At 37.4% G+C, this 144,179-nt stretch overlaps 1 protein-coding gene and 1 pseudogene across 1 annotated transcript; both read right to left on the bottom strand.

Moving 5' to 3' along the window:
* Nucleotides 1–34,426: 34,426 nt before the first annotated feature.
* On the bottom strand, nucleotides 34,427–98,311 carry MSFC1 (Mitochondrial substrate carrier family protein). The gene is made up of 2 exons (XM_089793505.1): nucleotides 97,384–98,311; nucleotides 34,427–35,650 (listed from the first exon to the last, which is right to left on the bottom strand). The coding sequence occupies exons 1-2, from the start codon at nucleotides 97,834–97,836 to the stop codon at nucleotides 35,108–35,110; spliced, it is 996 nt and encodes a 331-aa protein (XP_089649631.1). The 5' UTR covers nucleotides 97,837–98,311; the 3' UTR covers nucleotides 34,427–35,107.
* LOC149550504 (monodehydroascorbate reductase 2, peroxisomal pseudogene) lies at nucleotides 51,891–56,128 on the bottom strand (annotated as a pseudogene).
* Nucleotides 98,312–144,179: the final 45,868 nt, after the last annotated feature.

Here is a 144,179-nt window from a genome sequence, read left to right as displayed (position 1 = left end):
GATCTTATTGGTCTTATTGCACCATTTTCTTCAGAAGGGCACAAGTGGATAATCACCGCCACTGATTATTTCACTAAGTGGGTTGAAGCAATTCCCCTTGTTACTGCCACGAGAGTTCAAGTGTCCAAGTTTATATTGTATCATATTATATGTCGCTTTGGCATCCCTGCTACCATTTTCACAGACCATGGAGGTAATTTTGAAAACCTAAATATGGAGGAATTGTGTACCTCCCTCCGCATACATCACCACTTTTCTAGCCCATATTTTCCACAAGGTAATGGTCAGAATGAGGCAACTAATAAAACCCTCCTTAAAATCCTCAAGAAAGTTGTCAATGACTCCGACCATGATTGGCATTTGCAAATTAATCCTGCCCTATGGGCATACCGCACTTCATTCCATATAGACACTAGTACAACTCCATACTCCTTGGTCTATGGTGCTGAAGCAGTCTTTCTTATTGAGGTTGAACTCCCATCACTCTGCATTTCTCTTTGAGGACAGATATCTGATGAGGAAAGATATCTGATGAGGAATATAGAGTGGCTCGACTTACTCAACTTGATCTGCTTGATGAAAGAAGGCAATAGGCCTATGACCATTTCATGGTCTATCAAAGTCACCTCAAGCACAATTTCAATAGGAAAGTCCATCCGCGCAGTTTTCAGGAAGGTGACATGGTCCTTAAAGAGAATATGAAGGTGTAGGCCGATAGAGAAAAGAAGGGCAAGTTCGAGCCCACCTGGCTTGGTCCTTATGTGGTCACAACATCCTTCAGCTCAGGAGCCTACCAATTATCTACCCTTGAAGGTGAAGTCCTAAATGATCCTACCAACATTATTTACCTCAAGAAATTCTATGCCTAAGGATAAAATTTGCAAATCGAGGAAAGGAAAAAAGGCATAAAATCAAGCGTCCAATGGTGAAAAATTGGCAATTCAAGCGCCTTGGATAGGTTCCTGGTGAAAACCCAATAAATAGGCACCAGGTGTACTATAGCTCTTCCATTATCTATTATCGACACACACCCCTTCTACCGCCCCTCCATATCCTACCACTCACCCTCTTTTCCAAAGGTATTCCCTATCATTATTTGTCATACTTCGCAAACATCATCCTTTAGCACTTTACACTATGTAAAACCCCATCTCATTTATAGCATCCCATGTACCCTACCATTATACTCTCCTAGATCTACCCTATCACATGTCTTTTATCCTTACCATATGTAGCATATACTACCCATGTAACATGTGTCTCATATCCCCTGCATTAGCCCTTGTCTCCCATATACCGTACCTATATGAATATAGCAGTATCCGAACCCCTGTACATAAATCGCGCTTTACATAAACCCACCTCAACAAAACCATGTCTCCTGACAACGCTATCTCCTCATCCTAAGCTTTCCCCCATCACGCATTTACTACTATATTTTTTTATCCAATCTTGAGTTCCCATGTCTTTAACTAGTTTCACTTGTACATACTATCCAGGTCTTGTTCGCAACCCATTAGTAGCTCATCAGTTGATCTCTTTGGAAAACGTTTCCTCTTTCACTTTGCAGAATCCTTGTGTTTCTCCTTTTGGTTGATTGTTTCCACATACCTTTTGTTGTTTCCTCCTCAAGATCTCCATGATCATTTCATATCATGGTGTGTTTTGACTAGAGCACCTAAGGAGGTTGGTTTCGATCACAGTCTTTCATTGATTGAGAGTCAGTTGCTATTATCCTTGCATATTTCAAACATGTTTTCGTCTTTCGATAAAACATGATGCACTTGGGTAATCTCATTTGTTTGTGGATCATCCAGCATTGTTCCAACACTGATCTCTCTGAGACTCACGTGTGATGCTAGGGAAATCCTTGCATGCCTATTTGAGTCAGTCCTATGGAATTTTGAGGAAAAGGCCTTGACGTTCTTAGTAACCTTGGCAGATCCCTAACAAATCCTATATCAAATTAAGTGTTTACACTACATAGTGGTACTTCCTCACGAAGTACCCCACGCTCAAATTTTCCCCTACATCTCATTTTTTTTAGAAACCCTGGTATCCTCCTCCTTGTCATCACCCCTCTCCCTTGAACTATCACTTTTTACATCCTCAGAATCATTTAAAGCCTCACGCATGCAATCTTATCTCATGATGTGATCCCTATCATAAATTACTATCCTAGCTCTCAAAATCTCTACTATCCTCTTGGCTGTGAGTTTTTTGGTTACTCTTTTTCCAACATTATTCTCCTTAGATTCAGTATCTCCTATGATCACTTTCCATATCATAGAACACTATCATAAGTCCAAACATTGGTTATCTTATTCCACCATCATTGTTTGTCTTGCATCTCTTAAATCTCGTATGTTATCTTATCATCACTTGTATCCTTTACCATATCACGACATATCATTATGCTCGATCTTTTTATGCTATTCTCGCAGGATTATCATAAATCATAGATGTACCTTTTAGTTTGTGTTCTTTAGCGTATCATAAATTCACTGTTAGGTTTCATTTTAGCATAGTCATTCATCATTAGATTATGGTTCATTTTAGCATAGTCGTTCATCAATAGATTATGCTTCATTTTTTTTAGCATTATCATCCTTTCTCATCAAGTTAGGTTTCATTTTAACATTAACGGGTTGTCCTTCATTTTGTGTCTTTTAATTTTATTTTATCAATTTATTTGTTTTAAGCTTTGATCCATTTTTAGTTTGTGTTAACATATCCTCAGTGTCATTAACATTATTTCTCATTTTTTGTATCATAAATCTGTTGTTTATCCTTTAGTTGGTGATTCATTTTACATTTATAGTTTGTCTTTATCATCATACAGCATCATATCAAATACTTTCCAAAGCAATCAATTTTTTGGGATCACATCACAGAGCAACATCACATCATCAGCATCACATCAAAAACCTATCATACTATAGGAAATCTCATCATCATCACATCTACAACATCATAAAGAAAATCATGTCATCAAGGATCACATCACATCTGTGATATCATAGATTAAAAACACATCATATCTACACTATCATAGCTAAAATCACATCACAGTCACTATCCTATACACAATTGTCATCAAAAATCACATCCTGCATCACAAACTATCAGCATAATCATAAGCCACATAGCATATATCATCCTGCATCACCAATCGTCAGCAATATCTGCAAAACATCACTATCTATCCAGCATGTATCAAAACACTATACGTAACATCACTAGTCCATAACACATATAACATCAGAATCATCATATCTATATATCAATGAAAGAATAATAGTCCATCAGTGTCCAAATGTCCATATCATACAAACGGGTCTGAGCCCGCACAAAAATCTCCATGTATCCCAAAAAATGGTCTCTCTGCACAAAATACTCATCATAGGACAAAAAACCCAGCCTATCACTGGTCACTGCTCTGCCTCCCTCCCTGCCCCTGGCATTGCTGGTGGTGGAGGTGGTGGTCTCATCAATCCCCCTCCTGTCCCAGAGCTCTCTGCCTCATCCCTCCCCATCCTTGTGTCTCGCCTCTGGCTATGTCCTATCTTGTGACTATGCCCTGTGTGTTGAGACTCACCTATCCTCTGTGAGCCCCCAGTGCTCCATCCACTATCCCCTCCACCCTACATCCCTGTATGTGTCCTTGTTGTACCTGACTAAGTCGATCACCTGTAATGCTCAATCTGGGATGCTAGCACCGCTGCATGATACCTACCTCGATAAAATCAAGCCCTCTCCCTCAGATCCTCCACCTCGGCCCGCAATCTCCTTAGCTCATCCAAGCCCCCTCCCACTGCTACCTATGCTCTCAGCATCGCCACCTCTGCCACTAGTACATCTAACCTCCCCTGTGTTGCATGCCTCTCTAGGCTCAACACCTCCATCCTACCCTCCATTTTCCCTAGCTCCGTCTGCAGCCTGCCCACCTCAAGCCTTGCCCTATCCGCTTGCCCCTACGCTACATCCCGCTCCTGTCTTAACTGATCATGCTCTATTTGGAGCTGATCTTGCTCCTATTGTGTATCCCTAAGTAGCTAGCTAACAGCCTCGTGAGCCTACTGTAAGGAGGCATAACGCCCCACCAATCTTTCATCTCCTCCCTGGGCAGATGATCCCCCTACATCTCCTCCTGCTGGCCTCTACAACCCCTGCTCCTCTGCCCCCTGTTCTCCTCCTCTCTCTGGCACCTCCTGCCGCTCCCTTGCTCTCCTCTCTGATTGGGCTCCCCTCTCCTCAACCCTCCTCCTCTGCCGAGCTGGCTCCTCCTCCTAGGCAACCGCTGCTGCCTGTTTCTGTAATCCTCTGGCCACATACTGCCCCTGTTGGCCTGCCCAGGCTAACTCACCTACCACTGTCGCTGCCCTCGTCCCCTGTGCTCTCCCTACCAGCCTCGGCTGAACCCATGTGTCTCGATACTCTTGAGTAGAGCCCGCATCTGCTAACCCCCTAAACCACACCCACTATTGTGGCTCCAACTCTAGCCATGCTCTCAAAAGCTCATCACATCATAGGGATGGCTCGTACACCGACACTGGCTCACTTGTAACCTGCTAATACCAATGTGGCTCTCCTAGCACCACCTGCTACCACCCAAAATATCAGAGTGCCCTGTCTGGCCTATATTGCTCTGCTACATACTCCCACCGTCCAAACACAAAACACGACGATATGGTGTACGGTAGCTACTCTCCCTCCTCAGCCCATGGTCCTAGGCTCATATATGGCCTCCACACCACTACTGCTATCTCATCAATGGCCACCCTCTAGTAATCTACTAAATCAGTATGATGGTATGTTAGGGGCTTGGCCCAACTGTATGTCACTGGCTCCTCCGCTTATCTGTCTCTCCGCCCCAACGGCCTCAGCACGGCAATGTGCTCCCAAGCCCACACTTGTAACAATGTCGAAAACCCAATGCTCCTCCCCTGTCGACCACAACCCTGGTACACTATCTGGTGGAGGTCTCGGTATAGCTCAGCCAACATCAAAGAACCCCACGCCATTGGGTGCCTCGCATCCACTATCTACATCACCATTGGAATCAGTGCTAGTGTCACTCCTGTACCACCTGCATTTGGGACAATGTACCCTAAAACTAGCCCTAACACATAAAAATAGATCCTCCTCTCTGCTGCCACTCGATCTAAATGCTCATCCAGCACAAACTATCCCCACCGGATCCTTTACTCAACTCTTGGCCCCATTAGTCTTTGAACAACCGCATCCATTGTCATCTCTCTTGTCGCCATGAATGGCATCCCCCGTACTGGCAATCTGTATATCCGATACACATCCTCTAATGTCACCGTCATCTCCCTCGTCGGTAGATGGAATGTTGTCGTCTCACTATGCCATCTCTCGCACAGCGCTGTGACCATCGCCATATAAGTCTGGGTATGGGGAAACCTCGCCAGGTACCCCAGTCCGATTGCCTCAATCCTCACCTAGTCTGTCAGCGTCAGCATCCCTCCCGCATGTAGCACTACCGCTCGCCGCTCCCGTGATACTAATGCATCCAACGACCACTGCACAACCACAAAATTGATCAAATATCAGTCTTTCTATATCATGTTTTCATCCTCCATCCCTCCCTTTACCCATCCCAATCTTTTTTTCACCCTTTTGTTTCCCCGGCCGTGTTCCCACAAACCTGCATTCCTGCGACTCTCCCAAACTCGCGTTCCCGCTGGCTTATCTTCCACGGGTTTGCTTCTTTCCCTTGCCTCATTTTTTTGTTTAAGCCAACGACCCCACAGTCACGTTCCCGCAGCCACAAACTCGCCTTTTCGCCAAACTATCTTTGTGCGAGATCACATCTTTTTGACCCTTCTCCCCTCCCCTATGAGTTGCGTTCCCACGAATGCTTCCCCGCCAAACTCCAATCTGGCATTCTCATCGAACTATATTCTGGCAAAAATGCACCTTTGCTACTATCTTCTATTCTCATACCTGGCTGGCGAGAATGCGGCTCCTTAACTCACGTTCCTTTTTGCGAGAATACGATCCTGCTTGTATTCCCATGCTCCAGCAGAAACTCCTACCTCAGGATTGCGATCCCGCTCAAAATGTTTGCTACCCCTCTTAGACATCTATAGCTAAGCTACTATCACGAGATCGTGATCCCACTGATCATGTTCGTGTTTTTGCCAGACCCGTGCCTACGGGATCGCGTTTTTGCATTTGCAAGAATGCAATAAAATTTACACAAAGCAAAAGAAAGACAAGGTTTTCGGCCCTACCAATCGATCTAGTGTCCCCCATACTCGTACCCGTCGCATAATGTCTGCTCGATGCTCTAGTCACCCACTGCCTGCCATCGTAATCTCCAATATAGAGCTCCTAACAACAATATCTCCTCGTCCATCTGAGTGCAAATAAACTTTCTTGGCCCCTTATAGCCACCCCTAGTGCCTTGACTAACCCTCTTGATCCCCCCCCCCCCCCACCCTTCACAAACATTCCCATTTCCTTGTTCCTCTTTTGTTTGTTTTTCTTTTTTTCTTATGGGTTACCCAGTATCGCTTCCACACTGCTTCCTCTGGGATTCATGTGCGATGCTGGCGCAATCTTTGCATGTTTATTTTTCATCTTTTTGTCAGTCCTCTAGACATTTGGTGAAAAGGCCTTGATGTTCTTGGTAACCTTGGCAATTAACCAACAATCCTATAGCAAGTGCTCAACTACATGGTGGTACTTCTCTTTGAAGTATCCCCCTACTCAAAAAAGCTTCAATGGCTTCCCTCCATCTCCATAAACCCCTCATCCATCTCCCTATCCTGGATTCCTTTTTATTGTGCTCCACTCCTTCATCCCCCCCCCCCACTCCTGGAACTTCTTCAGCTTGCTTCCTTTTTCTACATCTACTTCTCCTTTATCATTCTCCCATAGTGAGAGTTTGAGCTAATTTAGCCCTTTCTCTTTGCCACTCTGAGTCTCCTTGCTTCTCCCGAATTCTTGTACTTTTCAAGAAGATGTCGAACCTCGTCTTCCCTCTCTCTGCTGCCTTCTTGAGGGGGCATCTCTAAGTCTAGTCTCTGCTCTTCTTATCCAAGACTGGGGAAACCTTGTTGCTAAAATATCTTCCTCGTGTTGTCTCTGTTTGAACTTCTTTGAAATAGTGTTGTCTCAACACTATGTCAAAGAGGGGCAAAATGTAGACACCTAAATTTGATTACACCACTTTAATAATCTTATTTAGCTATCTTTAAAGGCATCATTAATTAAATTCCTATTTAATTAAACCTTTCACATCCCCTAGCTGATTAATTTAATTAATCATCTATAGTCCTAATTGATAAATCAAATAACCTATTATTTGTCAATTAATCATATTCTCCTATCTAATTCCAAAAACCTCATTTTATTAAATAAATATGTTTGATAAATAAAGCCCTCAAATCTAATAGCCCCTAACCTATCCTAAATCCTCCATTTAGCCTAATCCACCCCATCCACCCATACTAACCTAGCTTAGCCACTAACTCACCCACCTTCATGAATGTCATCCACTTGCACATCTCTAACATCCTTAATCTAATCCTAAACCAAGCCTAATCCCCCCCTAACCTTGTCACATTCCCTAAGTGAGCTTCAGACTGCCCTAAACCAAGCAAAGTCAACAATCTCAACTCCCTCCAAAATATCCCAACCATAAGTCTTCAATGCTCTTACAAAGCCATAAATGGCTCTTACATCCTCACTCATGACTCTTACATCCTCAACCACCCTCATCAAGCCTTTGACCAACCCTTATCCTATCCTCTCACACTCATCCTCCTTGTGACAAGTGTCACCTCCCTATTGGTGCTAAACAAGCACAATCCATGTGCTCCCCTTTAGATGCATCCTAGCCCTCCCTCACCATCTTTCCATCCTTTCATCTTAGCCCTCCATCCCTCAAGCCTCTTGCCTATAAATTGAACCCTCTTCCTTCACTAAAATCATCCACCTTCCATGCAAAGTTATAATGCTATTTTGAGAGCTCATAAACTACCAAAATACTATTATAATGGAAAAATCTCTTCATGACTCCATTGTTGAAACCTTGTTTCACTCACTCCACCATTTGAAGTTTGAAGCATAACTTTTGAGCATACATTCCTAAAATCAAGGACAAATCCATTCCATCATTGTGTTATGTCATTAGGATCCTACCATTCTTGGTTTGCTTCCTTTTGTGGTGATAACCCTTGGTCCTATCTTAAGTGTTAGCTTGCTTAGTATTGTTGATGCTTCCATTTAATAGTTAGTATTCAATTTGCACTACTAATCTAGGTGATACAGTGGCAACCTTGAGGAGGGAACAAAAAGATTGCTTGGAAAAGATACTTCAAGACCCAAAGGGAAGATTCCAAATCAAAAGAAAGTGAAAATCCAAAAGAGAACCGTTTGCCAATGAGATGGGTAGGACGAGGTACTAACGGACCAAGATCAGACATAAGGAAAGTTATATCCTACAAGGATCTATCGGAGAGCACCTAAGTTGATGGATCTAGATGAGTGATGCGTCTGGCAAGCTGAATTAAGAAGGATAACACTTTGGTGACAGGAGATCTAGCTAAAGGATGCATTGGAATAGCTAACCAAGGGTTGTACGATGTGTGCAAGATGATGATCAAGGATGAACTAATAGGAAAGCTAGATAGATACAATGGGACTAAGCTAAAGAGGATGTACAAGCTAAAAAACCAAGATATGTTACAAATGTACAAGGTTGTTCATGTTTGGGTTTTGTGAGATGGAAATGTTTTAGAGTGTGTTGGATGGATAGTTGGATAATTTGATGGTTTTGTGAAAAACTTAAGGAAAATGGGATTCTTTTTGTGCATGTGATAGGATACAAACTAGGATACAAGATTATTTACAAGTTGGAATATGGTACAAGTTTTGGACAAGATTTGGATATATAAGCTATGATACAAGGGATGACACAAGATTTACAAGGTATGATACAAGCTTTGGTACAAGATTTACAAGCTGAGGTACAAGATTTACAAGCTGTACACGAGGTATTTACAAGCTTCATTAGATGTTGGATATTTGGTAGGAACACCAAAGGAACAAGCAGATGTTTTATGGGATGGTGAATGGATGGATGAGGGATAGGATAGTGATAGATAATGGATTAGTCTTAGTACACAAGGCACCTGAATTACCAAGTTTTCACCAAGGTACCTATCCAAGGCGCTTGAATTGCCAGGTTTTCACCATTGGACGCTTATTTCTCTTTACTATTTTTTTTTTTGTATTTTTCAAAAGCTGGGTATACCAAGGATCTTCAAGCATAGAACTTCTTGAGATGAATGATGTTAGTAGGATCATTCAAGAGTTCTCCTTCTAGTGTAGATAGTTGATAGGCTTTGGAGCCGAAAGAAGCAGTTACAACATAAGGGCCAAGCCATGTAGGTTCAAACGTACCTTTCTTTTCTCGATCTGCTTAGACTTTCATGTTTTCTTTGAGGACCATGTCGCCCAGCTGAAAGTGTCGGGGAAGCACCTTCTTATTAAAGTTCCTTTTGAGACAAGATTGATAGAGTGTGAGGTGATCATAGGCGTGTTGTCGCTTCTCGTCTAGGAGATCTAGCTGGGTGAGCCAAGCTACTTTGTATTCTTCATCTAATATTTTCCCTCGCAAAGATATGCGCAAGGAGGGAAGTTCAACCTCTATGGGTAGTACCGCTTCAGCACCATAGACTAGGGAGTATGGAGTTGTTCCTATGGATGTACGAAAGGAGGTTTGATAGGCCCATAGGGCTGGATTTATTTGTTGGTGCCAATCGTGGCCGTAATCATTGACAACTTTCTTTAGGATTTTGAGGAGGGTTTTGTTAGTTGACTCTACCTGGCCATTACCTTGTGGAAAATATGGGCTAGAAAAGCGGTGATGGATGTGGAAGGAAGCGCATAGTTCTTCCATGTTGAGATTTCCAAAGTTACCTCTGTGGTCGATAAAGATGGTGGATGGGATGCCGAAGCAGCAAACAATGTGGTACAAGATGAACTTGGAGACCTAAACTCTTGTAGCTGAGACTAGAGGGACTGCTTCCACCCATTTAGTGAAATAGTCTGTAGCTATTATTATCTATTTATGTCCATCAGATGAGAGAGGTGTGATAGTTCCAACTAGATCAAGGCCACAACATGCAAAGGGCCAAGGTGGTGCAATAGGCTATAGATCTTGTGTTGGAGCGTGCACAAGATTGGCGTGTTGTTGATATGGGAGACATTTTCTGAAAAAGTCATAGGAGTCTTCTTCGATGGTAGGCCAATAGTAGTCTGCTCTAAGGATTTTTTGTGCTAGGACAATACCACTCGTGTGAGCATCGCAAACTCTAGAGTGTACTTCTTTTAATGCCATTGCGGCCTTTTTTTGGTCTAAACACCTAGAGAGAGTATCGTGATAACCCCGACGATATAGGGTATTGGCTATGATGACATAGCAAATGATTTTTGGATGAGGTTTTGGCATTGGGTTCATGTGAGCTGAGCGGATATGATACCATCTTTAAGGTAAGTGTGGATTTCATGGTACCAAGGCGATTGGGGACCAACCAAGATGCAAACATGATTTGAATCCTCATTTGCATAGGCGAGTGTGAGGAGTTGCTTGACTAAAAACTCATATTGTGTAGCCAATTAGGGAATTTCCAAGAGGGAGCTGATAGTAGCCATAGTGTCCGCTGCCTTGTTCTGCATTCGAGGCACTTGTGTAAACTGAAGCTTTGTAAAATGTTGAGTCAGTTGATCAACAAGCTCTTTGTAGGGTAATAGCTTTTCATCTTTGGTTTGATATTCATTTAGGACTTGCTTGATGATGAGCTGAGAATCACCAAAGATTTGCAACTTAGTAATATTCCATTCTGCGACAATCTTTAATCCTGCTATGAGAGCCTCATATTCAGCTATATTGTTGGTGCTAGGGAATTGTAGCTTAAAAGCTTTTGGAATAAAATCTCCCTGAGGTGTGACCAAAAATATTCCTGCCCCTAACCCATGAGATGTGTATGAGCCATCGAAATAAATTTTCCATGGGGGTTGTTCTTCAATTAGACAAATATGCTCATCTGGAAATTTTGTGATCAAAGGACATGCATCTACTAGGGGTGCATCAGCTAGGTGATCTACTATAGCTTGTCCTTTGATTGCCTTTCTATCAACATACTGAATGTCAAACTCACTTAGTAGCATGACCCATTTCGCTAAGCGACCTGTGAGTGTTGTTCTTGAGAGCATATACTTGAGAGGGTCGATCTTGGAGACTAGTTGGATGGTATGACTCAGCATGTAGTGGCGAAGCTTTTGGGTTGAGAAGACAATTGCCAAACAAGCTTTTCCATTGGAGTGTAATTAAGTTCATAACCAACTAGGGTTCTACTGATATAGTAGATGGCTCTTTCTCTGCCGTAGTCATCGTGTTGTGCTAGAAGTGCCCCTAGAGCAATAGGCATTGCTAATATGTACAAGATGAAGGGATGACCAGGAACTGGTGGAACCAAGATAGGGGAATTGGTGAGATACTACTTGAGCTGATCGAAGTTGCGTTGACATAAAGAATCCCACTTGAAGTTCTCATCTTTTTTTAGTAAATGTGCAAATGGCGTACACTTATCTACAAGCTGGGAGATGAAGCGTCGGACGGATTGAAGCTTTCCTTGAAGAGTACGAAGTTGTCGTAGTGTCTGGGGAGGAGGCATGTCTAAGATAGCCTTGACCTTCTTGGGGTTGATCTCTATACCTCATTTAGAAATTATAAAGCCTAGAAGCTTGCTAGATGTGACCCCAAAGACACATTTCTTGGGATTCAGCATGAGATGATATTTGGTTAACCTATCAAAGACTTTCCCTAGGTCAGCAAAATGATCCATGAAGGTGTGAGATTTAACCAAGATATCATCCACATAATCCTCCAAAATGCTATGGATAAGATCATGGAAAATTGTTGTCATAGCTCTTTGATAGGTAGCCCCAGCATTCTTTAGGCCAAAACGCATCATGTTGTAGCAAAAGGTTCCCCAAGGGGTAGTGAATGTTGTCTTATGTTGATCCTCTTCTGCAATCTTGATTTGATTCTACCCAGAAAATCCATCCATGAGGGACAGAATTTCATGTCCAGTTGTAAGGTCTAAAATCATATCTATGTTGGGTAAGAGAAAATCATCTTTTGGACAAGCTTTGTTAAGATCTCTGAAATCAGTGCAGATTCTGATGTCACCAAAAGGCTTAGTGGCGGGGACCATGTTGGAGATCCACTCTGAGTAGTCGATAGGTCGGATAACCTTAGCAGCTAACATTCTTTCTAATTCAGCTTTGACTAGTAATGCCACCTTAGGGTGCACTTTTCTAATCTTTTGTCTGACGGGCCTAATCTTTGGATTGACTGCAAGATGATGAACTACAAGCTTTGGATCAAGTCTTGGCATGTCTTGATATGACCATGCAAATCGTTCGATGTTCTCTCTTAAGACCTCAAAGAGGAGGTCAGCTTGGTCTTGCGATAGGGATGCAGCAATGTGAACAAGTTTGGGGATCTCTAAAGAACCGATGTTGACTTCTCTAGTATCCTCAATTAGAATAGAAGACACCTCTGGTCGATTATCTTGAGGAGGTAATGCTAAATCCTCATGTTCTACTTGTAACTCTAGATTTTCTTGCTGAGGGGTTCCCTTCGCTGCCTTAGCTAGTCTCATATTTGCCTTAGTTCCAGTTTTGGGTGTATCGGAACTAGGTTGGGGATTTTCTCCAAAATACCCCTTGGGATCTAGCTTATAGATATAGGCAGAATCTAGCTTTGTTTTCTTGTGAGGAGTTTCGGCTCCCATGAATCTCAGAAGTGCTTCCTCTAATGTGAACTCATCAATGTGTATGACGCTTGGTTGGTCCCAATCTATAAGTTCAGGGTGAGCGAGTGGTAGGTCAATGAAATGGATGGATAGTTCTTGGAGAATAGAGTCTCCCAAGGAGATTTGGTCTGGGATATCGTCATAGGCTCTCTTTTCAACTTCCTCCAAAATTTCTTTGATTTCTACAAGGTCATGGTGGATGTTCAAAAAAGCATGACAATTCGTATCGGTGCCCCCAGTTGTGGGTATGCCAAAGCCTAGACCTAACTTCTTTTCCCGTTTTTGTGCTTTGATGGGACATTGCATGCCTCTTTCCTCTGGTCCTAGACCACCACCTTGATAGTTTCATTTTTTAGTGATGAGCTTATGTGCTTGGGGATACTTCTGGCTGAAGTGATCAAGGCATGCTTGATTTCTTGGAGGTGCATCCTTATGTAACCAATTGTTGATATCTGGAGTGAGCTCCTCATGAAGAGGGATTCTCAGGGATACAAAGGTTGTTGGGCCAAGCTATGTGTATCAAGGAGGTGGAGTCTCCTTGGCTCTATGATATGTGGGTCGTCCATGGGTGTGTGGATCAAGTGGCAATGCACCAACTACAAATGCACCAAACAGGCTATACTCTCCATAACCTTTGTTGTTGATCTTTAGGGTAGATAGGGTGGAGGCGAGGATGGTTTCTGGGTCATTACAGGTGTTGGATGAACTGGCGATGGATTGGCCAATTTCGATGCTAGGGCAATGGTTTGTATATGAGGCTTCAACTGCATTGCAATAAGCAAAGGGTTTTGGATCGGCATGGATGGTCACTTCAGTGCCCTGATGCATAAATTTGAGGCATTGATGATATGTGCATGGAATGGCCTTCATGGCATGGATCCATGGGCGTCCAAGGAGGATGTTAAATGGTAGGTTTAGATCAACAACATGGCAAATTGTTTCTTGGATGACTAGCCCAACCTTGATGGGTAGAAAAACTGTTCCCTCTATGGTTCTCTCCAAATTATCATAAGCTTTAATGGTGATAACCTCATTGATGATATCTGCCTCAGTATACCCAGCTTGTTTTATGAATTTTAGGGTGCAAATATTCAAGGCTGATTCATTATCTATCATTACTCTTTTTACGGCGAAATTGGATACCATAATGGCTATGCAAAGTGGAAGGGTGTGATCTGGCTCGACCACGGGTATGTCAGTGGGCTTGAATGATAAGGCACATGAGGATGAAAGGTGTCCAACAAGATTACAAAAATTAGTCGTATTAATATCCGAAGGGACACAAGATTCTATGAGAGCACTATCAAGGATGTCTATATACACAGGACTAGTGCGGAGAAGGTCCAAAATGGAGATTTGGGCTGGCATGTTCCCAAGGTGTTCCAAGATATTGTACTAGATTTTTGATGGAGCTGATGATGTTTCTGGGGTTGATAGTGATGATGGGACTGATGGGGCTACGATGTTCAATTGTGCTCTTCGAGTGGTGACTGCACACTCATTGTTTGGGCCTTGGATATTGATAACATTGACAAAAGGCTCTTTCTCAGATATACAACCTATGAGGCTACCATAGTCTATGTAGAATGAAGTGTGGTCATTGTTCTTCTCATGTTGTTGGTTTGACTGGCAGTTGTTGGTGTTGTTGTTATTGGTTTGGATGGGTGCTTTTCCAGGATTTTGGTTGTTGTGAGGAGGAAAAGCATTTTGATAGATCTACAAGCCTACATTGGGAGAGGTTTGTGCTCCAACTGTGATTTCTTTCCAATCAATGAAGTCCTGCACATAATCTTTCAGCTTCATGCATCTGAGGGTGGTGTGCCCTTTCACCCTATGAAACTTGCAATACTCATTGTCTCTATACCATGCATCTTTGGATTAGCCTGGGTCGATTTGCTAGGTAGGAGGAAATTTGATGAGGTTTTCCTTGACTAATTTCTCAAAAATGACATCCAATGGCTCACCAAGGGGTGTATAGTTTCGAGGTGCAGGTTGGAACTTGGGCTTTAGTCCTTCAGCTACATTGATGGCATTAGTTTGATTGTTAGACCCTTGAAAGTTGGGCTTTGGATTGTGGCTTTGAAAGCTTTGTTGATTCTGTTATTGGTTGTTGATAGTTTGTTGATTGTTTGGTTGATAAGGTGGGTTGGACTGATTTTGGGAAGGACCAACAATATTCACATGTCTTGTGTCAATGACCCCATATGTTGCAACATGCTTGTTTTTGTTCCAATACCTAGACTTATCATTTGAATGTGTTTGATTTTGGTTGGCTTCCTTGTAAATCTTGACCACACCATCTTTAATGATTCCTTGCTCAAGGATCATTCCTTTTTGTTTGATATCTTTGTAGGTCTGCAAACAGTTCATGGTCATGTGGTGAGCTAAGCTGGGATGGGCATTATCAATAAACATTTTCACCAAATGGCACTCTGGCAGGGTGCAAGATATGTGGGTGGTAAGGGTTTGCCATCTTTGCAAATATTCACCAAGACTTTCTCCACCTTTTTGCTTGGTGTGGACAAGATCAACCACTGATAATTATGTCTCAACAAGATGGGCATATTGGGCTACAAATGCCTCAAACAATTCAGCAAATTTTTTGATTGTGCCATATGGGATTCTATAAAACCATTCAAGAGCTGGTCCGGCCAAACTTTTGGGGAAGAGGTGCAAAATGAAGACGTCATTGTATGCTACTTCTTGGCAGTGCATGTAAAATTTTTTGATAAGTGTGGCAGGGTCTCCTTTTCCTCTAAATTTGTCAAACTTGGGTATCTCAAAGTGTTTGGGAAATGGTGTCATGGTAATGGCTCTGTCAAATGGGTAAGGACACACATTATCAAACTTGAAGGTTTTTGGGTCATTTCCATCTTGGATGTTCTTCAAAGCTATCTTCATGGCTTCCCATTCTAATTTAATGGGTGATGGTTGTGGTGCCTCCACTGTAGGACCACTCTGAGGGATATATGCGCTAAATGGTGCAATTGAATATGGATGGCTTTGAGGTATGGGCTGGTAGGAATTGTACATGGCTTGGGCAACTAAATGGTGGATGATGGGTTGCTGAGGTGGAGGTGGCACATATTGTTGCATGTGTTACGAGCCTTGCTGTTGATATTGGATTTGAGGTTGGGATTGAGGAACATAAGCTAGCTATGGGATAAATGGATTGCTTTGTGGAGGTAAGGTATAAGATGGTTGTGAAGCTTGGGGAAAGGATCGAGGAGCTTGTGGAACTTGACTTTGGATTTGAGGAGTTTGACCAATATATGTGGGTTGTGCCCCCATTTGGGAAGGTATTTGCATGGCAAAAGAGACTAAGTAATTGGTGGTTGGTGGTGGTGGATTTCCTCCTAGAAGTGGCATAGCAAAATAGTTAGTAATAGGAGGTAATGGATTAGTTGGTGGTGGAGGTGGTGGGAATTGAAAGCTTGGAAATGGAACTGATGGGATTTGATAGCTTGGTGGTTGGATTTCAAAGCTTGGTAGAGTGGTGGCAGGAGCTTGGGTCACTTGAGAGCTTGGCAGAACATTGGTAGTAGCTTGTGGGGTTTGATAGCAAGGTACCTCAACAGTTTAAGGGAAGGGATCCAAGACGAAATCACTATGTTGGCCCCTAATAGCATGCACAAGTGTTTCGAAATGGCATTAAGAGAAGAGGATAAAGCTAGGAGGAGGAATGAGTCTTATCAGAGGGGAAAAGGTAATAACAATAGAGGATTTAGGGGAAGAGTCAACTTTGGAAGGGGGCAAGGTCCTAGTAAGCCTAATGAAGGAAAATCAGCTAAAATTAGTGGTGGTAATTATTATAGGGGGTCCTTCCAAAGGGGAGGATATAGAGGAAGAGGACCTCCAAGAGGTAGATTTAAGTCATAAGGAAGGTTTAACTCAGTATTTATAGGCAGGTGCTATAACTACAACCAAGTAGGGCATACAATGGGAAGATGTCTTGAAAATACTAGTTCTTCTTCAATTGGGGAAAGGAGAACTCAATTGGTTCAAGAGGATGACACACAAAGTGTTACTTCTCCCATTTCCAAGGTAGTGCCAATAGTGGATGGAGAGAACCTAATGCTATGGAGAACTTTTTTGAAGGTGCCAAGTGTTGCAGAGCCTCCACAATGGAAGAATCTATTCAAGACAACTTGTAGGTCCTATGGGAGAATCTGCAAGGTAATAGTGGACTCAGGATCCACTGAGAATATTGTGTCTATTGATATGGTGGCTAAACTAAAGCTAAGGAGGATACCTCCTGCTACTCCCTATAAGGTTTCATGGTTGAACAAAGGGCAGCAGATAATGGTGGATGAACAAAATGTGCTCGAATTTTAGATTGGTGAATATAAGGACGAGATCCTTTGTGACATCATGTCAATGGATGCATGCCACCTACTCCTAGGACATACATGGCAGTATGATGTCAAATCTATCCATGATGAGGGGCACAATACCTATGTGATCACAAAATAGGGCAAGAAATTCCAAATGGATCCATTGCAAGAACCTAGTGAGGAGAACCACATAGGAAGTAGTGTAATGTTGTTGAGTGGGAAAGAGTTTCTCAAGGCTATTGAGAAAGAGAAAGGTGTTTGTTTTGCAATAGTAGTGAAGCCAAAGGAGGAGACCAAGGAGAAAGCTAATATGCCACCAAAGGTACAAGCATTGTTAGAAAGGTACCATGACATAGTAGATAATGGGTTTCCAAGTGCATTGCCACCAATGAGGGATGTGAGCCATCAAACTGACCTTATACCTAAAGAAAATTTTCCAAATAAAGCAGCGTACAAGATGATACCAAGTCAAAATGTAGAGATAGCATGGCAGATTCAAGATCTATTGGATAAAGGATTGATAAGGAAGAGTTTAAGCCCATATGTTGTACCTACAATACTTGTACCTAAAAAGGATGGGAAATGGAGGATGTGTACAGACTCTAGGGCCATAAAAAAAATCACAATAAGATATAGGTTCCCATTTCCTTGGATAAAATATTTGATGGATAATTTAGGAGGTTCTTGTTACTTTTCCAAGCTATATTTTAAATCAGGTTATCACCAAATAAGAGTAAGGCCTAGTGATGAGTGAAATACAACATTAAAAAAAATGAAGGGCTCTTTGAATGGCTTGTTATGCCATTTGGCTTAACAAATGCACCTAACACATTCATGAGGCTCATGAATGAAGTACTAGCAAATTTCATTGGTCAGTTTGTAATTGTTTACCTTGATGACATTTTGATATTTACCAAGTTCAAGGAGGAGCACTTGAAGCATTTGAAGATGGTCTTGAGGAGGCTACATCAAGAGAATTTGATGATCAATCAAGAAAAATGTAAGTCTATGAAAACTGAATTAGTTTACTTTAGTTTTGTGGTTGCTAATGGGTGTATAAAGATGGACCCTAATAAAGTTAAGTCAATCTTGGAATGGCCTACACCTAGGTCCATAGGTGATGTTAGGAGTTTCCATGGTTTTGCCTCCTATTATAGGAAATATGTAAGGAACTCCAGTCATGTATGTGCCCCAATCCTCAACACCATTAAAGGTGGGGTCAAATTTCATCTTAAATGGATAGTAGTAGCAAACAAAGGATTTGGGATGTTGAAAAAGAGAATTGCAGAGGTGCCAACCCTTAGATTTCCTAACTTTAACCAATTGTTTGTGCAAGAGTGTGATGCCAGCAAGTTGGCCATTGGAGTTGTATCAAGCCAACAAGGACACCCTATGGTATTCTTCTCAGAGAAGTTGAATGAGGCTAAAAAAAAATACTCCACATATGAATTGGAGTTATATGCTATGGTGCAAGCTCATAAAAAATGGAGATGTTATCTCTTACCTGGATAATTTGTGGTCTACACTAATTATCATGCTCTAGTTCTCTTGAATGGGTAGAACAAGCTAAATCAAATCCACCTAAAGTGGGTAGAATCATTGCAAGCCTACACAATTGTTATCAAGCATAAGAAAGGAGTTAGTAACAAGGTAAATGATGCTCTGAGTAGAAGGGTCTTAGCCATACAAGAAATCCAACTATAGAGCATAGGGATGGATGATTTGAAGGACCTCTACAAAGAGGACAAGGATTTTAGAAAACCCTATGAGGCATGTGTGCAATTTTGACATGGATTTGAGGTATATTTTAGTGAATTTGTATTGCAAGAAGTTTTATTATTTAAAGGACATCTCATGTGTATACATCAATGCTCAATGAGGGAGAATATTGTGAAGGAGAAACGTTAAGGTAGTTTAGGAGGACACTTTAGAGTGGATAAAACTCTAGAACAAGTCAATAGGCATTACCATTGGCCTGAGATGTAGTATAATATCAAAATTTTGTGGAATAGTGTCAATATGTCAAAGAGCTAAGGGACAGAGTAGCAATAATGGGTTGTATCAACCACTTACCATACCCAAAAGGCCTTGGGAGTGCCTTAGTATGGATTTTGTGTTGGGTTTTCCAAAGACGGTAAGGGAAAATGACAATGTTTTTGTGGTAGTGGACTGTTTCAGAAAGATGGAACATTTTATTCCTTGTAAACAAACCAATGATACATCTCAAATTGTAGGCCTATTCTTTAGGGACATTGTGAGGATTCATGAATTGCCTCTGAATATTGTAAGTGATAGGGATAGTAAGTTTATAGGTCACTTTTGGAGGACCTTGTGGAAGAAACTTGGTACAAATTTGTCCTTCTCTTCAACCTACCATCCTCAATCAGATGGTCAAATAGAGGTGGTGAATAGGTCACTTGGAAATTTGCTAAGATGTTTAACCAAGCAACATGGCCAGTCATGGGATCACATCATAGGGCAAGTTGAATTTTCCTATAATGACTCCATCAATAGGAGCACTGGAAAAATCTCTTTTGAAATAGTGTATGTTGCTCATCCTAGAGGGATCTTCGAGCTCATAGATCTAAGCTTATCAGAAAAAAGAAGTGCACAAGGGGAGTCATTTAAAGAGCAGATGAAGTAACTTCATGATCAAGTCACAAAACTTTCCAAAGATAGGTGGAGAAATACAAGGCCAAAGCTGATCAAACAAGAAGAGATTTGTAGTTCAAGGTAGGCGATCTAGTCCTTGCTTACCTTAGAAAGGAGAGGCTACCCAAGGGTCAACCAACTAAGCTACTCATGAAGAAGATAGGCCCATTGAAGATTTTGCACATGTATGGAAAGAATTTCTATGAGGTGGAGCTACCTCCTGATATAGGAATCTCACTAATCTTCAATGTTTTTGATATGTATCCTTACAAGGGGCCACCTTTAGACTCAGGTCAATCCACCCTTTGAGCTTTGGGGGATGTTGATTGGGTGAAAGACTTACCTACTTCTACACCTATAAAGTTGGACACTATTTTGGACTTTAAAGTGCTTAGGAAGACTAGAAAGGGTAACTAAAAAGAGTAACTCATCAAATGGCAAGGACTACCTAAGTCTGAGGCTACTTGGATGACTAAGACAGACATTTTGAAACATGGGTTCGCCATTGTAGACCTTCTAACTTAAGGGACTTGAATTTTTGTCTCAGGGGAGTTTGGTGCAAGGCACCTCCCTTTTTTATGCCTTTAAGTGTTCATGGGGTTTTTTGAGATGTTTTTAGGTGTGTTGAATAAATCACAATGGGTTGAGATCTATAGTGGATCAACCATATGTTGTAAGAGCCTCTAGTGCTCGCTAGGTGAAAAGTTTCTAAAAGTTGCCATTTTGGCTTAGAATAGAGGAATAGTTTTATTTTGGGGTAGGATGAGTTTGAGGGGTGATATAGGAATCTATGGATGTTTTCTAGAGTCAAGGTGCTCACACTCAACCATCGAATTGTCAAATTGGGCTAAAATGCTCATTGTGCAAAAGTTGCTAAGCAATTTTGAAAAGTTGCTCAACCAACTTTGCAAGTATAAAGCAAATTTTTGGTTGGATTGGTTATATCCACCCATGCTTGAGATATAAGCATGGATTTGATACTTGGAGAAGGTTAATGTAAATTTTGATTGCATTTCATTTTTTATGCACTTTTGTACAGACGGTTGTGACTGTATTTTCCTAGAACTATATTTTTTCTTTGATACTGTAAGGACTATATGAATTGGTGTTGTAGATTAGGATTCATGGAAATGTAGACGACTTTACTAAGTTTCATTTAAGTTAAATGGTTTTCTTTCTAGTTCCAAGTGTGTAGAGTTAGGAATTTTGGAAGCTTGTTGTTTGTACAGAGCAATCACAGTGATGTTTGTAAAGAAATGGCTCTAACCTAAGAACCCATAAGTGGAACTGACTGAAACCATGGGAGAAGTAGGGCTAGAAATTGTAAATAATATTTTTCTTTTTCTTTTTATTTTTTCAAAGGTTTTCCATGGCCAAACTAGAAACCCTACAATTGACTGTTAAAAGCGAGTCGGGACTAGGACAACAGTGCTTTGGCATGTGTGCCAATAGCCTTGTGGAAAAGGTTAAAAGGTATTTTTGGAAGCCCTAGATGCTCCCCTAATGGGATATGGAGGTGGAAGGAGTAGAACTCAAGGTTGAAGGGAATTTTTACAAGTTTTTGTGTGCATTGGTCCAAAGGCCTAATTAATAGGCTTAAAACTTGGGCCTAGTTGAAATAGGGGTTACAAGTGCAATCAAAAAGCAAGATTTTGGAATCTGATAGTTTTCACAAGTACCTTAGAGATTCTCAAGGTCTTGTATGGGGTCATGTGGAGAAATTGGGACTTTTACCATCAAACAATGAAAATAGGCCTAATAAGCTTGGGAGCAATTAGGTCTCCTAGTGGATTTGAAACCTAGTAGGTTGGTGAAGGGTCCAAAAGTGTGGGTGAAAATTCAGAGGGACTTTAAATGTTTGAATAGACTAGCAATATTCTAAGAAATCATGTGGAGAGATCCTAGGTAGAGGATTGGGAACTCTAGGAAGGAAGTCTGAGGAATTTAAGGACTAGTTGGACTAGTTCCACCTTGTAAGCTTGGAGTCTTGCAAACATCAGCTATACCTTGGAGGAGAAGTTGATCCCAAGGATCTTGGAGGTCCTTTAAGAGGAAAACCTAAACCATTGGATGGTTAGTGCAATCAAAGGATCATTTGGAGTGAAGAAATCCTAGGATACCTAAGTCCTCTACATCACTCTTGAAGAGTTAAGTGGGTGAGTTGGTTGAGGGCATAATTGAAAAGTGGTAGGTTCTAGGTTCAAACCTCATAAGTACTATTACTGTAATTTTTATTTCCTTCTATTTATTTTATTTGTTTCATCTTCTATTAATTGATTTATAAGACTTTTATAGAACTAAATATACAAAAGCTTAAAATCACACGTGCATACAACAATCATATACTTATTTGGGTATATATGTGAGCACCCATATAAACTCAAATAAATACATTACTTAAAAAATCATCATGAAAGTAAAATCACAAATGAAGATATCATTAAACCAATCAAAGATAAAATCCCAAGTCCCCTAATATAGGTAGTTGACTCCCTAATAGGTCATGTAAGCTTGAGGTGCCTACATGGACCATGGTTTCATCTCTAAATCAACAGATAATATAGAGTCTTTTAGTACCTACACACACCTACATCACTAACCAAATAAACACACGTACATAGAAATACAACCATGATCATATAAAAACACATCAAATAGTGATACACGCACCTGATGGGTTAGTATCTCCATATTGCATATAATGAAAGCATGTGCATTGTATCACAGAAAATATAACTCAGTAACTCATCATGTGAAATATTATCTAGCCTCCTACCACAATCATTAAACTTATGAAGCAAATCTAGTGTCTCAAGATAAATCTCAAATCATGTTGCTAAGGTGGTATTACACAATGATAGTTAGTGTTTGAAGATCTACATTTTTCCCCTTACTATCACTATGTTTGTCTTTAATCCTTTGGTTGAAATGATAAATCCCAAATAGACCAAATTTATTTTATTTTAAACTACATCTTCTAATGTTTATTAGTAACTTCTCTTCCATCAATACATGTCTAGTATGCCACAAATGTTCATCTTTTGTCCTAAGAAAATAAGAATATTATCAAAGTATTAAAAAAAACTTGCTCAAGACCTTATTCACCAACAACTTAAAAGTACTTGATGCATTGTTTAATAAAGATAGCATGACTAACCACTTAAACAATCCTTCATTTGTCTTGATTGTAGTCTTCCATTCTTTTATGTCTTTGGTTTTGATCTAGTATTATCTACTCTTTAGGGCTATCTTTGCGAAGTATTTTATGTCACTCAAACAATCCATAAATTTTGGAAATATGGGAAACTCGCTAGGTTTATTTGTCAAATGTAGGATGACTGAAAAATCAAAGAATTTTGACAAATTATCTGCATCCATGAAGTACAAATTTCCAATTTTGACAAATTATCTATATCCATGAAGTACAAATTTCCGTAATGAATTATCTACATCCATGAAGTACAAATCATCCTCTTTTGTCCTGGAAAAAGTAAGAACATTATCAAAGTATCAAAGTATTATTAAAAAACTTATCCATCAACTACTTGAAAGTACTTGGTGCATTGGTCAATTAAGATAGCATGACTAACCACTTAAACAATCCTTCATTTGTCTTGATTGCAGTCTTCCATTCATCTGTGTCTTTGGTTTTGATCTAGTAGTATCCACTCTCTAGGGCTATCTTTGTGAAGTATTTTCTATCACTCAAACAATCCATAAATTTTGGAAAAATGGGACTCACTAGGTTTATTTGTCAAATATAGGATGATTGACAAATCAAAGAATTTTGACAAACTATCTACATCTACGAAGTACAAATTTCCAATTTTGAAAAATTATCTACATCCATTAAGTTAAAATTTCCCTAAGGCCCTTACAATTGCCTACACAAACAAGAGCTCTAGTGAGCTAGAGTCCCTACATTATACAAGAGTAATGAGTTTTTGGAGTATATATTAGAGGTTAAAAAATCTTGTTTTTGATTAAGTAAAACAAGTTTTAACGGGTTCCTGAAATCCCATAGTAAACAAAATAATACCGAGTTAAAGTTCAAAACATTAAGTAGAACAATACTAAACAATAGGCCAGGGAAGGCTGCAAACCAGACCTAAGAAAAAATAGCCTCTAAAGGAGCAAAAAAACCTAGTTAAACTACAAAAACTAGGGAAAAAAATAGTAAAGTCAGGAGAACAAATCAGGGCACCGCATCTTTGACCAGCTCAATTGTCTTGAGCTCAAGCTTCTCCATGGTCTCTATTGCTTCAATCATCAGTTGATTATCTTCTGGGATATCCTCCCTATCTCTCTTCCTCTTGTTCAATCTTGCTTTATAGATAGGGTTGTCATCTAGGGGGTTGGCATCCACTTTAGGAGTCATGTTTTCCTCCTTGACCATGTCAACTTTCCCGTTTGTACCAACCTCCATCATCTCTTGCATTTTTCTAATATTATCATTTAATCCTTTGATAATATTAAGGCTTTGGTTAGCCAAACTATGAAGAGTGCACTCCATCCTATCTAATCTCTTACCCATCTCAATGACCCTAGTTTCGAGAATGCTAATTATGTCAAACCCATCATCTCCTTCCTTCCCTTCCAACCCTATAATCCTGTTCATTAGCTCTTCAGTTTCATGGAAAATCCACTTGATTGATCGGAAGTTATCCACCATCTTGTTGTGGGAATTGTTGAGGAGATTCATCCCCACTTCCCTAGCATTGTCCCTGAGAACCACCATTGTCGGATCAATCAATTCTTCCAAATGGATTTTTCCATCATCGCCCTCTAAGAGCTTAGGTTGTATGGTCTCTCTAACACTTCCTATCTTTGCACTTTGAGACTTGAAGTTCCTCCATACCATTTTCTTTCCCTTGGAGCCAAAAGATATAGCAGTTTTCTCCTTGCCATAATCCTCATTCCTAACCTTGTGGGAAATGGGAGTTGTCTCCTGACCCTTTCCAAAATCTTCATCAGCCTCACTTTCAATTCCCCTTCTCCTCTTTATCGATCTTTCCACCTTCTTGCGAGCTTGAACCTTGCTAGTACCCTCATCTTTCTCAACAGTCTCCTCATCGATATCCATTCCCCCATCCTCTTCATTATAATCCTCTATTGAATTAACCTTAGAATTGAAACTTTTACCCGTCGAGCCTTTCCCAGTCTTTTGCTTCTTGCACTTGCCCAAATCCTTATTTATCTTGGCCACCTCTTCCAAGTGGAGCCCCACACTATCCTCGGTATCAAAAAGGGGATACAAGCTTTTTGTGTCATCTGAGGACTCCACTTTGTGGGCAATAGATTTGCCACGAGTTTGAGCCTTGAAGTGCTCATAGATTAGTAACAATAGTCCCTCGTGGAAAGTTGGGTTAGCATACGACTTCTTCTTGTAACCCATTATAATCTTATTAACTGAGGAGAAGAGGTGGTAGGGTATGGAGATTTTTGTGCCATACCTGAAGTGGTTAAGGATGAAAAAATGATGGGTACAAATTCTACCATACCTTGTATCCAACATAATGTAAGAAATAATCGCCCTCAAAACGAACCTCTAGAGTTTTTTAATTGAATCTAATTCATAGTACACTCTTGTCTTCACCATTTCTTTCATCTCCTTGGAAATTTGGGTTATCATACGACTTCTTCTTGTAACCCATTATATTCTTATTAATTGAGGAGAAGATGTGGTAGGGTATGGAGATTTTTGTGCCATACTTGAAGTGGTTAAGGATGAAAAAGTGATGGGTACAAATTCTACCATACCTTGTATCCAGCATAATGTAAGAAATAATCGCCCTCAGGATGAACCTCTAGAGTTTTTTAATTGAATCTAGTTCATAGTACACTCATGTCTTCACCAGTTCTTTCATCTCCTTGGCATCTTTAGCAAAATCTTTCACTGTATTAAGGAAAATTTTCTTGTACCTAAAGAATTTGATTCTCTTGACAATGGAACTAGTGACCTTCGCTACAATGCCTTCATTTACCTAGAAATTAACCCCGTCAATCTTAACTTTCCCATCTTTCCAAGAAATAACCATAAGATCAGTCAACTTAGGGTTCCAGCCATGCAATTTCTCAATAAATTTGGAAATACCACCATCCCTCAATTTCTCCCATACATTTGACTACCTATTCCATTTTGTTGCCTTGTCCTCCGACTCTCTACAATGTCTTTCGCCTACCATCTTGTTGCTTAGAGAATAAATTTTCTACAACCTCTGATAATGAAGAATGATTTGCATATAACACTCACCAAAACAAATGTTGCCTTTGTTCTCGGGAATGTAATAGAAATTAAGCTTATCAATCACCCATAAAGTGTGCCAAAAAGCCTCCCAATTAAGATAAATCTTGTTCAGTCTATGCTTAGCTCTCAATAAAATTAATGTGATTCTGACACCATTACCTTTCATTATTACTCTTAATATTTCTCATCCTCCCCTAGATTCTCTCAATCTCTATCATGCTTTTTGCTATCATTGGAATCCCGTCAACATCAATTGACCTGTATGATGTTTCCCTTTTGACCGCCTCATTGGCCATCCAGTCAATACCCAAGTTGGACTCTCTATATTCATGTGAGAAGTGGACCCCCAAGTTGGACTCTCTATATTCATGTGATACGTGGACCCTGTCGAAAGTGAGTTGGATTTGTTTGGATGCTTCCACCAAGTTCTTGATTGACTAGGACGGAGGATGCTCACCTTTTAGGCATTTTATGATGTTGTTCAAGTCTCCCTCAAGCCAAAGGCATTTAACACCAATATCCTTTGCCAGCATACTAGTTTGAAGGGCAACATACGCCTCAGTGAAGTAGTTGGTTTGGTGCCCTAAAGGGAAGGTAATCACTACTATGTCATAACCATAGCAATTACAAATCACTCCACCACTGCTAGCTTTCCCTAGGTTTCCTTTGGCTGCCCCATCAAAATTTACATTGTGCCAACCCACAGGGGGCAATGTCCATTGGCATTCCTCTCTTCTGTTCTGTGTGGCATAACTACACTTGGTATCTCCTGCAAATGGGTTAGAATCTTTGCAAAAAATGTAGTTCTCCAAAAGGGCATAAGAATTTTACCCAGCACAATCTTGGTGAGAGGCTAGCTTCCCTGAAAATTTGATTACTATGTTCTTTCCATATTCCCCAACCAAAGTGAGGCAAAGCCCATTTGTTGATGGCTTGAAGGCCAAAGCCCTTCCACGAGTCATCTGATTGCCTCAAAAATTCAGTAATCATAGTAGGGGCACACCAGTCCAACCCAAATACCTAGCTGAAAAAAGACCACAACTCTCTAGTGAAAGAGCAATGAATAAACAAGTGATCCATAATCTTGGCCTAATTTGTGCAATGGACACATCTATTAGGAATGTAAAGAGCCCTTTGATGAGATTGTCAATAGTAAGCACCCTATTTTGAAGGAAAAGCCAAAAGAAAGTATTGATTTTAGGAATAAGGCCAGGGTACTTGGCCTTTGCCCATATTGGTTTGGAATCTTGTGTCAACTGAACTTGGTACCTTGAGGCCACTGAGTAAATTCTAGAAGAAGTGTTCTCCCACACTAACTAGACCTGATTCTCATTCAAAATCATAGTGTGAAGGATAATCATCAAAGGTTTGAGCTCCATCCTTAGAGATTCAAGAAAGGTCTCTCCAATCTTTGCCTAATCTGTAGTCACTAACTTTGCTGCCAAACCTCTGACTGCAAGTATTAGCCCATTTGTCAAAAGTAGGAAGATTAAGGAGAGGCCCATGGATAAGCCATTTGTTCTAGCAGAAAATTATCTGTGTACCCTTGTCCACTCTCCATTTTGCCTTTCTTTTGGTTGTTTCTCTAACTTTGAGCATACCATTCCAGATGTAAGATCCCTTAGGATTGGTGTCTTCATTGAAAAATTGTCTAATTGAAGGTCTCCCAAGATATTTATCTTCCATGATATCATGCACGCCAATCCTCCTTTCTAGAAAAGATTCTCCAAATTTGTTTGGCTTGAAGAGCTTTATTGAAAGGTCTCAGTCTTTTGATTCCCAAGCCCCCTAATTGTTTGGGGAGGCACACATTTTCCCAAAAAATGAGAGGAAATCTCTTGTGTTCCTCTGAACTAGACCAGAGCAAACTCCTCTGGATCTTCTCCAATAAGTCAACATATTTGCAGGGTATCCCAAATAGACTCATCGCATTAGTTGGAAGATTTTGAATGGGTAGATTTAACCAACTGAATTTTTCCAGCTTGGTTAAGGGTTATACCCTTCTAGCACAGCCAATTTCTTATTAAACCTATCAATAAGACTAGCCCAAAAAGAATTAGGGGGTTTGAGGCCCATAGGGAGACCCAGATAGGTTGGGGGAAGGCTACCTATGCCACATCCCAAAATATCAGCTATCTTCCTTTTTCTCATAGCCAAAGTATAGATAAAGAATACAGAGATTTTATTCCAATTGATAAGTTGTCTCGAACCCCTGGTCTATGAGCTCAATATCTTTTTGACCACCCTAATTTCCCCAACTAAGGCTTCCCCTGCCCTCCCACAATATAGTGTCATCCACAATTTTTTGGTGAGAGAGCACCAAGCAGCCTGAAGAAGGTCTAATACCTTTCAAAGCCCCAGATATCCTATTGGCAGAAATCATCCTTCCCAAGCACTCAACCATAATGATGAAGAGAATGGGCAAAAGGGGGTCACCTTGTCTTAACCCCCTTGAGGGTTTGAAGAATGTAGAAGAAGATTCATTGACCAAAACAGTCAAAGAGGAAGTCGAGATCAGTTGGTTGATAAGCTTGCAAACCTTTGAATCAAACCTAAAGGCTTTGAGGACCTTAAAGAGAAAAGACCAATCCACCTTATTGTAAGCCTTGGATAGGTCAAGCTTTAAGAGAAAGCCTACTCTCTTGCCTTCTTCCAAGGAGTGGATGACTTCATGGATAGTCATAATAGAATCTAGGATTTGTCTCCCCGGAACAAAATCAAACTGCTAAGGAGCAATAATCAAAGGGAGGATCTTGATTATCCTATAAGCTAGGACTCTAGAAATGATCTTATAGAAAGAATTGCAAAGGTTGATGAGTCAGAAATGATCCATAGAGTCTACCCTTCGCATTTTAGGGATAAGCACTAAAAAGGTAGCATTCACCTCCTTGAGAAAACGTTTAGCTCCAAAAATCTCTTGAACCACTTTGATAACATCTTGATGGACCACTTCCAAAACAAGTGAAAGAAGAAAGTAGGGAAACCATCTGGGCTCGGTGACTTGTCTACAAGGAGAGAGAAAACAACCTGCTCAATTTCCAAAGGGGAAGGAATAGCCTCTATCATGGAGTTATGATCAGGCTAGATCAAAACTAGAATGTTGGCTAAAATATCATGCTGGTCCCCGTCCTCAAGATTAAGGTCTTTGGTCAGAAGATTCAAGAAGAAAGAGATGGCCTCTGCCACAATATCTTTTTCATCCTCCAAAACAACATACCCCTTCTTGATGCTACTAATTCTATTATGAGCTTTGTGCTTCAAAGTGGAGATATGGAAGAATCTAGTGTTTTGGTCCCCCTCTCTAAGCCAAACAACTCTTTATCTCTATCTCCAAAAAGCCTCCTCTTGCCCAATAATATTGTGAAGATTAGTATGAATGATTTTTTCCTCCTCCGGCCTCTCCTCATTATAACCCTCCTTCTAAATAGCACCTTGAATAATACTCAAGTCCTCTGAAATCTTGGTTTTGGAATGGAATATGTTGCCAAAATCTAACTTATTCCACTTCTTGATATTGAGTTTGACATTTTTCAGCTTCTTGGCCACCCTGAACATGGCAGAGCCCTCTATGTGAATGTTCCACCACTCTAAAATATGAAGTGAGATATCTAGGTGGGAAGTCCACATTCTTTCAAATCTGAAGGTGAAGTTTTGTTTAATAGCAATCGGATCCAAAGTGAGAAAAATAGGAGATTGATCTGAACCAATCCAAGCCAAAAGAGATAAATTACAATAGTAGGAATTCATCCAATCTAAAGATATGAGAGCCATGTCCAGTCGCACTTGGATGCACTCCCTTCCCATTCTTCTATTAGACCAAGTGAAGAAGCCTCCCTAAAGCTCTACATCCATCAACACCAGATCATTGATGAAGTTAGAAAGGTCCTACCTACTCTCCAGATCCAGAGCCAGGCCCCCCTTTCTCATCATCCCTTAAGGGGGTGTCAAAGTCCCCCATAATGATACAATTGCCCACCTAGAATCTAGATAAAATATTTCTAATCTTAACCCAATAGTTCCTCCTATCATTCTTAGAATTAGGAGCGTAGACATTCAATAGATACTAGTACTCATTGTTTTTAATATTAACAACTTGAATGAGTAGATATTACCTTCACCATATAGGACTTGAGACTTTGAAATGTTGGAGTTGCAGAGGGTAAGCAGACCCCCTAAAGCCCCATCAAAGTTCATAGAAAACCTCTCCATTCTGCTACTAAAAGAGATTCGCTCCACATTCTCCTTTTTCATTGTGGTTTCTTGAATGAGCATAAAATTAGGTCTATGACTCCTAATCATATTTCTAGGAACCACTTGTTTGTGGGCTCCATTTAGCCCATGTATATTTTAGTATATGACTATCATCTCTTCTTGGTGAGCCAGGCCTCATGGATGGTCTTTTGACTTCCATCCACTAAATTCCTTCTAGTTTCATCTTGCTTGTTCTAGCTGAGACTGTTCCTTCCAAGGGTTCTAGGTTTTGCTCCCACATCAACTTTCATTCTACTCCTAGTGACAATTAGGGAAACCAAGGAAGGGTCTCTACTCTTCTTTTTATTTCTCACCGTTGTCCATTCCCCCTGTCATTCATCTGCACAACTCGCAAATAGAGCCTCCATTCTAGTTAATTAGCCTGGCGAAGAAGCTCTAACTAGATCCAACACTCTTGAGACCTTCCCTACAGAAGCTGCCCCCAAGCCGAGGCTAATACTTGATTCCCTACGAGAGGGACCACACTGTTGATTAGTACCCTCACCTCCAACAAGAGCCTAGGAATCTGGACCTGAGATATATCAAGAATCCCTTGCTCACTAGATAAAATATCCCCCATACAAGTAACCTCCATCTCATTCAGAGGGATAGCAGGATCCTCAAAATCTCTTACTAGAGGAACTTCCTTGGTGCTAACCTCATCAATAGCCCACTCCTCAGCTACCAAAGGTTGCAATGTTTCAACTTCCTTAATGGAGCTTACTCCAGAATCTGCCCTATGGACCACAATAGTGGCCGAAGGAAGGTCACCCACCTAGTCTTCCTATTGTTTCTTGGGCCCTCCTTCCTAATTCACCATTTCCTTTTGTCGCCATACCTTCTCTCCCTCACTAGAGTGGTTAATTTTATCTTTGAAAGTACCCTTGGCCTTATTCCTTTTCTATGCCTATTTCTTGGCTTTCTCTTCCATAAATCTAGGGCATAACTTAGCCACATGACCTGCTTTTTTACAATGAAAGCACACAATAGAGACACTTTTGAAATCCAATATTTGAATGTGCGTACCCAGTTTGGAGTGAAGATACACAACCTCTGGCATATCTCTACCCTCCTTGACCCCCATGCAGATCCTTGCATAAGTTAACCAGCTTCTTGACACTGTAATGGGATCAATGGATAGCAGCTCCCCAAAAGATTTTGCTATGCTGTCAAAACCATCCTCATACCAAAGCTCCATTCGAAGTTCAAGAAGATGAACCCAAACAAGAGCTTGAACAAAGAAAGAATCATTAAGATCTAGTTGGGATGTCCATTTCTACAAAGCAAGGGTAGATCGACCAAAAGACCAAGACCCTATGCAAAGGACCCTTGCGAGATCTTCCATGCAAGAGAACTCGAAGGAAAGCAATCCCTTGGCCATGGCCGTAATCTCAACATGACCTTTCAAGTCCCATTTGTTTCTAGCATAGGCTCGCAAAATATCTATATTCGGCCCTGGACTAGTGAACTTCCCAACCAGAGAAGAGGCCATTAGAAATATTATAGTCTACAAGTTCATCATGAATCTGTATAGCATATTGTCATTTCTCCTTATTTGAAACATCCTTTATCCCTGGGAAGGAAGACTTACCTATGGGTTTGATACCAAAAAGAGAGGACCACCGACCAGTGAGAACTGCATCAAGGACTTTTTGAGCAGTGCAAGCCCGGCATACTCTATCCTGATCTCAAAGCATCCTTCTCGAGCTCTAACCTTAAATCACATGGGCCCTTATTCCCATAGGCAGGATTATCCCCATGTTCCTCCTCCCCTTGGTAGGCCCTTGAACCCATCCCTGCTCCATGTTGTACAGAACCGCCTGAAGCAAAATTCAAATTTCCAATCTCACCAATTCCTACTTCAACTCCGACTCCCTCTCCACGCACCATTACTCCCAATGTCTGGTTAAAAAATATTGTTAATTATGATACTAAATTTAAATTATTTTGCTTATAAATTTTGTTAACATTTTTTTACTCAACGCCTATCAAATGAATAATGATCAGAATTTATATTTTTTAAATAGTACTTTTTTTTAAGTAGTAAGAAAATTTAAATAACTAATTTTTATTATTTGTCTTAAAAGTTGTAAATTTTTTAAATATTTGATCAACATAAATTAAATGGCTTAATGTAGAGGAATATAAAGAGAGCCATGTGCGAGATAGTATTTATAGATTTCATTGTTTCCCCTTTTGTAATTTGGTATGGGTAATAAAAGTTCTAGACCCCTCAATTAATAAATGAACTCTGACAGAATGAACCTTCAAAAACACAGAATTTGGAGGAGTTCTCCGTAAACTTCAGCTAGAAAACATAAATAACTAATATTATTGCAGCATCCAGATTCTCAAACCTGAAATTAGTGAACAACAGTTCTCTAAGGAAAATTCAAATTAATCTTTGATCTTTCCAATATAGAAATTCCATTTAAAAGAAGGGGCAATAAATATCTAGTTCTTTCTACTTGAAAAAATAGTCACGCTATCAAAAAAAAAACGTAGTTCAAGTAAATGTCTCTTTAAAGGATTTCCGTTGAGAAAATTATTAGTAAATGGCGCGGGCCCTGTAACTGGAACCCGCGTTGCGGACATCAATCCAGGCCTCCATATTTCTCCCACTTTTCCAGTCCACTTTGGGGTCTGCTGAATCAGCGAAAATGATCGTATTGATGTTGATTTTGACATGATTTCCATTGGAGCGAAAAAAATGCCTCCGCTAAAAATTAGCAGTGACAGGGTTATGATGCAAAAGAAATGTGATAATTGTGTTACCCATTTTCAAAGGGAGTATTGTGCTTGAAATTTTTCCCGTTTTGTGTGAATTTTACATTTTGTGGAGAAAAGTTTCGAGTGTATGGGAGCGGCTATCCAACCTTATCATATGCATACGGCATCCATTTATCCCTTACCACTGTATTAGCTCAGGACCCAGGTTAACAGAAGAGTACAATCAGTATGCAATGACGTGCCCGTTTCAAAAAAATATTTGACAATAATTGTTTAATTTGAAAAAAAAATTGAATTCTTTTAACAATTACACTTGCTATGGACAAATAAACAGTACAAAGGGGAAGAAGATACAAATAAAACGAATAGTATAGTACTTGTAATATTACGGGCGGCGTTTTGGACTTGCACATTTCGTCAATCAGTATGAATGAAAATGGTAGATTTGTCAGTTGCAGTTGGTGAGACAGAGAGAATGCTTCTCACTGCCAAAGGAACTTGTCCAAGTTAAAAGGCAAAGCGGTTTCAAGCTACAAACACACTGCTCAGATTTATGTGTTGCGAGGGCTTGCACAAACATCACATGGCAAAACTTCAAAGCTACCAGAAAACAACCTGGAAGTTGTGGGTCATGTTCTGCCTAAAGCTTCGAGAACTTTGCATCAATAAGAGAAAATACTGGAAGTTTCTACAGGAATTTTTGATATTTTTTTAATTTAAAATTTTATAAAAAAACCCCAACTAAATTGAAATTAGCCAATGAAAAAATTGGTGGTATGACCACATTGCTGAATAAGATAACGGGTAAACCAAACGTTAGGCTGTACCAAACCTACATTTACTAGTTTACTGACATGATCTTGACAGTACATCAATAGGGAATAATCAGTAACCTAAATCATCAGTTCAACACTATCTAAAATAGAAATTAATTCACAGCAAGTCAAATTGTGATAATTTCCACAGCAAGTCAAATTGTGATATTGCTATCAGGATTTAACTGTATGATAAATGATGTTTCCATTTTCTCTTTCTTGCATAAGTTGACTGGGGAAGATAATAGTAACCATTATACTAGAGCCTCACAACATATTGCAAATTTACAAGATATAAAAATTTATAAGAAATATATTGTAATCATTACTCTAAGAGTCTCTCATGGCCACTTTAGAATAGGATTATTGATGGAAAAAAAATTAAAACATTAGGTGTAACTTGTAAGCCTTGAGAAGACTTCTTTCTATTTTACTGCATTCAGAGTTCTCATTTAAGCCAATTAACCAGGTTTTTAAGTTCAAAATCATTCCCACAGAAATTCCATCAAAAGCCTCCGGAGAGGAATAAAAATGAGCTGGAGGTTAAATCATGTTTCATCTTCTTTCTTTAAGTAATAACAGCTAAAAGACTTGATCATTTATTGAATAACAATGGTAGATTGCTCAAGGGATCCTGATTGAATTCATATTCCCTAAAAAAGCTCCAATTAATACATGATCAAAAAGACACAGCATCTTTTGTCAAATCCAAGTCCAATATAAAACTTCCGACTGACTGATTGGATGTTTTGGATTCTCACTGTACTTTTTGGCTTGAAAACTTCTAAAATAAGTTTGCTTAGGGCACCGATCAAAACTCCTTGCGCACATAAAGACTTAAAGCAGTAAATGAAGAATTTGCTGAGTAGAAGAGCCACTATATGTCAAACTTGTTTCATACCGAGTAGATGTTAATCTTTCCAAATCTCAAGAAATTGCCAATTGTAAAAGAATACATCAACACTTCTTCAACAAAAAAGTGGCTACCTGACAATTCAATCTGCAACCAATGATACTGTGGGGTCTATAACAAATGAATAAAATTGAAAGAAAGTGAGTTTGGATAAGGCTCTATTTTTATATTTAAAGCCGTGACTCAATATGAAAGCCAACCCCAAAATTGTTTCATTAGCATGTCTCAAAACAAAGAAGTTGTACAAATCTAGGGGACAAAGGAAATCAAATTAACTTCAGATTGAATCCAATCACCCAAAAGGCCTAAACATGAGCACCACGCAAGTATCTTCTTTCATAGAAACCAGTGACTTGATCTGCCACTGCCCACATTATGGCCTGACCTGGAGGTATTCTCATAAGCCTTGGAAGTAATCCCTTCCACAGGGCTAACAATCCTTCTTCTGCAAAAATTGTTCTCAATGCATGAACCATGCCCTTATACTTAAGTTCACCCGTCTCAACAGATCTACTTTGGGCCATTAATCTTGTTTTCACGACATCAAAAGGGCCTGTGCAAATAGGACCTGCAGTCCCTGCAAGAAACCCTGATATCATGGATTGCCATGGTTGAAGAGTCCGGCTGTCACCTTCCTGCTTTTTCCACAAAACAACATCAAATGCATTCTTGGCAGTAAACATTGCTGCTTGATTGATTCCATTTCTCATAACAGTAGGTGCTGCACCAGCCCAGAGGCCAAACAAACCTTCCTCACGCACAATGCTGGCTGCGCAGTGAACTGGGCCTTTATACTTCAACATCTCTGGAGCTAGACCCCTCTGCTGTTGTAACCTAATCTTTACCACCTGCAGCGTTTTGGGTAAAAACATAGAAAAACTGTGAATGAATTGAGGAGAACAGAAGTGAAGCCAAGATGGTGACACGATTAAAGATGCTAAAGATGTTAAGCATTCAGTCATAATCAAGATGTTAAGCATATTTAGTTTGATGCTTTAAGGGGAGCTAAAATAGGACTAAAAGCCATTAAATCGTATGAAAACCCTATGGAACCAATATCAAACTTTAATATCCCAAAAGTACAAAATGAAGAACCCAACACAAGCTTTAATTTCTAAATGGCTATAGAACAATTTTATTGTTGAAAGAATTTCAAGTTACAGTCATACAATCATTCAATTATCTATAATTTTTCTTTCATTTTGGGGCAAAAATAAAAAGAAGTGCTACATTACAGATATTATGTTCTACGTCTTCACAAAAGAAAAATAACGAGAGGATATTAGTATAGTTGTATCTAATTGCGAAAGATGGCAAATTTTATGAAACCCGACAAATAAATTGCAGGAAATGAGAAGGATATAAAAACAATGGCAGAAAGGAGTTACAGAACCCCATCAAAATGATCTCAATCAATATCTATGAGTCAAAAGTCCACAAAGGCTATTATGTGAGACTTGTGAAAGAACGAAAAGGTTAGGCACATGAACGAGATTCCCAGAACCTCAGAGTTAGAGATGGAAAACTCATATATCTCAGAGTATTCAAGGATCTCAGATCAATCAATGCTCTACAGTGATACGTAAATTATTTTATTGAATCCATAACTTACCAATGAAGAAGCAGAGGGGAATTAACCTAATTAATTTAATCCATTTCTTATTATTCAGGTATGGATAAGCACCTTTGAATTAACCTAATCTCTTTCTTCTTATTAAATTAATTTTGAAGACCAAAAGCCCATTCTACTATTTCGTGCAGGATAATGAGAATTTGCAAGATGAATTTAATTAATATTTAATTTTGGCAACCAAGTTAATTATTATTTTTCAAAGTTGGCAAATTGGGCCATTTAAATAAAGAATTTATTTATTAATTGTTGTATTTACTCAGAATGAGGCATGAGATGTTCCCTACAGATTCTACAATGAGGTATCTAAGAAGTTACCACATGGCATTCATGACAAAGTGTAAACTATTTTGGAGAAGGAATATTTTAATACATAGCAATTATGGGGGGAAATTTATTTGTTGAGGGCAATCTTCATAAATATGTTAGACAGCTTTTATGACAGTTGTGAGTGTTACTAGCTATAAACAGCCAGGAATCAAGTGAAGGTTATGACAACTCATTGAGTGGACCTTAAGTGGAGAAGGAATACTTAACATCTTATTATCTTAATTGCCTGGAGATATGGGGTGTTAGAATTCAGGCCCTCTCGTTTCAATGGGCTGCTTCTTGTAGGTGATCATAACACTTTAGTTAAGGGAAATTTAATAAATTAAATGTCACAAAATGGTGTGACAATTGGTATCCTTAACCAACTCAGGACACTATTTAAAGGGGAATCAGGACAATTTTGGGTGTCAATGTTGGAATTGGGATGCTATGAATAAAGAGATCCTTCTACCCATTCACGTGTTATATGCTTTCGTGCAATCTATGTTTATTTCTGATATCATTTATAGTGTAGAATGCAGCATTGTTGAATGGTTAATATTGGATGCACTGTATACTCTGGTTCGAATTAGGCAACTAACATTTTGGCGTCATTGCCTAAATTTGAACCTGGATGTCTAAGGAAGAAGGAATAGATGGGATGGCGGCATAATGGGTCACACCTACGACCAGCAAGTGCTCATAACCGATAGTGACATCGAGGACAAGAATAAAATGACCTGAGAGGATCAACTGACACAGAACTTGGTGCAAGTGTAGGACATAGCAGTTGACGAGTACATGCAGAGGGAGGTGAAGTGAACAGTTGTCCCTCTTGACATGGTACAAGACAAACTCACATAAGTGCTCCTTTGTACGATCTTCTTGGTAGCCTTCCAAGACTATTGGCTCAGACACTACTTGAGTTCCAAGAACAGTGTGAGGAAAGGGAGAGGGAAATCCAGAAGCAGCAAATACTACGATGGCACGAGGAGAGTAATCGAAGGGAAGAACTCAAACATCGTACTTCTAGCCCTTTCAATAAATTAATGCCCCTTGTGCCAAATAAGGACATATGACAACGCACAAAGGAAGAGGAGAAAACGGAGAAGGAAGTAGAAACCATTGTAAGGAGGTCTACGGGTACGAGAACAATGTAAGAGGCAACAACGGCTACAACTCGTGGGGAGATCTCTCAATCTATCTACCTGGAGTGACACTTGTGTGATTACTGAGGAATCATCCATGTCACACTAGTGGGAAGATACTACAAGAGACTCCTTGACATCTCGTGGGCACAAGAAGGGTTGGAGGCAAACAATTAAGAGAGTAACTCCATTCGCACAGAACCTTCTCAACACTCTGAGGAAGTCAATTGTGAAGAAAGGGACCTTGTAGGTGAGGTCACAAACATATTTGAAAGTACCATACATGGCATCAAAAATCTTGCCATATCGAAACAAATGGGAATAGGGCGGACAGAACCAGAACCCAAAACTATGGATAGGAGTATCAGTACGACCAAGGTGTGTACAATAGAGGTGAAAGGGAAGGGGGCACATACCTGCTTGAAGGTGCAAAAGAAACACAAGGACGCAGCAGAGGAACTAACCCACCAGAGTCTAACGACGCACAAGGTACCAGTCATAGGAAACGAATGGTGAACACCCCAAAGAAGCAAAAGCTTCCAAAATTTTGCAGAGACAGATTGAATGATCTGGCCTACCACTACAAGACATGTGCAACCATATGGGAGGCGAGTGGTCGGAAGGACAAAGATTACTAGTTGAAAGCCTTTCCAATCACCTTACAAGGTATAGCAATTGATTGGTATATGGACCTTCCAATAGCTGATAGAACTTGGAAGGGCTAGAAGTAAGCCTTTGAAGCTGATTTCAAGTTACTTTGTGATGACGACAAGGTGGTAGCTGAAATATATAATACCTGCCAAGCAAAAAAATGAGATAGTTTGGGCCTACCAACAGGTTGAAGAAGAGATGGTTTACAGAAGGATTCACCCCCTTCATTTGGGAAAAAAATAAAGGTAGTACCTCCATAACCCTATGAGAAGGCATGCAATAGATCCATGGACATTGAAAGTGAGAATAAGAAATCTAGAGGAAAGAAGAAGGTGAGCGATCATGACAATATGGATGATGATTGTGAGAGAGAGAGTCCAAGACAATACAAGCCCTTTTGAGGGACATGATGAGGATGATGAAAGAGATGAGAACAAACAAAGAGACGAAGGAGAGCAATTAAGTATGGTGTATGAAGTGCAAAAATGAAGGTTACACCACAACCAATTTTCCCAAGAAATCCTTTTGTAACATCTATCAAGTTTTGGGACACTCCATTAAGGAGTACTCGTACAATCTGAAGGTGAGGAGCACTCAAGTGCTCTTCATACAAGGGGAACAGGCAACCCCTTCGACCACACCACCAAGACCCACAAATTCCAAAACCTTGCCAAGCAATTACTGCAACAAGCAAAGAGGCAACAACACCCCAAGAAGTTGCATTCAATGCAACACAAAGGGACGGCCCATGATACAATGTCGCAGGTGTAGCAATGGGGTCACTTTGCACAAGACTGCCAAAGCAAGCAAGGTGGGTGAAGTCTTCTATGCAAATGGTGTGGTTCTGGTGACCATTAGGGTGTTGACTTCCCTAAGGGGAAGGCATTAAACACAATAAAAGTAACATGGTCCGAAGAGGCCATCCTTGCAATCACAAGACTCCAAGCCAAGAATGCCACATACCTTGATCCACGTACAAATAAGGAAAGATTGAAGGAAGACACAATGGAGACAAAATTGGCAATGGCGGAAGAATGGAGGCGAACACGTGGCACGACCGGTACCCATGTATGGTCAGCATCAAAAGCTAACATCATATAGAAGATGCTACAGGCAACGGTCCCAATATAAGTGGTAGACGTGTTGGAGATACAACCACAACTGAAGGTGGCAATCACCAACATTGGTGATACAAATGGTGGTCAAGAGGTTGGCAACCAAGGACAAATGAGGCAAAAAAAGAAACCTATAGAAAAGCTACTTCAACAAGTGCTACCATAGACCCTATGTTGTTGGCAGTAGGTGTCAGATGAACCCCAGCAATGGCAGAAACATACTCTCACCAATAGCATTGTGGATGGAGGGCCTAGAGTAAATGTGCTTCCAAAAGGGAAATGGAAGGCCCTTGGAAAACAAACACTTTGGCCACCAACCTTCCACTTGGTGGGTGTTGAACAACATAATATAAAACCAATTGGGATGCTCATGGATTTGAAAGTAACTATTAGGACCCAACAATTCTTCCTTGACTTTGTGGTCATTTCCTTGGAGAAGAAGGGATACAACACCCTCCTTGACAAAGGTCGCTCATCGCAATGAAGGCCAACCACAATTGGAAGAACACCCTCTCCATTAAGGGCGAAGGGAAGAAATTTGTCATTGACCTTTGAAACCAAACAATGAGCCAGGAGTTGGCATCAAATTCTGAATCTAAAGGGGAGAATGACAAGGAAGGCAGGGATGGAACCCGATAATGGAGCATTGATGCTAGAGAATTGCTCACTCAATGAGTTATCCACTAGCAAATTGAGGACTATGAAGTGTTTCACCCCAATTGCAATGTGCTAGAGATCTTGGAGGTTGAAGTCAAAGAAAATGACATTTTCCCTCTAGAGTATGGACAATGCAAGTAAGGTGAGGTGAGGGTGGATGAAACCTCAACCCATCAGTTCCAAAGAGAGAAGGCAATCAAGTATGAAGAATCAAATATAGAAAATGTAAACCTTGGGAAGTAGATGACCCCACGTTGATCCTTGTAGGAGACAATTGGGACCCTATACTAAAGATGACAACAATCAGGATATTCTTGGAGTATAAGGACGTATTCGTATGGATGTACAAGAACCTGATGGGTGTACTATCGAAATTAAGCATTTATTGAATCCCCCCTATGCCAACAGCACGCCCCGTGGAGAAGAGACCATACTACATGAACAAGAACTATGCAGCTATGGTTCACATGGAAATCGAGAAGATGCTCAAACCAAGGATCATTTTTTAAGTTCAAACAAGTGATTAGGTGTTGTCCATTGTCATTTATCTGAAGAAGGAAGCTAACCACATCCGAATTTGTGTTGATTTCAAAGGTCTTAATGTTGTCACGATTAAGGATTCGTTTACTATCCCTTTTACCAACAACATATTGGAAGTGGCAAAACATGAAATGTACTCGTTCATGGACAAGTTTTCCGGCTACAGCAAGATTAGCATCACAAAAGAGAATAAACTGAAAACATTTGTTATGGAAGATAGGGTGTACACATACAATAGGATGCCTTTCGACATGTGCAACACTCCTACCACCTTCCAAAGGATCACACTTCATATTTTCAACAAGATGTTTGTGGGGAATTTCAAGGCATTCTTGGGTGACTGGTCCATTTATAGTGGAAAGGAAACCCACCTGACCACCCTACGTGAGTGTATGGAATGGTGTCAAAGGGCACAACTGCCACTTAACCCAAAAAAGTGTTGATTCATGGTACCGCAAGCAAGCTACTTGGGCATATAGTCTACGAGGGGTTGAAGACCGATCCTAACAATGTGATAGTTATCATCGGGATGGAAGGCCCCGAGGATGTGACTAGAGTGAAGTCCTTTCTTGGACATGTTGGTTACTATTGATGGTTTATCAAGGGGATCGCTGAAATTTCATTACCATTAAAAAGACTCAAGGAAAAGTGAACCGTTCACGTGGGGTACAAAACAAGAAACAACATTTAAAGAATTGAAGTCAAGATTGGTGAGCGCACCAATTATGGCTTATCCAAATTGGACAAATAATTCCACATTCATGTGAATGCCTCCAATTGTGCCATTGGGGCTACCCTGGCCCAAGCCAACATAGGAGGTGCAAACCACCCAATATACTTTGCAAGAAGACTATTGTCAAAGGTGGAGTAGAATTACAATACAATAGAAAGGGAGGCTTTGGGCATGGTATATGCTGTCCAAAAATGCCAGCACTATCTTCTTGCCACACCCTTCATGTTCTAAATAGACTACCAAGACTATATGTACTTAGTAAACAAACCCATGATATAAAGAAGGGTAGGTCATTGGTTATTGCAGCTCTAGGAATTCATGTTCACAATCATTGAACGCCCGAGTTAAATTGTCAATCAATTGTTGAAGATCTTAAAATCTAGAGAGCCTACTGACAAGGTGAACGAGAACTTCCCACATGTCCACCTATTCCAAATAGCACCAACCTTCCTAGTACGAATACATTGGCCAATACCTTTCTACTTCCAGGCTCCTCGGTGAGATACCTCCGAGTGAGCAGAGGAAGTTGGCACACATAAGCAAACTTTTCCAACTTGTCAATGGGTTATTATACAAAGATGGAACCCAACCATGTACTTCATCGATGCATCATGAAGGAAGAAATACCAAGCTTGCTAAGAAAATCTCATGACGGGTTGGCAGGAGGGAACATGGAGCATGATGTCACCGCATGGAAGATATTACTCACAGGACTATGGTGGCTTCCACTACACACTGATGCATGTGTGTGGGTGCTTGGGTGTAACCGATGCATCATGAAGGAAGAAATACCAAGCTTGCTAAGAAAATCTCATGAAGGATTGGCAGGAGGGAACATGGAGCATGATGTCACCGCATGGAAGATATTATTCGCAGGACTATGGTGGCTTCCACTACACACTGATGCATGGGAGTGGGTGCTTGGGTGTAATACTTGCCAAAGGTCAGGAAAGTCATTAAAATAAGATTTTATGGCATTATTTCCTTCACAACCTCGGGAGTTGTTCGAAAGCTCTAGCTTAAACTTTGTGTGACCGGATTATATCAATCAGTGACTGTGCACATGAATGTTAATTATGACAAAAGTTTAATTGAAGGTTTTGCAAAACATAATAAAAATGATTAAATGAACATAGCAATATCAAAGTGATGAAATTATAAATGAGACACAAGGAAGAACAAACAAAACACAGAATTGATTATGGAGTTCACTGGTACGGCTACATCTCCAAGTCCTCTAAGCAGAGTGATCGATACTTTGTTCAATTCCCAAAATAATTACAATAGCTTGACATCAATCTATTTGCATTCGGTTGCACTAAACTTCAAGCTCTCCTAAGCAAGATTACAATCTTCAAAAGCTTGGAAGAACAGTCTGACAATTTTCTCTCCTGATCCAACTAACCCTTCACAAGCCCATAATCCCCTTCTATACATGAAATTTACCAAATATGGTTCATAAACATATTATTTACAAAATCTTCCCAATTTCCCATTTTCGCATGATATGTTTAAAAATAAACCTAAGCCATACAAAAACAAACTCAAAATATATTCCCCCATATAAAAATCCGAAGCTCATAATAAATGAGCTCGTAATACAATTCGTTGGGGCTTAAGTTTGTTTTAATATTTGTTCTTTGTTAAATATGGGTTGTTGAATGTTTAAATCTAAATTTATCCTTATTACTTCTACAATTCCGCCTACAATTGTGGTCAATTTTGAGAATAGGGAGAGGGAGATTAAGTTCAAATATTATTAGTGCCACTTATGTTGCCAAAAGTGCATGTGGTGCAGTGGTAAAAGTAAAATGATTGATGCTAGGTGATTGTGGGTTCGAACCCCTTAACTTTCTATTTGACTTTTATGCTGCCAAAGTCAACTATCACTTGGTCAAACCTTATCAACTCACCTTTTCCTTGAACTTTAATCGTCCATAAATTGAGCAAGCGTACTCTAATCGGCCCTTTCAAGTTGCGTGGGTTTGTTTTGCAAAGCATTTTGTTATGATTTTGGTCTTGGAAGCATTGGGAACATTTGAATTTTTAGTGGAAAATTCCAACTAGATCAACCATCCCCACTTGGGAACTTTTAGACCTCTGAAAGCTTGATTACTCAGAAAGCAAGGGTAAAATTCCTTCACTTTACTAATCTCCTTCCATCTTGCCTTTCTTGGATTCATTCCCTTCAACCCCACTCTAAGGTACCTTGCAGCTCCTCTTCAACAGGTCCCGAAATTTCTGTCGAGAATGACATCCTCTTGCAACTCTAACATATACTCAAATGAAAGGATATCAACTGATGAGATCTGAACATCAACCTCTTCATCTACAATCATTTGTTGACTCATACAACTTCAAATTTTCTACATGAGTAGATATGCATGTATGAAGGAAGGTTAAGGAAAAAGCCATTGGTATTGATCTTTTCCACGATCTCAAAAGGACCATATTTTACAGGCTTAAGCTTTTTACCTTCACCTTGCATCCTTTCCTTGTTGATATGTAACCAAACTCGGTCACCAACCTGAAAATGATGATTTGTATGCAATGCTTATCATGTCAAGCCTTGTACTTGGCTTGGCTCTTCTCCAGTTGAGATTCTACTGCTTGATGAATAGCTTGAATTTTTTAAATGAACCTCAAAGCCTTCTCTGCATCATGACGCTTGTCTTCACATCACCTTTTCCAAAGGAAAAATCCATTAGAGTTTGTGGCAGTGTTACATCCCAATTTTTGACCTAATTTAAAATATAGCCATTGAGGTTCACATGAAGTCAGTTGATAGTTTAATCTTGCAAAATGGTAAGATGGTTAGTCGTTATAATTTTAAGTGCGGATAACCAGTTGGTCGTTTATCACAAATTCATGGATTTGAGAAGATGGTTAACCGTTATAATTATTTATGATTAAATAATTTATTATGATAATATAATTTAATTATGAAGAATTTCCTTGCAGGAAACACGTCAAAGGGGTGGAAGCACTGTTAGAAAAGAATTAGGCAAGAAGCATCACCATCACTGGGCAAATGGGTTGAGGACCTAGCAACTTGAAACAAGAGACATCTGTGGGACCCACATGAGCTATTTAAATAAATAATTCGAGAAACATAAAATAATTGAGTTAAAATATATAATGTACCTCTAAGGATTTAATATGATATTTCACCTTATTATAGATATATTTATATACGTGCATATAAATTTAAAAATGATTTGGCACCATCATATTTTAATAATTTAATAAAGTGATGTTTACATATACATATATAAATATAAGATTATAATAATATTCAAAAATATAACAACATTTGAATTATAATATTTGAATTATAATCTTCCAACTCTATTCTTTCCATTTTAATATTCTTGCTTTTAACCAATTAACACTTGGCATGAAAATCAATTTAATATTTGGCAAACTCGAACTGTCTTATAACCTCTCCAACTTTATCTTCCAACCATTTAAATTTTCTTTTCCCTCTTCCTTCTTTTAATCGAATTAAAACATGTAGAAATCAAATGGTTTATAATCTTGAAAACCGATGGGAGCCAAGAAGTCACGGCTCGTTCCTTAATATGGGAGCCGTGAGAGGAGTTGAGGAGGGTATATATTTTCATTCCCGTTTCTTTTTAAATCGATATCTTTCCTTGTTAATGGCGGCTCCATTTCAAATCAATACTGTGCTTCAAGTCTGTCATACATTGTTATCATTGTTGAAGCCATGAGAAGGTGGCAGGGATCCTTTTCAAAAGCACCGACTACCTTCTCAATCAGCTTCCTTTATCAAATCAAATTCCTCCATTAAATCCGCCCTTATTCCTTTTGCTCTTAGTTTTCCGATTTCATTCACTAGTCAAATCTTTACAACTTCATTCAAAATCTCTGCAAATCTTTTGACAGTATCTTCCTTGTTGCAAGTCGGCTATATAATGTTCTTGCTGGAGATGTTGGTTTCAAATGTACAATGTGATTACACCTGATATGCAGCCAGGAATCGAGAGTGATATTTTGGTAGGAGCTGAGACTTGATCCTTGCAAGTAAGGTGCAGCAAAGTAGCCAAGGGTTCAGCATGACAATATCATCAATTTGTCCAAGTTTTGTGAAATACCCGAAAACAATATTTCCAATTTGATTTTCCTTGTATAAAGGTATAATAACATTGAATTTCAAAACAGCAAGTTTAGCATTTGTCACAATGATACCTTGTTTGATATCTTCGATTGAACTTCTTTAAAATTAGCTTCGTTCATGGCAAATGATAGCCAAGTAACCATGGTATGGAACCATAAATGTATTGTGCCAATGGATATTAGAATCAACAATCAATTCTGAAATCTTTAAAGAACATAATCATGTAATCACAGATTGTGATAAGCTAAAATATATGTTATTTATGAATTTGTTAGGGATCAACAGACAGAGCTGATTGCTCTAAGATTCAAACACCTAAGATTCACCGGCCGTATAGCCATGGAAAAGGGTGAAGAGGTGAGATGGAGTCTATAATGACTTAGAAAATGAAAGTCAGATATGATAAATTTAGTCTAGAATAATATCATTTAATAGCTCACGCAAGGTCATGTTATTGTAATCTCTTGCTACCAAGACGAGTGGTGTAGATACCAGGATTGCTCGGTAGATGACAGATGTTCCAAGTCCAATTCCGAGTAGGGAGGGCCTTTCTCGTTAAAGATTGTGTGGGGAATAAGTTAAGGTCCGAGGTTGGGTGGTAAAGCTCCTGACAATCTTTCACCTCTCCCCAAGTTGTCGAACGAACAACAGACAAAGATAAGCTATACATTCAATTGTTGTTGGAAAACAAGTATTATTATTTTTATGATGTATATGTAAGAAGGTAAGATTGATTGAGTTACATTATTATTGCAGTTATTTTTACACCTAGATGCGAGAGATAGATTTATTGATTGTTTTCATTATAAGAATATTAAATATGAGCATATTTTCTAATCTTAAGTTATTGCCATAGTTAAGCAATCGGAAGGAAAGAAATGATACAGTGGTATCTGAAGCCCTAATTGAATTTCGTGGTATCCGAAGCCTTAATTGATACAGTGGGTATCTAATGCCCTAAATGATACAGTGGTAACTGAAGCCCTAAGTGATACAATGGTATCTGAAGCCCTAGATGATCCAATGGTAATCGATGCCCAAATTGATACGGTGGTATGTGATGCCCTAATTTTATTTAGTGGTATTTAAGGATAATCGTGATTTGACTTTGATATAGCGGCATTGGATGGAAGTCATTATATGATAATGTTATAATGGTATTTGTGGACTAATTTGGGTGATTGCAGAAGCATCCTTTCAATGATTTATCGATTCAAATTCCATGGTATGTGGATTTTAGTTTCTATAGTAAATTCCTTGATGGTGTTTTATGTTCTTAGTTAAGAAATTGCGTTTAACTATTTTTAATGATAAATCTCTTTCACATGAACATAAATGTTATAATTGTCTTTCTATGACATTGAAGTAAAACTATATTCCTTTAAGTATGTTAGTTGTTAATTAAGACTCGGGAAAATGGGTTGTTACAAGCAGATATCCAAAACATGTCTCAAATGGAGACCTCTTCGTAGGAGAATGTGTTGCATGGTTGTATGCATGTTGCACATAGTGTAAACTGTCATCCCACTGCTTGAGATGTTTGCTGCAGTAGCCTCGAAGCAAGTGTACAAATGTCTTATTTACCACATATGTCTATCAATCCATATGAGGAAGGAAAGTAGTACTTTTCTTTAGCATTGTACCCATGAGATCTCACAGTGTGGACCAAAATTATCCTAGGAATCAAGAATCTCGATCTGATACAATGGAAGTAGGGAACCCAAAATGGACCCATACATATTGGGAGTACATATGAGCTGTGCGTTCAATTGTGACCTGTTTTAACAAGGCATTAGAACACACATTTTGCTGAGCCTATCAACTACTACAAACAAATAGTCATGTCCCTTTTTAGACATGGGAAGTCCTCCAACAAATTCCATTGAAACACTTTGCCAAGGTCGATATGGAACAAGAAGGGGTGTGTACAACCCCAACTTCCTGTTACTAGGTTTACTGGTTGCACACAATATACATCCTTTGATATACTTAGTTACAGTTTCCTGCATGTGAGGCCAATAACAATATTTATGCAACCGAGCCATTGTTTTATTGATGTCAAAATGTCCAGCAATCAATGATGTGTGAGCTTCTCTAACTGCTTGCGTTTGTTCACCTTTATGAATGCATTACTTTCCTAAATGATACAATAGTTTATCTTTTACATGGTAGTTATTTTCTTCTACTTGTTTGCCTACAATTAGAGCCGCATAAATATCCTTAAAGTTTTAATCCATGGTATATCGTTATTGAAAGCTTTCATGTACCATAGAACACCTTAAAGAATAACCAAAGCATTCATACCAAGAGGTCTTGAAAGCATATCTGCTACCTTATTATGGACACCTTTCTTCTACTTAATAACTAATGAAACTGTTGAAGGAATCACATCCACCTTAAGTGCCTACTTTGTTGCAAAATTGACTGAGTGCAAATATTGCAGTGGCTGGTGATCAGTGTGGATGATAGTTTCTTTGTCCATTACAAATTGTTTCCATTTTCTAACACTCTGAACTAGTGCATAGAGTTCCTTATCATAAGTAGGATAGTTAATATCTAAAGATGAGAAAGTTTCAGACTGAAAACAGATTAGCTTACCTCTTTGCATTAGAACTGCTCCCATGGCAAACCCACTTGCATCGGTTTCGATCTTAAATGGTTTCTGCAAATCTAGCATAGCCAAAACAAGTGCAATGCTTAACTTTTCCTTAAAGCGTTGAAAGCCTTCTGATGAAGTCCTCTTCACTGAAAAGTTTTCTTTGTACTTGTCAATGCATGCAATGGCAATGCTATATAGGAGAAGTTAGAAACAAACTTTCTCCAATATTGAATGTCTAAGAAATTTCTGACTTCAACTACTATACTTGGCTTAGGCCATTTTACAATTACTTTGACCTTCGCAGGGTTGACTTTCAATTTTCCATTCCCTACAACAGAGCCTAAGTACACGTCTTTGTGAACTCGCATTTTGACTTCTTTACAAAGGAACTATTTTTGTTCTCAAAACATCAAAAACTTTCTTTACATGACTTGCACGATCAATCTGGGACTTACTAGATACAAGGATATCATCTAGGTAGACTATTACGAATTCATCAACGAAAGGATGATATACATCTTTCATTACATGCATGAAAGTGGTTGACGCATTGCACAGTCCAAAAGGCATTACCAACCATTCGTATAATCCCTGCATAGCCTTTAATGTAATTTTCCAAATGTCATTTTCTGCAATCCTAATATGGATGATAACCACTTCACAAATCCAGCTTAGTAAAATAAACTGCATGCTTTAGCTGATCAAGTAAATCATCAATACGCGGAAGAGGATACCTATTATTTACCGTGAGTTTTTTGAAGGCACGGTAGTCAATATACATCCTCCAAGTCCCATCCCTTTTCAGCACTAGAACAATTGGCAAGCCACATGGAGATGTGCTTGGTCGTATTATACCTTTCTCAACCAACCCCTGCACTTGTTTCTTAATCTCCACATTCTGAACAAACAAACAATACATCCTGATATTGGGTAGAGAAACATCTTGTTGCATCTCATAATGGAATCTCTCTCTTGGGCGACAACCTCTTCAGTTCCTAAAAAATGATCATCTTATGTAGATATAATTTTGACCAACTCAGACTTATGTTTTGGTTTGCACCCCTTAAATGCTTCGGATTTATCATCATCCTTAACTTTTACAAGCACAAGTACAAAGTTTTTGCTCGCATTAACTAATCTTTTCATTTGTCCAGCATTGACTAAAGCAACATTAGTTTTGACCTTATGTGATCTAACTATATGCTCTGTACCATCTTTGAACAAATGGTACTAATTCTCTGCCCAATCGGACTTCCTACACAAACCCACAAATATCTAGAGACACAACATCTACTACTTCATCAATGAAATTGGCAGTGATGGCAAAACCAGTTTGCACATTTTTTATCACTTGCAATTGTGCATCATTGCATACCCATCCAAGTGGATAGGGCTTCAGATGAGTGGTAGTTAGATTCAATTTCTTAACCACCTCTTCAGAACTCAGATTGACTTGTGAGCTAGTATCAAATATACTGTCAATCTTAGTCTACTTGGTTACCATGCGGATATGAAAAAGTTCATTCCTTTGTTTATCAGCATGTTAGTAAACAAATTGTTCTTCTTCTGATTCTCCTTTTAATTTGCCCAATTTGTAATGAAGAACAACTTTACATAACAGTTGGGAAACTGTTTCTGAGAATAACTAGTTTCCCTCTGAATTAAGGTACAGCTCCCTATGTGAAAAATATTCAATGAATTTTGATTCAATTCTAATTCCTACTGCAGGTATGTTCTTAACCAGAGAACAGCAGAGGAAACCGAGTTCCACCCAGGCAAGTGAAATCTCAGGCAGGATCTAAATGCAAAAATGCTATGCTGTGACCTTCATAATCTTATGAATTTCCCAACGAAGCAATTATGAAAGATGCAGATTATGAAATGCAATTGAAGAATGATTATGCAAGTTACGAAATGCAAATGAAGTAGCTGATGCAATTCCACAACCAGTTATAAAACTCTGATTATCCTACTGATTGGTTAAATTGAAAACAATGAAACAAAACTCTGTTTATTTATCATTCCCAATTCAACATAATGAAATAACACCAGATACAGTTGGACAGAAAATAAATGGCACTAGACTTGATTGTCTCTGCAACCAACTTCACACCTCAAATTTTCCGATCCCTATATGCAATGAAATGAAAAACCTAAACTAACATGCCCTCTCCTCTACTCCAGCTCTCTGACTGTATGCAGAAAAAAAAGAACCCTTTCCTTTTGTTTTTCTCCAGTATTTATAGAGTTTTACAATGCATAGAGTTCGTAGGAACTCTTGATCTTTCAGTTCCCATGAATATCAAAAGGCACAGAATCGAATGGTTTTAAAACCTAAAGAAGAGGAAAGGAATTAACTCTGCCCTTTTGCCTTCCTTCATAATCATTGCTTGCAATATGACTCTTGATATACTTGTTCCAACTTAAGCAACTTAACTTTGACCGAATAGCCATCTCAACAACAGGACAGTGCACACCTGCAGGCTCATTTACAACTTTAGCAAACTCAAACACTTTGATATGCCTAGAAACACTAGCAGTGGCAAATAATTCATCATCTCTATCAAACTCTATGCTTGATACAATATTTGCATTGTGGAATGGATCCCTATGTCGAAGTTCTGCAATGACCCTCAAATGACTGTATCCAGTAAAAGTTGAGAGAGCAGACTGGAATTCCTCGAGGCCCGCATGATAGCCTTCTTTGCTAATATTATTCTCATCTCTTTCTTTTCGAAAACCACCATCAAATGGCTTTCTCAAGGAGTGAGTACCATGTCGTCTTTCAGCCTACGCTCATACCAAATAATTGCCTCTTCAAACTTGTCTTTCCACTTCTTTTCATATTCTTCTTGAAAGATGTCCTTGAACCTGCCATCATATTTTTTTAAGGATGTTATTTTTCGTAGTGAAATAGAGAGGCCATTTATTGGAATATGCCGTCACCATTGAAGAATGAGCAAAGGCTCGAATAGACTTCTCAACATTGAACATAGTCATTGCCACAACCCCTCCATCTTTAAAATCATATACATCAAGTTCAAATGGTTTCTCTCCTGACTTTGGAACGAAAACCATCTTGAGTTTTCTTGGTTCTTTAATAACAGTATCTGTAGCACTATACTGATCCCCAAAAGCATCTCGAAGATATCTGTGTGTGTCGATGTAGCGAAAGCTCTTCTTAACTTTCTGCTTCCAATTATTGCTATACTGTATTCAATTGCCTTTAGCAGAGGCACTGTCGCATGCTGACCCGGGTTGCAGTGCCTCCCTGCAAATGGTTCAGAGCTTTAAAGCGCCATGGGCTCAATTTTTCTGCCATTCCTTATAGAATGATCAACTTCCTTTTCCAAAGCTTGCACACAATTTTCCTGATCCAAACGGATCTTATTAAGTTTTTGCATTGCTGAGTCCTCTTGAGCTTTATGCTGTTGCTCTGATTGTTGACTCTTGATTTTATTAAAAAAAAAATCATCCATTGATTCATCAAATGTTCCAAACTTTACAAAGTATCGTGTTTCAACTTGATGTAGCAATAATGGAGAAAATTCATCATAAACCTGTGTGTTCAAGCTCCAAACTGCAAATCCACAACACGATCAGTAGCCAAGCGTATTCCATTCTTCAAAATCACTGCAACAACTTTACCCTCTGAATCCCTTTCAAAAGATGACATTACAGTTCCCTTTATGAACTGAACACCTTTACTCCTATAGTACTCCTAATAGAAAGCTGCTAACTCTGGTGTAAATAACCGAGCCATTAAGTGTTCCTCGGGAAACACCATCGTTACATGTATTTTATTGGTAACTAATGCTGCAGCACACTCCATGCCTATGTATCCACCACCAATTAAAACAGCATTGGCCCCAGTGCATGAGGCCATAACATTCACAAGTTTGGTTGCATCATCTAAATCTCACAAATAGCATATACTTTTAGCATCTGATCCATTCACTCCAAATTCTTCAAGCTTCAAAACCAGGGCCCCAGTTGCAACAATTAAAATTTTGAATGTAATGGTTTTGCTAGATGCAGTTAACAATGTCTTTCCCTTTACATCCGCTGATTTTACATGAGTTCCGAGAACTAACTCGATTCCATGTTCTTTATACCACTTTGGTGTCAATCACTCCTCATTTGAACCAAGGCATGTATGGAAATGTGGTAACCGAGCAGCATTCTCTCAAGAAGAAATATTGCAAGATGGCATGCAATATCTTACCATGCTACTTCTCCCAAGAATATTGGCATCATCTGTCATCATTTGTTATATGCCAACTATAGAGGAAGTAAAACTTGCAGCAGATAGAGCATTTTGGAAGCAACCTAAAGACAAAGTAAAACTTGTAGCACCTAGAGCTTGAGATGGTGCTTGAGTTCTCTGGAGGTTAACTTTATTCCTGATTGCCACTTCTTGCTCACCATCAGTTAACAGAATACCTTATGGGCTTAATGTACTTTCATCTTGTGCTATCTCTGTGGAAAAGCTCTCACTTCCCTTTTCTGAATCATCTTCATGCTCATCTGCACTTAGTTTCATAGATATACCATCATCTGAGTCTTGTTTCTCTGTGAGATTGTCAATAATGAAGTCATGACTTTCAAACCACATAACCCTTGCATACTCGAGCTGCTAGCATCATTCTCTATAATGGTTTTTCTTCACAAGAGATATCACATTCATTCTTTAAGCATCGAGGCTTAGGCACTTTGGACTAGGAGCCATGCCATTGAACCTTGAACTTTGGATCTGAACTCTGACATTTGAACTTCTGAATCCGAGGCATAAAACTTTTACATCTGCATCTCAAGATTATGATCTTCATCTTTTACAACATCATGTTTAAAGAAAGTTCAGGCAACTTATGGGAAAACCGACCAGGACAACCAAATATTTGAAGTTTTGAAATAGGGGTACTAATAGTACGCTACACAGCATTAGGAGGATAATTTTCCTTACTTGTACTTGCATTAGAAACAAATGCATCTAATGAGAGAGTTTTACCTTTTACTGTACCTTGGGTTCCGGTAGCAACTATTTTTGTTTCATCTCTGGAATCAGATCCAAGATCTTATTGGATTATCGCAGCAGTCTTCTTTGGACCTTTGTTACCTCTATACCACTTTGGCCTCAACTTCAGATGTAACTTTCAACACTTCACATCTTTGTGCCCTTCTTTCTTACAATGAGAGCATGTGGGCTTAGCATCCCCTTTCTTTACTGTTGTTGTCTTCTTCCCTTTCCCTTTAGGTTTACCCTCAAGCTTAAATGGTTTCTTTGAAAAATCATCATTGAAAGTGTTCTTACCTCTTAACTCTAAGTCGGTGGCTTGGACCAATGCTTCATCTAGGTTGTTGGGATTCAAAACTAGGATAAAATGTCTTAGGTAAGATTGCAAACTACCTATGTACTTAAGCAAGTTATCCTAAGTACAAAAATGGAACATTCAAAGCAATAGCCCTTTTTCTAAACTCATTAGTATACTCTAGGACAGATTGGCCCTTACCTTGCCTAAATATTTTCCAATTCATTATCAATTGTTGCAAATGAACTAAAGGGTAAAAAAACATTTGAGAGCAACAACAAATTCCATCTAGGTCATATTAGCATTACCATAGTGAGCAAGCTCCTCCCGAGTCCTACTCTCCCACTACGTGAGATATGTATCTCCCAACCAGAGAGTGATTAACTGAATCCTAGAGGAGTCTTCAAGTAGGCCTTGTATCCTACAATAGACCTCTACTTGTTCAACCCATTCATCTAGCTTTTCAACATTCAACTCCCCACAGTTACTTAGATAACTCAAATTGTACATCCAAATTTATAACAAGCCTATGGGTGCTCTCAAAAGTATTAACAGACGAAAACGAAGAAAGGGTAGAACGAGGAGTTTTGGGTGGTGAATCACCACCTCTTGGTGTTTTGCTTTTATCCTCCAATTTTGATGTGATTCCTTTCTCCTCATCCTATCATTCTTGTCTTTCTTGGAAAGAACTTCACCCATCGACTTCATATCAAGAAATGTCTTCTAAAAGGCTTTCCCATCAAATTCAATTTGGCCTTCTTCAACTGCCATCTCTAAACATGGAAAATTCCTTCTTTTTGCAATCTTTGGGCTATATTCCGCAAGTGTGCCTTCGCCTCACTTACTTATGGCTCTTGTTAACATTCATCCCCGCACAAACTAGTCACAAAAAGCCTTAATACCACTTGATCGGGTTATATTAGGATCAGTGATTGTTGCACATGAAGGTTGATTATCACAAAAGCTTAACTGAAGGTCTTAAAAAAATTATAAAAATGATTAAATGAACATAGCGATATCAAAGTGATGAAATTAAAAGAGAGGAAGAACAAACAAAACACAAAACTGATTACGGAGTTCATTGATAAGGCTAGATCTCTAGGTCCTCCAAGCAGAGTGATCGGTCCTTTATTCGATTCCCAAAACAATTACAATAGCTTGGCATCAATCCATAAGCATCTGGTTGCACTAAGCTTCAAGCTCTTTCCTAAACATAATTACAATCTTCAGAAGCTTGGAAGAACACTCAGACAATTTTCTCTCCAATTCCAACTAACTCTTCACAATGCCATACCCCCCTTTTATACATGAAATTTACCAAATATGGTGCATAGCCATATTATTTACAAAATATTCCCAATCTCCCATTTTTTCATGATATGTTTAAAAATAAACCAAATCCATACAAATAAACTCAAAATATATCCCCCCATAGAAAAATCCTAAGCTTGTAATACAATTACCTAGGCTTAAGCTTGTTTCAATATGTGATCTTTGTTAAATATGGGTTGCTGAATGTTTAAATCTAGAGTTACCCTTGTCATTTCCACAATTTTTGCCTACTATTATGGTCAGAGCTTGAGAATAGGGAGGAGGTCAGTGGTTCCAACCACAGACCCTTTTTAATTGCGCACTTTGCTTGAGATATGTACTAAAACAATAAACAACGCCAAATTATCTTCAAAGTACTTAAGTGGCACATTGGCAATATAGGAAGCTTTAAAGCATATGGTCGAGGGAGTTCACAAGTTCACCCCACTCCTCCCCCCCCACCACCACCACCACCATCCCTTTGTTTTTTGGGCACAAGTGGAGCGAAATTAAGTTCAACTATTATTAGCGCCACTTATGTTACCAAAAGCGCATGTGGTGCAGTGATAAAGGTAAAAAGGTTAGTGCTAGGCGATTGTGGATTCAAATCCCCCGACTTTCTTTTTGACTTTTACGTTGCCAAAGTCAACTATCACTTGGTCAAACCTTATCAACTCACGTTTTCCACGAATAGACTCCAATTGGCCTCGTTCAAGTTGCATTAGGTTTGTTTTAGAAAGCACTTTGATCTAACATTGGTTTTGGAAGCATTGGGAACATGAATTTTTAATGGAAAAATCCACCTAGATCATTGTGGACCACTTACGATGAGTGTCGCACAACAATGTAGGTACATCATAGTACCACCAAGTACTTGACAAAGTGGGCAGAGGCAAGGACACTCCCTAATAACAATGCAATTAGCATGGTCCATTTCCTTTATAAGCAAATAGTCACCTGATTTGGCATACCCATATCCATCACTTGTGATCAAGGTGTACATTTTGTCAACCAGGCGATTAGGAACACAACAATTGAATTCTGAAAATTCCACAACCTCTTGAGCCCGTAATTCCTCAAGCAAATGGGCAGGCCAAATCCACAAATAAAGTATTGGTCCCAGTATTGTATAAAATGTGTGGAGTAGGAGACTGGGAAGAGAGGCTTCCAGTTGTACTCTGGGCATATTGGGCTACTTATAAGGCGATGACAAGATACACACCATTCCAACTAATGTATGATCGGGAGGAAGTTGTACCTATGGAGTACATGATGCCAAGTCTAAGGGTGACAGTAGAAAATTGATAGGGAGATACAAAAAGTCTCAATGAAAGATTATTCAATATGATGAAGTTGGATAAGAGACTAATGACAACATAGTGGGCAATGAAGTTGGAAGTTCTGGCATGGTAAACATCTCCAACGAATGAATTTCCGACTGGGCTAGTTGTTTCTGAAATATAAAGGTTGTTACAAAATCAAGCCTAGCAAGTTCAAAGTTTGTTGTCTCAAACCATATAAAGTGAGAGAAGTGGGGAATAATGGGGTTGTTAAACTTGCAACTCTGGAAGACAGATCTATCAAGGAGCCAATGAATGGATCCAAATTGAAACCATACAAGGAGAGAAAGGTATAGACTGCAGAGATCAGCATGTTGGGGTACACAACTAAGGGTGACTGGACTATTGGTTCAGAAAAGGAGATCGAAGAAGCTCTAGTAATATATTAAGAGCCATATAAGATGGACTTAGATTGGGCCAAGTCTATGATTACTCTCGAAGAGCAACTAACAAGGAAGCGTGTGGAAGGTGTTGTCGGGGATTAAGATGTAACACAGAATAGAGACTTTATTCATATATGCAATATGCACTCCAAGTACAATGATTACAATGATAATGCTTATGATGATTCAATAGTCCCTTCGGATGGTATACATATACTTTCTTGAAGCTTATGATGTGACTCTACCCTTGTTATATCCTTCATGAGAGTGGAATGTCTAGCAGCCTTTATAGTTTGTTTTGAGTGGGATGTCCAGCAGCCTTTACAATTTGTTTTAAGGAGCGCGGATGGCCGAGTGCAGAGACTATCAAGATGTGCGAGGATTAGGCCTCTACGAGAGAGATGGGTATGCAAAACCGCATAGAGGCTTTGACTCAGGAGATAGTCTGAATACACAAGGAGGCTTATTATGCCCTTTGGAGGAGCCAAGCAGACCAGGTAGCAGCAGAGAGGGCTCAGGAGGAGTCAGCTACCAGGGTAGCAGCGATGAAGACGGAACTAGTTGCACAGAAGGCAGCTTAAGAGTCGGAGAGAGCAGCCTAAGAATCCGAGAGTGTTGTCCTGCATTTTGTCACCACAAAACGTTGGTAACAGCACGAAACTTTTCCGAGCTAGTTTTGTGTTTCTCTAACCTTGAATTTGATATTCAATTGCTTAATGTTGATCGATTGATCCATTTCAATTTGAATATCAAATTGTTTTTCTGAAGGCCTTTGTCAAGTTATTTTTGTTTTGCTTGCTATCGAGCCTTTGCTTGATTTTTGAAGCCTTCATAGTCCGTTCTTTGCTTTTGAGTTTGTGTTTGCTTGTTTTTGGTCCTTTGGATTTGCTCATGTCATGCCTTTCATTTTCCCCTTCGATTCAGTCTAACCTAGAGGTTGATCGAAGTTGTCAGTCAAGAGATATGGTCATTTTAGTGCCTCTAAAGTGGACATTTTAAGTGCAACAGTACGAATTTAAAAAATGATGTTATATTTTCATTTTGACATTCATTTTTTCAAAAATATAACATTTACTCACTTTTTGTTATGTTTTGAAGTTACTTTTCATTTAAATTTATAACTTAAAGTGACTATAGTGCACTTTATGTTATAATTTTAAGTTGAATTACTTTTTAATTTTTCACTTAAAGTGACTATAGAACTATATAGTTACTTTTCAAAAAAATTATTTTTAAATCAAATACTTATATAAATGTCACTTTAACTTAATGTTTATGAATTATATTGATTAATATGATGCATAAATGTTATTTTTGACCCATATTGATGACATTTTTATAAAAATAAGTTAAATGCATAACTTAAAAACCTTAAAGTGGACTTTTTATGTGCATATGCATGTAAAAACTATGAAAAGTGGAAACTTTTCATGTTATTGCATATAAAAACTCACTTTGAGGACATTTTTCATGCCATTACATCAAAAGCTTGTAAAAGTGGACCTTTTTTATACAATGACATGAAAAGTTGAGTTTTTGTGCTTGTGCATCAAAAAGGTGAGACATGTTTATAAAATATGTGACTCCAAAAGGTCCAATTTTGGAGTCTTCCACATTTTAAAATATGCAATGAACTTCAAAAGGTGAGATTATGTCTAAAGACATTTTTTAAAACATGCAATGGACTCTAAAAGGTCCAATTTTGCCTTCCAACATGTTTTAAAATATGTAATGAAAATAAAAATGTACTATTTTGTGAAGAAAACATGTTCTTGCTCCAAAAACCTCCGATTTTGATCATAACTAGATATTTTCTCCATGGATTTGGATGAAATCACTTGCATTCAAAATTTTGGAGTAGTGATCATTTTGCCTTCATAAAAAATCAGTTTATTGAGCCCAAAAACATGTTCAAAACTCCCAATCTAGGGCACGAGTTTGCATAAAACTCCATAAAGCTTCAAAGTTTGATCACATTTTTTGCTTGCAACCAAGTCATTTTTACCTTATATGCTGATTACATCATATTGTGATCATCATTTTGGTGTTAAAACATCAAATCGTTATGCTTGGTGAATCACGTTTTTACTTGGAAGAACATGTTTTTGAAAAAACATCTCAAGAACATGAAATCTTCAAAACGTTGCAAGGAGACAATCTAGGGCACATTTTGGCATCTTGCACAATAATCTCCTTGTTTGTTGCCCTTCATCATTCGAATTTTGAAGATTTGAAAAGTTCTCAACATTTTTGAAGAAGATTTCAAACAAAAAAGAGCATCTTTTCCTTCATTTTTGTCACTTATTCTTCATGTAAGTGGACTTCTTTCTTGCATTTTAATTCATGCTTACCTTTGCTGATTTTATGCATGAAATTGTTGAATGGATGTCATTTGTAAAAATCTTTGCCTTAGAATGTGCATTTTTCCTTTAAATATGAATTTATCCTTCATTTTGATGTTTTTGGTTCTTCCAAGTTCCAAATCCGAATTTCATCTTTGGAGTGCATTGCATCTTGGCATGTTTTGAATTGTTTTCAAAGGTATGTTTTTTCTTTTGTTTTGGTTTTGTGTGCTTGTTTTTCAATTTTTCTCCATTTGGAGAAATTGCAAATTTTTTCCCAAAAACTTGTTTTTACTTCATTACATACGAAAGCATTATCATTTTTCACATTCCATTTCCATGTCATTACATCTCACATCTCATCCGACAAATGCGATTACATGTTTTACATCTCATTCGCCATCCACACATGCATGTAATCCCATTTTCCGTTTTCATTTTCATCCATCTCACTTTTCGCTTTCATTCGCACGGCACGATTACACGAAATGTCTTACATGTAATTACATCTAAAAGGTCCGATTTTGAACAAAAGTCATATTTTGAAAAGACAAAAGGATGTCATTTTTGCTTTCCGTGTACTTTAACTTATTCCTTCCTCCAAAAGTGACTATATAACTCATTATCTCACCTCCATGTTTCATTTTCATCTTCACATATGCATTTGCACTTACATTAAGTACATGTTTCCACCTCATAACATATTTTACATGTTACCCTCCACCCGCATATACATGTAAAGTGTACCTTTCATTCGTATTAACATCTCATTTCACTTTCCACTTTCCGTTACATATTGCATTTACATATACACATGTTACATTCAATAAAGCCCTGAAAACTTTTAAGTCACTTTTGAAATCAGCAACTTTCACTTTGCACGCATTCCCATGCGTTTCACCTTCGCACATTTTCATTCCATTCCATTTCATTTCATTTTCCATATTTGCATTTCTGTATCATTTCATTCCATTTCACTTTTCATTTCATTGCACATGCATATGCTTTCTCTTCGAAAGTTACTCCCTTTCGAATCTTCACTGCTGCTCCAGAATTCACTTGCATGGAAATTCCTTATGATGATGTATTTGTGTTTTGGGATTTTTGTGTTGCAGTACAAGCACAAGAAATGTCCTCGCCATCTAAATCCAAAGGCAAGATGAAATATCAATATGACAAAGAATTGGCTCATACAGCTCCTTCAGTAGCATCTGTCTTGGACAACGTGTTGGACACGAAGATTGGTCATGTAGACGTGGTTGATTTTCTACAAAGGATTGAAGCTCTAGCTACACATGAGATGAAACGTATTAAAAGAAGCAACATCCATTTGGTTTCTACATTTCCCATGGCGGCCAGAGAACCTGATTTTGTTTATGGATGCGCTCGGTGGTTCACTCCTAAGACAAGGAATATCAAAGACACTGACGGCAAGGTTATCATTAGCTTTGATCCTGAAGTTATTGAACAAATCTTCAAAGTTTCTCGTAAATCAGAATGTGCTGATTTGACTAAAGGATCATCATTGGCCTGTTAGAATGAGCAAAAGGACAGTTATTAAAAGTACGTCAACCTTTACTAGTTAGACAAGAAGAGAAACAATTTTTCCAGATGGCCAAAGACTCTTCATCGGTCAAGTTTTAAACAAGAATACAAGGATCTCATCATTCTTCTCAGCAGAATCTGTGGTCTTAAGGATTCTTCCGATTTTGAGCCATGGATGTACAAATTTATGTTTCAAATTATAGAAAACAAAGAACACATCTTTTGGGGAGAGCTTATCAGTACTGCACTCTGTCAGCAGATATGCAATGTAGTAACATTAGTACCTTTTTACATGAATTCTTATCTAGTTTACATTGCTATTGCCATGGGCTCTTTTTCAAGTCTTTCCACCAAAGGTGATCGTCTTCAAGTACCTGTTTGGAAATACTATGACCAAATCACTTTGGCTAACAGTAAATACTATTACAGAAGAGTCCAGGATGCCTTCTTTGGACATTACAGGTATCTGTTCGACAAACAATTGTGTATCAAAAGAGTGTTTGATGCAGCATGGGAAAAGGTAAACCAGTACGGCTGCATTTTTCTTCAATTTCCACTTTCACATATTTGAGAGTTGGATATTTCAAAGGAGAGCCGTATACCTTACCTAGGTATGCTACAGAGCGAATCATTCTAATGGAGTTAGCAAGACAACTCATGGACGTGCAGAGTGATCAGCATGTGTCACATAGGCCCGGATTTGGCATCACTTCAGCTAGGCCTTTATCTATTGGCAATTATTCAATTGTTTATGTGCCTGAAGCGAAGAATATGGAAGCAGAGTTGCAATTGATTACATTGAAAAGGTTCAAGGCTAGATTTGATTTTGATTATCGAGAGATGAACTCTCAGATAAAGAGGGCCTATACTCATGTTCATCGCATTTAAGATATTTGGATTGACATGAGAACAGAACTTGATATTATTAAGATGGATTATTGCAAGTTAACCTTGCAACAAATAATCGATCTTAATATGTTAGAAATCCCTTCAGATTTCCAAGTTGAAGATGATGGCGACATCCTTGATCCAGCATTCCATCAAGCTGGTTTTGATAAAATGTGTCCTTTTCCCTATTCAATGGCAACAAAAGGAAGGTACATCTATTATGGACAGGTTTCAATCCATCTTAGCAAACACTAACAAGTGGTTGAAAAGTAAAGGCCTTAAAAGAGTAAATCCTAAGATGGCTCTAGATTGTGGAAGTTTTGGTCTTCCTGGCAGGAAATTCCAACTAGAAATTATAGGGAAAGATGGTGCTTCATCTTCGAATATCAAGAGTACTCTCAAATTCAAATTAAAGGGCAAAAAAGGAACTAAATCATCTCAAGTTCCTGAACCAATTCAAGAATAAGTGACAGAATCAGAAGAATTGGAAACAGAACCTGAGAAAGAAGATTCAGATGAAGAAGGAAAAATTAGCATCACATCTCCTCCAAAGCCTGCACGAGCCCGCACATCTTCTCCACATGAAAATCCCTTTTTGCATGAGGTTGATGATGATGTAGATTCATTTTCTACTGTTTTCACTCACTACATTCCAGTCTCGGAAGTTAATACCATGGCTCTTCCGATTTCATCTGTTGCTCCTCGTGTTCCTGCACATGATCAATATGAACACTTAGCAAATGTGTTTGAAGATTTTTCGACTCTTACTAGTGGTCAAGTTTCCCAACTTGATACATCTTTGACAGGGTTTGAACTTTTCATGACAGAATCTTCACAACATATTCCTATGCCTACAGCAGTACAAACTGAATACTGTTCAGTCACTACAGATATACAATCTGGATCAATGCCAATGGTCTCCATTGTGCCTGCTTCTACAGATGAAAGTTTCAGCCTGCCTGCAAGGTTGAGTAGAATAACTACAAAGAGAAGGAAAGTAATTATTCCTCTTGATGATCTCCCTGTGAAGAAGACTAAATCCAAATTTTTGAAAGACAAGATTGTTTCTAGAATTTTGGTTGATTCTAACAAAACCAAATATGTTGAGGTTGCTAAGCCCTTAGTAAATAAACCTGTTGAAGAACTTACCAGTTCTGATTATAAGTTTACTAAGGTTGAAGTTGGAAAGCAATCTCATTTGAGTTGTTTACAAGATGCTCAAGATGCATTCACAAATGTATCAAAAAGCAGTCATGAGCTTTGGGAAAAGAAGAATTAGTTGAAATAAGAAATAGCTCATTTGAATGAGGTCATCCAAATGCAATCTTCTCAAAATGTTATTGTTACATCACAAACATCTAAAGAGAGAAGGTTGATTGAAGTTGCTAAGTCTTGGATACAGGAAATCATTGTTGAAGGAATTCGAGCTATCACAAAAACACTTGCAGTTCTAAGGCGTGTCAAAGAGATGAACAAAATGGAACTAAGCTTAATTTCTTCTTTGACTCGAGAAGCAGAAAACCTGAAGGAAATCCTTGAGGATTGGGATGAAATGATAAAATTTGATCTGAATGCTATGGTCTCATGTGACGTTCTTCCGTCATGTGAAATGTTCTTCAGATTTCAAGGACTCATTGGTTACAAGGAAGAGATCTTAAGAAAGTTGATCACAAAATTGCAAATGGCTCTTAAAGATTGTCAAGTAGTTGAAACAAGCCTTACTTGTGATTTGGAGCAATTGGGATGCCGTGTTATTGATAATCTTGGTAATCTTTTGGCAACAGAGAGAGTGAATTCAAAATATACAATCGGGATCAATGCTGATGTAGATTTCAAAGATTTTGGTTTGCACACAATGAACAAGTTTGTTTTGTACAAAACACTTGTTAGATAATACAACAGCAAATTCCAAAGTTGTTCAATCAGCATATGAAAATGCAGTGAGAATTGAAACCATATCAAAGACTATGGAGATTGTTGATCTTCCCACAGTGCATAACATCATTGTGAAATTCAAGGCATTAAGAAGCAATCTTTAAGATTGTTGTATAGTTTCTATTTCATAGTTGTTTAGAATGCATTGCATGAAAAAGTGTAATTGCATGTAATGCGAATTGCATGTATACAAAAGATGTAATGCCAGTTACATGTGCAGTTGCATGTAACCCTTTAATTTTTGTAGTTAGACTTGGTCAAAGTTGGTTGAGTTGCTCCCACTTTTTCCTCCCCCTTTTTCTCAACTTCTTTGCCTATATAAAGGAATGCCCCCTCATTGTAAAATCATCATTATCTTTCTGCAAGAAAACTTTGGAGAAATTGTGCTAGCATAACTTTATTTGTGCAAAACACTATTTTGAGAGAGTGAATACAAAGGAGCATTTGAGACTTAACTTTGATTAAGTGAAATTGTAATTTGAGTGAATTGTAAGCTTTGTCTATGATTCATCCAAGTTGTCTTTGATTCATCATCTTGTGTTATTGGTAATTGTTCTTGTGAATTGATAGAAAAGAAACAATTGAAACCCAAGCTTTGACCAGGAACAATTGTGAAAATCCATAGCTATAAGCTTTGTCTGTAGCTTGTATGTTCGTCTTAATTCGCAAAATAATTAGATTGTTCTTACTTTAGGAGTCTTTGTGCCCTAATTGTAAAAGCTTTTACCATATAGAAATACAACTAGACCTAGAGCCAAACTGGTACATTTTGGCTAGCCTTTGAGTTAGTTAAAAATTATCGGTATCACTGTTTCCAACTCCCGATTGAAATGTAATTAGAGATTCACCTTGCTCATTATTCACTTTATGAATAAGTGGATCCTTTCTTGAAAGTTAAAAAGAAAGGATAATAGTAACACCCTATTTATAAATCTCTCAATTTTTTTCTTACCTTGAGTTGATCCAAAGAACAGTGAGAAGGGAGAGTCTTCCCTTTAAGGTAGGAGAGACTCTGTCTCACACACTATGGCTGGTCATCCTATTTTGCAACTGGATTTTTACCCAAAACTGTCGGTTGCAAAATATCCACCCAACAGAGAGGATATCATTTTTGGCCCAGCAAAGTCAACTACAGCAGATGACAGCAGAGGAGTAGGTGGCAATAGAAAAGGAGAGGGAGCTTGGAGAGATTGCTGAAATGATGCAAACAACCTTGGAGCTTCAGATGGAGGCTGAAGCAGATTTGAAAGTACGGATAGGACAAGTGCATCAACTACGAGCAAAAATGGATGAGCTTAGAGCATAGATGTCTACTACATCAGCGATGCATCCCTCTTCTTATTGTAAAAATCTTGATGTAATTAGTTGTTTTGGTTATAGTTGAGTTTTGTTGTAAGGGTTGTCTCTATTTTGTCATCCGGAGACAACTTTACTTTTTGGGGGGGATGATGTCTATAAAAAGTATTATAGCCGACAGGTACAGTTGTATTCAAAAAGGCGCGTGACGATTGAATGACCCCTTTGGGAAAGTATATGTACACCGTCTGAAGGGACTATTGAATTATCATAAGCATTACCATTGTAATTGTTGCACTTGGAGTGCCTATTGCGCATATGAATAAAGTCTTTATTAATCCTCGGCAACAGAAGGTATCGCAATGACTAGGATACACAACCATCTCACAAGTGCACTGTTTGGGCACCTTGTGAAGGAAGAAGAGAGGTTCAATACCGAAAAATGCACTAGAAGTGCCAAAGGAGGATGCCTCACTCAACAAAGAGACCATATGGAGAGAGTTGGATGCACGAGAGAAGGTATAGAGGGGAGGCGTACAAGAGATGGCAGTCAGGGATGACATGGCCGCTCAAGGAGAGATGGTAGCCCATGGTGAGGAGATGGCAATCGAGGATGACATAACAGCTCACGAGGATGCGATGGCAGGGCATAGTGACCAAACGATGATACCACTTGGCACCATTTAGATGGCAGCATAGCCACATGATGCGAGGAGGGAAGGAGTAGTACTTGACAAAGGAAGGATATCTCAACATATTGTGCCATAAAAATCACCACTCTTTCCAAATTGGGGGGTGGAGCAAGTAGCATTTACACCATCCCAGTTGTCAATCACAGTACTCTTAGTTCCTACGGTACAATTGCCACAGGCCAAGGTAGTACTCAGGTCTATTGAGGGAGCCCACTGTAAATTGCCTTGACAATTTTTGAAGTTTTATCCCTGTTTTTCAGCCTTAGGAATTTTGTCAAACACTTCCCTTGTAGCCTCAGTTTGCTGACGTTTGTTGTTTTGCTATGATTTTTGAATGCCAATGATATTGATGAATACAAATGATTGCAAAATAACTAATTGGAAATCAAAGTGATATGCAACTTCTTTTTATTATTTTCCAAATGCAAGTACATGAAATTCTGACGTAAAATGCACACCTACAGCCAAGAGGTATTTTCACAAACACTTGGTATGCATCCTATGACTATGCAATGAGGCGTTTTTACAAACATTTGCATACAAACTAAACAGCTGAATTAAGTTGATTTCCCTTCAATACTTCAATGTTCACAATGACTGAATACTTTGGTAACAAAAAGACATATTACTTGTCAAATGTATCCATCTACAATTGCCAAATGTAAATACCAAAAGAACCTGGAATAAGTAGCTGAGATGACATGCTTTTTGGCTTTGCTTTTTTTCGGATTTGCTTTTTCGGACTGCTTTTTCAGATCTGCTTTTTCAGACTACTTTTTGGCTTTGCTTTTTCGCTTTGCTTTTTCGGACTGCTTTTGAGAAACTGCTTTTTCGGATTACTTTTTCAGCTTTGCTTTTTTGGATCCGCTGTGAAAACTGAAACCTTTCTCCTTGCCAACTGATGTCAAAAATTAGATGCATGGGCTGAACAAAAATCACTGAATATTATCTCCCAATTAATCACAAATGAATTGGCCAAATACCAATTCCTCCACTCCCAACTATGGTTGATATCTCACAACCGAAATTGGCACCTTAGAGTCTTCAAACCCTCAGGCAAGTATGCAAGCACTAAGGCTCTCAACACAATAGATGATTATGCAACTCAAGATGTGTAAAATGACCCCCCAAAGGCTCCTTATAAAGATTTCACAAGCAACTCCAAGAAGCTTCTAGAGGAATCCAGCACTTTATTCTTTTAAGTGACTTTTTGATATTTTATTATGTTAGTCACTTTAATATTAAATCAATTAAATATAAAGTTACTTTTTAATATTTTATTGTTTAGTAACCTTATAAGTAATTAATTTAATATATCTTTTCCCCCTTATTTCTTCTTTTTTAGCCTCCGAGGAAAATAAAGGCTAAAATAAAATAAGTAGTTGGTGCCTGTCAAAAAGGGGTCATTACAGTCCTCCCTTCCCGAAATTGCTTGTCCTCAAGCAATTGCAAACTCGGGTGCTATAAAATCTGCTCATTCTCCCATGTGGCGTCCTCTGCAGGCAAATCCTTCCATCTCACCAAGTACTTCTTAATCACTCTGTTCTTCAATTTCCTCTCTCTGACATCAATGATCTCTTCAGGCACCAAGACCAAATGTCCCTCCTCATCAAGTGGTGGAAGATCCATGGAAGAGATAACCTGCTGACCTAATAATGCCTTCTTGAAGCATGAAACATGAAATACATTATGAATCTTGCTGCTCACAGGCAGCTCTAACTCATATGCTACCTCCCCAATCCTCCCGATAACCTTATATGGACCGTAGAACCTTGGTCTTAGTTTCTTTGCTCCACTCTTTTTAAGAGAGGACTGTCTATAGGGCTGCAATCGTAGATATACCATATCACCAATCTCAAAGCTGCGCTCAACCTTGTGTTTATCTACATAAGTCTTTTGCTGATTTTGTGCCATTACCAAATTATCCTTGAGTGTCTTCAATATATCTTGACTTTCTTGAATCCAATCTTTTTCTTTAGGTGCCCTACTCTCACCAAAAGCCATCTCCACGAATGAAAGTGCATCATACCCGTACAAGGCTCTGAAAGGACTCATTCCAATGGACATATGGTGTGTGGTATTGTAACAATACTCTCCTAAATGCAACCACCTGATCCAAGCCCGCTATTGTCCTGCCACATAATTATGCAAATACCCCTCAACCCACTTATTAACAATTTATGTTTGCCCATCAGTTTGAGGGTAATAACTAGTACTGGGTGTCAACTCAGTACTTGTCAGTCTAAATAGCTCCTGCCAAAAAGCACTCATAAACCTGCTATCCCTGTCGTTGACTATGTTCTTAGGTAGCCCATGCAATCTAAAGATCTCCCTGAAAAATAGCTCAACCACCTGTGAAGCCCTGTACTCTGTCGGAATAGCAAAGAAATTTGCGTATTTTGTGAGCCGGTCTACCACAACAAAGATGTTGTCTCTCCCCTGTACCTTGGGTAGGCCTGTGATGAAATCCATCAAAATGCTCTCCCACTTCCGCTCAGAAATGGGCAAAGGCTGAAGTAACCCAGCTGGATGTGTATGCTCGGACTTATTCTGCTCGCAAGTCACGCACTCCTTCACATGCTTCAACACATCATCCTTGAGGCCTTTCCATGAAAACCTCTCTCTAATCTGTCTATAAGTTTTGAAGTAGCCTTGATGGCTTGCTAGGGGTGTATCATGGCAAGATTGTAGTATTTTCTCCTTCAATTTTGATTCTGGTACCAGGTAGATCCTATCCTTATAGTAAATCACATCATCAACTATCCTGTACCTGTCATCCCGAATCAATCCATCCATCAACTCACATGCAAATGTATTCTTGGAGTACTCCACCAGTAAGATGGATTTCCAATCTACCGAAATCTCAGAGAGTGAGCAAGCTCAAGGCCTCCTGGAGAGGGCATCTGCAACAATGTTTTGCTTCCCCTTAACATACTCTATGTCGAAATCATATGCCTGTATCCTACTAACCCACTTCTGTTGTCTCTCGTTCAAATCTTTCTGCTCTAAGAAGTATCTGAGACTGTTATGATCTGTCCTCACCACAAATTTTCCCCCAACTAGATACTGTCTGAACTTCGCCAAGGCATGCATAATGGCAAGCATCTCCTTATATCATAGATGGAGTATAGTCTCTCAGCTCCCCTTAACTTATGGCTCTCAAAGGCGATAGGGTGTTGATTCTGCACCAATACCTTCCCCTGAAGCATCACACTCTAGAATGAAAGGCTGCGTGAAATCAGGAAGTGCCAACACTTGACAACTACTCATCACCTCCTTGAGCTTATCAAAAGCTTGTTGCGCCTCTGCTATCCAACAAAATGCACCCTTCTTGGTCAAATCTGTCAAAGGTGCCCCCAACTGTGAGAACCCCTTAACAAAATGCCTGTAGTAATTGCACAGTCCAAAGAAGCCCCGTGGCTCTGTAAGTGACCGTGGTGTGGGCCAATCTAGAATAGCCTGTATTTTCTCTTGGTGCACTTGGACACCCTCTACACTGATCACGTGTCCCAAATAAAGAATCTCTCTAAGGCCAAACTCACATTGTGAAGCTTTAGCGTACAAGGAGTGCTCCTCCATGATGGTAAAGATCTCATCAAGCTGCTGCAATTGTTCTTCCCAAGTTTTACTGTATATGAGCAAATCATCAAAGAATACCAAGAGGAACTTACGCAGCTGTTTGTTGAAGATATGATTCATACAAGACTGGAATGTGGCAAGTGCGTTAGTTAATCCAAATGGCATCACCAAGAACTCATAGTGCCCATAGTGGCATCGGAAAGCAATCTTGTGCACATCTTGTTCCCTCACTCTAATTTGATGGTAACCTGATTGAAGATCAATCTTTGAAAAATATACTGCCCAATGTAACTCATCCAATAACTCATCGATCCTGGGTATCGGGTACCTATTCTTGATTGTTTTCTTATTGAAGACTCGGTAATCTATACACATTCTCATAGTCTCATCTTTCTTCTTCACCAGGACCACTGAACAAGCGAAAGGGCTGGAGCTAGGACGAATGTGTCCCATATCAAGCAATTCCTTGATTGCTTTCTTGATCTCATCCTTAAATTTCTTAGGATGGCGATAAGGGGTGGTAATCACTGGCTTGGCCCCTTCTTCCAACTCAATAGTATGCTCAAAGCCTTTGTCCGGTGGCCTCCCTAGGGGTATCTCACCAAAAACCTTGTCATGTTTGCCCAATAGCTCCTTGATGTCAATGTGGACTGGCTGTCCTGAATCTGTAGATTCCTTAGGAGTGATCACACACTCTGCTGCCCAAACTATGTCATCATGCCTGAAAATACTCTCCATACATCTAGCTGAAACAATCGTAGGTGCTTTAGATGCCATACCTCTAAGGACCACTCTATGCCCATCAGCATCCCTGAACTTGACTTCCATGGTTTGGAAGTTCTGTGAGTACTTCCCTAATGACTGCAACCATTGAACCCCAAGTATGGCATGGATATCACCCAAGTCAACCACATAGAAATCATCTATAACTGTGTGGTTGCCCATCACAAAAGACAACTGTGGAATCCACCGAGTACAAGCTATCTTACGCCCATTAGCCACCATCACACTGAATCCCTCAAAATCATCTAGAGGAATTTGTCGCTTGTTCACCAATGATGCATCAATGAAGTTATGAGTAGCTCCACTATCAATTAATACTACTATCTGATGACCTTGTAGGACCCCACGAACTTTGAAAGAGTTGAACTTGGGAGCACTGGAGATAGAAGCAATGATCTCATCATGATTTTCCCCATCTGAACCGTTACTGTCTTCCCTTTGAGGTTCCTCTTCCTCAGAACTACTCTCATCATCTGATATCACCTCAATTAAGTGAGCCTTGCGTTTCCCTAGGCAACGGTGTCCACTAGACCATTTCTCCTTACAATGATAGCAAATCCCCTTAAGCCGACACTCCTGTCTATAGGCTTCATCAGAGTTCTCCTTATTACTTTTTTTCTAGAATGGCTTCTTCCCCTTATCCTTATGGAATGTGAAAGGCTTGCTAGGAGCTCTAATGCTAGATGTCGAATATTCCATGTCTCTAGTCTTCATGATAGCATCCTGGAGAGACTCTGGTTTGAAGGCCTTAACCCAACCACAAAGAGGCTCTGTCAATCCCTCAATGAAAAGCATAACCAACCGCTGTTTTGAAATATCTATCACCATAGCTGCCAACCGTTGGAACTCTGTGATGTAAGCATCCACTGAATTAGTCTGCCTGAGTTATGCTAAAGTGGAGTTCAGGATCCATCCGATCAAACCTGTCAATGAGCTTCTGGGTGAATTCCGAATATGAAGTGATGTTGGCATGCCCCAAGGTGACAAGTCCATGGTACCACCATTCATATGCTTCACCTTCCAAATCGAGTGTGGCGTACTGGATAGCCTTTGTTTCCATCATAAGATTGAGCTGCAAATATGTGTCGAGCTTCTGAACCCAAGCTCTAGCTATACCTTTTTTACTTCCATCAAATGATGGTAAGGTTAGTTTTCCCACCTTACGCTGCAAATCTTGATTTTGCACTCCCCGTTGATTGTTTCTTGACCTATTTCTCAATTTAAGACCACAAAAGTCTACTAGTGACATGGCAGCCTTTAAATCATCACCTAGAGAGTTGTACTCCCTCAAATAATCACCATATCCCTCTTCTCTTACTTGCTGGTCGTGATTTGCAGCACCCTGTTCTGTCAAAAATGTAGGCATAAGAGGCCTAAGAGTAGCTCTACTTGCTGTTCTAGCACTACTTTGAGCTGTGTCATTGCTTTCTTGACCCCATTGTGTCCATTCTGCCCATTAGTCCTGTTATGGTTCCTATCATTTCCATTGTTTCTGTTATGTACCAGTTGTCCAAGGATAAGTGACAGTTATTCTCTTCCTCTTGCCATTTCATCTCTCAACTCCTGTTGCCCTCTTGCAAGAGCATTAAGCATTTGTTGGATACTGCTTTCTTCCATGAGTTCTAAAGGACTTAAGCCCTTTCTTGCCCTGTTATAGAATTTATCCAAAGGATTTATGAATGGAACATTTGGAAACTCTTCACTCATAACCCGTACAGGATGGTAGGAACTTTAGCTCTGATACCACTGTAAAGTGCCTTGACAATTTTTGAAGTTTTATCCCTGTTTTTCTACCTTGGGAATTTTGTCAAACACCTGTTTTTCTGCCTTGGGAATTTTGTCAAACACTTCCCTTGCAGCCTCAGTTTGCTGATGTTTGTTGTTTTGTTATGATTTTTGAATGCCAATGATATTGATGAATACAAATGATTGCAAAATAACTAATTGGAAATCAAAGTGATATGCAACTTCTTTTTATTATTTTCCAAATGCAAGTACATGAAATTTTGATGTAAAATGCACACATACAGCCAAGAGGTATTTTCACAAACACTTGGTATGCATCCTATGACTATGCAATGAGACATTTTTACAAACATTTGGCATACAAACTGAACAGCTGAATTAAGTTGATTTCCCTTCAATACTTCACTGTTCACAATGACTGAATACTTTGGTAACAAAAAGACATATATTACTTGTCAAATGTATCCATCTACAATTGCCAAATGTAAATACCAAAAGAACCTGGAATAAGTAGCTGAAATGACATGCTTTTTTGCTTTGCTTTTTTTCAGATTTGCTTTTTCGGACTGCTTTTTCGGATCTGTTTTTTCGGGCTGCTTTTTCGGCTCTGCTTTTTCGGACTGCTTTTGAGGATCTGCTTTTTCGGACTTCTTTTTTGGCTCTTCTTTTTCGCTTTGCTTTTTCGGATCCATTGTGAAAACTAAAACCTTTCTCCTTGCCAACTGATGTCAAAAATTAGATGCACGGGTTGAACAAAAATCACTGAATATTATCTCCCAATTAATCACAAATGAATTGGTTGAATACCAATTCCTCCACTCCCAACTAGGGTTGATATCTCACAACCGAAACTGGCACCTTAGAGTCTTCAAACCCTCAGGCAAGTATGCAAGCACTAAGGCTCTCAACACAATAGATGAATATGCAACTCAAGATGTGTAAAATGCCCCCCCAAAGGCTCCTTATAAAGATTTCACAAGCAACTCCAAGAAGCTTCTAGAGGAATCCAGCACTTTATTCTTTTAAGTGACTTTTTGATATTTTATTATGTTAGTCACTTTAATATTAAATCAATTAAATATAAAGTTACTTTTTAATATTTCATTGTTTAGTAACCTTATAAGTAATTAATTTAATGTATCTTTTCCCGATTATTTCTTCCTTTTTAGCCTCTGGGGAAAATAAAGGCTAAAATAAAATAAGTAGCTAGTGCCTGTCAAAAAGGGGACATTACACCCACGCCATCTAGGTTACTACCTCGCAACGAGTTGAGACAGCACAACAGGTTGCACTTATTATCACACAAGGACTGGCACCACCCACTCGGATAGTCACCCCATCCACAATAGATACTACTTTAATAGCACCATCAACGCCTATTTCATTACTAGATATGGTAGGAGGGGAGCACGAAGGAGGTGGAATGGATGAAGAAGAGGACAACCTGCTAGCAAAATTTCAGATGGAAGTACAAGATATACCTCTACGCTCACCGACCCTGATGACAGAGCAACACAAGGAAGAAGCCAACCAGAGACACTTAGGGATTGTCGGAATGGATTGAGGGAGTCAGCATATGGGCGAACAAGAGGTAGGAGCCACAGAAGGTGGCAATGTGGAGAGTCGCATCCTTCATTTTGGTAATTCAGCTTAGCGCTTCCTCATGGAGTTGGAGGCTATGGCACTAGCTGCACAAGATATAGCAGATCAAGCAAAGGAGTTGGATATGGGATATTTACCTTGGCAACTAGGGCATTGTGGTGGTTCATGATGAAGGGATGCCATACAGAATTCATTGAGCACCTCTCAAAGCAAGGATGGATGGACATAGAGATAGAGGAAAAAGTCTGACAATGGAGCACCCCAAAGGTTGTAACAAGACATGGGGGCATGCGGTCATGAAGGACACCCTTGTCAAGATGGAGCAAACTTTTACAGACACATTCTTGCAACTACAGCAAGTTACTTGGCACGCTCATAAAGTAGAAGGTGAATAAGTTGCCCTATGGGGGAGAGTGCAAGAGCTTGACACCGAATTGGCACAGGACAACTATGGGTGTCAATGTTGGAACAGGGATGCTATGAATAAAGATAACATTTTACCTATTCACGTGTTATATACTTTGTATAATCTCTGTTTATTTTTGTTATCATATATACTGTAGAATGTAGCACTGTTGAATGGTTAATATTGGATGCACTGTATAATCTGGTTCAGATTACGCATCTAACACTTCTTGAGTTTTCCATCTCATGCCAAATCATCACACTTCTTCATAACTCGAGCACTTATCTTTGACTAGAAAGTTTGCGAACAAAATCCCTTAAGTGCCCTATGGGTATTCTTAGACAAAGGTCGAGATTGTACTTCAAAGCTCACTTTGGATTTTAACATGAATTTTAGTAATTTGTATTTGCAGGAAACATGTATTTAAGAAGATTCAATATATTGTGGGAACAAAAAACTCTGAAATTATTTTAGTATTTTACTTTTGTGACAACACAAGTTTAGAATTTTTGTATTTAGAAGGTATTGCTTATGATTGGTTATACCATGGTTTGATTACACAGAGACAGCTTGGTGCAAACATTTGATGATTTCAATCAAAAGATTCTAAAGTATTTTGAATGGAAAGATGAGTATGATTTCGGTGAGCTTGCATGAATCAAACAATTAAACTTAGATTATCTTATGTTTCTAAATTTCAATGTAATGTAGTCATGGTGCTTGATATTTCTGAAAAGAGAATTGTTTTTAATTTGTTTCAGGTCTGTTTGAACCTCTTAAAAGTATTGCTAAGGCTTTTGCACCCCTTCACTACAAGACACAACCAAAAGAGCTTTTGACTTTCATCTCAATCAAAGGCACCCAACTTTACTCAGCATAAAGGGAAATTTTAGAAAGGTCGAACATATTCACATCCACAAAAAAACCCACACCTCAACCACCTGCAATAAAGGTAGATGACTACAGCAAAAATGAGCTCGAGAGAAAGAAATAATGTGCAGCAAGGAGCCATGGGAACCTGGTCATAGATACTTCGGCAAAGGTCAAGTACATTATGCCGATGTGGTATCTGATGAAGATACAGATTCAAAAGAACTTGAGGCAAAACCATGCATACAAGATCATGAACCAAAAAAGTTGGGATTCACACATACTTGTAACTCTTTTAGCACCCCAATACCATCCATTTAGAGTTCAAGGAGTTAAGTAGTGGACCACAATGTTTATTAATAGTGGGACTACCCATGTTGGAACTACCCTGATACTGACCTACAAAGAGTTCTTGCTGGAAAAGTTTGTCAACAGAATACTTTGTGATGAAATGTGATGAGTTAATAATGTTGTGTAAAGTTAGCATGGTGACTTACATATACCATTTATATTGTAGGTTTTGGGGTATATCATACATGTTGTATTACGTGTGGTGATACTCTGGTACCAACAGCAAAGATTTTGGAAGAACTCACGACAGCATAAGAATTAAGTGTTTACAAGAGCACGATCAATGGTGCAAGAGCAACAACGGCAAAACTAGAGATCATACAACATATTTGAGGGTGAGATAACATACTAGAAGATGGTTCTTAGTATCACAGGCAATTAGGACCAATCATATGTTAACCTACTGCAAGAGAAGAGCTAGTAGGGGCTTTTAAACTAGGAATATGTGTGCATACCAACAATGTAAAGAATGTGACTATTGATTCATATTGTGTGGTCATACAGAATGTATAAGGAGACTGTTCGTGTGTAGACATCAACCTTGGTGACTTATGCAGTAAGTTGGCATCATGTATGGTTGGGTTGTAGTTGCTTATCTCTTAGTGTTCCACAAGTTGGTTGTATATTTAGATGGTTTTCCATCTTCTATGAATGAGCCAAGGTTACCTTTTTCCACTTCATTGGACAATGAAGGCATTTGCTTGTGGTATTGATGTGTGAACCTCAAAGAAGTTATGTTGTAGATTAAGTCTCTATAAAATGTACCAAAGACCTTATTACATAGAAAACATTTTAATTTTGAAAGACATAACTATGAATGTCTTTCAGTTATGTGTTCTACAATTAGATCCCTAATATCGTAGCTACTAATATGACCCCAAAACCATACATATATAATGTTCTTAAGTATATATTATATATTACTAAATATATTATGTTGAGCACTTGTGACAGGCTTAATAAAATATGATAGATATGAAAATCTATCATCACTAGAAAAATGACATGGCTCACACAATGTCCTTGATCCTAATAATTTGAATGGGGGTGCCATAGCAAGAGACAATTTGTACATAAATGAAGCTCGTCATAGTAGTCACTATGTTGTCTACAAGTGCACTAGCCTTTGCTCATTTCATCAAGTACTCTAGCTACAACAATATATTTGCATCTATCCAATTGGCTGACCTTGATTGGACCAATGAAATCTAATTCCTACCTCTCAAAATATCATATGGTTGTGATGGGAATAAGGGCATGCAGTCTTAGAAAAACTTTTCGAGTTCTAGCATTCGGTCCCATATGTCCTCCAACAAGGCCTTTGTGGGCTTCCTTTAGTACTCCTACTATCTCTTCCTACATGACACATCCCTTAGGACATGGTCAAAACCCATTTTATATAATAATCCATTAACAATAGAAGGGTTTACTATTTAGAGTTAGGTTCCTTCTCTCTCCTAGTGACATCTTCTTCAAAAGGTGTAGGTGGACAAATATTCAAAATTCTCATACCATAGAGGAAAGTATTACAATTTGAAACAAATGGGAATCCGAGAGGTCTTCATTCATTTCCTCAAGTGGTTCACCCAACTTAATTCTCAACAATTGATCACCAAGAACATGCCTTTTCCCTGGCCGAACAACGATGGTAGCTATGAATTCTTGCAATAGTAATAGTCACCCACTTGTTTGACCTTGGGTGATGGGGTTGTTTACCAATTACATTAGGATCTAGTGATCGATAGAGAAGGTGAATGGTATTGCCAACAAGTAGAGTCTAAACTTTTGTACTGAATACGCCACCTTGAGTGCCTATCACTCTATTTTACTATAGCTCTTTTTTGCCTTCCACAACAACCAACTAGGGAAGGAGACTTATTGATTCAATCCTTAGGGTCCCACTTGCACCAGCCTTGCTCCTATTGCATAGTTCTATGCATCAACACATGCATGGACCTTCTTACTCTAGTCAAGATATGCAAGGATTCGCGAGCTTATTAATTGTACCTTCAGTGTGTTAAATGTCTTTTCCTAGTCCTCAACCCATGTGAACAATTGACCCTTGTTAGTACGTCCAACATGCAAGAAATCTGAGCAAGCTTTTTCTGATCTCTTGTAATAGCCAATGTAGCCAGAAAATAATTTTGCTTAGATGACGTTTTAAGGGGCTTCCATTTGTACAATCACTTATTTTTGGGGGGTGGAATTTCAATCCAAATTTACAAACTATGTAGCCCAATAGTTCACCCCATAGTACCATGAATAGGCACTTCCATGGATTCAGGGCAAAACTTGTTGCTCTGCACCATCCATTTGTTCCCTGGTGCTTTTAAATGAGGCTCTTGGTCAATATAGATTGACCAGCTATCAAAGAATGCTTTGAATCTTCCAACTAACATTTTGTCAAAGATGTGAAGGATAATTCTTTGAAAATTTGATCGGGCAACGCACAGATCAAAGAGCATCCAATTGCATGCATACACTTCTTCACCCTTCACTGTCTTTTGATTTGACTTTGTTTCTTGCCTTACGACTATCTCCCATGTTTATAATCACTGTCTTTTTAAAACCTATCAATGCCATCAGCAGATCACTCTCTTGAGCCTGTTTTAGCACTGTCACCAAAATTATGCTTTACAAAGTCTAATGAGTAATGTCTTTATCATTTCAAGACTATCCTATATGACACACATCACAGTGCTCTCAAAAGCACCTATAAATCATTTACTTCGTAGTCTTATGACTATCGTGCATTGTTCAAATGAGATTCATTTTGAACTGCCATTTTCTATATTCATTTGAGTCACCAACATAATTGTCACAATCACATAATTTCCCACTAACTTACCTAGTACATGAAAACCATCATTTATGTATTTCCATGTACCTTGCATTTACAGCCAACTCTTATTTGCTGCCCTATGTCATGGCTCCATAAAATCTCTTTGAAGATAACTATCATTACAAACAACTTTTCTATTCATCCTTGCAATAACTACACCTCGGCTCTTTCTACTGTCACCTTTGTCCTCAAGTCAAACGTTTTGGAGCATTTGACCTCTACTGGCATCTCCTCTGCCACTCTGTCTATTGTCAACTCCCTTCTTGCTCTTGTCTTACTTGCCAACTTTTCGAAATGTCTCTTTAAATTCCATGATTGTTGTTTTTCATGAAGCTGTCATAGGGTCTTCAAATAGTTTTCCAATACATAACAGTCCCCTCCATGACTGTCAGGTAACATAGGATCTTGTATTTGTTTATTAAGACTTGTTCTTGTTAGTTGATTATGTTTCAATGCTTACACAGCACAAGGCAGGAGTATCCCCAAAGGAGATGTCCTAGCCCCCAGCAATACAACCACACAGCGGAAACACAAAAGCAAAAAAACAATAATGAAAGATCTGATACCAACTCACAATAAAAAAAAAATTCATAAATATAACTGATTACATGCAATATGCCCGACTGTAAGGCCTTCCAGGTTAGGGCCAAATACAAACAGCAATTACAAAATCAATTCTGCAAGATCCAACAAGATCCGACTTACAAACCAATCTCAGCTAGTCCAAAATCTAGATACACAACTGGATAAGAACACCAAGAAGTATCCACACTTGTACCCTCAAGTCCACCAAGAGATCCTCTAGTTCCTAAGCCGCAGCTCTAGCTCTTCAAATTTGCATTTATCCTTCATTCCATCCCAACTCAATGACTAAAAGACTCCACAAAACCCCTAATTACACTACTCTAAGCCACAAGTCGGCCCTAACTGCTAAAAACTAAAATTAAATACTTGAAGAGCCACAAGTCGGCTTGCAACAGCAATTAAATGTCTACAAATCGATATCCGATCTCATAGCTTCGATTGAATTAGAACTCGTGCTTTAAACCAAAGGTAAAACTTTAGGTCCCCTACAACCCCTTAAAGGCGCAAAGGCTGAATCATCAAGGATATCTGCGCATCCATCCTAAAAGTCAAGCACAAAAAACTGTCGCGCAAACTACCAAAAATCGATACTCATAAGGAATTAGAACTTGCGCCTTTAACCAGAGATAGTACTTTAGGCCCTCTTCAATCCCTAAAAAGCGCATCCTCTCATTCATTGTGAAAAATTAGTTACACGTCCTACAATAGGCACCCAGAAACCAGAAAACACAGTTCCAACAGCAAGGTAAAAACAGCTCAAACTTCAACTCAATCCATCCAATCTCTATGCAATCATGAGGAAGGGTTCCCCAATGTGTCTCCAACACATCCCTAACCATGAAAAGCATAGCTCCACCAAAATTCAAGCTCGATATCCTCAACTCTTAACTAAAATCCCTCCAAACATGCAGGATTGCATGTAAGCCTAGGATGCTCCTGCATCAAATGACTTCCATTCTTGTTCACATGATGGGAAGGTATCATTCCTCATGGCAATATCCTTTGCTTCTACTTTCAACAGCTCTTTGCCTCTTGTTTCACTGTGATGATCTTACTCAATGTCACCATGCTTGCATTGTGTCTCTTCAAAACAAATTTGACTATCATAACAGCACTATGTCCTCAAGGACTATCAATTTAATCCACCTCATCATTTAGGCTCTTGATAATAGATCTTATTTCAATACCTTGTATCTCTTTGCACTTTACAATACCCCTACCAACCGAAAAAACGCTGCCGCACCTCGACTGCATCGGTCAAGCACCCAGGTGGGATGCAAGACGTGTGTGTGTCTTTGGTGCTTGGGTGCAGGGGTGTGCGCGGGGTGCTCACGGGGTGCGGCCAACTGAATGGCCCAAAAAGTTATAAAAAAATACTTTATTGCATTTCTTTTTTATTTATTTTTATTCACGCTAACCCTAATTAGGTATGGGTCCCATGTGGTTTATTTGAAGGTTTAATAAGACCAATAGACCTCAATTTCATTTCATTGTTTTGGAGCAGCAAGGAGCACAGTGAGCAAAAGAGTTTGGAGGAGTTTGTGTGAGCTTAGTGGGTGATTTTGCAAAGGATTGCAAGATCAAGAGGAGCAAGAAGATTTGATTTGGCAAGTGTCTCATCAAATTCAAGTTAAGTTTTTTTTTATTTTACAACATTTTTTGGTTTTAGAAATCAATTTAGTACTTAGTATTTAGTTTTACTTTCAGCTTTAAATTTTTGAATGTTTCATTCTTGAATCTATATTAATTTTTTGTTCTTAAGATATGCTGAAACGTATTTACTATTTAGTATTTTACTATTTAGCTTTATTTTTTATATATATAATATTTTTAAATAGTAAATGCTAAAATTAAATAGTAAAGTTTTAACTTTTAAGTAGGCTGAAACTAGTTTGTTATAAATTATAACTTATTAATTACTTGGGTTGAAATGTATCATGATTCATAATCATATTTATAATTTTATTTTCATTTTCTAAAATGCAGTTTTATAAATGGCCTCTAGATCCGGCCAAAGTGCAGAAGACATAGAGATTAATGAGGGAAGTGCATCTAATTATGAGCCTGCGCCCGAGGGAAGTGATCATGGGGCTAATGTAGATGGTCAATCTGAGGAAGAGCTTCCTTATGTTGCACCAGGGGTGCCTTCTATTTGTAAAGTTTCTAAATAAAATTGTCTCTGATCAAACTTGTAATCTATCCTTTATTGCTGAATATGAATTTCTTAGAACTCCGAAGTATAGAGTAGTTATCAACCTTTATTCTGATCTGAAAGTAGTTTTATCTCTGCAATAAATCGATTTGATACTGTTACTTGAGGGAGCAGACTTAATGTATGTGTGTCCTCAAAACTACAACAATAACCCCCCTAAATATCATGAATAAAGGGCACGTCCCTTCCTAAGGCGAGACATGTCCCTTCCTAAGGTGGCACATATAACCTCTCCCAGATATCAGCGATCACAAGAATGGTTAACACATAATCAGCCACTAACATAATTGTTAAGTTAGAACAAAATATTAATCACTCTTTAGAAGTCGCCGCCTATCACAACAGGTTTATAGGAATATATTAAATGCTATTCATATGATATTTAGATGGAGAAGATCAAGTGCGGTCTGCACATTCAGACCTATAGATTATCTAGTTACAAACTTAACACTATTGATTGCCCTTCAGAGATTTTGGCAAAGTATGTTAGGGGTCCTTATGATCCAAAGTCCCCTCTAAAATAGTTTGCTATGAAAATTACACACCCTACACCTTCAGGTGGTGGCACATGTAAATGGAAGTGTAATATATGTGGCACAGAATGGTTTGGCAGCATTACAAGAGTTAATGCACACCTTCTTTTTTGGACTGGTTATGGCATGAACCCATGCATATTCTTGTCAAATCCTAAGAATGTGAAATACAGAATTGAAGTGAACAAACTATGGGACATTTATGATGATATTGAAGTCTCGATGCCTAGATCTCTGGCTGTTGGGCAACAGGTACAGAGTATACAGCAGTTACAGGGGCAGCGAGATACATCTACTTGTTTCTTGCATCAAAGAGCAGGGACTATGTCACCTACACCATCATTTTCGTCACCTAGACACAGTTCAGCAGGGGATAGCAGTAGGGGGAGACGGAAAGCAACTACAAGTCGTAGTCATAGTAACCCCATTGCTCATTTATTTAACATGCACACAAGGGACCAGTTAGATGATGATGTTGGTGATTTCTTCTTTTCCGATGGCATCCCTACACATGTGGCTCGATCTCCCTATTTTGTGAGGATGATGTCCATGGTAGTGAACGAGGAAGAGCCATCATATGTGCCACCAGGTGACCACAAGTTGAGGACCACAGTGTTCGATAGAGCCTATGACAAGGTCGAAATCCTAACGAGGTAGAAGAAGGCATGTTGGATGGATTCAGGCAGCAACATTATCATGGATGGGTGGACGGACATTAGTCATCGTCCACTCATCAACATTATGGTTACATGCACCGAGGGCCCATACTTTTTGAAGGCAGTTGATTGTTTAGGGCATCGTAAAGATGTTGATTTTCAGTTTCATGTGCTTAGGGAAGCCATTGAGGAGGTTGGGCCACAAAATGTGGTCCAAGTTGTGACAGATGCAACACATGTGTGCAAAGCTGCAGGGAGGCTTGTTGAAGCAGCTCATAGGCATATTTGGTGGACTCCATATTGTGTGCATGCCATGAACAATGAACTCAAAGACATGGGAAAAATTCACTGGATTAGACAAGTGGTTAATGATGGGAGAGAGGAGCAAATGTTTATCTGCAATCACCATACATCACATGCACTTTTCAGGAGCTTCGCAAAGAAGCAATTCCTGAAACCAGTTGAGACCAGGTACGCATCATATTATATTCTCTTGGGGAGAATGATTGAGTTGCAAAAGTCATTGCAACTCATGGTTATGACAAAAGAATGGAATCGATGGCCTAAGTCCAGAACAGAGCAGGGGAAGAGGGTAAAGGAGACAGTGAAGAGTGATCCGTTTTGGAGTAACGCAAAATACAGTCTTCATCATTACTCCAGTGTTTCAGGTGATTAGATATGGAGATGCAGATTCACCTAGCCTTGGAGAGGTTTATAAGTGCATTGATTCCATGCTTGGGCAAATGCGTATTGTTGTACGTGAGAGAGACCCCACTCTAGCATTCTATACGGAGCACATTGGGTCTATCATTCACCGCAGGTGGGAGAAGCTTAACACTCCTTTGCACATGGCTGCCTATGCATTGAACCCGAAGAGGTACATACCTAGGCCTAGTAGAGTCACACCACTTCAGGATGATGAGGTGACTAATGGGTTATTTCGATGCATTGCTAGGATGTATGATATTGAGACTACTAGTGAGATTCACATCAAGTGGTCTGAATTTGCTAGTCTTTCAAGTAATCCTAAAATCTTGATTCAATGCTCTAAACTCTTTATAATTATAAGTTCTTTTAATTGTTACTTATAACTTTATTTAAGTTATTTTAAATTTATGTTGTAAACTTGTAACTTGTAATATACTCTGATATTGCAAAGGTGGATCTCAAAACTATGTCACAAAAGAATCTCATTTTGTGGCGGAAATGTCATGGGTCACAGAAGTCAAAGATCACCTCACTAGTCATCCGACTACTTTCTCAGGTTTGTAATTGTTAATGTTATAATTCTGTTGGATAATTTATATTATATATATGAGATATATAATATATGACAAATATTATATATGGAATAATTCACTTATATTAGAGTGATATATATATATATATATATATATATATAATGTATTAAGGGTATATTAATTGTGTTATAACTATAACTAATGTAAGTTAATATATTAAAGAGACATCTCTCTTCAAGAGGCATGCCTCTTTATATCACATATATATTCATTCGAATAGTAACTTGAAAAACACATAAAATATCCACAAGTGCTATTACAAGTTACAGATCCTATTTCACTAACATGGTATCAGAGCATGTTTGATCTTAAGGATTTTTTCTTTTGATATATATATGGTGAATAGAAGAATACTGTGATGGTGATTCTATATTGAATACAGTCTCACAACATACTTTAAAGATAACAAAAATGTTAAATATTGATACGTGATCGAGTTGCGTTGAGAATGGAAATGATGATCTTCATCATGTTGGGAAGTCATGGAAGAAAAACATTTCTACAATGGTCACAGGGTGGAAATAAACAAACCAATGAGAGTCTTCCTTCTTTTATCTTTCTTTCTTACGGAGAAGGGGAAGGGGGCGAGTCTGATCTTGTACAAAGTCATAACATCTGCAATTTGAACAATTTGTAGAAAATGGTGTCGGAATTCTTCAACTGCATCTGTGAAAACAAGGAAAAAAATAATTAAAGATCCCGTCATAAAAAAACGCTGGTCAAGGAATACATAGATAACAGTTTGGAGACATCAAAATTCTACCGCAAGCTGAGCGAGTCTCTAGGAATGGAGAAGGTCAGGCAGCGGGTATTAGAGAACGAGTTACACAATGAGATGATGCAGAGAGAGGTCAAGGAAAAGTGTGCGGAATTTACAACAGGTGAGGATGTATTCAAGAACTTTAACCCGCGAGTGAAGCCCCTCGTCGAAACTCACGAAAAGACACGGGTGATACTTGATGCGAAATCAAGGGATTGGATAGAAAGCGCAGGCCCAACTTCATAGAAAATCTCTTTGCTCTGCTTGTGTCGCTGACAGCAAATACGTATGATAAGTTTTCAAGTTACTTGGCTGCAGGAGCTGCAGAACTTGTTCTTATAATTGGTTTTGTTTTTGCTTAACATTCTTTCTTCTCAAGAAGAACGGACAAGAACCGAGTGATGCTTCCTCTTACTGCTACACAAGAACTATATTATCTTCTAATGACTTACACTCAACATTTGCTGATCATGAATGGGCACATGGTAAACTGTTATCAGCTGATACCTTGAAACAAAAGCAAAATGAGGAAAATGCAGGTAACTTGATAACAGCTGATGCCCAGGAACAAAAGCAAAATGAGGAAAACTGATGGGTACACAGGATACAGGTACAGACTAGTCTTGCCTCTCGCTTGAGGAAATAAATAGTTTGAGAACTGAAGCTGGAACTGATATAAGGCTTGCTCCTGTGACTAGTAGCACAATAGATGTTGATCCAAAGGAACCTGAATTTGAGCCGGTAGATTTGGTACCCATTAACAATGGCAAAGATGTTTCATCTTGCTCACTGTCTGATTCCCCAGTTGTTGCCAAATATGACTGTATAGATAACTTATCAGCCATGCCCCGGTCTGAACAAACTTTAGTAGCTACATCACAGTCCACAAACAATGCACCTTCTCCTGTTAAATCTTATTCTGAAATAAAATATGTGTCCAAAACATCTGATAGTGATGATGCAACTAGTTCGCTATATTCAAAAACTGGTGCCACGATTCAAATTGAGGATATGGACTCCTCAGTTGTTTCACTTGTTACAGGGCCGGAATCAAATTCAGAAGATTAGGTTAGTTCTATGGAAAGAAATCCAGATGTTTCTAGTGATTTTGATTACACCTTTCCTAGTGATAGTGCAAAAAAAAAAAAAACAACCAGATCCCACAACTTCTACAATATATAGTATTGATCAAAACACTTCCGCTACTCCTCATATTCCAGAAACAATGGAGACAAAACAGTTTATTAATAATGAAACTCTATTAGCATATAAAACAGTACCAATTATTGTTGTCACAGACTTTAGCAAATCTATTTTAGTTCAAGAAACTAGTGCAAGTGGGCTTAATGAAAAAGATGAAGCTGTTGGTTTGGCTGACATAGAAAGTATTGATTCAAATTCAACAAGAACCTCTATGTTTGAACCCCTATCTTCAGAATCTGAATGTTCCTTTCCATCTCCTGGCATACCTACTCCATCTCGTTCAGCCCTGCATGTTGCTTCCGATAAAGTGGTGGTTCCTCCAACTATTGACCATTTACAAGGACAAGCTTTTGCAGCTCTTCAAGCTCTAAAGGGATGATTCCTTGTAAAGAAGAAAAAGAAAAACATAAAGGAGCCTATCATATTTAATGTGAAAATAAAAATAATATTGTTCGATGGCATAAGAGTGAGAATTTTACATTGTGGGGGAAATATAATAAACAATGTTTCATTCCCACTTGAACCATCCTTAGTGAGGAGCTGATTCAAAAGAGGATCTAAGAAGATATTTTCATATATGGACCTTCATGTACCAAGGATGCGTAGATATGTATTCATTATCCTCTAGTATTACACTTATCTACTCATTGTAGTCTCTCTCTTATTTGTACTTCTATATGTGCTATTGAGAGTCATTAGCCTTAATCTTTTACTTTGTCTTTGAGGATGCCCTTGCAGGAAAGAAGATTGGAACATTAGGCATACTACCAAATATTGTGCAGACTCAATCTTATGATATTAGCTTCAAAGAAGCTGTGATTTAGGATTCATTAATTATCTGACGATCGGGTTGAAAAATTTGAGTCTCTTGAAGCGAATATCCTTGATGATTGACATTATGAGAGGGAGTCTGATAGTTCACTAGAGGCAACCTTGGAGAAAGAGAGGGAGCAGAAAATAAAATGCTTCAATCAAACTTTTGATGATCTTGGTTCAGAAGGAGTAGACCTTGTTGATGGATTCTCCACTAGTCAGAAACTATAACAGCTATAGGACTATGATTCATGGGATAAAGTCTCATGTTTGTAGGCTGGAAGACCTTATGCTATCAGGATACCTATTGAACTAGGGAAGCATTACATGACTTGCTACCAAGAGGTTAGAAGGATGATAACAGATTCAGAGGAAGTTTGACACTTCATCGGAAAGAACCTTTTGCTAAGAGGTCAGAAAAGGTGATATCAAACTAAGAGGGAGAAACCTTATTCTCTGACATGTTTTATGGTGAATGTTGTGACAACACCACATGACAGTATTCATGGAGACTTCATGGGAACTTTTGATGTCATACATGTATGAGCCTGTCCCCTATGTACATCATGAAGAAGTGACGACTTCTAAATGATTATCACTTGTATTAGGAGAAGTTGTTGTAAAGTGACATCCTTACAATAACTTGTAGCATGATTCATTTTTTGTGAAAGTGTTTCATGTAAGGGCTTTATCTTGTAAATCAACAACTAGGCGGTTGATGTCATTAATTTGATTATCTACAAGTTGTTTGTATAGATATATTTTTGGTACTTGGTGTTTATCATGCCTTGATATTTTGACAGGCCATTACCACATTGAGTACTTGGTAGATATCATTTAGTTGATGTTCTGATAGGCAATTACTCGGAGTATTTGGTGAATATCATTTGATTGATATTTTGATAGGCCAATGCTCATGTTACCAAATATGATATCAAATAGTAATTGGTGAATATCATATGTTGATATTTTGATAGGCCAATACTAACATTATATCATATTCTAGAAATCTTCTAATCAAAGATTTCCTATATGTATTATTTTTGAAATATTACCTATGGTGTAATATCTATGTGTTTTATCCTTCTTCGTTAAGAGGGAGTGTTAATGTTATAATTCTGTCTGATAATTTATATTATATATATGAGATATATAATATATGACAAATATTATATATGGAATAATTCACTTATATTAGATATATATATATATATATATATAATGTATTAAGGGTATATTAATTGTGTTATAACTATAACTAATGTAAGTTAATATATTAAAGAGTCATGTCTCTTCAAGAGGCATGCCTCTTTATATCACATATATATTCATTCGAATAGTAACTTGAAAAACACATAAAATATCCACAAGTGCTATTACAAGTTACAGATCCTATGTCACTAACAGTAATTCCACCCCTTTATAATCTTTAACTTTAAGAGTTTTACTTTACTGATTTTAATTTATGATTCATTGATTCAATGAATTATCATTTATCATTTGTTACAAATTGTATGAACGTTTGTTGTAAGTTGTAACTTTCAACTTTGTTATCTTAGGTCTCTAGCTCCTCAACTGCAGAGAGAAACTGGTCCACCTATGGCTTCATTCACTCAGTTAAGAGGAATAGACTTACCTCTAAGAGAGTAGAGAAGTTTGTTGTTGTACATGGTTTCTTGCGGCTCAAAGATTGCAAGACACGCAAGTACAAGGAGAGCCCTGCAGCACGATGGGATGTGGAGCTAGAGGATCCAACTCAAATTGATGAGGATGATGACGTAGCAAAAGTCAATGTAGGGCTAGTTGGTGTTCCTTTAGAGGATCAAGATCTTACCCACAAGGAGTCTAGTAGTTCCAGTGATGAGGACTTTGGTATAGGGATGATTGCAAAGCACTTGGGATGATTCCATTCTCATTATTGACATTTTGTCATTTTGTTGATTGTACTCACTTTGATACAGCTATGATACATTATTTCATTTCACTGTTTCATGCTACTAGGCTCATTGTCATTATGAGCATCTTTATGATATATGATATTCATACTTGAACAATGAATTTTGCATCTTGCCTCTTGAACTAAGTTAATTTGTTAAATGGTCATTGGTAATGTTTATGAAGTTTCAAGTTTCAAGTTTGAACTTTTGATTTGTGAATTGCATTTCAATTTTCTCTATTCAACTATATTTGGTATGTTATATAATATATTGAAGTATCATTTCATGATTAGCATTTTCAGTCACATATATATACTATGCAACCCCCTCCCCCCTCCTCCCCCCTCCCCCCGCACCCCCACCGTCCCCAAATTGGGGCCCTTTTTTTTCCCACACCCAAAACTCGTCCTGACATCCCCCCGCACCGCCGCACCCCCGCACCGGTGTAACACTGCTTAAAACTTAAAATGTTAACTATCCTCTTTCACTGATTTCTATTCTTATCACTTGGCATTCAAACTTTACATTGTTTTAGATGACTTGTCATTAATCATTTCTTAGTTTCAACCAGCTCTCTGTTGTAGGCTACTTTTTTTAATTTAGTGATCTTGCTGTCCTATGAACTATCTCTATATGACCTCTGAACTTTGTTCACTATCAACCTTTACCTGCAACCCTTGGGACACTATCATTTTCACTGTCCCTTTAAATTTATGTCACTGTCTTCTTAAGATTATCATCTCTAACATTTATTGTATCCTTGAAGACCTGTCATAAGATTCAAATATCCTTCCTCTTCTGCAACCTTTCTATCTTTTCAAATTGACAGTCCCTTCAGAATATAACCTCTGTGACTGTGTTCCCAGTATGGAAAGATCTTTGAGAAAGCTTCAAATTGTCAAACTTTTACAGACATAAGTACCCCTCTCGTACTCATGGCTTATGATGTCTTTCATGATACATGGCCTGCATCCTCACTGTCTCTTAAAACATGCCATGATTGCCTTAACTCTGCATATGACCTCTGTGACTCTCCTATCTTAATATCCCGTTAGTGTAAGTTTGTATCTGCTTAAGAAGCTAGGAGTGAAAATACATGTTAAAATGATGCCTTTCTCTTCATCCCATGGCTTACTGACATGTCCTGTCCTTAGCAAGCTTATCATGCATTCCTTACAGGGTGTGATGCAAAGCTTGTATATTCCTCTTTCTTCGCTGCAAAGAACAGTGTGACCTTTCAAACTTGACAGAACAAGGTCTTGACATTTCATAAGTTCTTCATACCCCAGGCAAAACTAAAGGACTGTGACAAGAACAAGAACTGTTTTCAAAGATAAATAATATGCCCCATTCACTGCCTATGACATTAAAGGGCTTTTGTGGTTAACAAATTACATACTAAATTCCCTGCCTGCAACCTTATAGGCTTTCATGGTTAAAACACAAGTCCTTCAAACTGACTCAAGGGAATCAACTTAATTTTCACATTGCAGACTGCATGAAATCACAAATGCGCTCTTTATTGACAAATGCAGGGAAGACTGTAATTTTAAATGCACTCTATATTGACAACTATGGTCTTTCTTCATGACAACAAAAGGTTTTCATAGATATCAGAGATAACAGACCTCATAAATGATGAACGCAAAACACATAGAATCCTCTCTCGGGAGACCTAAGGTCAAGTGGAGGTAACTTGTCATCAACTGACGCAATGCAAGGCAGGAGAATCCCCAACGGAGATGTCCTAGCCCTCTGCTATAAAACCATGCAGCGGAAACATAATAACAAGAAGCAACAATGCAAATCTGATACCAAATCATAATAATATATTCATAAAATATAACTGATTACATGCAATGTGCCGGGCTGTAAGGCCTTCCCGGTTACAGCCAGAAACAAAGCAAGTAATAGTTCTGCAAGATCCCTCAAGATCCAATCCCAAAACCCTGGCTACTAGCCCTTCTCAAAATTCACTCTTCCAAGCTCCTCTACTTCTCCTTGCTGAATGATCATCTTAAAGACTTCCCCACAACCCTTACTTATACCAATCTAAGCCACAGGTCGGCCCAGAACACAAATTAAATACAAATACATAAATTAAATGCCAAAGTCGGCCTCCTACAATAATTAAATTCCCAAAATCGATGTCTTGGTAAAATTGCGATATCTCCTAGCTTCGGATGAATTAGAACTCGTGCTTTGAACCGTAGATAGAAATCTAGGCTCTCTTCAATTCCTGAAATTTTCATCCTCTAACTCATTATAGAAAATTAGTTACACGACTTGCAACAGGCACCAAATTTCCAGACCATGCCGAGCAGCAAAAGACCATGCCGAGTAACCAAGACCATGCCGAGCTCCCAGACCATGCCGAGCAACCAAGGACCATGCCGAGCTCCCAGACCATTAACCAAAATCCCTCTCAAACATGCAAGATTGCAAGCGAACCCAAGATGCTCCTGCATCATCAACTCCTAGAAATTCCAATTCTTCATTCACCACATCATGTTTCTCTCCATGTTTTGAAACATGCCATGCAGGGCAACAAAGCAATAAACCATAGTTCCATGCCAAGTTTTGGGGAAGACTCCTTCAATGTCCAGTCAAACCCTAAAACTCAAAAATTCACTTTTTTCAAAGAACATCAACTGCCCTCTTTTTGGCATAAAGGCTTATTTGATGACTCGTACTCCTTTTCAAAGGTAAAACATGATACCCACTGCCTCGTGATATGACCAAAGACATGTTTTAGTCTTAGGAATACTCACAGACATGATATAAATGGAACACTTCATTTAACACTAGCATTTGGAAAACATTTCCAACCATTTTGATATCCTAGAAGGCTAGAACAAAACCAAGACTTCTAGAAAAACAAGGGTAAAAACTGAAACACTATTTGAGCCAAAGAGAGAAAATTGGCCAACACTTTTAGCAACCTCAAAGGAAGTTTTGCCTGCTAAAACTCAAAGACCAGTTGTCTTGCATATCCATTGAGCATAGAAGTCCAAAAGACCTGAAACAAAACTCAGATCCGAACTTGACAAACAGCTACTGCACCTCATAAAAGCTAACTCAACCAAAGAAGAGACGGCAGACTACTGAACAAAAAAATCCCCAAACAGCAACTAACTAACTGTGCCCCAGCTATTGGAGGAAAAGGACAGTTAAAACAAATTTGATCTTCGTAAGATTTCTTTATTTTGGGCTGCAGTTATTCTACTTCTATGAATGAAGTCTCTCAATTGTTAAATAAATAATTTGATTTGAAAATCATACTCAAATACTTGCCAGTGATCACGATTATCTAGGATACCAGCCCAGAATTATCAATTTGGCAGAATCCTTATCTACCAGAAGGTCCTTTGTAAATCAATCTATAACCAAGTCATTGCAATTTGGTCGATCTGAACATTTTGTTCTATTGGAATTCCTTGGAAAATCAGAGCTTCAAAAACCTGAAAGAGATCCTGGATTCTATGGCAATATGACTTCATCCTTTCAATTGTGGCAACAGCCAGTTCTTTAATTTGCCTAATGAAAGTTCCAAATATTTGCAACTGCTTAAATTTCATCTTTTCTGCTAAAATAAAACCATGGACCAATGATCTATATTTCACTTCATCATCTGTACAAATAAACTAGAGGCAAAGGCTTCCTAAAATTTCTTCCCTGTTGGAGTTACAAGACAATCCTGCTCTTAATCCACTAGCACATCTAGCACCATCAAAGTATAAGTTCCATATCCCTGAAATTTCCTCATCTTCTTTAACTAGTTACTTAGGCATCATTTATTTCAATAACAATTTGATCTTCATCATACATCACAAAAGTTACTGATTATATAGAGTTACCCAAATGGTCCCATTTGTTGTCTAAATTGTACATACTACCATGAATTTACCAGAAGTCAGGATGGTTAATCATATTTTTATTTGATCCATCTCTGTACCAACATGGGAAATCATGCGAACATAGAACTTAATTTACCAGAAAACCTCTGGATTAAGAAGTCTGGTCTTATTCAGATTTTCAATTCTATCTTAATATGCTTATGAGGAAAGGGAAGAAATACATATTTGTACTCTCCCACCCAATGTGAGAAGCTACAAAGATCCAAAAAAAAGTGGAGAGATAAATGCAAAATTCATGCAACTAGAGTTAAAGTTGGCTTTCTAAATCACAATCTAGAACAAAGTCTTGCAGATCCTTTCTTCAAGCTTAACCACTGTTAGTCATCTTTGCTTTCATCATACAAAAAAGCAAATTTAGTTGGTCCATCAATTATAATACATTAGCTTTTAAGTTTCCACCAATAGTGCAGCGCCCTTGAGCTGTCAAACGGGCACTCATTCTTGAGAAGCATCAACAGACCACGTGGTCTTTGCATGACAAAACTTCTCAAAGGTTTGTGACTTTGATGCAAGCTCTGCCACTTATTGACATGTTGTCATTTGGCCAATGGTGCAACAGCAAATGATTGTTGGACTATCATCTTTGAACACTGTGCATGTCATTGATGAAATGAGATCAATAGTTCCAAACCTTTATAATTTTAACTTGTATCCTTTTACCTTTATAAAAGAATAAAATTGGTACCCGCTTTCTCAACTATCGCATACTCATAATATAGAAAATAATCAGAGAGCAAGAGGATGCAAATGCAAGAGTTATAAATCCCCTTGCTTTCCCATCAACTAGAGCCAACCTTGGAGTTATGATATAGAGCCACCCATTTTGGGGCAAATATTAAGAAGAGCCCCCTGAGTTGAAGAGAATGAAGTGGCCATTGGAGAGGGCACTTCAAAATGACACTACAGAGATTGTCAATCAAATCAATGCAAGATGTTTCCATGTAAATGATTTTTCTTTCAATGTCATTCAAACACCATGTTGGCAAGATATGGTGAGAAAAGTTTTTAAAATGCTCCAAAAGGGTACGCAAGCCCAAGTTATGAGGTGGTGAGCAATATCTTACTATCAAAAGGAAATCAAAAATATTGAGACTTAATTGGATTCCATTAGGTATTCACAAAAACATACAAGGGTCTACATCATTCTCAATGGAAGGATGCTAGAAATTAGTCATTCATCCATGTGTTTGCAATGTGCTCTAAAGGGGCAAAAGTTGTGAATGCACAATTTATTGCTGAAATACTAGTGCATTGCAGAAGTGAATTCTCAAATGGGTGTCCAAGTCATAATAAAAAATGCAGAGTATTGTAGAGTAGTTGGTATGTTCTATTTTGGACACCTTGTGTTGTCCACTTCCTCAACCTCATACTACATAATTGGACAAGAAAACAAATTGGTTCTAACAAGTCTATGTTGAGGCAAAAGAGATTCAAATGTTCACCACAAACAGCCACACCTTGGAGGCCAGTTTTAAATCATTCTCACCATTGGAGATGTTAAAGACCTTGTACTCTTAAAAGAGACGTTACAAGTTCAGATCCTATAAGGGGTAGGGAATGTATGCCTTATATTTGAAACGCATTTAGGTGCCCCTTGCACACTAGGAGTATAGTAGTCTCATATACTGTAAGCTGTTTGTAGACCCAAAAACAGATTGCCTGATACTATGGACTATTAAAGGGTCCATTTCCAATTCCAAAGGTAATTGAGACTATAAAATCTTTAAATTTTATGTTTCACTTTAGTGATTTATTTTCAAAAATATTAATTCAGTTTTGTTTTTATTCTTTTTATTTTTAAACAAGTTGCTAAGACCTGATTCACCCCCAGCACAATTGTCCTGAAACAACTTGTGAGGGTGCGGGCGTATTTTCCGATTTGGTCATCAACCAGCTCTGACCTTTATAAAGGTAATCCAACATTAAGAGGGAATATATATAGAGCAAATAGCTCTTAGTTTAGTAACTTAGTTTCACCAACACAATATGAGTATGATCCATTTTACTGACATGGATAAGTCAGAGTGGTATAAAATGGCATTGATTCAATGATTGGGAAGATGAATTTCATCATAAATGAAATAAGAAAATCACTCAAGAAACTTTCTTAAAAGAGGTGCAAAGAATTTTTGTTGAGTAACAAAATGGCAACTCTGCAACATCTTCTTGCCTTGAATAACGCCTAAGTAGTAGCAATGAGATTCTTTATCTTCCACTGAATAGATCTAAAGATATAGAAGTCAACAAAGGGTGCAAGCAAGTATTTGATAAACTCTTCCGCAATCCTAATATAGGAAATTTAATTACAAATAAATTCATTGATTTTGCAGCATTAATGGCCAAAACAGTTCCCACTATCTAAGACAAGTATAGGTAGTATGCTCCCTCTTGGTGGTACCTCAATGATGGCAGCCCACCTATAGACTCTTGCAATCAGAATTTTATCTCAAGTTTCATCATTTTTACTGCAAATTCTCTTAAAAAAAAAATTTGAATTTTTATTTTCATATTTTTTGTTTGATTTACAATTTAATAGCTCCAACTCTCTAACTTTGCCTCAATAGGATGCTAATTGCTCTTCGTTTGAGTAGAGTTGAAGTACATACTCTTTGTCCACTTAGTGAAGCACAACTAATGGACAACAAATAAGGCAGAGGAGCTAGTTTACATACACTCTAACTTGTGTTTCTTACCGCAAGTTACATAAGTGTCCTAACACAAATGTGGACATAAAAAAGTTTGTTATAGAGAAGTTTCAGAATGCCATGTGGAATAATAACTTTAGTAGAAAAAAGGCTTAGTACATTCAAGAATTCAACCCAACTAGGGAACGTGGTGAGAAAACGTATCTAGGGGTCGCCATTAAAGTAAAGGCAAGGCTGTTAGTGGCACAATTGAAGGCAGGATCTCATCATCTCAGATGTGAGACAGGTATATGAAAGAGGCCCAAAGAGGCTTGGGAGGAGAGAACATGTTTTGTAGGACGGAAGCAATTGAATCAAAATGGCATTTTCCCTCAAAATGTATAGTGTACGACAACATCCGAACTTATTATGATGTAATCTTGAAAGCAGACAGCATGCATAGTTTATTTGAAGTAGATAAGATCAACCAAACTGCTGACTTTTTGGTTGAGATCTATAGCAGGAGATTGAAAATGGAAAGAAAAATGGAAATTGCTTAGTTCTACGGTACTTTGTTCCATTAGACTGCTTGGTTTTCTGGATGTCATTAAAATCTTTCATTCATTCATACCCACAAACTAGATGAGTACAAGGAAGGGGAAACGAAGTTGTAGGATGTAAAACGAAAGCAGGCTAACATGGATGCTTCTGCTGCCACGCAGTATTCACCTTTTAAGTTTTTGAGAGGTCAAATAGGCAGCATACTTTAATTTGGAGTCAAAATGGGGCTGCTTGTGGATCTTCTAATCTACCGACATCATCTAATGTCAGTTATAATTATGTTGCTCTTGATAGAAATTACATGATACTAATTGAATAATGCTGATATGGAACTGTGAATATCTATCACAACATTAAAGTTTGTCAAATCAGTATCAAATTTATGTACTTCGATTGTAGTATTTATAGTGGTCTTATTTAGCATATGCACGATATGAGGTATTCTGAACTTCATTCAAGTTTGTAACCTGAAATATGTATATATTTATGACTTCTATCTTTGATTTGTATGGACGTGCCCAAAACATTCAAAAATTGCTGTAAGGACATACCGTACCCCCGTACCCATACCCAATTCCAATTCAGAAGCTTAGATCAATTGTAATAAAGACTAATAACCTTGGACTGTCAAACACCAAATCAATATACTCATACCAAGTAGTACTAATGCAAAAGGGGAATTTGACCTACTAGATGATTAAGAGTTTCATGCTTGCCAACAAAAGTAGAGCTGAGCCAGGAAACTGCGAAGCTTTTGATTACTTTAGTTTGGCTTTGATCTAGTGAGGCTCAATGCGGCACATGTTGCCCACCTTTGCAGAAATTCTCTGGCTGCAAATCCAAACAGATTGTAACTTTGCCTCAATAGGATGCTAATTGCTCTTCGTTTGAGTAGAGTTGAAGTACATACTCTTTGTTCACTTAGTGAAGCACAACTAATGGACAACAAATAAGGCAGAGGAGCTAGTTTACATACACTCTAACTTGGGTTTCTTACCACAAGTTACATAAGTGTCCTAACACAAATGTGGACATAAAAAAGTCTGTTATAGAGAAGTTTCAGAATGCCATGTGGAATAATAACATTGGTAGAAAAAAGGCTTACTACATTCAAGAATTCAACCCAACTAGGGAACGTGGTGAGAAAACATATCTAGGGGTCGCTATTAAAGTAAAGGCAAGGTTGTTAGTGGCACAATTGAAGGCAGGATCTCATCATCTCAGATGCGAGACAGGTAGATGAAAGAGGCCCAAACAGGCTTGGGAGGAGAGAACATGTTTTGTAGGACGGAAGCAATTGAATCAAAATGGCATTATCCCTCAGAATGTATAGTGTACGACAACATCCGAACTTATTATGATGTAATCTTGAAAGCAGACAGCATGCATAGTTTATTTGAAGTAGATAAGATCAACCAAACTGCTGATTTTTTGGTTGAGATCTATAGCAGGAGATTGAAAATGAAAAGAAAAATGGAAATTGCTTAGTTCTACGGTACTTTGTTCCATTAGACTGCTTGGTTTTCTGGATGTCATTAAAATCTTTCATTCATTCATACCCACAAACTAGATGAGTACATGGAAGGGGAAACGAAGTTGTAGGATGTAAAATGAAAGCAGGCTAACATGGATGCTTCTGCTGCCACGCAGTCTTCACCTTTTAACTTTTTGAGAGGTCAAATAGGCAGCATACTTTAATTTGGAGTCAAAATGGGGCTGCTTGTGGATCTTCTAATCTACCGACATCATCTAATGTCAGTTATAATTATGTTGATCTTGATAGAAATTGCATGATACTAATTGAATAATGCTGATATGGAACCGTGAATATCTATCACGACATTAAAGTTTGACAAATCAGTATCAAATTTATGTACTTCATTTGTAGTATTTATAGTGGTCTTATTTAGCATATGCATGATATGATGAGGTATTCTGAACTTCATTCATGTTTGTAACCTGCAATATGTATATATTTATAACTTCTATCTTTGATTTGTATGGACGTGCCCAAAACGTTCAAAAATTGCTGTAAGGACATACCGTACCCCCGTACCCATACCCAATTCCAATTCAGAAGCTTAGATCAATTGTAATAAAGACAAATAACCTTGGACTGTCAAACACCAAATCAATATACTCATACCGAGTAGTACTAATGCGAAAGGGGAATTTGACCTACTAGATGATTAAGAGTTTCATGCTTGCCAACAAAAGCAGAGCTGAGCCAGGAAACTGCGAAGCTTTTGATTACTTTAGTTTGGCTTTGATCTAGTGAGGCTCAATGCGGCGCATGTTGCCCACCCTTGCAGAAATTCTCCAGCTGCAAATCCAAACAGATTGCAGGCCAAGCACTCCGGTAAAAAAAAAATTGCTGGAAGAATCGTCAAAGTCATTCAAACAACAAGCAATCAACATTCCTGCCCCTGTCTATCTTAGAAGAGGATATATCCCAACAACTTGGGCATTGGTTCAACCATGACAGTTGAGATTAGGAAGACTTCCAACCTCTTGGTTAGTATTATTCTGGATACTGGCCTACCTGCAGCATTTGGTTCCTTGAAATAACTTACGGCTCATAGGAACAAAAGCAAAATAAATAAGGCTCGCTAACTTGGCAAGAAACAAAAACTTCCACAGCTCTTGAGTACCTTTCCTCTAGTTCCACGTTCCTAGAAAATGTTCAAAGCCCATAATCATTTCAAAACTGACAAAAAAATAGTATAATCTCTGACCTACCTCAAATGGAGTGACGATCACGAGGGCCTCCAGCACCCCTGCACCAAATCCAGCCATCATCCTGCTTGCATTGCTAAGCTTCCCTGTTTGAGAATCTGCCAAGGCAGTCTGCAACAGAGCATTAGTTCCCATCCTGAGCGTGTATTTAAGGGTTAAATGCGTGGCAAAAGGTGTGAGGCCCTTCCACAGGGCTCTGATCCCCTCTGTTTTAGCAATGGTTGTGCCACAATGAGCAATCCCTCTGTATTGTCCCACCCTGTCCAGTTGGAGCCTTGTTTTTATCACATCAATTGGCTGCAGGCAGCAGGCTTCCACCATGCCTCCCAGTGACCCTGATACTGCCTTCATGTATGGAGGAATAACAGCTCTATTTTGGGGGTTCTTGGTATCTCCTGAAGAAGTAGAAGAAACATCCTCTGAACCATTGGTACGATTATCTCCCACTGTTCCCATGAAGTATTAAATTGTCTGTAATCTTGGTATGATCACGCAGCGATCAAAATGACAGATATGATCTTGAAATTGCAGAAGCATGACCCATTTAGGGAGATTCAATACAAAGGATATATACCAAAAAATTTCAACAATAAAAGCGTCCGTGAAGGACCAGATCTCCTCCACGAAGCAAATGACATTTAGTTGCATGTATTACTCTAAACAGACGTACTGCTTCTGCGAGGAATCCATTAAAAATCCAGGACCAAAGGCAAAATAAAATAAGAAATGGCTCCAAATAGGTATAAAGGTCATCGTATATTCCATTCCCGTCTTTGATGTTTAGAAATGATTGTTGTCTTACCTCTTCTTTCTGGCGCATGTGGGCATCGCAGAAGCAGCGCCAGGAGCATGTGATCTACTAAACATTTTTAACTATTATTTATTTCTCACAAGGGAAAATACAGAAAGAAAACAAATCTGATGCAAGGACAAGTATTTGGCTTATACAATGGTTTATATGGTAGTGATGTCTAAATTTAAAAAATATGGAAGACAAAAAAATTACTAATACTTTTTTTTAAGGAATTGTAATGGATTTGCCTATATAACTAGCTTATATATTTTATATATATATATAAAATAAGTTGAGAGATATTCTTTTTGGGGCGTCTATTTTCATAATCTTATAATTTTCATCATTACATATTTATGTGGGTCTAAGAGACTTGAGGAAATGATTCGAGACTTTGATTTGCCTTATTTTTACTTCCATAATTTTCAAGATTTTAATTATAATTATATTTAGTCTATTTTTATTTTATTTTTATGACATGTAAATGAACGTCAATTTTTTTTCAAAATGGAAAATGTTTACGTTGAAGATTGTTGCCATTGTAAAAAGCCTCTCGGCTTAAATATGACTCTATGGAGATTAAAATATGAAAAAAAAAAAAAAAAAAAAGCAAATGTACTTATATAAATGTAACTCTACGGAGACTAAAATATGGAAAAAAAACTTTGACTAATGTATACAAATTGTTTATATAGTTTCAATTGTTTATCTAATTAGTTGAAAATAAATTGGTATTCTATATTAAAATAATAATATTAATTTTATTTATATTAGAAAATAATTTTATAATGTATGGCGAGAGTGTATCTATTAATTGTTGTTGACATATGTTTATTTAACCATAACTAAACCTAACTCTATTAAGGAGATCATATTTCCACAATACATGATAATTATGGTGCTTAGCTTCTAGATTAGATTGTGTTGAGATTTTTACCATCAACATTTCGAATCACACTACATGATACATCATCAGGATGAGAGAGCAAGAGATGGTAAAAATCTCAACACAATCTGATCCAAAGGCTAAGCACCATAAACCTAAGTCCAATTAGATCTTACTTAATCATAATTAAATTTGACTATAATTATAGTGTCCAGAAGTGGTTAAAATCTTGGTGGCAAATATAGCACATAAACATAATCATTATAATTATGTTATTTTTATTATATTATAATTTTATATTATATCATATATATTTGTTATGGTGTCTATATATTATTACATTGATATTAGTAGTAGAAATATCGTATTAATCATATTGTTGTAGTATTTTATTATTGTTGTGGTTTTAATTGATTATACATGTATTATAAGGTCATGGTTATTACTATATTTATTATATACAAGTATAATGCAAATCGGGGCTTCATTTGGCTATAGCATGTATTCATGGCATACTAAAGAATTTCCCTAATTTGAAAAAATATTGTTCTATACTCATTTCTTATCCTCGTCTCAACAAACAACCCAAATTAAAATCCCCTAGTTTTTATTAGATATTATGTGTATCATTTTTTTCTTTTTCTTTTTTAATAGCCCTTTATATTTCTATCTTATCTTATGATAAAAAGATGGCCAGGCTTTAAGCAAAAATCTAGAAGTGGCAAAAGGTGTATTAGGAATGCTAAATCATACCTCATAAAAAGGTCACATAGTCATGTCAAATACCTACAACTCATAATAATGTCATATCCTTAATAATGTAATTGAGAAATTCTCAGTCACTATTTTGCAAGGTGCATATCTCATTTTGACAAAAGAGTCATAAAATGGCAAAGCCTTTTTCACTTTAACTAAAGCTTAATGAAATAGCGAATATATCTTCATTTCATGGAAGGAGGATATGACTTGGCAAAAGAGGTTGTGAATAGGTGATGAATGTATATATGTCACTATTTTGCAAGACAGTAATATAATAGATTAAGATCGGCAGTACAATAGTGATGAATTAGTGAAATAATTATTTGATGAAAATAATCTATATCCGTTTGTTTGCTGGAATTAACCTAGAATAAGGAAACGGGAATAGGAAAATTGGAATAAATCTATTCCAATTTTGGCCCAAAATGAGAATAAATCGAATTCCAAGTTTTTTTAGGAATTAGATTTATTCTTGCATTGGACCAAAATTGGAATAGATTTATTCCAATTTTCCTATTCCCGTTTCCTTATTCTAGGTTAATTCCAGCAACCAAACTTTTTTTATAAAGGAAAAAGTGAGTTAGCAATATAACAAAGTGTGTCGCAGTTTCACCAAGGTCAAGATACAAATGAAAGGGTGATGAGCAATTTAGTGACTAAAGTGGGGTCATATACCACTAAAGAAAATTAGTTATATTATCCACTATAAGAAATAACCCATAATATATCACCTTGAGTTGGCAAAAGTAATAATTTCAGAGCTTAAACTTTGAAGTTTGCAAAGTAAAATTTTGCATGCATGAATTAAATGAGAGAAGACATGTGCAAGACACCCAAGGGTAGCATTAAAATGAGAAATTTTGTGTTTAAAATTTTCATTCAAACCTAGAGAAGTGGCGAAGGAGAGCTTTGCAATGAGGATGGTCTAAATACAAGTGAAAGCTATAAGTAAGTACTCCATCACATCCTGAGCTGAAATTCAATAGTTTTATAGAATGTCTAATAAGAAAGAGGTAGTTTAAGGATCAAAGAAAAAACCTAAAATCCTAACCAAAGGAAAATGTCTTTGCTAAAATTAATGTTAAATGCATTGCCAAGGTTTGTAGATACAAGTGCTAAGAACATTTCACTGATAAACTAGGTGTGTGTAGGGATGCTAATATCCCTAATTTTAGAAGGAATGTATTCAAGCATTTTTACCAAAAATAATGATTCAAAAATTATTATGTCTAACCCATAGACATCAGATTTAGAAAAAACTATAGTCCCAAATGTTTTCATAGATGTAGAGCTAAATCAAGCACTAGCAAACCATTATTATTCTAAAACTAGAATAGTTAGGGCTACAAAAGGGTTGCTCATATTAGTTATAACTAGGTCTATTATAATGGAATGTTTCATCTTGAATAAATAATCCATCACTAAGATGGATAGGAAATAAATTGAGATGGAATATGCAAGGCTGGTGAAAACCTTCAATATAAATGAGGTAGCATACAATAGGAAGAAGGGATAAAAGAATAGAATTATTAGAACTACAATGAAAGAAGCACTTTGGGTAAGAGACTTCAAGTTAGCTTTCAAGAAAAACTAGTATGCCTCGTGCTAGTTGTTGGGAGATGATGTTAAATACAAGATACCAAAAGACCTCTTGAACTTATGTCTATGAGAATTCAAAACCCTGAGATAAATTTGGAGATTGATATTGACACCGAGGTTAAAAGGTTAATCCATACCAAGTTAGCATCATGGAAGAAGAAAAAGGATTTAAAACATTAATCGTTGTTGTGTTATTTGATTCTCTTTTAGAATAGGAATTTTTTAAAACATGGTATGCAATTAACAACAATAGATGAACAAGGAAGTAAGATACTGATATAGAAATGGTGTGTCTTGTAGGACAAATATTGCAAGGATTGTAACTATAAGGTCTTTGGAGATAATTGTGTTGTCAAAATTCATAAGGGATTAGATTGCTCCCCTAAGAGACTATTAGTGTCAATCAAACAAGTATTGAGACCACTTTCTCATAATCTAGAGAAAGGAAATACCCATAATTATTTTGATTGGTTTTGCAGAGGACAATACACTATCATTAGGTTGTATAGATTCCCTACTTGAAAGGTTTGCATTTTTAGAATTCATGTGGTAGATTCTATAGCTTGAAAGGGAAATAATAGATCCAAGAAGGAAGGGGACATTCATGGCCCATGTTTCAAAATTTGTAAAATTTTCTATTGGGTTTAACATTAGAAAATTTACAAAAGTTTTTAAATTAAAGATAATTATTAGTTGCCATCATCAGAGGAGAGAGTATATGATCATAAAGATCACATTTCGTCTATTTTCAAATTTATATTACATAAAACCATTTTCCAAAGAGGATGTAATAAGAAATTGCCTTGTGCTTTAGAGAGGGAAGGAATGGAATAGTCTCTATAGACTTGAAGAGGAGATGAAGAAAAAGGGGCTTCCCAATACTAATGAAGCAATGTGGATGAACTTATTATTAGCCGATTTTGAGAAGTTATATGAAAATTTAATACTTAATGCACTAGAGGAAAATCAAAACCAACTTAAGAAGCTTCAGTTGTTTGTGATTTGTGTGATTCAGAATCTGCAGCAAATCCTCCTCCATAGAAGAAACAAAAAAGAAATGTACATGTACCTTTGGTATAATATGAAGAATCAAAAGGACAATAAGATGTTGATGAAGTAGTCAAACCACTTACGGCACTAAGAGGAAGAAGCCGACAAACCTTAATTCCCTACACACACATATCAAGATGGAATTCATGGTTATGAGGCTCAGCTCCCGAAAGATGCACAACTATAGATTGTAATGATCAAAGAGAGGTTATGTCTCTATGGTTTATGGAGGATAAAAAAATTCATTAACTCTTGAGAGTTTAAATATTTCTCAAATAAGAAGAAAATAAAGGAGTTGAATGAGAGTATACAGGTCAACCTCATTGGTGTAGAAGAAATAAAGCATGAGGAATTCATAACTTAGATTTTTAGAGAGATGAAATGTTATGAAATTAGCATTACTCTTGCAAAGGCCAAAGAATATATTTGAAAAGTGATATGTTCATTGTTCATGGATTGGCATTGAATTAGGTGTTCATACTTGATCAAATAAGAAAAATAAGAGGACCCCTTGTTGTTACCTAAGTTTAACTCTAATAAAGGGGTGAGTGGAACAAGGTATGACCCAAAAACTAAAGTGTGTGCATCATGGGTTAGTTTTAAGGGTCCTTGCAAACCATAATTATTAGGCATTATGAAATAAAAGGGTGGTAATATTATACTAAAAACCATGAAGAACACTTCTTCACTGGTAGCAACTACAAAAATTATACATTAGACTATGTTTACCTATGATCAAGTGAAACACATGGAGCAAAGTTTTGGTGAACTAGAGATGAGGGAGGCTAAATTAAATTTTGTGATAAATAAAATTTATATAGAAAATTCTTGTTTTAAAGAAAGGTTGAAGAAGTTTGAGGAAAATCAAAACAAGTTCATTTTCTTACATAAGATTACCCCACCAAAATCTATTGATAGTATGAAAATGAGATTAAAATGTTAAATTATGTCAAAGAAAAACACTCATATGAACTCCTCAAAGGATCCTCAAAAGTTCGAATAAATATTGCTCAATAGGATAGAGTGAATCATAAACAAATGTGAAGATGTGTACAAGGGGTATAATACTTTCTACATGTAGAGAATGTTTCATAGAGGAAAACCGAAGCTTGAGGAAGGATATAACCACCTAGGTCCTCCCTTTTCTTCATCCAATGACTCAAAATCTCTTTTTTGTACCGTAATGGCTATATCTTGAGCTTTGCACCTAATTTTTAGGATCTGGGACTTGTTTCAAGATAATGACACCTATTGTAGTTTTATGTTCTTGATTTATCTTCAACTTATCTGCATTGAGATTTCTTATAAGAGTGACATACCGCATGATTTTAGTATTTCTCTCCCATACTTGTAAGCCATAGTTTCATCCTTCCACATTGTTGTCACAAAATTTGCACCCTTGTCCAAATTTTTTACCTAAGGACAACCTTATAAAACATGTAAGTAACCTCCAAGCTATGGGACTTGAACTATGAGGTTGAGTCTCCAAAGAAGGTCAGCTTCCTTTACTATCCGGGTGCACCTAACTACTCTTGGAGAGGAAAAGGGAGAAGGAATGCATAGAAATCAAATCTACCTAGTCTAACCTAAGGGGGTGATGCACCAAAATATAGTGTTTGACCTTATCTCTGCCCATAAATGCACAGTTAACCAGTTATAACCTCAAAGAATATAGATTCAAACTTTGCTTAATTCAACAACCACATTTAGGTTAGACAACAAAAGAATGCTATAGGAAGAGACTTCACTTAATATCATTTGAATGCCAAAAGTAGATACAATCATGCAAATTGTAGTATATAGACAAAAACGTTAACCGGAGCCAAAGAAATCTTACATACCATGTTAATGGATAAAAGAGACTCAACAAAGGATTACAATGGCTCAGAGGCATGAGAAATTACAGTAGTGTGCATAGAAATTGTATTGCAGAAAAATGTAACAATGGAATAAACACTAAACAACTAACGTCTATTCCTACATGATTATGCAAACCTCAAAATATGCAAGAGAACATGTAAATAAGCATAACATGAAATCAAAATAGCTTAATCTACTAATGAAAACCTCATAAAATCACCAAGTGGTTGATGATTTCCTTGCTTATGGGATACGGTTGCTCACAATTCCTACAGCATAACAATGAGGTAGATGGTAGATCATGTGAAAAGATGAGGAGAGGGCTCTCCCTTTATAAGAAATGAGATAAAATAGACGACTGAGATTAAATGCAAGATGAAGGGTTGGGATCTCTCAGGATCAATGAGGCGTCCATGAGGTAGAGGGCAAGTAGACTCCATGTGGATTAGCGTTTTTGACCATTCAAAGGGGGGAAAGATGCTCACACATGTGTGAGAAACCTTTGATGTGATAGGTCAATGACAAGTGTAAGAGGTGTGAGAAGCATGGCTTCTCACAAATGTGTGAGACACCTTGACTCTTATGCAAGAGGACAAGTGTGCAAGAGGTGTGGAAGGCATGAGGGGTGAGGAATGTGTGAGCACACACTTAGGATTAAAAGTGGATTAGCAAGGTGATTAGGAAAAGTCAGTGTGATTAAGGAAGTGGGTAGGCTTATAATGATGGGTTAGGTTAGAAAAGAGAGGTTAAGTGAGGGTTAAAGTTAGGAGCCATGTGCTCAAATAGGATTAAATTTAATATTTAATTCTAAGTGGGCTTAGCAAAGGATTAATTAAGTAAACGAAGTGTTTTACTTAATTAAAGGGAATGGGTTAGGATGCAAGTGGAAAGGCTAGGATTTAAATAAACCTTAATTTATTTAAATTAAGGAAAGGCAAATATAATTAAACAAATGCAAATTTATTTAATTAAAGGTAAGGTAATTAAATAAATAATAAATATGTATTTAATTGGTCATGAAAAGGGGATTTGGACAATTTTAGGTGTCTACATTTTGCCCCTCTTTGATATAGCATTAGTAATGTTATATCAAAGAAGAATAAAATATAGTGGTTGGGAGGATAAGACTAGTAGTGTGTTGCCTCAGTCATGGAAGGATGAGGAAGGATGACAAGGGTGGAAAGGTATGCCCCCTCGAGAGGACATGTGGGTTAGGAGAACACGAATGTTCTCTCGAAATGGATGGGAGTGCGGAAGGGAGTGGAAAATGAAAAGATGGAGAAAGTTATGCTGCAATGGTGTGAACAACCTAAGTTTGATATTGTATTCAACACTATGCACCAAGGTATGAGGAACCAAGATGACAATGTGTCAAGTACATGATAAAAAGGAGGTCTAATACAACCATATGCCTTATGAAACCATGATGTGGAAGACCATGATTCCTTGGGACAATAGGATGCAAAGACCATGATAAATGCAAAAAATACTAATGCATACAAGTAACAAGCAATCATGCACAATAAACCAAAAGCAAACCAACAATTTGCCCCTAGTCAAGCTAAAAACCAATTAATGGATTGATTGATGATGATTGATTAAGGATGGCAAAGCTAACGATAAGCGTAATGCACATCCAAGGATTCAGAAGGATTAATCCCATGGTAATGTTTGAATATGGTTAATGGATTATCAGCTGATTAGGTCAAATTGAGGAATTGATTAAGGATTGATGGACAAGATTACAAGATTAGATTGATTGGATTAGTATTGATTGCACAATGAGATTTATTTTATTTTATTTTATTTTGGAGATTTTGATGAATAGATGAAAGTAAAATGAAAGTAGAAGAATGAACGTGGATGGGATTGGAAGAATGATGGTGATAGGATGAGGAATGATGAGAATAGAATTGATTTGATGTGAAAGGATTAGAAGAAGGGAAAATTGATGGAAATAGAGGATAAATGAATTTGATTGAAGTGAGTTGGAAGAATTAGATTGAATGTGATATAGAATGGATAGAATGGATAGAAATGAATTGATTAAATAAATGTGGGATAGAATGTACTGGGACCAATGACAAGGGAGAGCCAAAGCATGGTAAATGGAGGGGAAGCAATGTGATTTGGTGGATGAAAGGAATGGTGGAAGGATATAAGTGACCAAATGATATGGTAGTAGAAAATGCAGAGCCAAGGACCATGTTTCAAAAGAGTCTCAATGCCCCATACCAAGGATAGAAAAATGGAAGGAAATATGGTGGGAAGGATGCATGAAAATGGAAAGAGGGTACGAAGGCTAGCGTATGGAGGAAGAGAAGGCATGCGCTCTTCCAAAGCATGTATGAACATTTTGGTATTGTGCCTCTAGTATGGATCACGAGCATGGGTATGAAAATGGAAGGAAATAAGGGATATGGGAGGGAGGGTATGAAAAAGGGATAATGATATGAAGGGTATGGATGAAATGTGGGATATGAAGTGGATGAAATGGAAGGGATAACCAAGACCAAGGGCATATGAAAGAAGGATGGAAGTATGTAGGAGTATTGATAGAAAAGGGATGAAATGAACAAGGGCAATGGGATGCAAGATAGGGATAGCATGTCAAGATCAAAGATGTGAAAATGGATGGAAATATGTAGGATAATTTATGGACATGGAAAGTGTATATGGATGGAAGGAAAGTGAAAGTCAAGATCAAAGATGGAAACGGATGAATGGTAGATGGAAGGATGGAAGAGATGTATGGAAGAGTGGTATGGATGGAGCTTTCCCCCAGTGTAGAGTGCAAGTGGAAGAGGAAAAGTGAATGGAAGGATAAAGTGGAATTGGAAGATAATGGATACAAAAGGAGGACTCAAGCATCTAGATACATGGATGGGATCCCTTGATATGTTTTTCTTTTTTCCTTGCTATTTTTAAGGAATTTTGACTATTTTCTCATAGATGTTGATAGGATAGTGAATGGAGGATAAAGTGGATTGGGGGTGGGAGGATAATGACCTATGAAAAAGTTTGAATTAAGTAGGTGGAGTGTGTGGGAGGAAGACATGGTTGATGGATGCAAGGTTGGGAGACTTGTGAATGGGTGGATGGAGGGGGAAAAATCGTCATTGGCACACACCTTGAAGGGTGATGGAAAGGTGGAAATTTTGTGATGCAAGGACCCAAAATGGAGGAAGGAGATGATGGATTTAGGATGGTGGATTTGGGTATATAAGGACCCAAAATGGAGATGGAAGCTGGGATGATTTATGCATGAGGGAAGCCTTTGGATGAGCAGAATTGGATGTCATTTTGAATTTTTATTTGAGATTCATTGCTACATTAAGTAGCTTTGGAATCCACATAATTTTTGCATTTTTTATTTTCAGCCTTTGTGGCCTTTTGATTTTGCTTTGGATCGTATTTTTCTTTTCTTGAACATGTCTTTTAGAGGGGACATGTTGATCCTTGGATTTTTGTGGATTTTTGGCTTTATTCTCTTTTTCCTTGGTATCTAATTTGCTACCATTGGTCGTGGTAGGGATGCATGAAGATAAATGGGGTGGAGAGCTTATGGATGGTGAACTTTGGAAGGAATTCAAGGATGTGTACCTTTTTTGATCTCTATGAGGACCATGAGGGGATGAAGTGGCAAACAAGGATATGGTGGATGGATGTATGTAAGGACCCAAAATGGATGGAAGCAATGAAGGGTTTGACTGTGGAACATAAGGACCTAGAATGGATGGATGTGAGGAAGGAATGGGAATATCGATATAAGGTCCCAAAATGGACTTGGAATATGGAGGATGGGAACATTTGGGTTTGAATGGAGGAATTGTGGAGTTGCAAGAAGTGGAAGGCGTACCAACATCTTGAGACATTATTTCCTCAATGGGATACTTATTATTTTCAACACAAGATGTGAGTCCATGCATGTGGGGTTCATGAGCAGATTGGATAGGTGTGATAGGATCATGTGGAGGATTAGGATCATGAAGGGTATTATGAGGGATAAGAGGATCTTGAGATGGAGTGGGATCACGAAAGGCAAATGAAGGGGTACTTTGATCTTGACTTAAAAGAGGATCATGTGGTGGAATGAGTGGATCATGAGATGGAATAGGATCATGAGATGGAGTGATTTGATATTGACATGGAGGAGTATGAGTGGATGGAGTGGAAGGAACCTCTTCATGAAGGGGAGGATCTACAGATGCTAACTCTTGAGATGGAGAAGAATCAGTAATGTGTGCAGTACATGGAATGTCTTGATCTTGATTAGGAAGGGGATCATGAGATGGACAAGGAGGGATAAATGGATCTTGAGGGATAGGTGAATGATAAGGTGGAGAAATGTTCAAATCTAGAGAAGAAAGGGAATCCATAATGTCATGCTTTGAAGGAAGGTCTTGAGATGGAATTGGGGGTATGATTTTGGGTGATTGGTGCACTTTATCTTGTTCTTTACACTTAGCCAAGAATGATGAGAAATACCCCTTATGATGTGGGGATGATTTTTTTGGAGGATTAGGATTGTGTGAAGGGTTGGGGTTGGATGGGACATGAGTACTAGGATCTTTGAAACATGGGGGAAGAGGACACATGGCATGGAAGGTGGCCTTTTCTACTGACTTGCTAAGAGATAATTCTTTAGTTGCTCCATTTCCATGGCAAGGGCATTTGTGTTTGAGGAATTATGTGGGCTATGAATGGAATTGTATGTGGTTGAAGGATAATGAGGTGGATTTCCCTTGTCAAAGGTAGAAAAATAGTGAACATGAGATGGATTAGAGTTGGATATGAAGTTTTCAAGATGGATTTGATATGTAGGTTGAAAGGGAGGTATAAGTCCATATTGCCTTTGAAGATTGTCAACCATTTGATTAAGCAAATTCGGATCCATAGATGTTAGACGAAGAGTGATGAAAGATTCGATGATGGATGGAATATGAACTTGGGACTAGGAGCAATTTTGGACTTTGTGTTGATATGATTTGAATTGGATTTGATTTGATATTGATTGGATTAGGGTTTGATTTGATTTGATAAAAACCCTATGATATTGCAAACAAGTGAATGTGGGATTTTAATTAAAGTCTGATGTTTATGACAATGCTCCTATGTCCAAAGTAGAAGATGTGATGCAAAGTTGAATTAGAAGAAGATGTGAATGAAATTAGAAAGATTGATTATAGATGAAGATGTAAATGGATTGAATTAAGAATTGATTAGAAATGACTAAATTTGACAAGGAATTGGATTAGAAGGATGATGATGTGAAGAATTGAATTAAGGATGACTTAGGAAATTGGCGAAGGAAGTTGAATTTGGATGATGATGAATCCTGACGAGGATGAAGATGATGGATTAGATTGAATGATCAAGAAAATGAGGAAATGATTTGGACAAATATAAATGATTATGACATCAAGGAATGGTTTGAATGATGAAGACAAGAGATGTATGAGGGTGAATGATATGTGATGAAAAGAAGAAGTGACCTGGAATTGATGTGGACAACTTGACTAAGAGGACTTAAACCAAGACTTGTTTTTTGTTGTTTTTGAGATTTTTTTATTTTTTTGGATTTTTGAACTTTTACAATTTTTTGGATTTTTATGTTTTATGATGTTTTTGGTTTTTTTAAATTTGAGATGCAAAATCAAAGAAGGAAATATATACAAGGCAAGGGTAGCTGGTGTGTCCCCTTCAACGAGGGAGGTTTTTGAACACTCAAGCATGTAGAACACACCAACAATCCTATAAGGTTTCAACTAGGATGTACAAGGATCAACTAGAGGGCATCCTCGATATACACAAGGTACGTGAGGCCCAAATCTATAGATGAAAGAAAATAATGCCACACAGTTGGTGGGAGACGGTAACCCAAATCTCCTACTTCACTTCCCAAAGGTATAAAGTTCTTTGGGGCATAGCCAAGAGTGACAAGATTTTACTTCCAAGAGAGGTGTCTTTTGATTCACCTCCTGATTTTTATACTCCACCAGAACACTAGAGTTGAGGTTGTCCCAAGGGGTGATGAAATCTCCAAGAAGGCCTCCTAAAGAAAATAAAAACAAGACCACTTATTTCTTGTGCACCCAAGATCACCCGAAGGCACGAGGGGAGAGAATATGTAAGTGGCCTTGGGGTTCAAAAGACACACATTCTTTCCCAATGAAACTTTAGGTTTTGTAATCTACTTTGAAGACACACGTGTTTATAGCATATAATGTTCTTTCCAACTTGATAACATCATAAAAATTGAGAGTTTGCCAACATAAGTAAATCGAGCGACATCCACAAAAGAAAATTTGATAAGGAAAGAATCAATTTCTGTTATGCATTCAAGATTGAGTGATTGTTCATTTTAAACACCAAATTGAAATGTGCATGGAGATGTTCGTTGATCCTTAAACATGCAAGATTGTGTTGTCATTCATTCCAAAGTGACAATGTTGTTCAATTAACTGTGCATTCGAGATTGTGTGTGATTGTTTTAGCATTAACCATGCATTCAAAGACAAGTGTTTAAGCATACAAGCTCATTCCCAAAACAAATTGAAGGCAAACCTACAAGCGATATGGTTAGTAAGAAAATATCCTTGTAAAACCACAAGTCAAGGCAACAAAAATGTAGGACAAACTTGAAACAACCCTACAATGAAAGTGTTAGCACAAAGTCTGGTCTTTCAAAGAAAAAATAGAAATTTAAACAGTGTCAAAATCTACTGAAACTAGCACCATCACAACAGGCTCGAAATCAGCTTTTCGGCAATATCTTATTTTTCAAAAATGGAGTTTGTATGCTCAAGTTATGAGCAAAAAATCAAAGGCTACTCCTTATGACCTAGAAGGGCATGTGGAATGCTTGCATAGGGATGACATCATCAACTTGGGAGATTAAAATTGATGGTTAGAGGCACGTGAGGCAAAAAAAAATAAAAAAATTGATGTTTTTGAAAAAAAAGAAAAACATGAAATCTATCTTGTTTAGTAAAAAGATAAATTATATTTTAAAAAGAAACATGAAAATACAAGCTCAAGTTAGATTTAAAAACATTTGTTTTGTTAAAAAAAGAAGAAAGAGATGGGTGGAGTTTTGGCGTAGGTGGGGAGGCTTTATAGTGGTTTAATGGTTGGTGGTTTTGAGGCTGCAGGCTGAGGGTTGTAGTGGTGGAAGCAGAGCTATAGGAAGAGAAGGGTTGCTCGGGGGTTGAGGCAGTGGTGGAGTAGGAGGTTTGGGCGGGCAGAGGGAGATGGAAGTGGTGCCAGTGGCAAAGCAGAAGGTTTAGGCAGGCGGAGTGTAGTGGACAACAACAAGCAGAGGGAAGGTTTTTTTTTTTTTTTTATGGGTGGTGGAGTAAGGGATGGTGGAGGTGGAGGAGGGGCTTTTGGCGTGTGCGAGACACTATGGGTAAGCAAAGGGTTTGCAAGGTCGCGGGTGGCAGTGGTGGGAGGAAGCGCAGCGGTGGCGACTCAGGGAGCCGCGGCAAGGGTAATGGGCAAGGGAGGAGTGGTGGTGCAGCAATGGCATAGCAGGAGAGGAGGTGGCGGGGAGGGATAGCAAAGACTGCAATGGGTTTAAGTAGTGGTGATGATGCAGGTTGTAGCAGCAAGGGTTACAACCACCATGGGTGGAGGGAGTGGAGGCCACGCGCAAGAAGGTGCAGAGGTAGTGGGCTGAGTAGGGTGCAGGATGAGTGGACGACGAGTGGAGGTGGCGTGTTGCAGGTGAAGTGGTATAGGAGTTTCAAGGTACTCCACTGGGGATGGTCGGCGGTGCGGTGGAAGGAAGTTGCGAGAGCTAAGCGTGGGGGGAAGGGTTGCAGGGGCGGCGCTCGCTGGTGCCACCGCAAGTGGCCAAACCTGCACCAAAAATAGAGTTAAAAATTTTTAAATTTTTTTTTTTAGTTTCTTTTATATATATATATATACAAAGCAAACCATAACTAAAGCAAAATTTTTTGAAAAAAAAAACTTAAGTAAAATAAAGCAAAAATAAAGCCATCCCCCCCTTTTTTATTTTATTTTATTTATCTAACAACAAAGATGGAGATTTTTTTTTCTAGTTTTCCTATTAGCAAAGAAATATATTCAACGTATATACACTTGTAGAACTTGAAAATAGAGCAATGAGAAATAATAAAATATAGAGTGTTATATGTCAAAAAACTTCCCTTATGCGCTCCAAACACGATGATGGGCTTTATGGCTTGATTAGAGGCTCTTTGTAAGATTTTATCTCCAGGTGCTTCTTCAATCTACAAGCTTGAACACTCATAAATAAACTCAAAAACACATTAGATGGTTAGTTTGAACCCGTGAAGTGGGTCCCGCCGGGTGTGCCAAAATGTATTGCATAAAAATGTAATAACTGAATAAACACTAAGCAACTAATGTTTATTCCTACATGATTATGAAAACCTCAAAATATGCAAGAGAACATGTAAATAAGCATAACATGAAATTAAACTAGCTTAATCTACTAATGCAAACCTCATGAAATCACCAAGTGGTTGATGATTTTCTTGCTTATGGGATGTGGTTGCTCACAATTCTTGCAGCATAACAATGAGGTAGATGGTAGATCATGTGAAAAGATGAGGAGAGGGCTCTCCTTTCATAAGAAATGAGATGAAATAGATGGCTGAGATTAAATGCAAGATGAAGGGATAGGATCTCTTAGGATCAATGAGGTGTCCATGAAGTGGAGGCCAAGTAGACTCCATGTGGATTAAGTTTTTGACCATTCAAAGTGGGGAAGATGCTCACACATGTGTAAGAAAACTTTGATATGATATGTCAATGACAGGTGTAAGAGGTGTGAGAAGCATGGCTTCTCACACGTGTGAGAAGCATGGCTTCTCACACATGTGTGAGACACCTTGACTCTCATGCAAGAGGACAAGTGTGCAAGAGGTGTGGAAGGCACGAGGGGTGAGGAAAGTGTGAACATCTCTCACACATGTGTGAGCACACACTTAGGATTAAAAGTGGATTAGCAAAGTGATTAGAAAAAGTAAGTGTGATTAAGGAAGTGGGTAGGCTTAGAATGATGGGTTAGGTTAGAAAAGAGAAGTTAAGTGAGGGTTAAATTTAGGAGCCATGTGCTCAAATAGGATTAAATTAAATTTTTAATTCCAAGTGGGCTTAGCAAAGGATTAATTAAGTAAATGAAGTGTTTTACTTAATTAAAGGGAATGGGTTCGGATGCAAGTGGAAAGGCTAGGATTTAAATAAACCTTAGTTTATTTAAATCAAGGAAAGACAAATATAATTAAAAAAATGCAAATTTATTTAATTAAAGGTAAGGTAATTAAATAAATAATAAATATGTATTTAATTGGTCATAAAAAGGGGATTTGGACAATTTTAGGTGTCTACAGAAGCAAACTAGAGAATTAGAGAAAGATCAACCCTTACAAAGATTACAAAATCTGTCTTTATAGCTCAAGCATAACTGAGATATTTCTAATTGAAGTTATCCACAACCACTATCATTAAATGCTCAGAGAACAATCAAGACAATCCAAACAATAGATTTTATTTGGTACACATGTAGAGGCATGAAAATCATGGAAACCCTAACTAGAGCAAACCCTGAAGTGATGGAAATGACACCAATCAATGCTAAGACTCCTCAAAATAAATGATTAGATAGTGGGAAGAGTGTCCTTTGTGCCATTAAAACCTAGCATTAACAAGAAAATCCAATTTTTCTTCACTTCTAGCTTATAAATTAGCAAGGTCAGCAGTCAAAGAAAGCCCTACAACCAAGATGAGCCATGTGGACCAATAACATTATTTCCTTTTGCCACCTTACAAGGTCTTCATAAGTTTGACTGCCCCATCGGCCAACTAATCATGCCACCTTCTTAACTGAACCACGACAGCTTTATGAAACTGTCACCTTAACAACCATTGGCTACAACATTATTTCCTTAACTAGGCCAGTTGGGACATGTGGCCATTTGGTGCTTGCCCACAATACTTAAAGTCCTTGTAATTCCATAATATAGGCAAGTGATGATAGTCGATCATCGAACGATCGACGATCATGAAAGACCCTAGTTATTAATGCGCTGCTCTTAAAAACTTTTGGACCCATTGAACACTTGACATCCACCTCTACAAACATGTAAGCCCTTGACCAATCAGAACGAAGCAAGTGACACATACTTTTCACCTGGCACTCCCTTTTTAGCCCTGGCGGCCCACATGGATGAACGAACCCACATGTCAAAAAGTCACTTCCCCGCAATGTCAAAAACTCTAACAAAATACAAAATGCAGGAAAGCAACGGCCAATCAAAATGCCAACGAACACTAGCATGTCAACATAGTCAAAAGATGACCCACAAATAAGAATCAAGGTCCCACCCTAGACACGTGGCAAAAGGTCACTTCCCCACATTCATAAAAAACCTTGCATCTTGTTAAAGTGGGAAAGCAGCTGCCATTGATCTTGGGAGATCTGACTGTGGATGGAAACATGCAGGGGTCAAAAATAACTTAGGAAAACATGAAAATATTATAAATTTTTTTATTTAATTTATTTCATATTTCCATGGCATTGTTTAATATTAAAGATGGGAAGTGACCGTTTAATATTTGAATTCAAATACGACAATTTTGGTGGGAAGGCAAATTTGGCCAACAATTCTAGAAACTCAGGGGGGATGCAAGCTAGTTATGCATAGATCAATAACCTATGCATCTACTGGGAAACAAATTAATAGAAATCATGAGAATCTACCCAGAAAAACCCTAAAATCGTATAAAACATGCTTGGGAACCTCAAAAACTGCCTCTCTATGACTACAAAAGGGAACTAAAATCCTCTACAACCTTTGCAAAAGACATATTCTCATGCACTTCTTGGAAAATAAGAAACAAGAAAGGAAACTAACCTAATTATATACATAACAAACTCATCTTTCTCAAAAATAGGGTTTGAGATGTATCTCATTAATTGGAATGGGTAGAATTTCTCCATCAGGCCTACTTAACTGAAAAGCATTGGCCTGCTTGCAACTAACAACCACATAGGGACCACTCCATAATGTATCAAATTTTGAGTGCCTCCCTATTTTTTCCTTTTCTACATCCCATTTTAATACTAGATCACCTTCTCTGAAGATTCTGACCCTGGCCTTCCTATTAAAGCTCTTTTTTGCCTGTTGTTGTTGTGTTTCTAGGGTTTGCATGGCCTGTTTCCTTTTCTCTTCCTATTCCATTAGCTCTTCCATTCTTACTATCATGACATCACTTTCCATTAGCTCTAACTAATGAGCCAATTCTAGAGATGGAAATTCCAATGAAATTGGAAGCCTTGCTTCCCTACGATATACCAACATAAAGGATGAATTTCCTATGGCTCTCTTAGGTGTTATTCTATCAGTCCGTAGTGTTGTCTTTAATTTTTTATGCCAACACCTCTGATTATCCTCTATAGTCCTTTTCATAATCTTGATTAGGCTCTTGTTAGATGACTTAGCCAATACATTTCCTTAAGGATAATAGTTTGAGGACATGCTTAAATGGATATTATGATCAATTACTCATGCACAAATTTGAGCTCCTACTTTGCATTATCTGAAATAATGGTTGAAGGGGCACCAAACCTAGTCACAATTCTATTAAGGAGTTCAACAACTGAAGATTATGTGGCATCTTTCAATACAACTACCTTTGTCCATCAGGTGAAGTAATCTGTAGCAGCCATAATCCATTTGTAACCAGAGCTAGAAGGAGGATTGATAGGACCTATGAAATCCAATCCCCATTGTGAAAAAGGCTGGTCCACCTGAATGGGATGAAGAGGAAGAGCTACAAGTCTTTCCTCTTCATCCCATTCAAGTCTTTGCTTACCAAGGAAGAAGGCACATTTTCACACTTCCTCACATATTTATGACAATCATGGAGCAAGGATGACTAGTAGTAACTAGCCCTGATGATCTTCACTACAGTTGTCCTTGCTAAAAAGTGGCCACCATCAGGACCATCATGAAGCTCTTTGATCATTCTTTCAACTTGGTTTGTATCAATGCATCTCAATAGGGCTCCATTGAAATCCCTCCTGAAAAGGATACCATTACCTATGGCATAATGAATTGACTACAGCCTATACTGTCTCCTTTTAGACCTATCCAATCCTTGAGGATATCCATTTCCCAACAAGAAGGTCATCATTTCATCCATTCAATTCTTTGGATTCACATTTCTTGTTTCTTGTTGTTATGTCAATATCATGGCAACTTCCTCATCTAACTCTTGAGACAAGATCATCTGTTTGCATAATCCCTTCCCTCTTACCAACTTAGTAATTTGAATGTCCACACCATACTCCATTACCTTAGTGATCCATCTAGCTCTCTTCTCACTAATATCTTTGCTCAAAAGAAAGTCCTTCACACTTGCATGGGGTACTAACAGATGGATCTTGTTATGAGACAAAAGGTGTCTAAATTTCTTCAAAGATCTTATGACTACAAGGGCTTGCCTTTCTACATAATTGTATTTGTCTTCATATTCCTTAAGCCCTTCGCTGAAGAAAGCAATAGGTTGCTCCCCATTTTATCATTTGCTTGAGTCAAGACAATAGAAATACTTAATTCACCACCTAAGGCATAAAGGATGAAATCCTTCTCAAAAATCAGATTGATGAGAGTAGGGGTTGAGGCTGTTGCTATTTTGATCTCTTCTTGATTCACCACCTAAGGCATAAAGGATGAAATCCTTCTCAAAATTTGGATTGGTGAGAGTAGGGGTTGAGGTTATTATTGTTTTGATCTCTTCAAAACTTACCTTCCCTTCCTTGGTCCATGTAAACACTGTATTTTTTTTAAGCATGGTTGTAAGAGGTTTCGCCATGGTAGCTAAATTAGGGATAAACCTCCTCACAAATTTTTGTCTACCAAGAAAATTTTGTAGACCTTTCTCATGACTAGAAAGGGGAAGGGCAATTATTGCCTTTGTTCTCTCTAGATCAATGGTTAAGCAATCCTTTGATACAATGTGTCATAATAATTTTCCTTGATTGGTGGCAACGACATGCTTTCTTGGGTTAAGGGATACCCCAAACTCTCTACACCTTATGAATACTTGTTTGAGATGACCAAAATGATCTACTATATCTTTTGAATACACTGTGATATCATCAAGGTAAACCAATACAAACCTTTCAATCATGTTTTTGAAGGCCATCTCCATTGCCTTTTGAAATGTGGCACCTGCATTTGTTAGTCCAAAAGGAATTTTACTATAAGCACATATACCCCATTTACTGGTGAATGGAGTCTTGTATCTATCAAACTCTTTGACCAGCACTTGATTGTAACTAGAGAATCCATCAAGAAATGAGAACCTCTCTAAACTATTGACCTTGGACAATATCTACTCCATGGAAGGAAGGGGACGATGATTTATAAGGGAAGCTTGGTTAAGATCCCTAAAATCCACACATAATCTAATTTCTCCATTCTTTTTCCTAATAGGGACAAGGCTTGCTACCCATGATGAGTGGTTGATAGAGAAAATTATATTACCCTCAATTTGCTTGGATAGCTCTTTTCTCATTAAGGGTTCAATTTTAGGATTCATTGGCCTCTGTTTTTGCCTTACTGGTTTGACACTTTCTACTAAGTATATGGCATGCTAAAACAAACTTGGGTCAAGACCTTTTAAATCATCATATGTCCAAGAAAATACATCATTAAATTCTTGACATAGATGAATAAAAATTTCTTGCTCAATTTTAGAACATACCTTCCCCATGTTTAAGGTCTTTCCATTAGCAACTACAATAGGTGTATAATCATCTTTTTCAACAGCTAAGTTCATGCCTCCATCTCTTGCTTGGTGATCAAGTTCGAAGACACTATCTAAGGTAATGAGACCCTTAGACAACTTGTTGGAACTGAGATTGATGATTTGATCTCCATACTGGTCATGCAACCTAGATTGGTTTCTCTTTGAGAATTCGACCTCATTTTGCAAAAAACATACAATTTGTGCATCAGACTCAAAAACTTGCCACTTGGTGTTGTTTTCAGGAATTGTAGATCTAACTACCACTTTAATCTGCTATTTTTTTTAGCTTCAAGGTTTTGTGGCAAATCATAAGATGCAACTACTGCTGCAAGTCTACCAGTATGTCTATTCTCTTTTCTAGGGATGCTATGAATATTAAATCCATTGAAACTTTCAAGAAAATCCCATAATCTATGTTTATAAGACTTGAGCAAGTCATTCTTGGTGATATTCAAGTTTCTTACCTGATTGACCACTAACTCACTATCTCCATATGCACTCAATGTTTGAATTCCTCTTTTTTAAGCAAGTAGAAGACCCAAAATCAAGGATTCATACTCAACCACATTATTGGTACAATTGAATTGGAGCCTAAAGGAGAAGTAGTACCTTGTGCAGGAGAAATCAACATCACACCCACTCTTGATCCATTCTTATTTCTTGATCCATCAAAATACGTACTCCACATCCCACTCGTATCTTATTTGGTCTTCATAAGGTTAGGGACAAGAGCATCCTTTTATGACACACATTACATACCAAGACCTCTCTCAAGGGTTTCTGGCATGGGATCAAATTGATATGCATTAGCCCATTCATCTAAGAGAAAATCAGGTATCTTTGCTAGAGAAGTGGCAAGCTCATTTACTATGTCATTATCATCTTTCTCTAGGATAGTGCAATTCATATTGATGAGACTAGGGGTGTAGGGTTCAATATGATGGAGGGCCAAAGGTTCTGCTCTGATTGAAGCCTTGGTCCCATATCTCATACTAAAAAACATGTATGACCAATCAAAAGATATGTAACCACCTATTTGTGTAGTGAAGTCTCTTGAAAGACAAATAATAGTGTGTGGCTTGACCTCAACTACTGATATATCTTGAGTTACAGTACAAATAGGGCATGCATGTAGGGCCATTTAAACATTCCTAAGGATCCCTATAGTCTTGATAGTACTACCATCCAACTGTAATACATCTCTGACAATGGGCTCATATTTCATTTCTAAAGCATCAACAACACACTTAGGCATCACTGAACTACTAGCCCCATACAATTGTGGACTAGCTTATTCCCTATAATTAGAGAAACATAAAATGGAGGAGGTCTAACCTTTTTACTTGTTTCTACCTCCCTTGATGGTTGTACTAGGCTTGTGGCACTTTCCATGCTAAGTGGCTGATCCTTTGGTTCAATACTTTCCAATTCTTGTTGTAGACGCCTCTTTTGCATAGGTATAGTAGCAACAACAACCCACATGGAAATATTCACATTTGTCTTCTTTATCTACTTTACCACACTAAATGAGGCATTAGGTGCTTTGGTAGAAGCCTTGGGAACTGCATGTGTAGGAGGTTGAGTTGGAATAACCTAGGGGCCACTCATATCTCCTCTAGAATTACGCTATTTTTGTCATTGACGGGCATTGGCTTGATCATTTTCTACTTGTACATGAGGCACTACATTTGATTTTGAAGCTTGATTAGGAGGAGAGGGGGTAGCATCTTCAATAGCTTTTCTTTTTCTCCCAGTATTGTGAGCAACAAAGTCTGAGTTTACATTATAATGTTCCTCTATGTGATGATTCATGAAGGAGCAACCACCCTGTCTTTGCATATGTGAGGTATCTTTGGATTGGTTCTCATTAGATGACTATCCTACTACAAGCTCTTGGATGGTCAAAGCTAAATAGAATTCAGCCTTTTGACACATGCAATAGGCATAGGAGTAGTTGTAGGAGGGACAAAAATCTTGATCTTGAGCCATATTGTTTTGAGGGACTATGGCCCTACTTTAATTTGCATTTGAGTTAGAAGCATGACTATTCTACCTACTCTGATCAAAAGAAGTGTTCTCATTATTGTGATTTGGAGGCCTACCATTGTTCATAGTTTGATATTGCAATTGATGAGCCTTATTACCTTGAGCTTGCTGCCTTTCCAAAGTCACCACTTTGTTGCTCACTTTCTGCATCACAGAGAAGCTATCTTCCAACTTCTTCTCTTAGCCTTGCAATCTTTTATCTATGTTCAACATCATAGACTACATCATCTCCTTGATTTTGTTTATTCCATTTGCATATGTAGAAGCTTGAGGGACTAGAGCAAGGGATTGTGATGTGGAAGTTGTGGGAATAAGGGCCATTATTGGTTGGTAATTTGGGATATCATGGAAGAAAGGCATAAGAGGTCTTGGAGCTAACTTTCCTCCTTGTATCAATATGTTTTCTACCCTTATTGCTATTTCATAAGCATCAAGTAAGGTATCTCCTCCCATGGTTTAGATTGTAATGGCAATATCACTGTTAAAAGCTATGAGGTAATCCAAGAAGGAAATACCAGGGGTAGGCTTCACTAAAGTAGGTATTCTGTCCCATTTCTTTTGGAATCTGTAGTTGAAATTAGTCATACACTCATGGGGGGCTCTTTTTTATGGTAGTTAGCTATTCTAAAAGTGACAAATAGTCACTTTTGTTCTCAAAATGTTTACATAGTCCTACTCCTAACACATCTCAATCTGTTATAGAACCATGTGATAGACCCCTGTACCATTGTAGGGCTTTCCCTTTCAAAGATGAAGCTAGGAGTCTAAAGACCACATCGTCTTTTGTAATGCCATGGATATTGCAGACATTTGCAACCTTTTGAATGTTTTCTAAGGGAGAGATAAAGGTTTCACCATGTCTTTGGGCTAATAAAAGAGGACTTCCACCATTAAAGGTGGCAAAAGTATGAGCTCCAGCCATATAAGCAAGTAGTCTATTAATATGAGCTAATGGCTTTTTGGGTTGAGACCTAACAATAGGAGGAGTGGAGATTAATCTTACAGGGGTATGTATTTCTTCTATACTCCTAACTAGTGATAGAGACAATCTAGTATTTCTTCCTCTAGGATTTGAAAATGAAAGCTCTTGATATTGAAACTTACCTCTAGAAGATGCCCTTGTTTCAGCTTTCGACATGAATCACAACAACTAGGTTTGAAACCAGATGTGAAGGGTGTAGATTCGCCAAGTGCTTTGTAGAATTAACCTCTTGAAGGCTTGGAGTACTAAGAGCAACACTATCTTCTTAGCATCAACTTTAAATTCTTCTCTTTTGACACCAGTAAACTTGAAATCTTCTTGTTATAGTTGTCCCACCAAGCATGCCAAAAACTATCGTTACAAAAGTTTGCACCCCTATCCAAAGTTTTTACCTAAGGAAAACCTTTTGAAACATGGAAACAACCTCCAAGTGTTGGGACTTGAACTATGAGGTTGAGTCTCTAGAGAAGGATGACTTCCTTTACTATCTGGGTGCACCTAACTACTCTTAGAGAGGAAAAGGGAGAAGGAATGCATAGAAAGCAAATCTACCTAATCTAACCTAAGGGGGTAATGCACCAAAATAGAGTGTTTGACCTTATCTCTACCCATAAATGCTCAGTTAACCAGTTATAACCTCAAAGAATATAGATTTAGACTTTGCTTAATTCAACAACCACATGTAGATTAGACAACAAAAGAATGTTATGGGAAGAGACTTCACTTAATATCATTCAAATGCCAAAAGTAGATACAATCATGTAAATTGTAGAATATAGACAAAAAATTAACCAAAGGCAAATAAATCTTCCACAGTGTGTTAATGGCTAAAAGAGACTCAACAGAGGATTACAATGGCTCAAAGGCATGAGAAATTACTGTAGTATGGATAGAAGCAAACTAGAGAATCACAAAAAGATCAACCCTTACAAAGATTACAAAATCTGTCTTTATAGCTTAGGCATAATTGAGATATTTTTAGCTTAAGTTACTCCATAACTACTATTATTAAATGCTTAGAGAACAATCAAGATGATCCAAACAATAGATTTTATTTGGTACACTTGTAGAGGCATGAAAATCATGGAAACCCTAACTGGAGCAAACCTTGAAGTGATGGAAATGATGCCAATTAATGCTAAGACTCCTCAAAATCGATGATCAGACAGTGGGAAGACTGTCCTTTGTGCCATTAAAACCTAATATTAACTTGGAGTGGTTGGGATCAATCAAAAAGGTCAAATTGTGGAAGAAAACCCAATTTTCCTTTGTTGTTGGTTTACAAATCAGCAAGGTTAGTAGTCAAACAAAGCCCCACAACCAAGATGAGCCATGTGGACCAATAACATTATTTCCTTTTTTCACCTCACAAGGTCTTCGTAAGTTTGACTACCCCATTGGCAAAGTAATCGTGCCACCTTCTTAATTTAACCGCAATGACTTTATGAAATCACAAACTTAACAACCATTGACTGCACAGCATTATTTCCTTAACTAGGTCCATTGGGACATGTGGCCATTTGGCACTTGCCCAAAATGCTTAAAGTCCTTGTAATTCCATAATGTGGGCAAGCGACGATCATGAAAGACCCTAGTTATTATTGTGCTAGCTGCTCTTAAAAACTTTCGGGCCCACTAAACACTTGACATCCACCTCCACCAACACGTAAGCCCTTGACTAATTAGAACAAAGCAACTAACACATACTTTCCACCTGGAGACTACCTGACACTCCCTTTTTAGCCCTAGTAGCCCACACAGAAGAACAAAACCACATGTCAAAAAGTCACTTCCCCACAATGTTAGAAACTTTAATAAAATACAGAATGTGGGAAATTGATGACCAATCAAAATGCCAACGAACACTAGCATGTTAGCACAGTCAAAAGGAAACCCACAAACAAGAAGCAAGGTCCCACCCTAGATGCATGGCAAAAGGTTATTTTCCAGCATTCATAAAAAACTTTGCATCTTGATGAAGTGGGAAAGCACCCACCATTGATCCTAGGAGATCTAACGGTGAATGGAAACATGCGGGGGCTGAAAATAACTTAGGCAAACATGGAAATGTTATAAGGTTTTTTATTTAATTTATTTCATATTTCCATGGCATTGTTTAATATTAAAGTTGGGAAGTGATCGTTTAATATTTGAATTAAAATATGGTAATTTTGGTGGGAAGGCAAATTTGGTCAACACACATCATGGTGGATAACTTCCTCTTGAGAACTTTGTAATCTCCTTATCATCTTTGATCTTTTCCTCAAGTTGTTATGGGCCCTAGTTAGCAGGGACATAGTGCACCCCTACCTAATCAAGGACATAGTGCATCCTTGAAGGGCTTACCAGGCATGTAGTGTGTCCCTATTTGGGTTCACTTCCCAGGTCCCATGTTTGGATTGTTCTGGGGTGTTAACTTCTAGGTAGGTCTACTTGCAAGAGAAATTTAATTCCAAGCCCTTTATAAACCCATCTATCTACTTGAGTGTTGTGATTCATGAATCATATGCACAAGTAATCCATCTATCATGCATTCAAGCTCTCAAGTTCTCAAGCATTCTATTGTTGAGATAATTGGTGTTGCACACATTGCATAATATTGCTATATTGTATTATTTTATTTTACTATGTAATGTTGCACCTAGGAGCATCTAGATGGACGTGCAACATGTAGAGATTCCCATGGAATATTCTTGATGAGTTGTATTGTAACATTGTGATAATATTTGATGTCATTATTTAATATTGGGGAAAATATTGAAATGTCCAATATTAAATGTGGGGTCAACGGGTTAGGTAGCACATGGTTTATGTAATACCACTTGGTGGTTTTGCAGGAGCTTGATACTATATAAGCAACCATAAGGGTAGTTGTAGATACAAGGCAAAAGGCAAAAAGGAAAGTTGATCAAGACAAGGCTTGACAAGTTAGCCAAGGGAGCATTTGTGAAGGTTGGAAGCATGGCATGGGATGTGTGGATTCATGTGTGTCCACATAGATTGCTTGATTGTGGCTATGGATTTGAAAGCTTCCATGGTTGTATTGCAATGGTGTTTTTGCTAAATAATGCATGGTGATGGATGCTTTGGATGCTTTGCTAAATATGAGGGTTTCCTAGTATATATCTTGTTTTACCTTTTTTTTGGCATGTTGTGTATTCTCTTGCATGTAGATTTTAATTGCTTATTTATTTCAGATCTATTATTGGTTATGTGGAAATGGTTATTTTTTTGTTGCAAGTTTCCTTTCACACGAATCATATGCACAAGTGATCCATCTACCATGCATTCAAGCTCTGAAGTTCTCAAGCATTCTTCAAGCATTCAAGCATTTAAGGATATCTCCTTGTTGCTTTAAGTAGGCATCCTCTTTCATTTCCCTCTCATGTCTAGTATACAGACATGATAAGGAGGGGGTCATACATATTCCCTCCTTGTACATAGTTTGTGCTCACAACCATATGGTAACAAATATAGATTCTGAGTATGTCCTAGAGTACTTTAACCTTGGACGCTTGGCATGCATTCTATGTTTTTTTTCAAATCTATGCATCATTGCTTCATCTCTTTTGTACACACAAGTGCACATGCTAAATCTCATATATGGGTAACATAGAAAAACTTGTTGAATCTCATACATGGGTGACAATTCTAGATATATGCTAAATCTCATACATGGGTAACAAATCTAGATATATGATAAATCTCACATATGGGTAACATGTACAAGCTCGTTAAGTCCCATACACATTTAAAACATTCCATAGATATATGTTAAATATTATATATGGGTAATGCATAAAAACTTACAAAAACTCATATATAGGTAACAAATTCGAGCAGAACATGCTAAGTTCCATACATGGGTAAGGTATTTTTATAGGACCGTGCCATGGTGATGCAAAGGACATTTATGTATGGACTGAACATTGGTGGGTTGATTAGCAGGTTACCACCCCGTTAGCCTATTCAATGCCATCTTTCACAAGCATCTCTTCCTGTGATTCACAGTAAGGTGGCCACCTTATTGGGCAAGGTAATCACTCTTTCTCCCTTCTCTCTTTTTATTTCATGCTATTAGAGATAGATCTTGAAGCTATGTTATTAATGATGTTTCTCTTTCATTTCCTATTTTATAATTTATGATCTTGTGATATATTTCCAGATATGATATTAGTGGGTGAGACATTTCTTCAGCAGAGTTCTCTTTCAGTAGTTGATTTGGGTTTTTTTTGGTACTAACCCCTTGTTGTGTCTTTGTCTTTTTGGATTTTGTTTATTTTCTCCTTGATTTTTCACCCTTGTGCATGGATGTTGATTTTTATCCTTGGTCTTGTGAGCTTATTCCCTTTGACAAAGTGATGTTCTATCTCATTGTGACTCATCAAATTCTTCTCTTTTTCTTTAGTCTACTTTACTGTGAGTGTTGGTTGATCCATAATATTGCTAAGGTGGGGGATAAATGTACTATATTAAATTGGAAGCACCTCAATTGAATGATGGTTAAACACCGATTTAATATGATTTCATCATTCATCTTCATTCTTCCCATTTTTTATCCTTTCTCCTAAATAAAATTAGGGTAGAACCTAATAGATCCTTTTTAAAGCTCCTTTTTTCATGGCATAAAGTTTGAGGAAGGATATAACCACCTAGGTACTCCATTTCCTTCATCCAATCACTCATAATATCTTTTCCACACCATAATGATTCTATCTCAAGTTTTGCACCTAATTCTTGGGATTCAAGACATGTCTTAGGACCCCAAAGAAATGTTGAGGGTTATGGGACCTTGGTTGGAAGGGACACAGTGAATTCCTACCCAATTAGGGACATAGTGCATCCATGGTGGGCTTATCAAGGACATAGTACATCCCTTCTTGGGACCTATTTTGTGCCTGCTTCCTAGGTCTCATGTATGGATTGTTATGAGTTGTTAATTTCTAAGAGGCCGACCTATGAGAAAAAGTTAATTTTGAACCCTTTATAAACCCATCAATTCTCTCCATTTTTTAAATTCATGGATCATATACACAAGTGGTCCATCCATCACACATTCAAGTAATCAAGCATTCTAGGAATTCAAGAAAATTCTCTATTGAAGATCAAGGATTCAAACCATTAAAGGATTTTACGCAAGATCTAGCTTTTTCAACATTCAAGATCTCCCTTCATACATTCATGATCCTTTGTTACATCTTCTACACTCATCCTCTCAATATATACATTCATTCCTAAAGCAAATTTCAAACACATTCATTTACAAAGGTTTTGGTTTCACTTTGATCTCCTTTCCTAGAATTTTTGAAGTTGAGTCAAGGTTATTGCATTTACATATTTGATTAAAACTCTAAATTCAAGAGCATATTAATAGTTTACATTTATTCAAGTCAGATCTATTACTACTACTTGCTAGCATTCCATTTATATTTCAATCCAAGGTTGATTCCTAAACTGGGGTTTGACCAAATCCCCCCAAACAATAAACAAAACCCTTTATTTTGTAGGTTTCTAATCTTGGATAGGAGAACTAGTTGCAAATTTGGATACCATTTTTGTCATTTTTGAAACTACAAATTTAGAATTGGGACCAGACATAGTTGATTAGGGAGACACTTCTCCCCTGATTTTTGGATTTTCTCCACCCTATTATTATTAGTGCAGATTTTGGGATTCATCTCTTTTGGAGATCCTTTGGTAGCCCATTTTCAAGTTTGTATCTTTCAAGGTATAATATCTTCACTATATCATATTCTTTTTCTTATATTCCAATCTTAAATTACATATTTACTTGCTTAAAACCCTCTTAAGGTGGAGGTGAGAGTAAAGTAAATCCAATTAATTCATTCTTTTGCATTAGGTTATGCATTGACACTTCCTTTTGTATCAATCAAAACTATCTTAAGAGGTGGATCTCGGTTTTCCTCCTTCATTAGGTGTTAGGTTAGATTGATTCAATTCCCCCATTTACAAAATCACTAATATTTTTGACAAAGTAATTCTTATCGACTTTGTTAGAATTTTAGGTGACTCTACAACACTTCTAGGATCAAATGAAAGACCAAGATAACTTCCACAAGAAATTTGCAAGGCAATTGCATTAAGAAGAAAGAATGATATTATTGATAATGAATGTCAATAATTACATAAACATTCTTGGATATTTATTGATTGATTAAAATGTACATAATAAGCCTCCTTATATAGGAAAAATGATAAAAGATAGTGATAAGCAGAAGATAACCTACCACCTACACAAATTGGAATCACATGTCCACCAAAGGTGGATCGTCCTCCATTATGTAATAAAGTATGTACAATGATTAGGATGATAATGTGATAATTACACTAAAGGTGGAATAAGATAAAAACTATCACCAGCTAGAGTGGAATTCTCCTACATCATATGCTTAATCAAGGTGCAAACTTCTAGGTGTCTCAATGGAAACCTATTATGAAATGCATTATCCTAAGTAAGCTTAAGTAAGTGTAACTAGTGAATATTTAATTTCACCAACACCCCCCTTAAGTGAAACTTAGGGGAATGCACTTAAACTCACAATGCAAAATGGGTCTCGACTACTAGGCCATTTTAGGTACCCATGTACAATTATGCAGAGAAATATAGGAAATGCAATCTCTCATAAAGTGGAGAAAGAGAGAACACCTCATGGGAAAAACCCTCCTCCAGAAAGAGAGATGAAAATACACAATGCATGGATGAATGGAATACTTAAGACCCCCCAGGAACTACATATATCGTGTATATACAAAGAATGATCCCCTCATAAGAAGGATGATGGGAGGCATGATATCCTCTAATAATAAAGAAGCTCCCAACAAGAATGGTGAATTTTTTAAGGAAACAAATAGTCTAATGTCTACAAACAACATTTCTCCCCTTAGGAAGAAGATAGAACAAGTACAAATGTAGGAATTCTTTCCATTATGGATAGGAACTAGGAAGTGGAATGTAAATGAATTATGATGACGATGTCATAAACCAATCCATATCCAAATGGAAAGAGGAAAAAGGTCTCCAAGTATGCATCTCTGAAGACTGAATAGGTCTCTCTAAGCACAAAGTTTCCATCACACCATTAATTTGACCTATGACATGTGATAAAACAAGTGAATATGAAGAGTTAGGAAATCCAATCTCCGAAGAAGATGAAGAAGCATCTGCAACTACAATGCTATCATCAAAGAGTAGAGAAACCCCCTTAAGTATGTCTCCCAAATCTGAAATGTGAGACTCCATAAATAATGAACCAATATATTTCAAGTGGGAATCCAAATTAGGAGTACAAATAGATATCTCTTGTAATGACTCTTTGGAATCACCAACAAAAGATGAATTTGTGACCTCAAGTGGAGAGGTAGAAGCTACATGAGGAGTCATTGGATCATCATTGATCTCAATATATGCAAATTCTACAATCTCCTCCAGTGTATAATTATCCTAGGGAATATTATCTACACCATCAAGTGGAATGAGGTAATTTGAAGTAGGATCATCTAGAAAATGAGAAACACCTGGATCTTCAAACATCTACCAAATAATTTCCCAAACTATCCATATACATTGAATGCATTTCAATTTTGGGTGGATATCATTAAAGAGACACCAAATGATGCTACTACAATTAAAATCTATAATATGATCTTTCTTTCCTCCCCAAACATATTGCTTCCCCTATGAATTTGGCTTAGGAACAAGCCCATAAAGATGAGGCAAGAGGTTAAGCCAAATCTACAATGTGTGATTATTCCATTTTCCCATTACTCATAATTATTTTTAATCAAAAGTATTATTGCAAGATGTGTTTCATAACCTATGATTATATCAATAATACACTTCTCATATTACAAATTGAGATCACAAATGATTATACCCCACAATCAAGTTATAGTAGACTTAGATCACTATGTAAAGCACCAAATTAAGGCCTATGCATTGCACTTGTAAAACTAAGACAAATTATGAAAATGCAGCTTTTGATTTCACTCACTAAAAATGGATATCAGATCTAGAAAATATAGAAAAAATTACTTACTTTAAAAAAAATTGCACCTAAAAGGAGTTCATATGAGCAAAAACAAGGTCTTGGAAGTTGCAAAAATTGGGATTTGCAATTTTAATAAAAACTTAGAAACAACAAAATCATTTGTACCTCTGTATAGATCTTGGAATTATACCACAAAAAAAAAAAAAATTGCTCAAAAAAAGGAGTTTGGATAAGTAAGATATTGCTATTTAAAAATTGCCTCTAAATTATTATTTTTGAATCATCGTCACCACACCTCTAAAAATCAAATTGCTCTAGATTTGGTCTTAGATGTTTGATTTGGATGAAACAAAACTTGATTAGGGGTTTTTGGACCTCCTCAAAATGACGCCACTCTCTGATTTGCACCAACAATCTCCAATTTTCACCTACAATAGAAAGTCACAAAATACAAAACCCCAAATCCTCCAAATTATGATGCCCAATTTGCTAAATTCTACACCAACAATGAATCAAGCCAAGATTGTACTTCTCGACAAGCGGTCTTCATAGCTTGAGAGCTCTAATACAATGGTAGAATTTCTCTGATACCATGTAAAAGTTTTAGGTGACTCTACAACACCCCCAGGATCAAAATAAAGACCAAGATAACTTCCATAAGAAATTAGCAAAACAATTGCATTAAGATGCAAGAATAATATTATTGATAATGAACATCAATAATTACATGGACATTCCTAGACATTGATTGATTGAGTCCAATGGATTGATTAAAATGTATATAATAAGCCTCCTTATATAGGAAAAGCAATAAGAGACAATGATAAGGAGAAGATAACCTATCACCTACACAAGGTGGAATCACATGTCCACCAAAGATGGATCGTCCTCCATTATGCAATGAATGTATGTGCAATGATTAGGATGATAATGTGATAAGTACACTAAAGGTGGAATGAGATAACAACTACCACCACCTAGAATGGAATTCTCCTACACCATGTGCTTATTTGAGGTACAAACTCATAGGTGTCTCAATGACAAAGTATTAAGCAATGCATTATCCTAAGTAAGCTTATGTAAGTGTAATAAGTGAATATTTAATTACATCAACAAACTTGTAATGTAGATTATATTGATTTTAAATATATAGAGGTGTCATCTTGATTGTATACACATGCAAATATAAATTCTCATTCAAGTTCATAGAGGGCATCGCCCTTATTTTTAAAGCATGCAAATATAAATTTTATAGAGTGCACTATTAACACTTGTGCCACAACATAAATAGTGTTGAGGGAAAGCTATCCATCTTCAATAATGTAAATATGTTAAATAGACAACCTTCTAGCACCTTTAGGTATATTTTCAAAATCTCACTAGCATTATCAATGACATGTGTCTTTTACTCATCCCACATACTTGCACATTTGCATTGCTAGATGAGACCAAAATTTGCATTGAATTTTCACTTAGAACATATTTTATCTTTTCTCCAATTCACTAAAAAATATGAATGGTCAAAGAAAGAAGCTTATACTAAGTAGATAGAAATATCTTGGTTGAGTTATCCCAAACATTCACTATGCAACCTATTCATTGCACCTAATGCCATAGAGCATGAAACCAATATTAAATTTGCTAAAAAATATTTTTAAACAATGTAACTTATGGGGATACATAAGGAAGATGGCATATTTTGAAAATGCACCCTTGCTCAAACTTTTAAAAAAATTGATAAAAAAATATTATCTCTTTCTTCTAATTTGTACATTTATCATTACTCTAATTGTAAGATAAGTTGGCTATTACATTATGACATATTCAAGTTCTACAAAAGTATGATACATCAAAATTTGTACAAGTTTTTGCCCTTTACTCTATTGTATTAACAATATTGAGGCTTGATGCATTCTAGCCTATCCAAAAGGTCAATGTCATTATGGTAGTCAAAAACCATATTACCATCCTTCCTTCATATTCTTTGAACCATGTACCAAATTGAACAAGAAACTTCTCTTTTACTTTGACAAAGACACTTTCATCTAGTATGTTCAGTGGGAGGTATTGAATTTCTCTCAAACAACACCATGTAATTTGATCCAATACCAAAGCTAATTGAAACATCATTTTATGGGCTCGTCTCAACCTGTATTTGGATAATGTTTGATTTCCATTTATTTTCATTTTTATCAACACAATATAAAATTTCTTTCAACTCATCCCTATATTCACTTTCCATTATCTGTAATTCACCAATATTGTGTACCATTGGAGATATAGATTGGAACATAGAGTTGGAATGATTTGATGGAGAATCGTTGACTACTTCATCTATAGTTTAGAATGTTGGATAATTTATGTCCTCTATCTATGGTTTAACCCATCGCAAAGATTGTGTGTGATTCCCTGGTTGCATGCAAAAAGTTGATAAAATGTCATGTGTGTCCTCCAATCCCATCTTGAGGTCTTCTATAATTTTATCATCTATAAATATTGAATCATATTTTCATAATATGTTAAAATTTTATATCTTTTCTTGGTGTAATCTATTCCAGACACTTTCTTGTTTCTTATGATATTTGTTAGATTTTTAGGTGACTCTACAACATGCCCATGATCAAATGAAATATCAAGATAACTTCCATAAGATATTGGAAAGACAAATGCATTAAGATGCAAGGATGACATTATTGATAGTGAACATCAATGGATTACATGGATATATGGGTTGAGTCTAATGAATAGATTAAAATAAACATAATAGGCCTCCTTATATAGGAAAGATGATACAAGATAATGATAAGGAGAGGATAACCTATCACCTACACAAGCTGGAATCACATGTCCACCAAAGGTGGATAATCATCCATTATGCAATGAAATATGTTCAATGATGATGATAATGTGTTATGTGTACTAAAGGTGGAGTGACATAGCAACTATCACCATCTAGAGTAGAATTCTCTTACACCATATGCTTAATTAAGGTGTAAAATCCTAGGTGTCTTAGTGATAAAATAATATGCAATGAATTATCCTAAGTAAGTTGAAGTAACACAATATAATTAATAAATATTTAATTACACCAACATCCCTGTGTAAGTGCAACTTAGGGGAATGCACTTAAATTCACAATACAAAATGGGTCCCAAGTACTAAACCATTTTAGGTACCCATGTTCAATATGCAATGCAATACATGAAATATCATCTCTTGTAAAGAAGAGAAAGAGGAAAAATCTCATGGAAAAACCCTCCCCAAAATAGAGAGATGGAAAAACACAAGATGCATGTGTGGAGTACTCAATACCCCCCCAAAACTACATACATTATGTATATACAAAGAATAATCCCCCCATAGGAAGGATGAAAGGAGACATGATATCCCCTCCACCCATAATGAAGAAGCTCCAATGTGGATGAAGAGTGTTAGATAACTTAGAGGGGGAAAGGGGGTGGGGTGTGAATCAATTATATCCAGTTGTCCTACATGCCTTTTAAACACATTAGTACCAATTTATACTTGTTAAACTATCATAACAATAACTCGGTAACCACATTCAACTTCTCAAATTAAACTTGTAATCTTTTAGCATCAAATTGTTATCTTTGTTAAGATTATAGCTATAGTAAGATTGATATAATCATAAGATACAATGTTGATATAATATGTCATATATATAATATTATACATATATTATACTATATATAATATATATGTTATATTGTGATTATATTGTTAATATATATTAACTAATAATGATTAACCACAGAGACTTATCTCTTCACAAGACATGTCTCCTACTCTTATATTTATAAGATATTGAGATTTGCATTTGGACCATACCTATAACAATGGCAATATAATTACATTTTTAGAAACTGATCCATGTTACTCAACGTGGTATCAGAGCCTAACAACAAATGTAAGGTAATAAATAAAGGATGAGGAACAAAAAATGATGCACAGTAATTAAATTAGAGTATACAATAGTTCATAAATAATAACCAATGAAGAAGGGTATGAATATTGAGCTTACACATTTTACTTGGAGGTGAAGCAAAGTTTAGGAATGAAATTACAAGAACCATCTCTTGTGTACTTCCACAAAAGTATCATATCCCTACTATGGAAGGAGAAGCACACATGTGTTAGGAAGTTGAAGATTTCTTCAATACTTATACTCATCCCAATGGAAAGGGAATCCACATTGTAGGATTATATGAAATGTCGAGCTTCGGTAAAACTACTCTCTCCAAGGCTATCTGCAATCTTAGTTTCCAAAATTTTAATGCCAAAGAATTATATGGAATGTCAAGACTTTTTGGAGACTCTTCAAAAGTTTAAATTATTAACAAAGAGTTTGCAAGGTCAAAGAGTGTTGTTGGTCTTGGACAATATCCAAAACAAAGAAAGCATAGACATTGTCAATGATTTTCTACAAGGAGATGAGGGTGAAAATTGTGGGATACTCTTGAGCTCATGTGACGATGAATTCCTTAAGGATTTCATTAATTTATAGTCATGCATGGTCATGCTAGGGCTTGGAGAGGAGGTGATGATATCCATCTTGTTTGTTCAAAGCATTGGGGGCTGATACCTCTTCAGACATCACACAATTATTTTGTAAGCCATTAATTTTAGTGCAGACATTTCATGGTGTGAGTAGGGTTGAACCACTGCATTATGGATGGATATCATGCTTTCACATATTAATGAATCTAACATCAAAATTAAAATTAAAACCTAAGAAAAAATCACCTTTATTACATTTTCATTCAAAGGGATGGTCCCTAACGATTGTTCACTTCGAACATGCTAGATTGACACATAATTGAGTGCATTATTTATTATTGCACTATTTATGAGTGCACTACTCATAATTTCACAACATGGAACAATAGGAGTTTATCTATGTTTGGAGGATGCTAAGAAACATTGATAAGGTGTGAAATAAAGAAGGTGTATGATAGTACAATAAGTTTATATTAGGGAGATTAGGAAGGACACATTAAATTTCCCAACGTTCAAGCTCCATAGAAGTCAACAATTCATAGATAAATGGATATATGCAGAATTGAATGACATGAGGTATAGTTTGTTATTGTATCAGTCTACACCTAGCATTAAAGTGTGTGGGTCCACAAACAACGTAGCAATGTGTGGATCCACCTTCCACGAATCCCAAATTGGAAAAAAGATAGACACAACTACAATCACCTAGAGGCACACATAATAAGGATATAATATCACCACATAAGTTGTTATCCACCACCTTAATAGGCCACATTAGTAATGTGACTTTAGAAGGATCAATCCCACGTTGACATCTTACATTGGTGTATTGAGCATCCATCACCTAAGGAGAGACCTGTTATACCAGACAGTAAAAACACAAAAAGGGTTATCGACAAAAGACGCACTAGGAGAAAAAAGTGTACTAGTCTGTAGTCAACCCTATTGTATGGGTAGCTAATAAAAAAACTAACCATACCATGGAAACACATGGAGCTGGTGCATTAGGTATAAATGCCACGTCAAAATGAGACCGCCATTAATATCATCAATGTCCTTTTATGATGAGATCACTGGATAAAATCATTTTTCACATAATCTTATAATAGATAAGGAGGGTCACCACATAGAAAGGGATAATAACAAGGAACCTACAAATGGGAGGATATTAAAAACCAAAAAATAAACCTACCAAAGGGAAAAGGTTGCGAGTGAAGAAGAGAATCAAGCATCGAGGTCCATGGGGAGTAACAATATATAGTCAAACATTTACAGTCTCCAAGTCATGAGTGATAATATACATTTGATGGTGGTGAATATTAAGTGGACATCAAAACCCTCTAGTACAACCACATAAAGGGGTGAGTCATATAAGGCGGATAATTAAATAAAGAAAATTAAGGGTAAAGGCATTGTAAGGAAAATAATGTGAATGTTATTAAAAGACATTTGATGTCCATGGACCTTCATGTGTAGATAAGTATTTCTTACCCTTAAGTATTATATTTTATCTACATTGCAGTGATGTTATTTATCCTTGAGTATTATGTTAGTCTCTCTCTTATTCTTTTATTTCAATATGTATTATAAGAGCTATTTGTCTTGACCTTTTCATCTAAGAATGTTATTCTATGAAGAAAGAGATTGAGATTTAGAGGGAGCTTGACATCTCATTAGAGGAAACCTTGAAAGAAAGGGAGCAGGTAGAGAATATGATTCAATCAACCTTTAGTGATCTCGGATGTATTAACTTAGAGGGAGTAAACCATGCTGTGATGGATTCATCAATGATATAAATTTGGAATACACAAATTGCAAGATGTGTGTAATATAGATTTAATCAAAAGATCAAACAAATACTTTGCATGAACAAATGAAATTTGAGTTATTGTGAGATGTTAATGAAGCTTTTAAGAATTCATTTGAACCATCTACGAGTCTCTCTTTGATGAATGAAACTCGATGTATGAGTTGTAGATTCATTCATGTGGCACAATCATACTCAATCAAGATATTGGTGTATTGTGGATGAGTTTAAGAAAATGGAATTACATGCTTGCTTCTACTATTAAGCTTATTGAATGTTTGGACCTTCAATGGATGAAAAGAGCAAGTTAAAGTTTGATGTGATACAAAAGTGTTCAATGATATAATAGTGGGAATTTTACATTATGGGGAAATAATAACCAATGTTCCATTAAAATTACTGATGTTTCATTCCCACTTGAACCATATGATGTTCCATGACCCTTATGGGTAGATAAGTACTCATATATTTTACATTTATCTATTCATTTATGTCTAAGAATGTTCTTGCAGATAAGAAGGTTGATACTTTACACATGCTACCAAATATTGTACAGACTCAATCATATGATAGTAGCTCCAAAGATGTCAGTGATTAAGATGGATAAAGTGAGGCTCTTGAAGCAAATATCCTTAATGATTGAGATTATGAGATCCTTCTACGTTAAGAGGGAGTATGACACTTCTTCTAAGGCAATGTAGGAGCTTAGAAATATTTATACTCAGAGGGATTCTAAAAATACATGTATTTGACTACTTGATGGGCCTACTCCTATGTATATTATGAGGAAGTCATGACTTATCACTAGAAAATTAGATATCAGATTCAGAGTGAGTCTGACAAGAATACTTGGGGAAGAGAGTCACTATTGGACCTAACTTTTCAAGATTGTTGTTCAAAGGGAGAATTTTTTGAGGTGCAATCCTTTGTGAATGATATATTCTCTATGTGGAGAAATTATAAGTGAACTTCCTTGTAGTGAATTCTTCTCAATGAGAGAAAATTAAGGTGAAATCCTTTGTACCACCATCTAACTGAGTTCATGGTGGTTACTATTACACATATGATATGTAATGAAAGGTGATGATCTTTCATTGACATATATAAATAGAAGGTAACCATTGTAAGGTGACGATCTTATATATGGTAGACCTGTTACCATGACGTACTTCATTAAGTTATTATCCTAGAGTGTTGGAAGTCATGATAACGATGTATCAACCAGAAGGTAACCATTGTAAGGTGATGACCTTATCAATAGTTTGACCTATCTCAAAGATACACTACATTAACTTGCAGCACCTAAATGTGTTGGATATCTAGGAGAAAGTGTTATCATGGTTCTTTGGGTCGAATTTTTTTAGACACCATAAAAATCAATTTGTTCTGGTTCTTCATGCCAGATCTTTCCAAACACCATAACTTAAATCTATTATAGACCATACTTAAGGTGGTCTTTTAACTTATAATAAAGTTATAGAAATTGCTTCAATTCTCTATTTTCTAAAGAGGGAGTGTTGAGAAATTTGGCCTCATGGTGAATTGAAGCCAAATTCCATATGAATAAATGTTAATATATGTGTGTTGATAGATTTATGTTGATATCCTTAAATATACCATTCCAAGAATATCACATTGAGATGATATATCTCCATTTGCTTGAGAGCATAATGTGTTCCATAACAAGTCCTCCCTAGCTAAGAGGGAGTGTTAAGATTATAGTTACAATATGATTGATTTAATTGTAAGATACAATGTTGATATAATATATCATACATACATACATACATACATACATACATACATACATACATACATACATACATACATACATACATACATACATACATACATACATACATACATACATACATACATACATACATACATACATACATACATACATACATACATACATACATACATACATACATATATATATATATATATATATATATATATATATATATATATATATATATATATATATATATATATATATATAGACATGTCTCTTAATCTTATATTTATAAGAGATTGGGTTATGCATTTGAAACATATCTATAGCAATGCCAGTATAATTACATTCACAAAAATTGATCTATGTTAATCAACAATCTTACTAATCATTGTTGTACCAAGTATCATAAACATAACTCAGCTTATACTGAGTTGCATCAATAAGTAAATAACATGAAAATCAACTTGCAACACATAAGAAATCACACATTTGACATAAATATTTTGACATGGAAACCCTATAAATTAAAAAACCACTTGGGAACTAATAACCCAAATATTTCACTCTTTTGAAGTGAGCTTCGTTAGGAGCCAACCTTGTTAAAGGTTGCATGCACATTTTTAGTGTGACCTGGTTAGAGAATTTTAACCAAAGATAATATAGAGGTTATCACTCCTTATCATTACTAAATATTGGCCTGCTCTAAAGGACTTACAAACATCACTAATCAATGTTACCATATAGGATTTCAAAGACTTGTTAAGTCCACTTAGTTAAGAGATTTTATCTACTACAATGACAAGAAAGTAGTAGTCAAATGATCTGCTAGGTTTAGCACTACCTTTCTTGTTCAGATCTTTATTTTGGTCCGTCTTCTTCCTTCTGATCTCTATCTGAATGATTCACACTCTTTCTCTTTCACTTTGTACTTCCTCTGCTTTATCTTTCTACTTCTTCTTAGACCAGTTCACCTTGTTCTTCTTTCTCCTTTATCACCTTCAATAATTTGCATTTTATCAACATCCATTAGCAACAATCAACAACCAAAAGCAATTTCAATCATCTCCTTAAATAATTAACTTATGCCTTCTAGATCCTTCCAAATATTGTCACTTAATCACAATCATAGCTCTCAAATTCAATGTATTTAGAAACTTAGAAAATAGAACTTCCTTGAAATTTTTGTTCATCTTCATCTTTCTTAATTCTCCCTCACCAGATCTTTATTGCATTTTTCAAGCCATAGATCTTATAACTAACTTTGACTTTATCCTTTGATCTTCTTAAACATTCTTAGTTTTCATCAAAATTCGACCTCACATTCAATATTTCTTTACTTTTTCTTCCTATTCATACTTAGTGAACATTGAAATTTACTCGAACAATATATCGCTCGATTAACACTAGAATTACCCAGTTAACACTAGACTTTGACTTTGATTTCTAAGGTGCTCAGTGATAATGATAATCACTCACTGTATATTGTATCTCTCTTTTAACCTAGTTGTTCGGTGTAACTTGTGTAGCACGATGAATACATTAACTTTATCACAACTTTACATGATTGTAAACCAATTAAACCAACATTATATTGTCATGGTCTAATTCATTCAAGTACCTATTGAATACTAATACTCATCAACTCTACCATCATACTTTCTTCAAATTCTCTTCATCAATCAAATGATATGGTACTCTATTGAATTACCAATTTATAACCAACTAAGGCTTGACATCAATGACAACATAACAATCGACATGACTCTTTTACATACAGTAACAACATTATTAGTTTGGGCTAGCAAAGAATACCTACAAACAAAAGAGAGTCCAATATCTACAAGCAACATATTGCAAGGATTAGAGAGACAAAAATAATAATTACATGAAAATATAACCAATATCAGAAAAGTAATAAAGCCCACATAAGAGAACACAAGACACAAAGATTTAATGTGGTTCACCCAATCCTTGGGCTACATCCACCAAACATCAAGTCCAATATATTTATCTAGTGGTTCCAACCTTATTACAATCTACAATCCCTTGCAACTCAATGTCACCATAATAAGTTACTAAATCATCATACATAATGAATTCCCCAACCCTAAGCCATTTTATAAAAGAATTATGTTGCTTAAAAAATTAGGGATAGAAAAGTTGTCAAGTAGAGAAAAATAATAATTCTCAACACCTTTTACAATAGTCAATTCATTTTTGGCTTCGGGGGCACTACCCTCAACCTCACTTTGTATTGTGATAGGGAGCGTGCCTAGGGCATGAACCTAGGACCCCACCTTGGGTGTCTCCCCTGGACCCCGCAAGTGGTGTTTCCCCTTGACCCCTAACATGGGGATGCTGCCCCCAAACCCCCATAGTAAAAACTAGGGGGAAGTTGTGCCAAACAAAGTGGGAAAAAACTAACATTTGAGTCTGATTAGGTTCCACATAATAACACACGTCTCCCCTTAAGACAAAGTAAATACATCAAATGAGGAAGTCAATCCATGTGTGAATGGAATAAGGATGAATAGGGTCTCATGTATGCATATGTGAAGATTGAATAGGTCTCTCCAAACACAAAGATTTGATCACACCATCAAGTTGACCTATGAGATGTGACAAACCAAATAAAGTTGAAGAGTTAGGAATTCCTATCTTCGAAGAAGGTGAGGAAGTATCTCCAACTATGATGCTATCATGAAAGAGAAGGGAAACCACCTCAAATATGTCTCCCAAATTTGTAATATAAGACTCAACAAACAAAGTTGAAACATCATTGAATTTTTCATACTACACTGCAAGATTTGAAGCACTAGATCATCTTGTTGAATAGTAGAACCCATGTCTAAAGAAGCCAAAGGTGGAGGAGTAGGAATATCAAAACTTGTATCAAGAACACAATGATTCAAGTATCCAAATTTCTCCCCACTTACAAAATTCACCATTGGTGAAGGGTTTGGTACATCATGAATATCATCATCATCAACAACAAAATATGAAAAAGAACACAAGCATGATGCATGATCAACAACTCCCATAGATATGAAATCTTTAGTCTCCATTTCCCTAAAGACATAATTAGAATTCAACTCAACAATTTTACCTTTTGCCCCATGACTAATTTGGTATGCAATGGAGATTAGTGGTCAAGGATGGTATACAAAGTCCATCATTAAATGATATTTTCCTTTATCTTTGGTGATGATATAGATGTAGAATTTGTCATGTGTTTAGAAGGAGGAGTAGACACTTATGAGGGAAACTTGATATTGTTCTTTTGAAGAGTGCAAGTGATCTCATTAATCTTCTTGTGAAAACATTTATGCTCACCATGTCCTAACTTTTTACAATCTGCACATTTATCTGTCTTTCCTCTAGATGATTCCTCTCTTGAAGAGGACTTGGATTCAGACTTATGTTGTGACGATATCACCTTTGTCACATTTCTTAGGATCCTTGTGATGTAGTACCATCTTGCATCAAAAATAAAAAGAGAGAATGTATTAAAAAAAATATGGAGAGAGAAAGTGACAAAAAGGAAGGAATACTAATAATAATAAAATAATAAAAAAGACAAAAAGGTTATTTTCATTTACCAAGGTGCATAGGTGGAATAGAAAGAAAAAATTAAAATAAAAGAAAGTTGATTTCATTTATCTAGGCCCATGAATGACATTTTAAAATTTTGTGTAATGTTGCTTAAAAAGCTTCAGGTATTTATTTGTACCACACATTTAATATTTGTAGTGGCCCACAAAGTTAATGTAGTATTCTAGTTGGCCTACAAGGTGATGCTTAGTTATGATCGGGTGGGAATTAAATATTTGTATCATGTGTTTGTAATATCTTCGGTAGTAAGTGCCTTTATAAGAAAGGCATATGAGCATTTGTAAGCAAGCTCTTGGGGTTCAAGTTCTCTTGGTGTGAAAGCTCTTAGTGTTCAAGTTCGTGGTGTGAAAGATCTAGTTTGGAAGATCTTAGTTTTTAAGCTCTCATATTAGAAGCTTTCTCATATTGTAAGAAGTGGGAGTTTTCTCACCTTGGATAATTTGTAAGGAAATTCAATTATTAATGTATTCTTTTTGAAGCATTTTGTCTTCCCTTTACCTCCATGTTGTTAAGTGTTTGGTTATGAGTTTTTTGTCCTCATATTTGCCTTGCCCATATTTCAATTTTTTTTAGTTAACATGGAAAATGAAACATCTAATTTTGAGCTTCAAAAAATCCAATAATTCATGAGATTCTTGATGGTTTTGTCCTCCAAATCATCTAGCTCATTGTCAGCTTCGTGGTGAATTTTGAATTTCCACAATTGTAGTCCCGAGCTAAAATTTATGTGAGTTTGAAGTTGAGGTGTTATTTTTCAATTTTCTTAACACATAAAAAGTGGGTTAGTAAAAAGGTTAACACCTTAGCTAAAAGGTAATACCTTAACTCAAAAAAGGTTAATAATTAATGGTCAACTTTTCCTCATTATGATCAACATATCTTCTCTCTCCCAAACCATAACTTAAAAAAAAATAATGGTTAAAAGTTGGGATTTGGATTATGAAGAGGAAAAATGAAGAGGTTAATTATCAACATTTGTATCCTAGTCAACATATTAACTTTCTCTCCAACCTCAAATTTTTCAAAAGTTAAGAATTATGATATGAACTTTGGCCAAAATTTATGCCCTAATTCTAACTAAGAAAATTCAAGAACCCCAACTCTTGTTAGCATGAATGTTAATGATATTCCTATGGGGGAGCATCCTAGTAGTGTTGGAGACATGTTTCTGTGGTTGTGTGTTGCATTCATGACAGAGTTTGTCATTGATGTCAACATACTGGTTATTTTGTGAAGTCTGGTACAATAACAGATAAATGTTGGCTTTGCACAGTTTGAGGATTGTAGATCAACTTATGCACACTTGGGATTATGTTCTAGAATATATCTAGATGCTACAGTTAAGAACATGTATAAAAATATGAAGACTGGATAGAGTTATGTAGCTTTTGGTGAAGGTAGCGTTTAGGTAGAGTTTTTGGAAAGTACCTAGTGATGGTTGGATTTTATCTCCTAACAGATATGGAATCTAGTTGAGCGAGCTGAGACAGAGTTTGAAGGCACGTTGAAGATGCTTTGGTCAAACACACATAATCATATGATCATCAAGTGTGAAGTTATAAGGACTGCAAGCCAATAGATTACTTGTAATTGTGAAAAAAGATGTGATGTTGTAATGCAATGTGTAATGTAATCTTACTTGTGGATCCTATATTATTATTATAAATTGGGAAAGCCTTAAGGATGCCTCAATAAATAGCTTTAGGACTTGGTATAAAGAAAAGGCCATTTCCTTGTGGTAGTGTGTGGTAATAAAAGTGTGATATGCAGTCATATGTATTTGATGTATTATGTGAGATTAAATGTGAATATCTTTTGGATCATAGCAAAGATAGGTATAGTTGAGGCACAATGAGCTTATAAGGAACTATGTTTATCAAGAAAAGTTGATGTTGGACAATTGTTGATATACACTAGTATTAGTCAGTGAGGATGGTACTAAAGTTGTTTGGATAATGGGTCCATCTGTCTTCCTCTCAACTCCTAATAGGGTTAGAATCTCCTAACGGGATTCAAAGTCTCCTAACAGGGAATGATATGTACTAATTGTATTTCATTAACTCCTAATAGGGTCCATCCTTTCATAATGAACTATTATATTAGTACATCATCTAGTGGGCATCATTCCCATCGAGGTTTTTCCTCTGATCAAGGGTTTCCCTAGTTAACAAATCTAGTGTTATTGTGTATGATTATCTTTCTATGGTTGTGCATCTAATGTTTATATGTTTTAGATTTAAAGAAGATATTGAAAGTTGTTTTAATTACATAACTAATTCACCCCAACCTTCTCAATTATCTTGGTGGACTTTAATTTCTAATAATTGGTATTAGAGCATTAGGTCCTTAAAGGAAAAGCTTAACAACTTAAGGAGATCAATGACACATTTTAGGAAACAAAGTCTAAAGTTTGATGGAATTGGCTATGACAATTGGAAAGAAAAGATGAAGACACATCTGCTATGTACAAATCCAAATTACTGGTTGATAACTATGAAGAAAAAGGATGTGATTGAAGAAAAAGATCTTGAAGGTTGTGAAGAAAAAGAGAAAGATGCATTCATGTTCAACATGCTTGCTAGAGAGGCATTGTTATCAGCTCTTCTTGAAACTAAATTTGGTTAGATAAAATCTTTGAGGCTTTCTCATGAAATTTGGATTTCTTGACAAAGTACTTTTGAAGGTGATAAACATGTTCAAAAGGTTAGATTATAGAGTTGGATATGCTTATTTCAAGATGCTAAGATGATAGAAGATGAATCTATAATAAGTTACATTGGTAAAATATCAGAGATTATTACAATAATCAAGACTTATGGAGGAGAGAAATTAGAAGATGAAGTTGTATGGAAGATATTGAAGACTTTGACACTTGTGTACAAACAGATAACACAAATGATTGAACAAATTCTTCCCTGCACATCTGGTTTTACAAGAGTGACTCTTCTTGGGATATTACAATTAGTTGAAATGTGGATGAAACATAGTGGAGAATTTCCTAGAGTAGAAACTACTTTTAGCACAATGAGAGACAAACCTATGTTGACAAGAAGTGCAAGTACAAGTGGAGATTATGTCAGTAGCAACCAAACAAAAGTGGATGAAGATAAGAAGATTGAGGAAGGACTTGCCCTACTTATGAAAAGAGAGCCTAAAGGTAACAAAATATTTAATTAAGTATTGGACTTGTAATGAATATGGTCATTATTCTTCTAAATGTCAACATAATCAATTCTCAACACCCCTCGAAGCATAGACAAAGGCGATCTTATTAGAAGCTATAGTCATAGATTATCTTGGCCAGATTGTCCTGATATGCAATACGTAC

Source organism: Cupressus sempervirens, chromosome 7 (assembly GCF_028749045.1).
Source record: "Cupressus sempervirens isolate cs-2001-9-10 chromosome 7, ASM2874904v1, whole genome shotgun sequence".
NCBI lineage: Eukaryota > Viridiplantae > Streptophyta > Pinopsida > Cupressales > Cupressaceae > Cupressus > Cupressus sempervirens.
Note: the sequence above shows the minus strand (reverse complement) of the source record. Positions and strands in the feature narration are given on the sequence as shown.

Bases quoted from the DNA above. Each gene is read 5' to 3' on its own strand.
- MSFC1 (XM_089793505.1), bottom strand. From the start codon at position 97,836: ATGGGAACAGTGGGAGATAATCGTACCAATGGTTCAGAGGATGTTTCT. The intron at 35,651-97,383 runs GTAGGTCAGAGA...AAAACGCTGCAG, and splicing joins TGATCGTCACTCCATTTGAG to GTGGTAAAGATTAGGTTACA.